This window comes from Oncorhynchus nerka, linkage group LG13 (assembly GCF_034236695.1).
Source record: "Oncorhynchus nerka isolate Pitt River linkage group LG13, Oner_Uvic_2.0, whole genome shotgun sequence".
In the NCBI taxonomy this organism is placed as follows: domain Eukaryota; kingdom Metazoa; phylum Chordata; class Actinopteri; order Salmoniformes; family Salmonidae; genus Oncorhynchus; species Oncorhynchus nerka.
The window spans coordinates 89,545,956-89,690,134 of record NC_088408.1 but is presented as its reverse complement, the minus strand read 5'-3'; the positions used below and the strand labels follow the sequence as shown (position 1 = coordinate 89,690,134).

At 42.9% G+C, this 144,179-nt stretch overlaps 1 protein-coding gene across 1 annotated transcript; it reads left to right on the top strand.

Moving 5' to 3' along the window:
• The first annotated feature begins 49,247 nt into the window (after positions 1–49,247).
• LOC115140332 (reticulon-4 receptor-like) lies at positions 49,248–131,829 on the top strand. Its single transcript, XM_029678669.2, has 2 exons — positions 49,248–49,798; positions 130,105–131,829. The coding sequence occupies exons 1-2, from the start codon at positions 49,762–49,764 to the stop codon at positions 131,517–131,519; spliced, it is 1,452 nt and encodes a 483-aa protein (XP_029534529.1). The 5' UTR covers positions 49,248–49,761; the 3' UTR covers positions 131,520–131,829.
• The last annotated feature ends 12,350 nt before the right edge of the window (positions 131,830–144,179 follow it).

Genomic DNA, 144,179 nt, shown 5'->3' with positions numbered 1-144,179 from the left:
TGTATATCTCTAATGTATATCTCTGCTGTATTTCTCTGCTGTATATCTCTGCTGTACAGTATATCTCTGCTGTATATCTCTGCTGTATATATGTGCTGTATATCTCTGCTGTATTTCTCTGCTGTATATCTCTGCTGTACAGTATATCTCTGCTGTATATCTCTGCTGTATATCTCAGCTGTACAGTATATATCTGCTGTATATCTGTGCTGTATATCTCTGCTGTATATCTCTGCTGTATATCTGTGCTGTATATCTCTGCTGTATATCCCTGCTGTATATCTCTGCTGTACAGTATATCTCTGCTGTATATCTCTGCTGTATATCTCTGCTGTATATCTCAGCTGTACAGTATATATCTGCTGTATATCTGTGCTGTATATCTCTGCTGTATATATCTGCTGTATATCTGGGCTGTATATCTCTGCTGTATATCTCTGCTGTATATCCCTGCTGTATATCTCTGCTGTACAGTATATCTCTGCTGTATATCTCTGCTGTATATCTATGCTGTACAGTATATCTCTGCTGTATATCTGTGCTGTATATCTCTGCTGTATATCTCTGCTGTACAGTATATCTCTGCTGTATGTCTCTGCTGTATCTCTCTGCTGTATATCTGTGCTGTATATCTCTGCTGTATATCCCTGCTGTATATCTCTGCTGTATATCTCTGCTGTATATCTCTGCTGTATATCTGTGCTGTATATCTCTGCTGTACAGTATATCTCTGCTGTATTTCTCTGCTGTATATCTCTGCTGTATATTTCTGCTGTATATCTGTGCTGTATATCTCTGCTGTACAGTATATCTCTGCTGTATATCTCAGCTGTACAGTATATATCTGCTGTATATCTGTGCTGTATATCTGTGCTGTATATCTCTGCTGTATATCTGTGCTGTATATCTCTGCTGTATATCCCTGCTGTATATCTCTGCTGTATATCTCTGCTGTATATCTCTGCTGTACAGTATATCTCTGCTGTATATCTCTGCTGTATATCTCAGCTGTACAGTATATATCTGCTGTATATCTGTGCTGTATATCTCTGCTGTATATCTCTGCTGTATATCTGTGCTGTATATCTCTGCTGTATATCCCTGCTGTATATCTCTGCTGTACAGTATATCTCTGCTGTATATCTCTGCTGTATATCTCTGCTGTATATCTCAGCTGTACAGTATATATCTGCTGTATATCTGTGCTGTATATCTCTGCTGTATATATCTGCTGTATATCTGTGCTGTATATCTCTGCTGTATATCTCTGCTGATATCCCTGCTGTATATCTCTTGTACAGTATATCTCTGCTGTATATCTCTGCTGTACAGTATATCTCTGCTGTATATCTCTGCTGTATATCCCTGCTGCATATCTCTGCTGTACAGTATATCTCTGCTGTATATCTCTGCTGTACAGTATATCTCTGCTGTATATCTGTGCTGTATATCTCTGCTGTATATCTCTGCTGTACAGTATATCTCTGCTGTATGTCTCTGCTGTATATCTCTGCTGTATATCTCTGTTGTCTATATCTGCTGTATATCTCTGCTGTACAGTATATCTCTGCTGTCTATCTCTGCTGTATATCTCTGCTGTACAGTATATCTCTGCTGTATGTCTCTAATGTATATCTCTAATGTATATCTCTGCTGTATATCTGTGCTGTATATCTGTGCTGTATATCTGTGCTGTATATCTCTGCTGTATTTCTCTGCTGTATATCTCTGCTGTACAGTATATCTCTGCTGTATGTCTCTAATGTATATCTCTAATGTATATCTCTGCTGTGTATCTGTGCTGTATATCTCTGCTGTATTTCTCTGCTGTATATCTGTGCTGTATATCTCTGCTGTACAGTATATCTCTGCTGTATATCTCTGCTGTATATCTCTGCTGTACAGTATTTCTCTGCTGTATATCTCTGCTGTATATCTGTGCTGTATATCTCTGCTGTATTTCTCTAATGTATATCTCTGTTGTACAGTATTTCTCTGCTGTATATCTCTGCTGTATTTCTCTAATGTATATCTCTGCTGTACAGTATTTCTCTGCTGTATATCTGTGCTGTATATCTCTGCTGTACAGTATATCTCTGCTGTATATCTGTGCTGTATATCTCTGCTGTATATCTGTGCTGTATATCTCTGCTGTATATCTCTGCTGTATTTCTCTAATGTATATCTCTGCTGTACAGTATTTCTCTGCTGTATATCTCTGCTGTATATCTGTGCTGTATATCTCTGCTGTACAGTATATCTCTGCTGTATATCTCTGCAGTACAGTATATCCCTGCTGTATATCTGTGCTGTATATCTCTGCTGTACAGTATATCTCTGCTGTATATCTCTGCTGTACAGTATATCTCTGCTGTATATCTCTGCTGTATTTCTCTGCTGTCTATCTCTGCTGTACAGTATATCTCTGCTGTATATATCTGCTGTATATCTCTGCTGTATATCTCTGCTGTATTTCTCTGCTGTCTATCTCTGCTGTACAGTATATCTCTGCTGTATATCTGTGCTGTATATCTGTGCTGTATATCTGTGCTGTAACCTGCTGTATTTCTCTAATGTATATCTCTGCTGTACAGTATATCTCTGCTGTATATCTCTGCTGTATATCTGTGCTGTATATCTCTGCTGTATTTCTCTGCTGTATATCTCTGCTGTATTTCTCTAATGTATATCTCTGCTGTATATCTCTGCTGTATTTCTCTAATGTATATCTCTGCTGTATATCTCTGCTGTATATCTCTGCTGTATATCTGTGCTGTATATCGGTGCTGTATATCTCTGCTGTACAGTATATCTCTGCTGTATATCTCTGCAGTACAGTAGATCTCTGCTGTATATCTCTGCTGTATATCTCTGCTGTATTTCTCTGCTGTCTATCTCTGCTGTACAGTATATCTCTGCTGTATATCTCTGCTGTATTTCTCTGCTGTCTATCTCTGCTGTACAGTATATCTCTGTGGTATATCTCTGCTGTATATCTCTGCTGTATATCTCTGCTGTATATCTCTGCTGTACAGTATATCTCTGCTGTATATCTCTGCTGTCTATCTCTGCTGTATATCTCTGCTGTACAGTATATCTCTGCTGTATATCTCTGCTGTCTATCTCTGCTGTATATCTCTGCTGTACAGTATATCTCTGCTGTACAGTATATCTCTGCTGTATGTCTCTAATGTATATCTCTAATGTATATCTCTGCTGTATATCTGTGCTGTATATCTCTGCTGTATTTCTGTGCTGTATATCTCTGCTGTATGTCTCTAATGTATATCTCTAATGTATATCTCTGCTGTCTAGCTCTGCTGTATATATGTGCTGTATATCTCTGCTGTATTTCTCTGCTGTATATCTCTGCTGTACAGTATATCTCTGCTGTATATCTCTGCTGTATATCTCTGCTGTACAGTATATCTCTGCTGTATATCTCTGCTGTATATCTCTGCTGTACAGTATATCTCTGCTGTATGTCTCTAATGTATATCTCTAATGTATATCTCTGCTGTATTTCTCTGCTGTATATCTCTGCTGTACAGTATATCTCTGCTGTATATCTCTGCTGTATATATGTGCTGTATATCTCTGCTGTATTTCTCTGCTGTATATCTCTGCTGTACAGTATATCTCTGCTGTATATCTCTGCTGTATATCTCAGCTGTACAGTATATATCTGCTGTATATCTGTGCTGTATATCTCTGCTGTATATCTCTGCTGTATATCTGTGCTGTATATCTCTGCTGTATATCCCTGCTGTATATCTCTGCTGTACAGTATATCTCTGCTGTATATCTCTGCTGTATATCTCTGCTGTATATCTCAGCTGTACAGTATATATCTGCTGTATATCTGTGCTGTATATCTCTGCTGTATATATCTGCTGTATATCTGTGCTGTATATCTCTGCTGTATATCTCTGCTGTATATCCCTGCTGTATATCTCTGCTGTACAGTATATCTCTGCTGTATATCTGTGCTGTATATCTCTGCTGTATATCTGTGCTGTATATCTCTGCTGTATATCCCTGCTGTATATCTCTGCTGTATATCTCTGCTGTATATCTCTGCTGTATATCTCTGCTGTACAGTATATCTCTGCTGTATATCTCTGCTGTATATCTCAGCTGTACAGTATATATCTGCTGTATATCTCTGCTGTATATCTCTGCTGTATATCTGTGCTGTATATCTCTGCTGTATATCCCTGCTGTATATCTCTGCTGTACAATATATCTCTGCTGTATATCTCTGCTGTATATCTCTGCTGTATATCTCAGCTGTACAGTATATATCTGCTGTATATCTGTGCTGTATATCTCTGCTGTATATATCTGCTGTATATCTGTGCTGTATATCTCTGCTGTATATCTCTGCTGTATATCTCTGCTGTACAGTATATCTCTGCTGTATATCTGTGCTGTATATCTGTGCTGTATGTCTCTGCTGTATATCTCTGCTGTATATCTCTGCTGTCTATCTCTGCTGTACAGTATATCTCTGCTGTATATCTCTGCTGTATATCTCTGCTGTATATCTCTGCTGTACAGTATATCTCTGCTGTATGTCTCTAATGTATATCTCTAATGTATATCTCTGCTGTATTTCTCTGCTGTATATCTCTGCTGTACAGTATATCTCTGCTGTATATCTCTGCTGTATATATGTGCTGTATATCTCTGCTGTATTTCTCTGCTGTATATCTCTGCTGTACAGTATATCTCTGCTGTATATCTCTGCTGTCTATCTCTGCTGTATATCTCTGCTGTACAGTATATCTCTGCTGTATATCTCTGCTGTCTATCTCTGCTGTATATCTCTGCTGTACAGTATATCTCTGCTGTACAGTATATCTCTGCTGTATGTCTCTAATGTATATCTCTAATGTATATCTCTGCTGTATATCTGTGCTGTATATCTCTGCTGTATTTCTGTGCTGTATATCTCTGCTGTATGTCTCTAATGTATATCTCTAATGTATATCTCTGCTGTATATCTCTGCTGTCTAGCTCTGCTGTATATATGTGCTGTATATCTCTGCTGTATTTCTCTGCTGTATATCTCTGCTGTACAGCTGTATATCTCTGCTGTATATCTCTGCTGTACAGTATATCTCTGCTGTATATCTCTGCTGTACAGTATATCTCTGCTGTATATCTCTAATGTATATCTCTAATGTATATCTCTGCTGTATTTCTCTGCTGTATATCTCTGCTGTACAGTATATCTCTGCTGTATATCTCTGCTGTATATATGTGCTGTATATCTCTGCTGTATTTCTCTGCTGTATATCTCTGCTGTACAGTATATCTCTGCTGTATATCTCTGCTGTATATCTCAGCTGTACAGTATATATCTGCTGTATATCTGTGCTGTATATCTCTGCTGTATATCTCTGCTGTACAGTATATCTCTGCTGTCTATCTCTGCTGTATATCTCTGCTGTACAGTATATCTCTGCTGTATGTCTCTAATGTATATCTCTAATGTATATCTCTGCTGTATATCTGTGCTGTATATCTGTGCTGTATATCTGTGCTGTATATCTCTGCTGTATTTCTCTGCTGTATATCTCTGCTGTACAGTATATCTCTGCTGTATGTCTCTAATGTATATCTCTAATGTATATCTCTGCTGTGTATCTGTGCTGTATATCTCTGCTGTATTTCTCTGCTGTATATCTGTGCTGTATATCTCTGCTGTACAGTATATCTCTGCTGTATATCTCTGCTGTATATCTCTGCTGTACAGTATTTCTCTGCTGTATATCTCTGCTGTATATCTGTGCTGTATATCTCTGCTGTATTTCTCTAATGTATATCTCTGTTGTACAGTATTTCTCTGCTGTATATCTCTGCTGTATTTCTCTAATGTATATCTCTGCTGTACAGTATTTCTCTGCTGTATATCTGTGCTGTATATCTCTGCTGTACAGTATATCTCTGCTGTATATCTGTGCTGTATATCTCTGCTGTATATCTGTGCTGTATATCTCTGCTGTATATCTCTGCTGTATTTCTCTAATGTATATCTCTGCTGTACAGTATTTCTCTGCTGTATATCTCTGCTGTATTTCTCTAATGTATATCTCTGCTGTATATCTCTGTTGTATATCTCTGCTGTATATCTGTGCTGTATATCTCTGCTGTATATCTCTGCTGTACAGTATATCTCTGCTGTATATCTCTGCAGTACAGTATATCCCTGCTGTATATCTGTGCTGTATATCTCTGCTGTACAGTATATCTCTGCTGTATATCTCTGCTGTACAGTATATCTCTGCTGTATATCTCTGCTGTATTTCTCTGCTGTCTATCTCTGCTGTACAGTATATCTCTGCTGTATATATCTGCTGTATATCTCTGCTGTATATCTCTGCTGTATTTCTCTGCTGTCTATCTCTGCTGTACAGTATATCTCTGCTGTATATCTGTGCTGTATATCTGTGCTGTATATCTGTGCTGTATATCTCTGCTGTATTTCTCTAATGTATATCTCTGCTGTACAGTATATCTCTGCTGTATATCTCTGCTGTATATATGTGCTGTATATCTCTGCTGTATTTCTCTAATGTATATCTCTGCTGTATTTCTCTAATGTATATCTCTGCTGTATATCTCTGCTGTATTTCTCTAATGTATATCTCTGCTGTATATCTCTGCTGTATATCTCTGCTGTATATCTCTGCTGTATATCCTGTGCTGTATATCTCTGCTGTATATCGGTGCTGTATATCTCTGCTGTACAGTATATCTCTGCTGTATATCTCTGCAGTACAGTAGATCTCTGCTGTATATCTCTGCTGTATATCTCTGCTGTATTTCTCTGCTGTCTATCTCTGCTGTACAGTATATCTCTGCTGTATATCTCTGCTGTATATCTCTGCTGTCTATCTCTGCTGTACAGTATATCTCTGTGGTATATCTCTGCTGTATATCTCTGCTGTATATCTCTGCTGTATATCTCTGCTGTACAGTATATCTCTGCTGTCTATCTCTGCTGTATATCTCTGCTGTACAGTATATCTCTGCTGTATATCTCTGCTGTCTATCTCTGCTGTATATCTCTGCTGTACAGTATATCTCTGCTGTACAGTATATCTCTGCTGTATGTCTCTAATGTATATCTCTAATGTATATCTCTGCTGTATATCTGTGCTGTATATCTCTGCTGTATTTCTGTGCTGTATATCTCTGCTGTATGTCTCTAATGTATATCTCTAATGTATATCTCTGCTGTATATCTCTGCTGTCTAGCTCTGCTGTATATATGTGCTGTATATCTCTGCTGTATTTCTCTGCTGTATATCTCTGCTGTACAGTATATCTCTGGTGTATATCTCTGCTGTATATCTCTGCTGTACAGTATATCTCTGCTGTATATCTCTGCTGTATATCTCTGCTGTACAGTATATCTCTGCTGTATGTCTCTAATGTATATCTCTAATGTATATCTCTGCTGTATTTCTCTGCTGTATATCTCTGCTGTACAGTATATCTCTGCTGTATATCTCTGCTGTATATATGTGCTGTATATCTCTGCTGTATTTCTCTGCTGTATATCTCTGCTGTACAGTATATCTCTGCTGTATATCTCTGCTGTATATCTCAGCTGTACAGTATATATCTGCTGTATATCTGTGCTGTATATCTCTGCTGTATATCTCTGCTGTATATCTGTGCTGTATATCTCTGCTGTATATCCCTGCTGTATATCTCTGCTGTACAGTATATCTCTGCTGTATATCTCTGCTGTATATCTCTGCTGTATATCTCAGCTGTACAGTATATATCTGCTGTATATCTGTGCTGTATATCTCTGCTGTATATATCTGCTGTATATCTGTGCTGTATATCTCTGCTGTATATCTCTGCTGTATATCCCTGCTGTATATCTCTGCTGTACAGTATATCTCTGCTGTATATCTGTGCTGTATATCTCTGCTGTATATCTGTGCTGTATATCTCTGCTGTATATCCCTGCTGTATATCTCTTTTGTATATCTCTGCTGTATATCTCTGCTGTATATCTCTGCTGTACAGTATATCTCTGCTGTATATCTCTGCTGTATATCTCAGCTGTACAGTATATATCTGCTGTATATCTCTGCTGTATATCTCTGCTGTATATCTGTGCTGTATATCTCTGCTGTATATCCCTGCTGTATATCTCTGCTGTACAATATATCTCTGCTGTATATCTCTGCTGTATATCTCTGCTGTATATCTCAGCTGTACAGTATATATCTGCTGTATATCTGTGCTGTATATCTCTGCTGTATATATCTGCTGTATATCTGTGCTGTATATCTCTGCTGTATATCTCTGCTGTACAGTATATCTCTGCTGTATATCTCTGCTGTATATCTCTGCTGTACAGTATATCTCTGCTGTATGTCTCTAATGTATATCTCTAATGTATATCTCTGCTGTATTTCTCTGCTGTATATGTCTGCTGTACAGTATATCTCTGCTGTATATCTCTGCTGTATATATGTGCTGTATATCTCTGCTGTATATCTCTGCTGTACAGTATATCTCTGCTGTATATCTCAGCTGTACAGTATATATCTGCTGTATATCTGTGCTGTATATCTGTGCTGTATATCTCTGCTGTATATCTGTGCTGTATATCTCTGCTGTATATCCCTGCTGTATATCTCTGCTGTATATCTCTGCTGTATATCTCTGCTGTATATCTCTGCTGTACAGTATATCTCTGCTGTATATCTCTGCTGTATATCTCAGCTGTACAGTATATATCTGCTGTATATATCTGCTGTATATCTGTGCTGTATATCTCTGCTGTATATCTCTGCTGTATATCTGTGCTGTATATCTCTGCTGTATATCCCTGCTGTATATCTCTGCTGTACAATATATCTCTGCTGTATATCTCTGCTGTATATCTCAGCTGTACAGTATATATCTGCTGTATATCTGTGCTGTATATCTCTGCTGTATATATCTGCTGTATATCTGTGCTGTATATCTCTGCTGTATATCTCTGCTGTATATCTCTGCTGTACAGTATATCTCTGCTGTATATCTGTGCTGTATATCTGTGCTGTATGTCTCTGCTGTATATCTCTGCTGTATATCTCTGCTGTCTATCTCTGCTGTACAGTATATCTCTGCTGTATATCTCTGCTGTACAGTATATCTCTGCTGTATATCTCTGCTGTATATCTCTGCTGTATATCTCTGCTGTATTTCTCTGCTGTACAGTATATCTCTGCTGTACAGTATATCTCTGCTGTATATCTCTGCTGTATATCTCTGCTGTATATCTGTGCTGTATATCTCTGCTGTATATCTCTGCTGTACAGTATATCTCTGCTGTATATCTCTGCTGTCTATCTCTGCTGTATATCTCTGCTGTACAGTATATCTCTGCTGTATATCTCTGCTGTCTATCTCTGCTGTATATCTCTGCTGTACAGTATATCTCTGCTGTACAGTATATCTCTGCTGTATGTCTCTAATGTATATCTCTAATGTATATCTCTGCTGTATATCTGTGCTGTATATCTCTGCTGTATTTCTGTGCTGTATATCTCTGCTGTATGTCTCTAATGTATATCTCTAATGTATATCTCTGCTGTATATCTCTGCTGTATATATGTGCTGTATATCTCTGCTGTATTTCTCTGCTGTATATCTCTGCTGTACAGTATATCTCTGCTGTATATCTCTGCTGTATATCTCTGCTGTACAGTATATCTCTGCTGTATATCTCTGCTGTATATCTCTGCTGTACAGTATATCTCTGCTGTATGTCTCTAATGTATATCTCTAATGTATATATCTGCTGTATTTCTCTGCTGTATATGTCTGCTGTACAGTATATCTCTGCTGTATATCTCTGCTGTATATATGTGCTGTATATCTCTGCTGTATTTCTCTGCTGTATATCTCTGCTGTACAGTATATCTCTGCTGTATATCTCTGCTGTATATCTCTGCTGTACAGTATATCTCTGCTGTATATCTCTGCTGTATATCTCTGCTGTACAGTATATCTCTGCTGTATGTCTCTAATGTATATCTCTAATGTATATCTCTGCTGTATTTCTCTGCTGTATATGTCTGCTGTACAGTATATCTCTGCTGTATATCTCTGCTGTATATATGTGCTGTATATCTCTGCTGTATTTCTCTGCTGTATATCTCTGCTGTACAGTATATCTCTGCTGTATATCTCTGCTGTACAGTATATCTCTGTTGTATATCTCTGCTGTATATCTCAGCTGTACAGTATATATCTGCTGTATATCTGTGCTGTATATCTCTGCTGTATATCTCTGCTGTATATCTCTGCTGTATATCCCTACTGTATATCTCTGATGTACAGTATATCTCTGCTGTATATCTCTGCTGTATATCTCTGCTGTATATCTCAGCTGTACAGTATATATCTGCTGTATATCTGTGCTGTATATCTCTGCTGTATATATCTGCTGTATATCTGTGCTGTATATCTCTGCTGTATATCTCTGCTGTATATCTCTGCTGTACAGTATATCTCTGCTGTATATCTGTGCTGTATATCTGTGCTGTATGTCTCTGCTGTATATCTCTGCTGTATATCTCTGCTGTCTATCTCTGCTGTACAGTATATCTCTGCTGTATATCTCTGCTGTATATCTCTGCTGTATATCTCTGCTGTACAGTATATCTCTGCTGTATGTCTCTAATGTATATCTCTAATGTATATCTCCGCTGTATTTCTCTGCTGTATATCTCTGCTGTACAGTATATCTCTGCTGTATATCTCTGCTGTATATATGTGCTGTATATCTCTGCTGTATTTCTCTGCTGTATATCTCTGCTGTACAGTATATCTCTGCTGTATATCTCTGCTGTATATCTCAGCTGTACAGTATATATCTGCTGTATATCTGTGCTGTATATCTCTGCTGTATATATCTGCTGTATATCTGTGCTGTATATCTCTGCTGTATATCTCTGCTGTATATCCCTGCTGTATATCTCTGCTGTACAGTATATCTCTGCTGTATATCTCTGCTGTACAGTATATCTCTGCTGTATATCTGTGCTGTATATCTGTGCTGTATATCTCTGCTGTATATCTCTGCTGTACAGTATATCTGTGCTGTATATCTCTGCTGTATATCTCTGCTGTATATCTGTGCTGTATATCTCTGCTGTATATCCCTGCTGTATATCTCTGCTGTATATCTCTGCTGTATATCTCTGCTGTACAGTATATCTCTGCTGTATATCTCAGCTGTACAGTATATATCTGCTGTATATCTCTGCTGTATATCTCTGCTGTATATCTCTGCTGTATATCTGTGCTGTATATCTCTGCTGTATATCCCTGCTGTATATCTCTGCTGTATATCTCTGCTGTATATCTCTGCTGTACAGTATATCTCTGCTGTATATCTCTGCTGTATATCTCAGCTGTACAGTATATATCTGCTGTATATCTGTGCTGTATATCTCTGCTGTATATCTCTGCTGTATATCTGTGCTGTATATCTCTGCTGTATATCCCTGCTGTATATCTCTGCTGTACAATATATCTCTGCTGTATATCTCTGCTGTATATCTCAGCTGTACAGTATATATCTGCTGTATATCTGTGCTGTATATCTCTGCTGTATATATCTGCTGTATATCTGTGCTGTATATCTCTGCTGTATATCTCTGCTGTATATCTCTGCTGTACAGTATATCTCTGCTGTATATCTGTGCTGTATATCTGTGCTGTATGTCTCTGCTGTATATCTCTGCTGTATATCTCTGCTGTCTATCTCTGCTGTACAGTATATCTCTGCTGTATATCTCTGTACAGTATATCTCTGCTGTATATCTCTGCTGTATATCTCTGCTGTATATCTCTGCTGTATTTCTCTGCTGTACAGTATATCTCTGCTGTACAGTATATCTCTGCTGTATATCTCTGCTGTATATCTCTGCTGTATATCTGTGCTGTATATCTCTGCTGTATATCTCTGCTGTACAGTATATCTCTGCTGTATATCTCTGCTGTCTATCTCTGCTGTATATCTCTGCTGTACAGTATATCTCTGCTGTATATCTCTGCTGTCTATCTCTGCTGTATATCTCTGCTGTACAGTATATCTCTGCTGTACAGTATATCTCTGCTGTATGTCTCTAATGTATATCTCTAATGTATATCTCTGCTGTATATCTGTGCTGTATATCTCTGCTGTATTTCTGTGCTGTATATCTCTGCTGTATGTCTCTAATGTATATCTCTAATGTATATCTCTGCTGTATATCTCTGCTGTCTATCTCTGCTGTATATGTGCTGTATATCTGCTATATCTCTGCTGTATTTCTCTGCTGTACAGTATCTCTCTGTACTGTATATCTCTGCTGTATATCTCTGCTGTATATCAGTATATCTCTGCTGTATATCTCTGCTGTATATCTCTGCTGTACAGTATATCTCTGCTGTATGTCTCTAATGTATATCTCTAATGTATATCTCTGCTGTATTTCTCTGCTGTATATGTCTGCTGTACAGTATATCTCTGCTGTATATCTCTGCTGTATATATGTGCTGTATATCTCTGCTGTATTTCTCTGCTGTATATCTCTGCTGTACAGTATATCTCTGCTGTATATCTCTGCTGTATATCTCAGCTGTACAGTATATATCTGCTGTATATCTGTGCTGTATATCTCTGCTGTATATCTCTGCTGTATATCCCTGCTGTATATCTCTGCTGTACAGTATATCTCTGCTGTATATCTCTGCTGTACAGTATATCTCTGCTGTATATCTCTGCTGTATATCTCAGCTGTACAGTATATATCTGCTGTATATCTGTGCTGTATATCTCTGCTGTATATCTGTGCTGTATATCTCTGCTGTATATCCCTGCTGTATATCTCTGCTGTACAGTATATCTCTGCTGTATATCTCTGCTGTATATCTCTGCTGTATATCTCAGCTGTACAGTATATATCTGCTGTATATCTGTGCTGTATATCTCTGCTGTATATATCTGCTGTATATCTGTGCTGTATATCTGTGCTGTATATCTCTGCTGTATATCTCTGCTGTATATCCCTGCTGTATATCTCTGCTGTACAGTATATCTCTGCTGTATATCTCTGCTGTACAGTATATCTCTGCTTTATATCTGTGCTGTATATCCCTGCTGTATATCTCTGCTGTATATCTCTGCTGTATATCTCTGCTGTATATCTCTGCTGTACAGTATATCTCTGCTGTATATCTCTGCTGTATATCTCAGCTGTACAGTATATATCTGCTGTATATCTGTGCTGTATATCTCTGCTGTATATCTCTGCTGTATATCTGTGCTGTATATCTCTGCTGTATATCCCTGCTGTATATCTCTGCTGTACAGTATATCTCTGCTGTATATCTCTGCTGTATATCTCAGCTGTACAGTATATATCTGCTGTATATCTGTGCTGTATATCTCTGCTGTATATATCTGCTGTATATCTGTGCTGTATATCTCTGCTGTATATCTCTGCTGTATATCTCTGCTGTACAGTATATCTCTGCTGTATATCTGTGCTGTATATCTGTGCTCTATGTCTCTGCTGTATATCTCTGCTGTATATCTCTGCTGTCTATCTCTGCTGTATATCTCTGCTGTACAGTATATCTCTGCTGTCTATCTCTGCTGTATATCTCTGCATTACAGTATATCTCTGCTGTATGTCTCTAATGTATATCTCTAATGTATATCTCTGCTGTATATCTGTGCTGTATATCTCTGCTGTATTTCTCTGCTGTATATCTCTGCTGTACAGTATATCTCTGCTGTAAATCTCTGCTGTATATATGCGCTGTATATCTCTGCTGTATTTCTCTGCTGTATATCTCTGCTGTACAGTATATCTCTGCTGTATATCTCTGCTGTATATCTCAGCTGTACAGTATATATCTGCTGTATATCTGTGCTGTATATCTCTGCTGTATATCTCTGCTGTATATCTGTGCTGTATATCTCTGCTGTATATCCCTGCTGTATATCTCTGCTGTACAGTATATCTCTGCTGTATATCTCTGCTGTATATCTCTGCTGTATATCTCAGCTGTACAGTATATATCTGCTGTATATCTGTGCTGTATATATCTGCTGTATATCTGTGCTGTATATCTCTGCTGTATATCTCTGCTGTATATCCCTGCTGTATATCTCTGCTGTACAGTATATCTCTGCTGTATATCTCTGCTGTACAGTATATCTGTGCTGTATATCTCTGCTGTATATCTCTGCTGTATATCTGTGCTGTATATCTCTGCTGTATATCCCTGCTGTATATCTCTGCTGTATATCTCTGCTGTATATCTCTGCTGTATATCTCTGCTGTATATCTCTGCTGTACAGTATATCTCTGCTGTATATATCTGCTGTATATCTGTGCTGTATATCTCTGCTGTATATCTCTGCTGTATATCTCTGCTGTACAGTATATCTCTGCTGTATATCTGTGCTGTATATCTGTGCTCTATGTCTCTGCTGTATATCTCTGCTGTATATCTCTGCTGTCTATCTCTGCTGTATATCTCTGCTGTACAGTATATCTCTGCTGTCTATCTCTGCTGTATATCTCTGCATTACAGTATATCTCTGCTGTATGTCTCTAATGTATATCTCTAATGTATATCTCTGCTGTATATCTGTGCTGTATATCTCTGCTGTATTTCTCTGCTGTATATCTCTGCTGTACAGTATATCTCTGCTGTATATCTCTGCTGTATATATGTGCTGTATATCTCTGCTGTATTTCTCTGCTGTATATCTCTGCTGTACAGTATATCTCTGCTGTATTTCTCTGCTGTATATCTCAGCTGTAGAGTATATATCTGCTGTATATCTGTGCTGTATATCTCTGCTGTATATCTCTGCTGTATATCTCTGCTGTACAGTATATCTCTGCTGTATATCTGTGCTGTATATCTGTGCTGTATGTCTCTGCTGTATATCTCTGCTGTATATCTCTGCTGTCTATCTCTGCTGTACAGTATATCTCTGCTGTATATCTCTGCTGTCTATCTCTGCTGTACAGTATATCTCTGCTGTATATCTCTGCTGTACAGTATATATCTGCTGTATATCTCTGCTGTATATCTCTGCTGTATATCTCTGCTGTATTTCTCTGCTGTACAGTATATCTCTGCTGTACAGTATATCTCTGCTGTATATCTCTGCTGTATATCTGTGCTGTATATCTCTGCTGTATATCTCTGCTGTACAGTATATCTCTGCTGTATATCTCTGCTGTCTATCTCTGCTGTATATCTCTGCTGTACAGTATATCTCTGCTGTATATCTCTGCTGTCTATCTCTGCTGTATATCTCTGCTGTACAGTATATCTCTGCTGTACAGTATATCTCTGCTGTATGTCTCTAATGTATATCTCTAATGTATATCTCTGCTGTATATCTGTGCTGTATATCTCTGCTGTATTTCTGTGCTGTATATCTCTGCTGTATGTCTCTAATGTATATCTCTAATGTATATCTCTGCTGTATATCTCTGCTGTCTATCTCTGCTGTATATATGTGCTGTATATCTCTGCTGTATTTCTCTGCTGTATATCTCTGCTGTACAGTATATCTCTGCTGTATATCTCTGCTGTATATCTCTGCTGTACAGTATATCTCTGCTGTATTTCTCTGCTGTATATGTCTGCTGTACAGTATATCTCTGCTGTATATCTCTGCTGTATATATGTGCTGTATATCTCTGCTGTATTTCTCTGCTGTATATCTCTGCTGTACAGTATATCTCTGCTGTATAACTCTGCTGTATATCTCAGCTGTACAGTATATATCTGCTGTATATCTGTGCTGTATATCTCTGCTGTATATCTCTGCTGTATATCCCTGCTGTATATCTCTGCTGTACAGTATATCTCTGCTGTATATCTCTGCTGTACAGTATATCTCTGCTGTATATCTCTGCTGTATATCTCAGCTGTACAGTATATATCTGCTGTATATCTGTGCTGTATATCTCTGCTGTATATCTCTGCTGTATATCTGTGCTGTATATCTCTGCTGTATATCCCTGCTGTATATCTCTGCTGTACAGTATATCTCTGCTGTATATCTCTGCTGTATATCTCTGCTGTATATCTCAGCTGTACAGTATATATCTGCTGTATATCTGTGCTGTATATCTCTGCTGTATATATCTGCTGTATATCTGTGCTGTATATCTCTGCTGTATATCTCTGCTGTATATCCCTGCTGTATATCTCTGCTGTACAGTATATCTCTGCTGTATATCTCTGCTGTACAGTATATCTCTGCTGTATATCTGTGCTGTATATCCCTGCTGTATATCTCTGCTGTATATCCCTGCTGTATATCTCTGCTGTACAGTATATCTCTGCTGTATATCTCTGCTGTACAGTATATCTCTGCTGTATATCTGTGCTGTATATCCCTGCTGTATATCTCTGCTGTATATCTCTGCTGTATATCTCTGCTGTATATCTCTGCTGTACAGTATATCTCTGCTGTATATCTCTGCTGTATATCTCAGCTGTACAGTATATATCTGCTGTATATCTGTGCTGTATATCTCTGCTGTATATCTCTGCTGTATATCTGTGCTGTATATCTCTGCTGTATATCCCTGCTGTATATCTCTGCTGTATATCTCTGCTGTATATCTCAGCTGTACAGTATATATCTGCTGTATATCTATGCTGTATATCTCTGCTGTATATATCTGCTGTATATCTGTGCTGTATATCTCTGCTGTATATCTCTGCTGTATATCTCTGCTGTACAGTATATCTCTGCTGTATATCTGTGCTGTATATCTGTGCTCTATGTCTCTGCTGTATATCTCTGCTGTATATCTCTGCTGTCTATCTCTGCTGTATATCTCTGCTGTACAGTATATCTCTGCTGTCTATCTCTGCTGTATATCTCTGCTTTACAGTATATCTCTGCTGTATGTCTCTAATGTATATCTCTAATGTATATCTCTGCTGTATATCTGTGCTGTATATCTCTGCTGTATTTCTCTGCTGTATATCTGTGCTGTATATCTCTGCTGTACAGTATATCTCTGCTGTATATCTCTGCTGTACAGTATTTCTCTGCTGTATATCTCTGCTGTACATCTGTGCTGTATATCTCTGCTGTATTTCTCTGCTGTATATCTCTGCTGTATTTCTCTAATGTCTATCTCTGCTGTATATCTCTGCTGTATTTCTCTAATGTATATCTCTGCTGTACAGTATTTCTCTGCTGTATATCTGTGCTGTATATCTCTGCTGTACAGTATATCTCTGCTGTATATCTGTGCTGTATATCTGTGCTGTATATCTGTGCTGTATATCTCTGCTGTATTTCTCTAATGTATATCTCTGCTGTACAGTATATATCTGCTGTATATCTCTGCTGTATATCTGTGCTGTATATCTCTGCTGTATTTCTCTGCTGTATATCTCTGCTGTATTTCTCTGCTGTATTTCTCTAATGTATATCTCTGCTGTACAGTATTTCTCTGCTGTATATCTCTGCTGTATATCTCTGCTGTATATCTCTGCTGTATTTCTCAGCTATATTTCTCTGCTGTCTATCTCTGCTGTACAGTATATCTCTGCTGTACATTATATCTCTGCTGTACATTATTTCTCTGCTGTCTATCTCTGCTGAACAGTATATCTCTGCTGTACAGTATATCTCTGCTGTATATCTCTAATGTATATCTGTGCTGTATTTCTCTGCTGTATATCTGTGCTGTATTTCTCTGCTGTACAGTATATCCCTGCTGTATATCTCTACTGTAGATCTCTGCTGTATATCTCTGCTGTACAGTATTTCTCTGTTGTATATCTGTGCTGTATTTCAATGCTGTAAAGTACATCTCTGCTGTACAGTATATCTCTGTTGTATATCTCTGCTGTATATCTCTGCTGTACAGTATATCTCTGCTGTATATCTCTGCTGTACAGTATATCTCTGCTGTATATCTCTGCTGTACAGTATATCTCTGCTGTATGTCTCTGCTGTACAGTATATCTCTGCTGTATATCTCTGCTGTATATCTGTGCTGTATTTCTCTGCTGTCTATCTCTGCTGTACAGTATATCTCTGCTGTACAGTATATCTCTGCTGTCTATCTCTGCTGTACAGTATATCTCTGCTGTATTTCTCTAATGTATATCTCTGCTGTATATCTCCGCTGTACAGTATATCTGTGCTGTATTTCTCTGCTGTATATCTCTGCTGTATATCTCTGCTGTATTTCTCTAATGTATATCTCTGCTGTATTTCTCTAATGTATATCTCTGCTGTATATCTCTGCTGTATATATCTGCTGTATATCTGTGCTGTATATCTCTGCTGTATATCTCTGCTGTATATCCCTGCTGTATATCTCTGCTGTACAGTATATCTCTGCTGTATATCTCTGCTGTACAGTATATCTCTGCTGTATATCTGTGCTGTATATCCCTGCTGTATATCTCTGCTGTACAGTATATCTCTGCTGTATATCTCTGCTGTCTATCTCTGCTGTATATCTCTGCTGTACAGTATATCTCTGCTGTATATCTCTGCTGTCTATCTCTGCTGTATATCTCTGCTGTACAGTATATCTCTGCTGTACAGTATATCTCTGCTGTATGTCTCTAATGTATATCTCTAATGTATATCTCTGCTGTATATCTGTGCTGTATATCTCTGCTGTATTTCTGTGCTGTATATCTCTGCTGTATGTCTCTAATGTATATCTCTAATGTATATCTCTGCTGTATATCTCTGCTGTCTATCTCTGCTGTATATATGTGCTGTATATCTCTGCTGTATTTCTCTGCTGTATATCTCTGCTGTACAGTATATCTCTGCTGTATATCTCTGCTGTATATCTCTGCTGTACAGTATATCTCTACTGTAGATCTCTGCTGTATATCTCTGCTGTACAGTATTTCTCTGTTGTATATCTGTGCTGTATTTCAATGCTGTAAAGTACATCTCTGCTGTACAGTATATCTCTGTTGTATATCTCTGCTGTATATCTCTGCTGTACAGTATATCTCTGCTGTATATCTCTGCTGTACAGTATATCTCTGCTGTACAGTATATCTCTGCTGTATGTCTCTGCTGTACAGTATATCTCTGCTGTATATCTCTGCTGTATATCTGTGCTGTATTTCTCTGCTGTCTATCTCTGCTGTACAGTATATCTCTGCTGTACAGTATATCTCTGCTGTCTATCTCTGCTGTACAGTATATCTCTGCTGTATTTCTCTAATGTATATCTCTGCTGTATATCTCCGCTGTACAGTATATCTGTGCTGTATTTCTCTGCTGTATATCTCTGCTGTATATCTCTGCTGTATTTCTCTAATGTATATCTCTGCTGTATTTCTCTAATGTATATCTCTGCTGTATATCTCTGCTGTATATATCTGCTGTATATCTGTGTTTTATATCTCTGCTGTATATCTCTGCTGTATATCCCTGCTGTATATCTCTGCTGTACAGTATATCTCTGCTGTATATCTCTGCTGTACAGTATATCTCTGCTGTATATCTGTGCTGTATATCCCTGCTGTATATCTCTGCTGTACAGTATATCTCTGCTGTATATCTCTGCTGTCTATCTCTGCTGTATATCTCTGCTGTACAGTATATCTCTGCTGTATATCTCTGCTGTCTATCTCTGCTGTATATCTCTGCTGTACAGTATATCTCTGCTGTACAGTATATCTCTGCTGTATGTCTCTAATGTATATCTCTAATGTATATCTCTGCTGTATATCTGTGCTGTTTATCTCTGCTGTATTTCTGTGCTGTATATCTCTGCTGTATGTCTCTAATGTATATCTCTAATGTATATCTCTGCTGTATATCTCTGCTGTCTATCTCTGCTGTATATATGTGCTGTATATCTCTGCTGTATTTCTCTGCTGTATATCTCTGCTGTACAGTATATCTCTGCTGTATGTCTCTAATGTATATCTCTAATGTATATCTCTGCTGTATTTCTCTGCTGTATATCTCTGCTGTACAGTATATCTCTGCTGTATATCTCTGCTGTATATATGTGCTGTATATCTCTGCTGTATTTCTCTGCTGTATATCTCTGCTGTACAGTATATCTCTGCTGTATATCTCTGCTGTATATCTCAGCTGTACAGTATATATCTGTGCTGTATATCTCTGCTGTATATCTCTGCTGTATATCTCTGCTGTATATCTGTGCTGTATATCTCTGCTGTATATCCCTGCTGTATATCTCTGCTGTACAGTATATCTCTGCTGTATATCTCTGCTGTATATCTCTGCTGTATATCTCAGCTGTACAGTATATATCTGCTGTATATCTGTGCTGTATATCTCTGCTGTATATATCTGCTGTATATCTGTGCTGTATATCTCTGCTGTATATCTCTGCTGTATATCCCTGCTGTATATCTCTGCTGTACAGTATATCTCTGCTGTATATCTCTGCTGTACAGTATATCTCTGCTGTATATCTGTGCTGTATATCCCTGCTGTATATCTCTGCTGTATATCTCTGCTGTATATCTCTGCTGTATATCTCTGCTGTACAGTATAGCTCTGCTGTATATCTCTGCTGTATATCTGTGCTGTATATCTCTGCTGTATATCTCTGCTGTATATCTCTGCTGTACTGTATATCTCTGCTGTATATCTGTGCTGTATATCTGTGCTGTATATCTCTGCTGTATATATCTGCTGTATATCTGTGCTGTATATCTGTGCTGTATATCTCTGCTGTATATCTCTGCTGTACTGTATATCTCTGCTGTATATCTGTGCTGTATATCTGTGCTCTATGTCTCTGCTGTATATCTCTGCTGTATATCTCTGCTGTCTATCTCTGCTGTATATCTCTGCTGTACAGTATATCTCTGCTGTCTATCTCTGCTGTATATCTCTGCTTTACAGTATATCTCTGCTGTATGTCTCTAATGTATATCTCTAATGTATATCTCTGCTGTATATCTGTGCTGTATATCTCTGCTGTATTTCTCTGCTGTATATCTGTGCTGTATATCTCTGCTGTACAGTATATCTCTGCTGTATATCTCTGCTGTATATCTCTGCTGTACAGTATTTCTCTGCTGTATATCTCTGCTGTATATCTCTGCTGTATTTCTCTGCTGTATATCTCTGCTGTATTTCTCTAATGTATATCTCTGCTGTATATCTCTGCTGTATTTCTCTAATGTATATCTCTGCTGTACAGTATTTCTCTGCTGTATATCTCTGCTGTATTTCTCTAATGTATATCTCTGCTGTACAGTATATCTCTGCTGTATATCTCTGCTGTATATCTGTGCTGTATATCCCTGCTGTATATCTCTGCTGTATATCTCTGCTGTATATCTCTGCTGTACAGTATATCTCTGCTGTATATCTCTGCTGTATATCTCTGCTGTACAGTATATCTCTGCTGTATATCTGTGCTGTATATCTGTGCTGTATATCTCTGCTGTATTTCTCTAATGTATATCTCTGCTGTACAGTATATCTCTGCTGTATATCTCTGCTGTATATCTGTGCTGTATATCTCTGCTGTATTTCTCTGCTGTATATCTCTGCTGTATTTCTCTAATGTATATCTCTGCTGTACAGTATTTCTCTGCTGTATATCTCTGCTGTATATCTCTGCTGTACAGTATATCTCTGCTGTATATCTGTGCTGTATATCTCTGCTGTATTTCTCAGCTATATTTCTCTGCTGTCTATCTCTGCTGTCTACGACCCACGTGGAGTTCCAGGTCTCCGGTAGCCTCTGGAACTGCCGATCTGCGGCCAGAAGGCAGAGTTCATCTCAGCCTATGCCTCCCTCCAGTCCCTCGACTTCTTGGCTCTGACGGAAACATGGATCACCACAGACAACACCGCTACTCCTACTGCTCTCTCTTCGTCCGCCCACGTGCTCTCGCACACCCCGAGAGCTTCTGGTCAGCGGGGTGGTGGCACCGGGATCCTCATCTCTCCCAAGTGGTCATTCTCTTTTCTCCTTACCCATCTGTCTATCGCCTCCTTTGAATTCCATGCTGTCACAGTTACCAGCCCTTTCAAGCTTAACATCCTTATCATTTATCGCCCTCCAGGTTCCCTCGGAGAGTTCATCAATGAGCTTGATGCCTTGATAAGCTCCTTTCCTGAGGACGGCTCACCTCTCACAGTTCTGGGCGACTTTAACCTCCCCACGTCTACCTTTGACTCATTCCTCTCTGCCTCCTTCTTTCCACTCCTCTCCTCTTTTGACCTCACCCTCTCACCTTCCCCCTACTCACAAGGCAGGCAATACGCTCGACCTCATCTTTACTAGATGCTGTTCCTCCACTAACCTCATTGCAACTCCCCTCCAAGTCTCCGACCACTACCTTGTATCCTTTTCCCTCTCGCTCTCATCCAACACTTCCCACACTGCCCCTACTCGGATGGTATCGCGCCGTCCCAACCTTCGCTCTCTCTCCCCCGCTACTCTCTCCTCTTCCATCCTATCATCTCTTCCCTCTGCTCAAAACTTCTCCAACCTATCTCCTCATTCTGCCTCCTCAACCCTCCTCTCCTCCCTTTCTGCATCCTTTGACTCTCTATGTCCCCTATCCTCCAGGCCGGCTCGGTCCTCCTCCCGCTCCGTGGCTCGACGACTCATTGCGAGCTCACAGAACAGGGCTCCGGGCAGCCGAGCGGAAATGGAGGAAAACTCCGCCTCCCTGCGGACCTGGCATCCTTTCACTCCCTCCTCTCTACATTTTCCTCCTCTGTCTCTGCTGCTAAAGCCACTTTCTACCACTCTAAATTCCAAGCATCTGCCTCTAACCCTAGGAAGCTCTTTGCCACCTTCTCCTCCCTCTTGAATCCTCCTCCCCCTCCCACCCCTCCTCCTCTCTGCAGATGACTTCGTCAACCATTTTGAAAAGAAGGTCGACGACATCCGATCCTCGTTGCTAAGTCAAACGACACCGCTGGTTCTGCTCACACTGCCCTACCCTGTGCTCTGACCTCTTTCTCCCCTCTCTCTCCAGATGACATCTCGCGTCTTGTGACGGCCGGCCGCCCAACAACCTGCCCGCTTGACCCTATCCCCTCCTCTCTTCTCCAGACCATCTCCGGTGACCTTCTCCCTTACCTCACCTCGCTCATCAACTCATCCCTGACCGCTGGCTACGTCCCTCCTGTCTTCAAGAGAGCGAGAGTTGCACCCCTTCTGAAAAAACCTACACTCGATCCCTCCGATGTCAACAACTACAGACCAGTATCCCTTCTTTCTTTTCTCTCCAAAACTCTTGAACGTGCCGTCCTTGGCCAGCTCTCCCGCTATCTCTCTCAGAATGACCTTCTTGATCCAAATCAGTCAGGTTTCAAGACTAGTCATTCAACTGAGACTGCTCTTCTCTGTATCACGGAGGCGCTCCGCACTGCTAAAGCTAACTCTCTCTCCTCTGCTCTCATCCTTCTAGACCTATCGGCTGCCTTCGATACTGTGAACCATCAGATCCTCCTCTCCACCCTCTCCGAGTTGGGCATCTCCGGCGCAGCCCACGCTTGGATTGCGTCCTACCTGACAGGTCGCTCCTACCAGGTGGCGTGGCGAGAATCCGTCTCCTCACCACGTGCTCACCACTGGTGTCCTCCAGGGCTCTGTTCTAGGCCCTCTCCTATTCTCGCTATACACCAAGTCACTTGGCTCTGTCATAACCTCACATGGTCTCTCCTATCATTGCTATGCAGACGACACACAATTAATCTTCTCCTTTCCCCCTTCTGACGACCAGGTGGCGAATCGCATCTCTGCATGTCTGGCAGACATATCAGTGTGGATGACGGATCATCACCTCAAGCTGAACCTCGGCAAGACGGAGCTGCTCTTCCTCCCGGGAAGGACTGCCCGTTCCATGATCTCGCCATCACGGTTGACAACTCCATTGTGTCCTCGTCCCAGAGCGCTAAGAACCTTGGCGTGATCCTGGACAACACCCTGTCGTTCTCAAATAACATCAAGGCGGTGGCCCGTTCCTGTAGGTTCATGCTTTACAACATCCGCAGAGTACGACCCTGCCTCACACAGGAAGCGGCGCAGGTCCTAATCCAGGCACTTGTCATCTCCCGTCTGGATTACTGCAACTCGCTGTTGGCTGGGCTCCCTGCCTGTGCCATTAAACCCCTACAACTCATCCAGAACGCCGCAGCCCGTCTGGTGTTCAACCTTCCCAAGTTCTCTCACGTCACCCCGCTCCTCCGCTCTCTCCACTGGCTTCCAGTTGAAGCTCGCATCCGCTACAAGACCATGGTGCTTGCCTGCGGAGCTGTGAGGGGAACGGCACCTCAGTACCTCCAGGCTCTGATCAGGCCCTACACCCAAACAAGGGCACTGCGTTCATCCACCTCTGGCCTGCTCGCCTCCCTAACACTGAGGAAGTACAGTTCCCGCTCAGCCCAGTCAAAACTGTTCGCTGCTCTGGCCCCCCAATGGTGGAACAAACTCCCTCACGACGCCAGGACAGCGGAGTCAATCACCACCTTCCAGAGACACCTGAAACCCCACCTCTTTAAGGAATACCTAGGATAGGATAAAGTAATCCTTCTCCCCCCCTTAAAAGACCTAGATGCACTATTGTAAAGTGGCTGTTCCACTGGATGTCATAAGGTGAAAGCACCAATTTGTAAGTCGCTCTGGATAAGAGCGTCTGCTAAATGACTCAAATGTAAATGTAAATGTAAATGCTGTACAGTATATCTCTGCTGTACATTATATCTCTGCTGTACATTATTTCTCTGCTGTCTATCTCTGCTGAACAGTATATCTCTGCTGTACAGTATATCTCTGCTGTATATCTCTAATGTATATCTGTGCTGTATTTCTCTGCTGTATATCTGTGCTGTATTTCTCTGCTGTACAGTATATCCCTGCTGTATATCTCTACTGTAGATCTCTGCTGTATATCTCTGCTGTACAGTATTTCTCTGTTGTATATCTGTGCTGTATTTCAATGCTGTAAAGTACATCTCTGCTGTACAGTATATCTCTGCTGTATATCTCTGCTGTACAGTATATCTCTGCTGTATATCTCTGCTGTACAGTATATCTCTGCTGTATGTCTCTGCTGTACAGTATATCTCTGCTGTATATCTCTGCTGTATATCTGTGCTGTATTTCTCTGCTGTCTATCTCTGCTGTACAGTATATCTCTGCTGTACAGTATATCTCTGCTGTCTATCTCTGCTGTACAGTATATCTCTGCTGTATTTCTCTAATGTATATCTCTGCTGTATATCTCCGCTGTACAGTATATCTGTGCTGTATTTCTCTGCTGTATATCTCTGCTGTATTTCTCTAATGTATATCTCTGCTGTATTTCTCTAATGTATATCTCTGCTGTATTTCTCTAATGTATATCTCTGTTGCATATGCCTGCTGTACAGTATATCTCTGCTGTATAGCTGTGTTGTATTTCTCTGCTATATTTCTCTGCTGTACAGTCAGTATATCTCTGCTGTATATCTCTAATGTATATATCTAATGTATATCTCTGCTGTATATCTCTGCTGTATATCTGTGCTGTATTTCTCTGCTGTATTTCTCTGCTGTATATCTCTGCTGTATATCTCTGCTGTATATCTGTGCTGTATATCTCTTCTGTACAGTATATCTCTGCTGTATATCTCTGCTGTACAGTATATCTCTGCTGTATATCTGTGTTGTATTTCTTTGCTGTATTTCTCTGCTGTATATCTGTGCTGTATATCTCTAATGTATATCTCTAATGTATATCTCTGCTGTACAGTATATCTCTGCTGTATATCTCTGCTGTATTTATCTGCTGTATATCTGTGCTGCATATCTCTAATGTATATCTCTAATGTATATCTCTGCTGTACAGTATATCTCTGCTGTATTTCTCTGCTGTATATCTCTGCTGTATTTCTCTGCTGTATATCTGTGCTCTATATCTCTAATGTATATCTCTGCTGTACAGTATATCTCTGCTGTATATCTCTGCTGAATTTCTCTGCTGTATATTTGTGCTGTATATCTCTAATGTATATATCTAATGTATATCCCTGCTGTACAGTATATCTCTACTGTATATCTGTGTTGTATTTCTCTGCTGTATTACTCTGCTCTATATCTCTGCTGTACATCTGTGCTGTATTTAAACAACCCAGTGTGTTGGGTTGTGACATAAACCCACCACATTCCCAAGATGGCATAGCAGTCAGACGTCCTTTGTCCTTGTCGTGTCCCGTATATATATATATATATATTTAAACCTTACTTTGCATATCTTTTATATATTTTCTTTTCCAAAAACTCAACTTCAAAACATTCTCCTGCAACCCGCCTCACCAATTTTAAAAAAAGTATTATTTACCTCAAATCTGAAATCCACAATAGAAGCTAGCCAGAAGCTAACCAGAAGCTAGTCAGAAGCTAACCAGAAGCTAGTCAGAAGCTAACCAGAAGCTAGTCAGAAGCTAGCCAGAAGCTAGCCAGAAGCTAACCAGAAGCTAGCCAGAAGCTAACCAGAAGCTAGTCAGAAGCTAACCAGAAGCTAGTCAGAAGCTAACCAGAAGCTAGTCAGAAGCTAGCCAGAAGCTAGCCAGAAGCTAACCAGAAGCTAGCCAGAAGCTAACCAGAAGCTAGTCAGAAGCTAGCCAGAAGCTAGCCAGTTTACTGGCTAATGTTAGTATTCAGCTAACCATGGTTTCTGGTCATCAGCTATCCTTTGGCTCAAAAATCTATCGCCAGTTTTGTACAACGCGTCTCAGACCAGAACATAACAGACCTATTTTTCTCTCCATATCCCCGGATTTCAATCGCAAGCTCTGGACATTTACACCTGGATCTCGCAGCTAGCTAGCTGCTATCCGTGTGACTATTGGCTTACGTTGATCCCAGAGCAAACATCAATTATTCCGGAGCTAGCCAGCTGAATAGTTCCATCAGCCACTCCTGGGCTACAATCACCTATCCGGACCCGTTTAACTGATAATGCGGAGCCCCACCGGGCCTTCACGACTGGACTACCAACGTTATCTATCCGAGGGAGTTATCCAACTGGCCCCTCCGCCGCAACGTTACCTGAACGCCCATCTGTGACACGCTAATCGTTAGCGGTCTTATCGGCTGCTATCTGAATAAGTCTATCGGACAATTTTTCTTGGGTCATTATAACTATATCTATTTTGCCAATTGCATTGATCCCCTCTACCACACGGAACCCCACTAATCTACCGACGGAAACACAAGAGGTTGCTAAGAACAGACCTCAATCCTGTGCTAGCTTGCTACCGATGGCCCGGCTAGCTGTCTGAATCGCCGTGACCAACCAACCTCACTACTCACTGGACCCTTATGATCACTCAACTAAGGATGCCTCTCCTTAATGTCAATATGCCTTGTCCATTGCCGTTCTGGTTAGTGTTAATTGGCTTATTTCACTGTAGAGCCAGATAGCCCTGCTCACTATACCTTTTCCAACCTATCAGTTCCACCACCCACACATGCGATGACATCACCTGGTTTCAATGATGTTTCTAGAGACAATATCTCTCTCATCATCACTCAATACCTAGGTTTACCTCCACTGTATTCTATCATACCTTTGTCTGTACATTATACCTTGAAGCTATTTTATCGCCCCCAGAAACCTCCTTTTACTCTCTGTTCCAGACGTTCTAGATGACCAATTCTCATAGCTTTTAGCCATACCCTTATCCTACTCCTCCTCTGTTCCTCTGGTGATGTAGAGGTGAATCCAGGCCCTGCAGTGCCTAGCTCCACTCCTATTCCTCAGGCGCTCTCTTTTAATGACTTCTGTAACCGTAATAGCCTTGGTTTCATGCATGTTAACATTAGAAGCCTCCTCCCTAAGTTTGTTCTTTTCACTGCTTTAGCACACTCTGCCAACCCGGATGTTCTAGCTGTGTCTGAATCCTGGCTTAGGAAGACCACCAAAAATTCAGAAATTTTAATTCCAAACTACAACATTTTCAGACAAGATAGAACTGCCAAAGGGGGCGGTGTTGCAATCTACTGCAGAAGGAGCCTGCAGAGTTCTGTCCTACTATCCATGTCTGTACCCAAACAATTTGAACTTCTACTTTTAAAAATCCACCTCTCTAAAAACAAGTCTCTCACCATTGCCACCTAGTATAGACCACTCTCTGCCCCCAGCTGTGCTCTGGACACCATATGTGAACTGATTGCCCCCCATCTATCTTCAGAGCTCGTGCTGCTAGGCATCCTAAACTGGATTATGCTTACCACCCCAGCCATCCTACAATCTAAGCTTGATACCCTAAATCTCACACAAATGATCAATGAACCTACCAGGTACCACCCCAAAGACGTAAACATGGGCACCCTCATAGATATCGTCCTACCATATTGCCCTCTAAATACACCTCTGTTGTTTTCAACCAAGATCTCAGCGATCACTGCCTCATTGCCTGCATCCGTAATGGGTCAGCGGTCAAATGACCTCCACTCATCGCTGTCAAACGCTCCCTGAAACACTTCAGCGAGCAGGCCTTTCTAATCGACCTGGCCGGGGTATCCTGGAAGGATATTGACCTCATCCCGTCAGTAGAGGATGCCTGGTTATTTTTTTTAAATGCCTTCCTCACCGTCTTAAATAAGCATGCCCCATTCAAGAAATTTAGAACCAGGAACAGATATAGCCCTTGGTTCTCTCCAGGCCTGACTTCCCTTAACCAAAACAAAAACATCCTATGGCGTTCTGCATTAGCATCGATCAGCCCCCGTGATATGCAACTTTTCAGGGAAGCTGGAAACCAATATACACAGGCAGTTAGAAAAGCCAAGGCTAGCTTTTTCAAGCAGAAATTTGCTTCCTGCAACACAAACTCAAAAAAGTTCTGGGACACTGTAAAGTCGATGGAGAATAAGAACACCTCCTCCCAGCTGCCCACTGCACTGAAGATAGGAAACACTGTCACCACTGATAAATCCACTATAATTGATACCATTTTTCTACGGCTGACCATGCTTTCCACCTGGCTACCCCTACCCCGGTCAACAGCATCTCCTTCTCCCAAATCCAGTCAGTTGATGTTCTGAAAGAGCTGCAAAATCTGGACCCGTACAAATCAGCCGGGCTAGAAAATCTGGACAGTTTCTTTCTAAAATGATCTGCCAGAATTGTTGCCACCCCTATTACTAGCCTGTTCACACTCTTGACCAAAACTGCTACAGACCTATATCTATCCTACCCAGCCTTTCTAAGATCTTCGAAAGCCAAGTCAACAAACAGATTACCGACCATTTCGAATCCCACCATACCTTCTCCGCTATGCAATCTGGTTTCAGAGCTGGTCATGGGTGCACCTCAGCCATGCTCAAGGTCCTAAACGATATTTTAACCGCCATCGATAAGAAACAATACTGTGCAGCCGTATTCATTGACCTGGACAAGGCTTTTGACTGTCAATCACCACATCCTCATCGGCAGACTCGACAGCCTTGGTTTCTCAAATGATTGCCTCGCATGGTTCACCAACTACTTCTCTAATAGAGTTCAGTGTGTCAAATCGGAGGGTCTGTTGTCCGGTCCTCTGGCAGTCTCTATGGGAGTGCCACAGGGTTCAATTCTTGGACCGACTCTCTTCTCTGTATACATCAATGATGTCGCTCTTGCTGCTGGTGAGTCTCTGGTCCACCTCTACGCAGACGACACCGTTCTGTATAATTCTGCCCCTTCTTTGGACACTGTATTAACAACCCTCCAGACGAGCTTCAATGCCATACAACTCTCCTTCCGTGGCCTCCAATTGCTCTTAAATACAAGTAAAACTAAATGTATGTTCTTCAACCGATCGCTGCCTGCACCTGCCCAACATCACTACTGTGGACGGCTCTGACTTAGAATATGTGGACAACTACAAATACCTAGGTGTCTGGTTAGACTGTAAACTCTCCTTCCAGACTCACATCAAACATCTCCTATCCAAAGTAAAATCTAAAATTGGCTTCTTATAACACAACAAAGCATCCTTCACTCATGCTGCCAAACATACCCTTGTAAAACTGACCATCCTACCAATCCTCGACTTCGATAATGTCATTTACAAAATATCCTCCAATACCCTACTCAATAAATTGGATGCAGTCTATCACAGTGCCATCTGTTTTGTCACCAAAGCCCCATATACTACCCACCACTGCGACCTGTACGCTCTCGTTGGCTGGCCCTCGTTTCATACTCGTCGCCAAACCCACTGGCTCCAGGTCATCTACAAGACCCTGCTAGGTAAAGTCCCCCCTTATCTCAGCTTGCTGGTCACCATAGCAGCACCCACCTGTAGCACGCGCTCCATCAGCTATATCTCTCTGGTCACCCCCAAAACCAATTCTTCCTTTGGCGGCCTCTCCTTCCAGTTCTCTGCTGCCAATGACTGGAACGAACTACAAAACATCTGAAACTGGAAACACTTATCTCCCTCACTAGCTTTAAGCACCAGCTGTCAGAGCAGCTCACAGATTACTGCACCTGTACATAGCCCATCTATAATTTAGCCCAAACAACTACCTCTTTCCTTACTGTATTTATTTATTTATTTTGCTCCTTTGCACCCCGTTATTTATATCTCTACCTTGCACATTCTTCCACTGCAAATCAACCACTCCAGTGTTTTACTTGCTATATATTATTTACTTCGCCACCATGGCCTTTTTTTGCCTTTACCTCCCTTATCTCACCTCACCTGCTCACATTGTTTATAGACTTATTTTTCTACTGTATTATTGACTGTATGTTTGTTTTACTCCATGTGTAACTCTGTGTTGTTGTATGTGTCGAACTGCTTTGCTTTATCTTGGCCAGGTTGCAATTGTAAATGAGAACTTGTTCTCAACTTGCCTACCTGGTTAAATAAAGTTTTTAATAAAAAAAATCTGCTGTATATCTCTCGTCCTCACCACAGTATACGATACACGCGTGTGTGGTACTTGTATTGATGTTGCAATACAACGAAAAAATAGATATCTCATTATGATTTTAACATGTATTGTAATCCCCTTTGTGGGATATATAGCTTGCATATTATTTTCAAGGTTTGCCTCTGAGAATTTGAAAGGATATCAATAAATAAAAGTTGTTTTGAAATCGCTGTATGGTCTACAGGGCTCAAATTACCTTTGGACAAACAGAAAAACGGTCTACTCGATGAACTAAAACCTAAGTGCTTGGGGTAGTGTGAGAAACATTGCATTAACATTAGAGCATTGTGCATTTATTCAGCATCTGTAGGGAGTCGTAATACCTGAGATCTTGTATAATTATGTCTAGAGACAGGACAATGTGACAGAAACATCCAGATAGAAAACGATAAAAAGGAATAATCTGATAATCCTACTTAAATGTAAACTATGACGAGATTAACACCGGCATACACACGTTATCTTGGATTAGTGAGCACTTGTAACGCTTGTCTTCGTCCTCCTCAGACGAGGAGTAAGAAATGTCAGACCAATGCGCAGCGTGGTAGGTGTCCATATGGTATTGAATACGAATACCGAACACTTGAACAAAAACAATAAAATTACAAAAACGAACAGTCCTGAAAGGTGAAGCAAAACACAGAACAGAAAATAATCACCCACAACTCAAAGGTGAAACCAGGCTACATAAATACGATTGATAGCTGCCTCTGATTGAGAACCATACCAGGCCATGCTCCCCGTAGGCTCCGGCAGCACCTGACTGGTGAGCGGCTCTGGCAGCTCAGGACAGACGGGAGACTCTGGCAGCTCAGGACAGACGGGATACAGCCTGGTGCGGGGGCTGCCACCGGAGGCCTGGTGTGTGGAGGAGGCACCGGATAGACCGGACCGTGGAGGCGCACGACGAGGTGGAATCGACCGCACTGGGCTGTGCTGCCGAACCGGGGGACACCATGCACAGGGCTGGTGCCGTGTACCCCAGCCTGAGGAGACGCACTGGAGACCAGATGCGCTGAGCCAGCTTAATGGCATCTGGCTCGATGCCCACTCTAGCCCGGCAGATACGAGGCGCTGCTATGTAACATACCGGGCTATGCCTACGCACCGGGGACACCGTGCGCCTCACGGCATAACACGTGCCAGCCCGGTCCACCTCTCTCCAGGTAAGCACGGGGAGTTGGCTCAGGTCTCCTACCTGACTTAGCCACACTCCCCGTGTGCCCCCTCCCAACGCTGCCGTGCTGCCTCCTCACATCCTCACATTCTCACGGCTGTACCCAGGGTCCCTTGCCAAGATCTCCTCCCAAGTCCAGGAGTCTTGATCCCGCTGTTCCTGGGTACCACGCTGCTTGGTCCGGTTGTGGTGGGTGATTCTGTAACGCTTGTCTTCGTCCTCCTCAGACGAGGAGTAAGAAATGTCAGACCAATGCGCAGCGTGGTAGGTGTCCATATTGTATTTAATACGAATACCGAACACTTGAACAAAAACAATAAAATGACAAAAACGAAAACTCAAAGGTGAAACCAGGCTACCTAAATATGATTGATAGCTGCCTCTGATTGAGAGCCATACCAGGCGAAACACAGAAATCCCAAATTATAGAAAAAAGAACATAGACCGCCCACCCCAACGCCCTGACCATACTAAAACTAAGACAAAACAAAGGAACTAAGGTCAGCACGTGACAGCACTGTGGACTTCCTGAAACCCACTCTATTTATTTTCCTTCTGTTGCCATCAATTTAGGATTTTACATGATGTATTGTTGCTTTTCACCTTTGTTTTCAATGATTATGTATGCCATTGACAATACTATTTGAATAAAGCCAGGTTACCAAACACATTACTAAAGGTTATGTTGGGTGAAACGTAAACATCTATCTGCCAATAGATGTGTGAACCCTAATTCACAGTAGTAATAGTAATAATTAACAACTCATAATAATTCCATTATTGTCTTCTGTAAGAAATACCTACATATCATAATATAATTACAATCATAACTTGTTTTAAACCATTTGTGAGAGCTAATGGTGAAGGGAAACATTACATTTGCTAGTGCCATGGAGACTGAGGGGAGGATTGAAGAGATAACAGTGAATGAAGTGAAACAAATTACCTCATTCCAATTGGAGACGACATTTAATTGTCTTTATCTACCGAGGAGGTGGTATTAGACTCCAAACAATCGAGAGAGAGAGAGAGAGAGAGAGAGAGAGAGAGAGAGAGAGAGAGAGAGAGAGAGAGAGGGGATATTGTTGTTGTAACCAACAGATGATGTAGGCAAATAACAAGATGCCATTAGGATGATAAACTGAGTTTGGGGTTGTTATTAAGGTGGTAGAATGGACTGTTCTTAATTTTGGCACATCTAACAGACCTGGTTTCAAACACTATTTGAAATAATTTAAAATATGTTATCGGTGCTTGATTGAGCTTGCCTGGCCCAACAGAAACAATAAAATTCACACAACTGCAAACCCTGCCCATCTGCCACTTCAGGTAGGCTAAATCAAAAGCCTAAAGTATTTGAAATATGTAAAATACTAATTGAACCCAGATCTGATTGTCTTTAACCAACATGATGCTAGCTAAAGTACAGTACAGTAAGTGAGAGAGAGAGTACCAGTAGAGAATTGTTTTAAGAGAAAGTACAAATTAAACTCCATATGTGAGAGAGAGAGAGAGAGAGAGAGAGAGAGAGAGAGAGAGTCACGTTTTATCAAGGTGGGTGGAATCAGGCACAGAGAGCAGGTTTCAGTGATTCGACAGTTTATTCTCCGTAGCAAGAAAAACACGTCCACCCAACACACAGGGTGAATAATCCAACACAGGATCAAAATAGACCGGAGAATAAAACACAAGAACTACACCAAATGACATGAATAATACAAAAACAATCCCGCACAAAACAAGGGCGGGACAACCTACTACATATAAGGATGTTAATTAAACTAAAATACACACAGGTGAAACTAATAAGACAAAACCAACAGACAAACGAAAAAGGGATCGGTAGTGGCTAGTAGGACGAACAGGCAGGAGAGCCAACTTCGGCGGAAGTCGTGACAGAGGGAGAGAAAAATATGTAGGACTGATTCTCTTTGTACCTTCACTTTCTCCTTGTCCTGTCCTACTTTGACCTAAAGTTACAGAAAAAGTGTTGTACTGTAGGCTTTGTTATATAAGGTTCTTATACTGTTTTGGACTGTAGTGGAGTTGATTGTTCAATGTAATCTTGTTGACTCTGGTTGTGCTCAATCTGCTACACTGACACTAAGATCAAATAGGTTTTATATTCCATATTCCATCTCACCCAGGGTCACAAATAGTCTTAATAAACAATGTATACAACCAATTCATGCTTATACCCAATAAATGCTGATTGTTTACAACTTCACACACACACACACACACACACACACACACACACACACACACACACACACACACACACACACACACACACACACAGTAGGCCTATACAGTGTTCCATAAGTCCATACACACACAGTCGGCCTATACAGTGGACCAGAAGTCCATACACAGACACACAGTAGGCCTATACAGTGGACCAGAAGTCCATACACAGACAGTAGGCCTATACAGTGTTCCATAAGTCCATACACAGACAGTAGGCCTATACAGTGGACCAGAAGTCCATACACAGACACACAGTAGGCCTATACAGTGTTCCATAAGTCCACAGACACACAGTAGGCCTATACAGTGTTCCATAAGTCCATACACACACAGTAGGCCTATACAGTGGACCATAAGTCCATACACAGACAGTAGGCCTATACAGTGTTCCATAAGTCCATACACAGACAGTAGGCCTATACAGTGGACCAGAAGTCCATACACAGACAATAGGCCTATACAGTGTTCCATAAGTCCATACACAGACAGTAGGCCTATACAGTGGACCAGAAGTCCATACACAGACAGTAGGCCTATACAGTGGACCAGAAGTCCATACACAGACAGTAGGCCTATACAGTGTTCCATAAGTCCATACACAGACAGTAGGCCTATACAGTGGACCATAAGTCCATACACAGACAGTAGGCCTATACAGTGTTCCATAAGTCCATACACAGACAGTAGGCCTATACAGTGGACCAGAAGTCCATACACAGACAGTAGGCCTATACAGTGTTCCATAAGTCCATACACAGACAGTAGGCCTATACAGTGGACCAGAAGTCCATACACAGACAGTAGGCCTATACAGTGGACCAGAAGTCCATACACAGACAGTAGGCCTATACAGTGTTCCATAAGTCCATACACAGACAGTAGGCCTATACAGTGGACCATAAGTCCATACACAGACAGTAGGCATATACAGTGGGCAAGAAGTCCATACACAGACACACAGTAGGCCTATACAGTGTTCCATAAGTTCATACACACACAGTAGGCCTATACAGTGTTCCATAAGTCCATACACAGACAGTAGGCATATACAGTGGGCAAGAAGTCCATAAGTACCAACTTATAGACAGCTGACGAAAAGTGCAACTGATTTTGCTTTTGGGAAAAATACATCCATTGATGTCTGTCATTGCATCCCGTCTTCACCCAGAAGACAGCATCAAACCATGCTGCTTACCCAATAATCCTCTACTGTCTAGGAAACCCAGGGTCAACAGATAGACAGAGCACACTAAGATGCAGAGCGAGACAAATAGAGAGTGAGAGAGAGAGAGAGAGAGAGAGAGAGAGAGAGAGAGAGAGAGAGAGAGAGAGAGAGAGATCCCAGGACAGCAACACAATTAGACCCAACCAAATCATGAGAAAAATAAAAAAGATAATTACTTGACACATTGGAAAGAATTAACAAAAAAACAGAGCAAACTAGAATGCTATTTGGCCCGAAACAGAGAGTACAATACTTGACCACTGTGACTGACCCAAACTTAAGGAAAGCTTTGACTATGTACAGACTCAGTGAGCATTGCCTTGCTATTGAGAAAGGTCGCCGTAGGCAGACATGGCTCTCAAGAGAAGACAGGCTATTGCACACTGCCCACAAAATGAGGTGGAAACTGAGATGCACTTCCCAACCTCCTGCCCAATGTATGACCATATTAGAGACACATATTTCCCTCAGATTACACAGAACCACAAAGAATTCGAAAACAAATCCAATTTCGATACATTACATTTTACATTTAAGTCATTTAGCAGACGCTCTTATCCAGAGCGACTTACAAATTGGTGCGTTCACCTTAAGACATCCAGTGGAACAGCCACTTTACAATAGTGCATCTAAATCTTTTAAGGGGGGTGAGAAGGATTACTTTATCCTATCCTAGGTATTCCTGAAAGAGGTGGGGTTTCAGGTGTCTCCCATATCTACTGGGTGAAATTCCACAGTGTGCCATCACAGCAGCAAGATTTGTGACCTGTTGCCACGAGAAAAGGGCAACCAGTGAAGAACAAACACCATTGTAAATGCAACCCATATTTATGCTTATTTATTTTCCCTTGTGTACTTTAACCATTTGTACATTGTTACAGCACTGTATATATACATAATATGTTATTTGTAATGTCTTTATTCTTTTTAAACTTCTATATGTGTAATATTTACTGTTAATTTTTATTGTTCATTTAACTTTTGTATATTATCTACCTCACTTGCATTGGCAATGTTAATACATGCTTCCCATGTCAATAAAGCCCATTGAATTGAGAGAGAGAGAGAGAGAGAGAGAGAGAGAGAGAGAGAGAGAGAAGACAGAGAGAGAGTGAGACAGAGAGAGAGTGAGACAGATAGAAGACAGAGTGAGAGAGATATAGAGAACAGAGAGAGATAGACAGATAGAGGTCAGAGAGAGAGAGAGACAGACAGATAGAGGACAGAGAGAGAGGGAGAGAGAGAGGGAGAGAGAGAGAGAGAGACAGAGAGAAAGAAGACAGGTAGAGGACAGAGAGAGAGAGACAGATAGAAGACACAGAGAGAGAGAGACTGATAGAAGACAGAGAGAAAGAGACAGACAGACAGACAGACAGACAGAGAGACAGATAGAGGACAGAGAGAGAGAGAGAGACAGACAGACAGATAGAGGACAGAGAGAGAGAGAGAGAGAGAGAGAGAGAGAGAGACAGACAGACAGACAGACAGACAGACAGACAGACAGACAGACAGAGAGAGAGAGAGAGACAGATAGAGGACAGAGAGAGAGAGACAGACAGACAGATAGAAGAGAGAGAGAGAGAGAGAGAACAGAGAGAGATAGACAGATATAGGTCAGAGAGAGAGAGAGACAGACAGACAGACAGACAGACAGACAGACAGACAGACAGAGAGAGACAGATAGAGGACAGAGAGAGAGAGACAGACAGACAGATAGAAGAGAGAGAGAGAGAGAGAGAACAGAGAGAGATAGACAGATATAGGTCAGAGAGAGAGAGAGACAGAGAGAAAGAAGACAGGTAGAGGACAGAGAGAGAGAGACTGATAGAAGACAGACAGAAAGAGACAGATAGAGGACAGAGAGAGAGAGAGACAGACAGACAGACAGACAGACAGACAGACAGACAGACAGACAGAGGACAGAGAGAGAGACAGATAGAGGACAGAGAAAGAGAGAGAGAGACAGACAGACAGATAGAAGACAGAGAGAGAGAGAGAGAGAGAGAGAGAGACAGAGAGAAAGAAGACAGGTAGAGGACAGAGAGAGAGGGACATATAGAAGACAGAGAGAGAGAGACTGATAGAAGACAGAGAGAGAGAGAGAGACAGACAGACAGACAGATAGAGGACAGAGAGAGAGAGAGACAGACAGACAGACAGACAGACAGACAGACAGACAGTGTCAGACAGACAGACAGACAGAGGACAGAGAGAGAGACAGATAGAGGACAGAGAGAGAGAGAGAGAGACAGACAGACAGACAGATAGAGGACAGAGAGAGAGAGAGACATACAGACAGACAGACAGACAGATAGAGGACAGAGAGAGAGACAGATAGAGGACATAGAGAGAGAGACAGATAGAGGACAGAGAGAGAGAAGACAGAGAGAGAGAGAGAAGACAGACAGATAGAGGACAGAGAGAGCAAGAGCGAAGACAGAGAGAGGAGAGAGAGCGAGAGCTAGAGAAAGAGAGTGTGCGAGAGAGAGAAAATAAATATTCTTGTCCTTTAAAACCAAGTGACAGTCTCAAGGAATGTAGCCTTGTGAGCCGATAACGAATGACTTCAGCACCGGTGAGGATGACATGACATGTTTGCATATCCCCTCCTTCAAAACGTTGTGGCCGTCAGGCGTCATCTAATTTCTTAGTCTACCTCCCAAATTGCACCCTATTCCCTACCTAGTGCACTACCTTTGACCAGACCGCTATGAGCCCCTGATCAAAAGTACTGTACTGCATAGGAAAAGGGTGCCATTTGGGACCCTTTTCCTGCCCGTCGTCAGCCGCACTCAAGTACATACAGCGGACAACTGCATCTTAATTTATGAGTCTTAAATGTCAATCCAATCCACACTGTCGCCATGTTTTAGAGGGGAAATCTAATTAAAACAGCAAATGGAAGGGGGTCAGTGTACGCACAGCTTAATGTGAATGAGTCCACGTTGCCTTTATTCCAATGAGTTGGAGGTTCTGGACAGAGTGCAAAAACAATTCCATCACTGCTTTTGTCTTCTACAGACCAGTGAGGGAAAATGAGCTGTCAGGAGGATCTTTAATGACAACAGGGGTTCGTCTGCTGGGGCACTGGTAATATATGACGAGCTGTGCACCCTGAATGTATGTGTAACGGCTGTTGGAAGGAGAGGACCAAGGTGCAGCGTTGTACGTGTTGGTACTTTTATTAAACACTGATTAACAAAAATAACAAAGAGAACGAACGAAACCGAAACAGTTCTGTCTGGTGCAGACACAAAACAGAAAACAACGACCCACAAACACAGGTGGGAAAAGGCCTAAGTATACCTAAGTATGGTTCTCAATCAGAGACAACGATAGACAGCTGCCTCTGATTGAGAACCACACCCGGGGGCCAAACACACAGAATTAGAAAACATAGAACACAAAACATAGAATGCCCACCCCAACTCACGCCCTGACCAAACCAAAATAGAGACATAAAAAGGATCTCTAAGGTCAGGGCATGACAGTATGTACTTTTGACCCGGGGACTGGCAAAATGTAGCGCGCTACATAGGGAATAGGGTGCCATTTGTGATGCACTCATAGTCTCATTTTAATGAAGACACAACGGTGAGTGGCCTACAAGTGTGTTTTTAAGTTGACAGAAAATATTTGATGTCTCACATTGATATTGTGATCCTAACAGCTGCTGTTGAGAGAGATTAGAAGGAGGACATCTTGATGGGTTTGCATGGCTTCAATGTAGAGTGTTTCCTTATGGAGCCTGGTATGTAATCAATTCAGGCTACCTTGTAAAAGATTGATATCAACAGAATGAACAGCCAAAATTAAAGATGATTCCAGTGATTTTGATGGAGGTGGGGAATAACACTCTCCAAATACAACTAATCTCCGCTGCATACTAGCTAGCACCACTGCACAAGACACTAATTATTACAATTTGGACAGAAATAAGGCTGGTACTGCTCATGTCATTTATTTAATGATATCCCTCCAGTGGCAATACCCTCAAACTTTCTCTCCTACCAAAGGAAGTATTTTATCTGATCCAGCTCTTATGCTTGATCCTTCTGGTTGCTGATGAGAGCATAGTATAGAACCAGAGCTATCTGCTTTGAAACTCCAACAGCTTGACTCCACTCATTCCATTACGTTCATGAATTAAATATTTTTAGATTCTGTCCCTAACGTTCATTCATATAGTGATGATGCTCACCTGCAGTAATGTACAGTCTCTTATTCTACGAAGGAGTCTATAGACTCCAACCGCTCCCACAAAATACCTGTGTCCCTCTCAGTCCTGCAGTACCATTGTTTGAGTCTCAGATGGCACACTACGGGCCCTGGTCAAAAGTAGGGAACTATATAGGAAATAGGGTGCAACTTGGAATGGATATTTATGAAAAATCCACTACAGTGGTAATGTGGGTATCTTGGAGAGTAGAGACTGTAGACAACAACTCATCCGCCCCACTGACCCTCAAAACGGGGGCCCCTCTGGGGTGTGTGCTTAGTCCCCTCCTGCACTCCCCTCCTGTTCACCCACAACTGTGTGGCCACGCACGACTCCATCACCATTATTAAGTTTGCTGACGACACTACGGTGGTAGCCTGATCACCGACGATGATGAAACAGCCTATAGTGAGGAGGTCAGAGACCTGTCAATGGGGTGCCAGGACAACAACCTCTCCCTCAACGTGATCAAGACAAAGGAGCCGAGCACATTCCCATCCACATCAATGGGGCTGTAGTGAAGTGGGTCTAGAGCTTCAGGTTCCTCTGTGTCCACATCACTGAGGATCTATCACGGTCCACACATACCAACACAGTCGTGAAGAGGGCACGACAAAGCCTCTTCCCCCTCAGGAAGCTGAACAGACTTGGCATGGGCCCTCAGATCCTCAAAAAGTTCTACAGCTGCACCATTGAGAGCATCTTACATTTACATTACATTTACATTTAAGTCATTTAGCAGACGCTCTTATCCAGAGCGACTTACAAATTGGTGCTTTCACCTTATGACATCCAGTGGAACAGCCACTTTACAATAGTGCATCTAGGTCTTTTAAGGGGGGGGGTGAGAAGGATTACTTTATCCTATCCTAGGTATTCCTTAAAGAGGTGGGGTTTCAGGTGTCTCCGGAAGGTGGTGATTGACTCCGCTGTCCTGGCGTCGTGAGGGAGTTTGTTCCACCATTGGGGGGCCAGAGCAGCGAACAGTTTTGACTGGGCTGAGCGGGAACTGTACTTCCTCAGTGGTAGGGAGGCGAGCAGGCCAGAGGTGGATGAACGCAGTGCCCTTGTTTGGGTGTAGGGCCTGATCAGAGCCTGGAGGTACTGAGGTGCCGTTCCCCTCACAGCTCCGTAGGCAAGCACCATGGTCTTGTAGCGGATGCGAGCTTCAACTGGAAGCCAGTGGAGAGAGCGGAGGAGCGGGGTGACGTGAGAGAACTTGGGAAGGTTGAACACCAGACGGGCTGCGGCGTTCTGGATGAGTTGTAGGGGTTTAATGGCACAGGCAGGGAGCCCAGCCAACAGCGAGTTGCAGTAATCCAGACGGGAGATGACAAGTGCCTGGATTAGGACCTGCGCCGCTTCCTGTGTGAGGCAGGGTCGTACTCTGCGGATGTTGTAGAGCATGAACCTACAGGAACGGGCCACCGCCTTGATGTTATTTGAGAACGACAGGGTGTTGTCCAGGATCACGCCAAGGTTCTTAGCGCTCTGGGACGAGGACACAATGGAGTTGTCAACCGTGATGGCGAGATCATGGAACGGGCAGTCCTTCCCCGGGAGGAAGAGCAGCTCCGTCTTGCCGAGGTTTAGCTTGAGGTGATGATCCGTCATCCACACTGATATGTCTGCCAGACATGCAGAGATGCGATTCGCCACCTGGTCGTCAGAAGGGGGAAAGGATAAGATTAATTGTGTGTCGTCTGCATAGCAATGATAGGAGAGACCATGTGAGGTTATGACAGAGCCAAGTGACTTGGTGTATAGCGAGAATAGGAGAGGGCCTAGAACAGAGCCCTGGGGGACACCAGTGGTGAGAGCACGTGGTGAGGAGACGGATTCTCGCCACGCCACCTGGTAGGAGCGACCTGTCAGGTAGGACGCAATCCAAGCGTGGGCCGCGCCGGAGATGCCCAACTCGGAGAGGGTGGAGAGGAGGATCTGATGGTTCACAGTATCGAAGGCAGCCGATAGGTCTAGAAGGATGAGAGCAGAGGAGAGAGAGTTAGCTTTAGCAGTGCGGAGCGCCTCCGTGATACAGAGAAGAGCAGTCTCAGTTGAATGACTAGTCTTGAAACCTGACTGATTTGGATCAAGAAGGTCATTCTGAGAGAGATAGCGGGAGAACTGGCCAAGGACGGCACGTTCAAGAGTTTTGGAGAGAAAAGAAAGAAGGGATACTGGTCTGTAGTTGTTGACATCGGAGGGATCGAGTGTAGGTTTTTTCAGAAGGGGTGCAACTCTCGCTCTCTTGAAGACGGGAGGGGCGTAGCCAGCGGTCAGGGATGAGTTGATGAGCGAGGTGAGGTAAGGGAGAAGGTCACCGGAGATGGTCTGGAGAAGAGAGGAGGGGATAGGGTCAAGCGGGCAGGTTGTTGGGCGGCCGGCCGTCACAAGACGCGAGATGTCATCTGGAGAGAGAGGGAGAAAGAGGTCAGAGCACAGGGTAGGGCAGTGTGAGCAGAACCAGCGGTGTCGTTTGACTTAGCAAACGAGGATCGGATGTCGTCGACCTTCTTTTCAAAATGGTTGACGAAGTCATCTGCAGAGAGGGAGGGGGGGGGGAGGATTCAAGAGGGAGGAGAAGGTGGCAAAGAGCTTCCTAGGGTTAGAGGCAGATGCTTGGAATTTAGAGTGGTAGAAAGTGGCTTTAGCAGCAGAGACAGAAGAGGAAAATGTAGAGAGGAGGGAGTGAAAGGATGCCAGGTCCGCAGGGAGGCGATTTTCCTCTATTTCCGCTCGGCTGCCCGGAGCCCTGTTCTGTGAGCTCGCAATGAGTCGTCGAGCCACGGAGCGGGAGCGGAGGACCGAGCCGGCCTGGAGGATAGGGGACATAGAGAGTCAAAGGATGCAGAAAGGGAGGAGAGGAGGGTTGAGGAGGCAGAATCAGGAGATAGGTTGGAGAAGGTTTGAGCAGAGGAAGAGATGATAGGATGGAAGAGGAGAGAGTAGCGGGGGAGAGAGCGAAGGTTGGGACGGCGCGATACCATCCGAGTAGGGGCAGTGTGGGAAGTGTTGGATGAGAGCGAGAGGGAAAAGGATACAAGGTAGTGGTCGGAGACTTGGAGGGGAGTTGCAATGAGGTTAGTGGAGGAACAGCATCTAGTAAAGATGAGGTTGAGCGTATTGCCTGCCTTGTGAGTAGGGGGAAGGTGAGAGGGCGAGGTCAAAAGAGGAGAGGAGTGGAAAGAAGGAGGCAGAGAGGAATGAGTCAAAGGTAGACGTGGGGAGGTTAAAGTCGCCCAGAACTGTGAGAGGTGAGCCGTCCTCAGGAAAGGAGCTTATCAAGGCATCAAGCTCATTGATGAACTCTCCGAGGAACCTGGAGGGCGATAAATGATAAGGATGTTAAGCTTGAAAGGGCTGGTAACTGTGACAGCATGGAATTCAAAGGAGGCGATAGACAGATGGGTAAGGGGAGAAAGAGAGAATGACCACTTGGGAGAGATGAGGATCCCGGTGCCACCACCCGCTGACCAGAAGCTCTCGGGGTGTGCGAGAGCACGTGGGCGGACGAAGAGAGAGCAGTAGGAGTAGCGATGTTGTCTGTGGTGATCCATGTTTCCGTCAGAGCCAAGAAGTCGAGGGACTGGAGGGAGGCATAGGCTGAGATGAACTCTGCCTTGTTGGCCGCAGATCGGCAGTTCCAGAGGCTACCGGAGACCTGGAACTCCACGTGGGTCGTGCGCGCTGGGACCACCAGATTAGGGTGGCCGCGGCCATGCGGTGTGGAGCGTTTGTATGGTCTGTGCAGAGAGAGAGAACAGGGATAGACAGACACATAGTTGACAGGCTAGAGAAGAGGCTACGCTAATGCAGAGGAGATTGGAATGACAAGTGGACTACACGTCTCGAATGTTCAGAAAGTTAAGCTTACGTAGCAAGAATCTAATTGACTAAAATGATTAAAATGATACAGTACTGCTGAGGTAGGCTAGCTGCGTTGTTGACACTACCCTAATCAAGTCGTTCCGTTGAGTGTGAAGTTTCTACAATGCTGCTTTTCGGGGCTAGCTGGCTAGCTAGCAGTGTTGGTTACGTTATGTTGCGTTAGGAGAACGACAATAGCTGGCTAGCTAACCTAGAAAATCGCTCTAGACTACACAATTATCTTTGAAACAAAGACGGCTATGTAGCTAGCTATGTAGCTAGCTACGATCAAACAAATCACACCGTTGGGACTGTAATGAAATGAAATGAAAATGTGATACTACCTGTGGAGCGAAGCGGAATGCGACCGGAATGCGAAAGTTCTATTCAGTAGACGTTGGCTGGCTATTGGCTAGCTAGGAGTGTCTCCTACGTTAAGGACGACAAAATAGCTGGCTAGCTAACCTCGGTAAATTAAGATAATCACTCTAAGACTACACACTCTAACTACACAATTATCTTGGATACGAAGACAGCAAAGACAACTATGTAGCTAGCTAATACTACACTAATCAAGTCGTTCAGTTGAGTATGATAGTTACTACAGTGCTACGGTAGTCGGTGAACGTATGCTAGCTGGCTAGCTGCTAGGCAGATAGGAGGACGACGAAATACGATAATAACGCAATTATCACTCTAAGACTCCACACTCTAAACTACACAATTATCTTGGATACGAAGACAGCAAAGACAACTATGTAGCTAGCTAACACTACACTAATCAAGTCGTTCAGTTGAGTGTGATAGTTACTACAGTGCTACGGTAGACGGTGAACGTGTTGGGCATATAGGAGACGACGAAATACGATAATTACGCAATTAGCTTTGATACAACGACGACTATGTAGCTAGCTAAGAAGAAATTGCTAAGATTAGACAAATCAGACCGTTGTACTATAATGAAATGTAATGAAATGTAATGAAAAAGTTATACAACCTGCAGACCGAAGCGCGGATGCGACCGGCTCGCTCCACCACACTCTTACCTAATGCATCACCACTTGGTTTGGCAACTGATTTGCATCTGACGTCAAGGCACTACAGAGGGTTGTGTGTACGGCCCAGTACATCACTGAGGCCGAACTACCATCCATCCAGGACCTTTATATTAGGCGGTGTCAGAGGAAAGCCCTAAAATTGTCAAAGACTCCAGCCACCCAAGTCATAGACTGTTCTCTCTGTTACTGTAAGGCAAGCGGTACCGATGCATCAAGTCTGAAACCAGCAGGACCCAGAACAGGTTCTACCCCAGAGTCATAAGACTGTTAAATAGTTAACCAAATAGCTATCCTTTTTGCACTAACTTTTTGGACTCATCACATACGCTGATGCCACTGTTTATTATCTATCCTGTTGCATAGTCACTTTAAACCAAGTTATATGTACATATCTACAGGCCTCCCAAGTGGCACAGTGATCTGCTAGCTGTGCCACTAGAGATTCTGTGTTCGAGGTCAGGCTCTGTCGCAGCCGGCCGCGACCGGGAGTCCCATGGGGAAGCGCACAATTGGCCCAGGGTCGTCTGGGTTAGGGGAGGGTATGGCCAGCAGGGGTGTCCTTGTCACATCGTGCACTAGCGACTCCTGTGGCGGGCTGGGCGCAGTGCACGCTGACACGGTCGCCAGGTGTGCGGTGTTTCCACTGACACATTAGTGCAGCTGGCTTCTGGGTTAAGTGGGCATTGTGTCAAGAAGCAGTGCAGCTTGGTTCGGTTGTGTTTCGGAGGACGCACGGCTCTCGACCTTCGCCTCTCCCTAGTCCGTACGGGAGTTGAGAATGAGACAAGACTTTAACTACGAATTGGATACCACGAAACTGGGGAGAAAAAGAGTTACAATTTTTAAAATAAATATGTACGTATCTACCTCAATTACCTTATACCCTTGCCCATCGACTCAGTTCTGATACCCCTTGTATATAGCCAAGTTATCGTTACTTGTGTATTCATTATTACCTTTATTATTACGTCTTATTTATTTTATATTATTCCTTTATTTTCTATCTCTCTGCATTGTTGGGAAGGGCCCATAAGTAAACATTTCACTGTTAGTCCACACCTGTTGTTTACCAAGCATGTGAGAAATACAATTTGATTAGATTTGATAATAAGGTGAGTGGAAGTAGTGTGATCAGTAATAGTATATCCCCACCCACACACAGACTTATTGACATAATGGGAAAGAGTAACCTAGGCAACAGGCATGTTTACGCAGTCTATTTATTTACAAACTACTGCACATATAAACACTAATTATTCAGAAAATGGAAATGATCTACATGTGAAGGGAGTCTGCCATGTAGGGTAGAAGTAGGTTTTCATAGTAGCTACCCAGAACCCGTCTGGGATTTTAATTTACGATGGGAAAAACAGCTACTGTAAAACAAACAATGCATATTTTATTGAATTGAGACACAGGTGTAAGTGGCAACAGAGGTTAAAGTCTCTCCTTGCTTTTGTACAACATATGACCTTTGACCTTCCTGGTTATGAAGGTTGTGTATGTTACAATGTCAACTGCCGACCCATCCTGCCTCTACTGTAAAGAGATTCAGGGAAGGAATGAAATGAGTGTCATTCAATAGCAAAGATGACTGTAAACAGGGGTTAAACCCAATCTACCCAATTCAATTTGATTCAACAAGCAATCCATAGTTGTATGATCTGGCTGATATAGTATTCCTGAATTTCTTCAGTTGGTTTAGTGGCTGTTGCTTAAAATACACCATGAATTGTATTGTGGATTGCTGTTTCACCTGTGAAATGTTACAGGGCTCTCTATACTTCAGAAATATGGATTAAGGTTAAGGGTGAGGATAAAATGCAGACTGTCATCTCTAATTTGAGGGTATTTTCATCTGACTACATATTTGTTGGATGCATTTGCTGTTTGTTTATGTTGTGTTTCAAATTATTTTGTGCCCAACAGAAATGAATGGTAAATCATTTATTGTGTCATTTGGATTTTATAGTAAATAAGAATAGAATATGCTTCTTAACACTTCTACATTAATTCCGATGCTACCCTGATTACAGATAATCCTGAATGAATTGTGAATAGTGATTGGTGAGAACATCACAGATGCACAAATATCAAACCCCTAAGACATGCTAACTTCTCACTATTTCAATAACAGGGGAGGTTAGCATTTTGGGGGGAGGTATGATATTTGTGCATCTAACTTTTTTCACTCATCAATATTCATGATTCCTTCAGGATTATCTGTAATCCTGGTAGTATCCCCATTCATATAGAAGTGTTTAGAAACATATTATATTCTTATATACAATAAAAGTAACTCCAAAATGATACAATATATTATTTACTATTAATTTCAATTGGTCACAAAATGATCTGAAACACAAACAAAACAAGCAACAAAACATGCTAGGACTATGTGTAGTCACAAGCTTGCTGCGGTCATAACATGCTAGGACTATGTGTAGTCACAAGCTTGCTGCGGTCATAACATGCTAGGACTATGTGTAGTCACAAGCTTGCTGCGGTCATAACATGCTAGGACTATGTGTAGTCACAAGCTTGCTGCGGTCATAACATGCTAGGACTATGTGTAGTCACAAGCTTGCTGCGGTCATAACATGCTAGGACTATGTGTAGTCACAAGCTTGCTGCGGTCATAACATGCTAGGACTATGTGTAGTCACAAGCTTGCTGCGGTCATAACCTGCTAGGACTATGTGTAGTCACAAGCTTGCTGTGGTCATAACATGCTAGGACTATGTGTAGTCACAAGCTTGCTGCGGTCATAACATGCTAGGACTATGTGTAGTCACAAGCTTGCTGCGGTCATAACATGCTAGGACTATGTGTAGTCACAAGCTTGCTGCGGTCATAACCTGCTAGGACTATGTGTAGTCACAAGCTTGCTGTGGTCATAACATGCTAGGACTATGTGTAGTCACAAGCTTGCTGCGGTCATAACATGCTAGGACTATGTGTAGTCACAAGCTTGCTGTGGTCATAACATGCTAGGACTATGTGTAGTCACAAGCTTGCTGCGGTCATAACATGCTAGGACTATGGGACCAAATTCTTAACTCTTTACTACTTTAATACACATACAGTATAAGTGAATTTGTCCCAATACTTTTGCTCCCCTAAAATAGGGGACATGTACAAAAACTGCTGTAATTTCTAAATGGTTCACCAGATATGAATGAAAACACCCTCAATTTAAAGCTGACAGTCTCAAATCCAAACTTTTCAAATCCAAACTTTTGGAGCATAGAGCCAAAATAATAAAAAATGCTTCACTGTCCCAATAATTACGGAGGGAACTGTAAGTTAATTACTATGTCAGAAGTGTAAACTAAAATCACTTTTTGCAGAGTGCTAGCCCACAGGCTTCAGGAGATGATTGCTCAATTGCATTCATATTTCATCATGTCCTTTGCATCTTCTACTGCATTTGGTTTCCATTAACAAATGGATAGCAGAAAGGGTACTAAAAAACGGCATGTAATGTTGCTATGACATCTGAAGCTTCAATTGCACTGGATCCACTTTGTTGCCCCAAGAGTAGCCTAGGCTGCTACATGGTGAGAGCATTTTCACCACTGAAGCTGCGCTGGTGCTGTGCATGGGCTGAAAGGACATCCTTACCATGTGGCAACTACACATTGACCTACCGCTAGGAGGCGCATGGTACTTAGAAATAACGGCGCGGGCGGTACTGATCTAATTCCCTTGGGTTTCAGTACATCTAGCCTGCAGAGTGCACAGCGAAGGGAATTTGTTTTCTCGGTCCAATCAGTCTCCGCAGCATGCATGCATCAATGGAGCTTAATATTCAATCACTTTTTAACTACGGTCTTTATTACATCAAATAGGTGTAATGGGCGCATCCACTCAAACGTTTCGCATGATCCCCTCAAGCTTTTTGTGCATTCCTGTGTACTCTACTACGGTTGTGTAATTGTAACCCAATGACGGTGCGCAAATTGATAAAACAATAAACTACGGTCTCCATACCTTGATGGTTAATTTGGCGAAATGCTAAACGGTGATGAAGATTTGGGAGATTTCTATCAGACTAGAATTGTGTACTACATTTTAATGTAATAACAAAAGCTTGTAATATTTAAAGGAAGGAAATTACAACCATGTTCAGGAAAATGCTGCTTCTCAAATATCCCTTTTCCGCTTATAATGCTTTTCGGTCAGAACTGCGTTGCCCCTTCCCAACCATTATGCCTTGTCCCATAAGTAGGCTAGCCGTTCACCTGCAAGGTGTATTTTCGTATGCATGTGCGTGCTTGAGCATGTTTGATCCAAAACAGATTCCCCGCACGTCAAACCACCCGTATCTTCTAAAACATTCATTAGCGCGCAGTCACTGATCCAGACCCATAAAACATTCATCTTTGAATTCCCCCCCCCCCCCCCCCCCCATCTCTCTCTCTCTCTCACTCTCACGGCACCGCCCTCTCTTTTATGCGACCCCCATGCAAACCCATGTTGTACTGCGCTGGGCAGTGCAGCCAATATTCAAACACATATAGATGTACTTCCGAATACAGTCAGTTAGAAATCAGACAGGATGTGTACGTCAGTAGCCTGTCCATGGATTCCTTTCTGATTTCTTCTGTCTCTTTTAGACTTAACCAATTTTGGAACTTAGTGCTCTTTGTGTGTTTTTTTGTTGATTGTTCGCGCGTCCTTTTGGGGTGTTGTTCTACGCTCTGCGCTCCCGTAGCCTACGTTGTGTGTTGGTTGAGTTTGGATACTATACACTTCTTGTCTCGCTCCCACTGGCCCAGATGACTGTGCGCCGTTCCAGCCGGAGACGTTGTTCTCCAGTCGGCTTCAGCAGGAAAACCTCCGGCTAAAGTTTGAATGTAACGGTGACTGGGAGGTCCGTGACAACACCGTGCCCTGGATTTGCAATTATCTATCGATTGCAACTAAAGAGCGGATATACAGTCTCCGCAAACAGGCTTCATCTGTTGGATTTATTCAACTACTGGATGTATTCAAAAATCATGAAGACCAGTCTTGTTGAGGGTAAGTACACAGGCAACATCCCATAAAGTTGATTATAGGTTGCATTGACTAGAATGATACAGGTACGTGATTGTAAATTAGGACACCAATAAAATCGAAATCGAGCACCGTCATTGCCCTCCGCATGCTACTACCTTGAGATGGTAACTTGGAGGAGAGCGCGCGGAACCCCTAGAAATCAACGGAAGGTTGTTTGGATGATTTGGACTGAGAGAAAACATTTCTCAATGGATTTCGAATTGGTGAACATAATGCAACTTGAATAAGTGCTTTGTGAAAGAAAAATATAAATATCATTATATTTGCGCTACTCTTACCTTCATAAAACAATATATTTATAAAATAGAATAATATATGTTAATCTAGCTCTGACAGTATTGGATCAATAACGTTGAATATGAACATTGAGGGGGGTAATTAGTAGGTCTATATCTCACGTTGGCTAGTCATCATTAATTGATTACCGTAAAACACATCCTCACACCATGAATGACTGATGTTATCAATAATGATTATATAGATATGACATTCTACCACTAGTCTATGGCCAAGGGACAGTTGCGTCAGTACATTTACACACAGTTTGGAATAACAACATGCCCGAGCGGATTTAGCAACCTCGCGCCTCGCCCGTATCTTCTATTTTTGCGGTTTGTGCCATGGCCATTAGGAGCTGCTCTTTGATGAAGTCTGCAGATGGTCTGCTTTAATGCTCATGCCGGTCGGATTATATCGCTCTTTTCCAACTGCTTTACCCATAATGAATGGTTTAGTGGTGGCCTGGGCTATGTCTGTAACCAGTGTGACAACAGGGGGCACTAGGGTTTAGAGGGAAGGTGATTCTTAATGAATGTGGGTCGGGAGAGATCCAGATTTGTGTTGGTGATCATGTAGCAGTAAAATGAATCATGTAATGACTGGATGGTGTGTGTGTCGAAGGAGGGGGCATATCATAACTTCACACACTCACACACACACACACACACACACACACACACACACACACACACACACACACACACACACACACACGGGCACTCACACACACACGGGCACTCACTCACACACACACACACACACACACACACACACTCACACTCACACTCACACACACGGGCACTCACACACACACACACACACACACACACACACACACACACACACACACACACACACACACAGGCACTCACACACACACACACACACACACACACACACACACACACACACACACACACACACACACACACTCACACTCACACACTCACACTCACACTCACACTCACACACACAGACATTCAAACCCACTCTGCTTACGCAATATGTCGTGTACACTCCTATGGCCTCATGTTGTTCATTACTAAAAACAGAGGATTATAGGAGGAAAGCAGCAGATTACAGTAGAGGACAACAGTGTGTTTGTATTCCACAACTACAAATCAAACAGGCATTTGTTTGTTTATTCCGTTTGATATACCCACAGCTAATGCTAATTCATTTGTATCCCATCTCATTGGCATGGAACTTGGAATGTTCCCCAGTGTTCTATGAGCTAAGGTTCATTCATCATTAACTTTCTGTTGTGATCTAGTAGTAAGTGTAAAGAAATGCCAGACAATGTCTACTGATATTTCAGTGGGATTGTGCTGTTGTAATTTGTATACCTCAAAGGCCATTAGGCCTTCTTTGAATAGATTCATTAATAAGGCTGTCATGTCGTGTGTTTATTGAACTGTCACAGCTAAAGCAGGTTTAATGTATGCAATTTCTCATTCAGACAGCATATGATCAAATATCAGCCACCTCTCCTGGAATAACACCATTATGTGTATATACAGTACGTTTCAATTCTGATCTCTGACATCGCTCTTTCTGATTTTTCTCTTAATTTTCTTAATTTGGTACTTTTTCTGGATTATCTGTGTATTTCTTTAGTCGTCCTTTCTAGGTATTATTGCAATGTTGGATATAACAACACAAGAATTTCACTGCACCTTGATAACATTTGAAAATCTGTGTACACGACTAAGAAACATTGATTTGAATTCATTTGAGCTGTTGCTCTGGGGATTCTTTCTTTAATTCCTGTCAAGAAAAGCCAATAGATGACAAACAAATGGATAAAACCATTATATGGAGCTGAATGCTTTAGTTTCATGAGCTTTGAAACCAAACAATGAGGGCTTTTTTCAATTAGTTATTTTTTTGGCAACACTGGGTTTTGGCAACACTGTGCAAGGAAAATATACATTTTGCTGACTTTTTGCACTATCTTTGTAAATAGGTTGCTTGAAGTGACCAGTTATGAGGAAGCAGGATTAATTGTTTGGAATATTAGAGCTGAAAAAAGATGGCACAGAAACATGAATAACAAAGCTTGATTAGCATATAAGGTATGATCAAACATCACATCGGTATAAATTCACAATGAGACATGGCAGCTGCTGTACTCTAAACGTGATTTTGAAATAAATGTCCGTTTGTGTTTTGTATGGCCGCATTTGAGAGAGAGAGAGAGGAGAGAGGTTACAGCGATAGAGAGGCGGAAAGAAGGAGAGACAAGGGAAGCCGTGAGAGAGGTGTGTATGAGAGGTGTGTATGAGAGGTGTGTATGAGAGGTGTGTATGAGAGGTGTATATGAGAGGTGTGTATGAGAGGTGTGTATGAGAGGTGTGTATGAGAGGTGTGTATGAGAGGTGTGTATGAGAGGTGTATATGAGAGGTGTATATGAGAGGTGTGTATGAGAGGTGTGTATGAGAGGTGGTTATGAGAGGTGTGTATGAGGGGGTGTATGAGAGGTGTGTATGAGAGGTGTGTATGAGGGGGTGTATGAGAGGTGTGTATGAGAGGTGTGTATGAGAGGTGTGTATGAGAGGTGTTTATGAGAACGTGAGAGAGGTTATTATTACCTAGCTCAAATTCTATGTGAGTGAATTCTCCTCAATGTTTTCCTATTAGAAGACAATACATTCTGCCAATGTGTTAGTCAAGCATCTTAAAGCTTTGGAGGGGGCATATTATGAACAATGTGGTTGAGAGAAAGAGAGAGACAGAGAGAGAGAGACATAGAGACAGAGAGAGAGAGAGAAAGAGAGAGAGAGAGAGACATAGAGCGAGAGAGAGAGAGACATAGAGACAGAGAGAGAGACATAGAGAGAGAGAGAGAGAGATAGACAGAGCGAGAGAGAGACATAGAGCGAGAGAGAGAGAACAAGAGGGAGAGGGAAAGAAGGAGACAGAACGAGAGAGAGAGAACAAGAGAGAGTAGAGAGAGAGTACAAGAGAGAGAGAGAGAGAGAGAGAGAGAGCACAAGATAGAGAGAGAGAGAGATAGAGAGAGAGACAGAGAGAGAGAGAGAGAGAGAGAAAGAGAACAAACAGGTTGCCTCCACCATTTCCCCACCATGCAATGCAGTCCCATGTGGATCAATATAGTGCTGAGAAAAGGTGTTGCATGCGTGTGGTCCTACCCAGGATGCTCTAATTGAGGTTCTTCAGATAAGGCAGCAAGGCTAAACTGGATTGGTCGTGACTGGCATACGGCCAATGAAACAGAGGCAGAACTCTTCCCGTGAGGTTTGAGATAAACCTCCCAGGGGTCAGTTGCAGTCAACAGGATTGTCTTCAACACAACATATGTTTTGGCATTAAGCTGATACGCAAACCGAGACCCAATTACAGTTGGAGGAAGGAAACACAACATTTTAGCCCGGAAAAGTGACTTTATGCTATATGAAAAAACCAGACTGGCTGCAGCTGGAAAAGATTGGTTGAGTTACTTCTCACGCTATTTCACCAGAGTTTGTTTTAAACGTAATCACATTCTATCACGTTGCATCAAATTACGTTTTTTAAATGTAATTTGATAGATGTTATCAATGCTCATAGCTTGTCTCAATTTAAACCAGGTTTCAAGATTTGGTTGATTTCAAATTGAATTGATGTTTGAATGAATTGAAGGTTGATCTGGTGATGTCTTTGCCCAGAGGGAAGTGAGTCTTCTTCAATAGCTATAGGAATATACAGATGTAGGATCTTAATTTGAGCCGGTTTGCTACAGCAGGAAAATAATCCTGCAGCAACGGGTAATGTGAATTGTTATGTTGATTATAATGAATGGATTTTTTTGTAGGGGTTGATGCATTTGTCATTAGGGCAAATCAAGTCTATCATTTTAAAGTGGAAATTACAAACTTTAGAAGCCTTTTTTAACCTGGTATTTTCCTCTCTTCAGCTTGCCCTTGTGTTTGTGCACCTTGGCTGTAAAGCAAGGTAACAACAAGTATTCAACTTTTATTTTTTTCAAGTACGGTATACAACAGGTTTTATAGCTCTTAAATTGATACCATCAGAGTGAATCCTTCTCCAAAGTCTCTGATGGCTATAATACAGTGGAGGTTGCTGAGGGGAGGAAGGCTCGTAATAATGTCTGTAACGGAGCCAACAGAATGGCGTCAAACACATGGAAACCATGTGTTTGATGTATTTGATAACATCCCACTGAATCTGCTCCAGCCATTACCATTAGCCCATCCTCCCCAATGCAGGTGCCACCAATCTCCTGTGCTATAAAAGACAAAAACACACAGTGACAACGAATGCTTAAAGGCAGTGGGTGGCAATTTCCCAACGATTGTACATTGATGTAGCTCGTACTTCATTGGGGTGTGTCTTAAAGTCAAGTGTCTTGAAATGTGACCTAAATCCTGGGTAACAGAATCACATTCGACACCAGAGACCTCCGTCTTCCTATGTGCCTAGATAGCCAGCAAGATGATGCCCTCCCATAGGGAATAACCCTTGGTCCTAGACGTGTGCAGGAGGTCGTAGTTAGTGCCTAGTTTTCGATTGCATTGGCAGAAAGTCTCCATAGATTGGTAATCTGAAGCATACTGGCAGCATCCCAAATGGTACTCTATTCCCTATATACTGCACTATAGGCCCCGGTCAAAAGTAGTGCACTATATAGGGAATAGGGTTCCATTTGCGACACAGTCAATGTTCAGTGAATCCTAATGAGCCCCAGTTCTTCAGGGGAACCCTTTTAATTGGCTCAGCAGGCTAGCCCTCATGAATCGCAGTGTTGTTTACACACAGAGAGAGAGAGAGAGAGCGAGAGAGAGAGAGAGGCCCCAGAACCATCCTGAAGGTTAGCCCATGTCTTCCAAACCCGTCATTACTAATCAGTAGACAGAGACTAAGAGGATAAACAAAGAAAATTATATTTGTTTATGTGGAAGAAAAACCAATGGTTGAACTGAGTAAATATAATCTGAAACTCATGCAGATTATAAGGTTCTAATCCCCTCTTTGGGTTATAGGGTTCTAAATCCCCTCTTTGGTTTATAGGGTTCTAATCCCCTCTTTGGGTTATAGGGTTCTAAATCCCCTTTTTGGGTTATAGGGTTCTAATCCCCTCTTTGGTTTATAGGGTTCTAATCCCCTCTTTGGGTTATAGGGTTCTAATCCCCTCTTTGGTTTATAGGGTTCTAATCCCCTCTTTGGGTTATAGGGTTCTAATCCCCTATTTGGGTTATAGGGTTCTAATCCCCTCTTTAGGTTATAGGGTTATAAACCCGTCTCTGGGTTATAGGGTTCTAATCCACTCTCTGGGTTATAGGGTTCTAATCCCCTCTCTGGGTTATAGGGTTCTAATCCCCTCTCTGGGTTATAGTGTTCTAATCCCCTCTCTGGGTTATAGGGTTCCAATCCCCTCTCTGGGTTATAGGGTTCTAATCCCCTCTCTGGGTTATAAAGTTCTAATCCCCTCTCTGGGTTATAAAGTTCTAATCCCCTCTCTGGGTAATAGGGTTCTAATCCCCTCTCTGGGTTATAGGCTTCTAATCCCCTCTCTGGGTTATAAAGTTCTAATCCCCTCTCTGGGTTATAAAGTTCTAATCCCCTCAATGGGTAATAGGGTTCTAATCCCCTCTCTGGGTTATAGGGTTCTAATCCCCTCTCTGGGTTATAGGGTTCCAATCCCCTCTCTGGGTTATAGGGTTCCAATCCCCTCTCTGGGTTATAGGGTTCTAATCCCCTCTCTGGGTTATAGGGTTCTAATCCCCTCTCTGGGTAATAGGGTTCTAATCCCCTCTCTGGGTTATAGGGTTCTAATCCCCTCTCTGGGTTATAGGGTTCCAATCCCCTCTCTGGGTTATAGGGTTCCAATCCCCTCTCTGAGTTATCAGGTTCTAACCCCCTCTCTGAGTTATAGGGTTCTAATCCCCTCTCTGGGTTATCAGGTTCTAATCCCCTCTCTGGGTTATAAAGTTATAATCCCCTCTCTGGGTTATAGGGTTCTAATCCCCTCTCTGGGTAATAGGGTTCTAATCCCCTCTCTGGGTTATAGGGTTCTAATCCCCTCTCTGGGTAATAGGGTTCTAATCCCCTCTCTGGGTTATAGGGTTCTAATCCCCTCTCTAGGTTACAGGGTTCTAATCCCCTTTCTGGGCTATTGCCTGACTGTTGGAATTTAGAATTTGTAAGGGATAACTAGAATTAGAATTTACAGGATGCTACAGCCTATGAGAAATAATGTGCCTCCTTCGACTGACCGACATAGGTCATACAATATGAGCCTTGGCTGTTTCTTCTGGGTAGGGCCAATATCCTTTCCAACTGAAAATTCAGTTACACAACACTGGTGGCACATTTATTAGTGTGCTTAAAAACTCCACTCTGACAGAAGCGGTATCGTAATCGTTTAAAGAAGCCTACGCGGGGCATCCAAGATCAAAACCTCACCAACAGTTACATTGTGCAATTATTTTCTTTTTTTACCTTTATTTAAACAGGCAAGTCAGTTAAGAACAAATTCTTATTTTCAATGATGGCCTTGGAACAGTGGGTTAACTGCCTGTTCAGGGGCAGTTGACAGATTTGTACCTTGTCAGGTTGGGGATTTGAACTTGCAACAGATGCTCGGTTTAGATATGATACAACCATACAGCCAACAAACAGACTAATCACACGAACACCCCTGGGGCAATCCACTATGTCACTATCTCCAGCAGGGGTGCAACTTTGGTTTTACAAGTGGGGGGGTCATCTTTTAATTTAATTTTTAATCCAGTCGGATAAACCCTCCAAACAGCCTACCCGACTGCTAGGAGCCGTCCGCATGGTCCTAAAGCACACCCGTTGCCTAATTTTGTATCACATTCCAATGATAACACTGGGGGGGGAGAAAATGCAATTTTAGAATGTGGCATGTCCCCCTGTCCCCAGTGAAAGTTGCGCCCCTGATCGGCAGTATCCATCACAACTTTTGAATCTGATGCTCCTCTCGCTGTATTGTTCTATCAGACGTAACCATTTAACTCTTTAGCATGTGTTTATACATAGGTGGATGGCTCTGTGAGCTAGCTAATTGATGGGCCTGACCATCTCGTTTTCCTCACATGCACAGCCACTCTCAGGGGCTTCAGCAGAGCACAGGCCTATCTGACATCTGACACACATAGTTAATACGATGTTATCGCTACTGGCATGAGCTAGTTACAGTGGAGTACCATGTCAACTAAATCAACGCTATCTGCCACATTGGGTTAATAGTGTGTTCTCTACTGGCATGAGGCACGCACAATGTAAAGTCAAGGAAAACCAGCCCTATCAGGACCGACCAGTGCATGTCTGTCTGACACAGAGAGGTAATGCTGAGTCATGTGTACTGGCACAAGGCACACACAGTATAGTACCATGTCAACCCTATCTGACAGGTTCCATGTCAAGTCAATTCACCCTATATATACGGTACTGTTTTACAGCTGCTGTATCCTGTGTATGTGACATATAAGTGTTGAAACTTTATACTTGAAGTCAAACAGGCCCATTTGGAATGACTGTTCCATGTCCTGGTGTATACCATGTAACTTGTGTGGTTTAATCTATCTGGGTCCAACCTAACACAGCTAGTTAATGCTATCTAGTACCATACCATGTCTATGAAGTTAACCCTATCTGACACAGCTAGTTAATGCTATCTAGTACCGTACCATGTCTATGAAGTTAACCCTATCTGACACAGCTAGTTAATGCTATCTAGTACCGTTGTTATGCAGATGAGTAAGGACCCAACAGCGATTCAACAGAAACAGAGTCTTTTAATGTCCAAACAGGGAAAACATAAATCCTCAATCTTTACAGGAGATGTCCAAACAGGGAAAACATAAATCCTCTATCTTTGCAGGAGAGTCCTCCTTCTAGTAGTAGAGGAGAATTGCAGGGCTAGCGGCAACCGACTGCAGGTCCCTCTGGGTAGGCGCGGGCCGTAGAGGACAGAGACACCTGCTCACACGCAGCATCTGAAGAAGAGGCAGATTACGACAGGACGGGACAAGGGCAAAGCAAACAAGAATCCGACAAGGACAGAAGCAGAAACAGAGAGAGAAATAGAGACTTAATCAGAGGGCAAAAGAGGGGACAGGTGTGAGAGAGTAAACGAGGTCGTTAGGAGAATGAGGAACAGCTGGGAGCAGGAACGGAACGATAGCGAGAGAGAGTAACCAATACGACCAGCAGGGGGAAACGAAGAGAAGGGAAAGCCCAGGACAAGACATAACATGACAGTACCCCCCCACTCACCGAGCGCCTCCTGGCGCACTCGAGGAGGAAACCTGGCGGCAACGGAGGAAATCACCGATCAGCGAACGGTCCAGCACGTCCCGAGATGGAACCCAACTCCTTTCCTCAGGACCGTACCGGAAAACGATGAAGAGGGAATCATTGTGCTATTATTATTTTTAAATGAGACACGGGTAGAGAACTGTAAGAGTTAGAGCTATCAGGACCAAACAGGCCAGGAGAGTGACAACTTGGGGCAGACTGAGACACAGCAAGGCTAGGAGCAGGACCAGGAGAGATGCGGTGGCTGGGGACAGACTGAGACACAGCAAGGCCAGGGGTAGGGGCAGGAGGAGAGTTACCAGACTTAGTCTGCGCGCAGTCCGAACAAGCAGCCACGAAACGACGCGTGTCACGCTCCTGAGTGGGCCACCAAAAACGCTGGCGAATAGAAGCAAGCGTACCCCGAACGCCGGGGTGGCCGGCTAACTTGGCAGAGTGAGCCCACTGAAGAACGGCCAGACGAGTAGGAACGGAACGAAAAGAAGGTTCCTAGGACAAGCGCGGAGACGGAGTGTGAGTGAGTGCTTGCTTTACCTGCCTCTCAATTCCCCAGACAGTCAACCCGACAACACGCCTCAGGGAGAATCCCCTCGGGGTCGGTGGAGGCTACTGAAGAACTGAAGAGACGGGATAAAGCATCAGGCTTGGTGTTCTTAGAGCCCGGACGATAAGAAATAACGAACTCGAAACGAGCGAAAAACAGCGCCCAACGAGCCTGACGCGCATTAAGTCGTTTGGCAGAACGGATGTACTCAAGGTTCTTATGGTCAGTCCAAACGACAAAAGGAACGGTCGCCCCCTCCAACCACTGTCGCCATTCGCCTAGGGCTAAGCGGATGGCGAGCAGTTCGCGGTTTACCACATCATAGTTACGTTCCGACGGCGACAGGCGATGAGAAAAATACGCGCAGGGTGGACCTTATCGTCAGAATGGGAGCGCTGGGACAGAATGGCTCCCACGCCCACCTCTGACGCGTCAACCTCGACAATGAACTGTCTAGAGACGTCAGGTGTAACAAGGATAGGAGCGGATGTAAAACGCTTCTTGAGGAGATCAATACTACAATCATACGACCGGTGAGGAGGAAGGGAGGTGGCCCTGGACCGACTGAAGACCGTGCGCAGATCATGATATTCCTCCGGCACCCTGTCAAATCACCAGGCTCCTCCTGAGAAGAGGGGGCAGAAGAAACAGGAGGGATAGCAGACATTAAACATTTCACATGACAAGAGACGTTCCAGGAGAGGATAGAATTACTAGACCAATTAATAGAAGGATTATGACACACTAGCCAGGGATGGCCCAAAACAACAGGCGTAAAAGGTGAACGAAAAATCAAAAAGAAATGGTTTCGCTATGATTACCAGAGACAGTGAGGGTTAAAGGTAGCGTTTCACGCTGAATCCTGGGGAGAGGACTACCATCCAAGGCGAACATGGCCGTGGGCTCCCTAACTGTCTGAGAGGAATGTCATGTTCCCGAGCCCAGGCTTCGTCCATAAAACAGCCCTCCGCCCCAGAGTCTATCAAGGCACTGCAGGAAGCTGCCGAACCGGTCCAGCGTAGATGGACCGACAAGGTAGTACAGGATCTTGAAGGAGAGACCTGAGTAGTAGCGCTCACCAGTAGCCCTCCGCTTACTGATGAGCTCTGGCCTTTACTGGACATGAAATGACAAAATGACCAGCGGAACCGCAATAGAGACAGAGGCGGTTGGTAATTCTCCGTTCCCTCTCCTTAGTCGAGATGCGAATACCCCCCAGCTGCATGGGCTCAGCACCTGAGCCAGTGGAGGAAGATGGTAGTGATGCGGAGAGGGGGAAACGGATAACGCGAGCTCTCTTCCACGAGCTCGGTGACGAAGATCTACCCGTCGTTCTATACGAATAGCGAGTTCAATCAAAGAATCCACGCTGGAAGGAACCTCCCGGGAGAGAATCTCATCCTTTACCTCCGCGTGGAGAACCTCCAGAAAACGAGCGAGCAACGCCGGCTCGTTCCAGTCACTGGAGGCAGCAAGAGTGCGAAACTCTATAGAGTAGTCCGTTATGGATCGATTCCCTTGACATAGGGAAGACAAGGCCCTGGAAGCTTCTTTCCCAAAAACTGAACGATCAAAAACCCGTATCATCTCCTCCTTAAAGTTCTGATACTGGTTAGTACACTCAGCCCTTGCCTCCCAGATTGCCGTGCCCTACTCACGAGCCCGTCCAGTAAGGAGAGATATGACGTAGGCGATACGAGCTGTACCCCTGGAGTACGTGTTGGGCTGGAGAGAGAACACAATATCACACTGGGTGAGGAACGAGCGGCATTCAGTGGGCTCCCCAGAGTAACACGGTGGGTTATTAATTCTGGGCTCCGGAGACTCGGAAGCCCTGGAAGTAGCCGTGGATCGAGGCGGAGATTGTGAATATGTTTCGAGAGGTCGGAGACTTGGGCGGCCAGGGTCTCAACGGCATGTCGAGCAGCAGACAATTCCTGCTCGTGTCTGCCTAGCATCGCTCCCTGGATCTCGACGGCTGAGTAGAGAGGATCCGAAGTCGCTGGGTCCATTCTTGGTCGGATTCTTCTGTTATGCAGATGAGTAAGGACCCAACAGCGATTCAACAGAAACAGAGTCTTTTAATGTCCAAACAGGGAAAACATAAATCCTCAATCTTTACAGGAGATGTCCAAACAGGGAAAACATAAATCCTCTATCTTTGCAGGAGAGTCCTCCTTCTAGTAGTAGAGGAGAATTGCAGGGCTAGCGGCAACCGACTGCAGGTCCCTCTGGGTAGGCGCGGGCCGTAGAGGACAGAGACACCTGCTCACACGCAGCATCTGAAGAAGAGGCAGATTACGACAGGACGGGACAAGGGCAAAGCAAACAAGAATCCGACAAGGACAGAAGCAGAAACAGAGAGAGAAATAGAGACTTAATCAGAGGGCAAAAGAGGGGACAGGTGTGAGAGAGTAAACGAGGTCGTTAGGAGAATGAGGAACAGCTGGGAGCAGGAACGGAACGATAGCGAGAGAGAGTAACCAATACGACCAGCAGGGGGAAACGAAGAGAAGGGAAAGCACAGGGACAAGACATAACATGACAACCGTACCATGTCTATGAAGTTAACCCTATCTGACACAGCTAGTTAATGCTATCTAGTACCATACCATGTCTATGAAGTTAACCCTATCTGACACAGCTAGTTAATGCTATCTAGTACCGTACCATGTCTATGAAGTTAACCCTATCTGACACTGAGGGTTAATGCTGTGTAGTACTGTACCATGTCTATGAAGTTAACCCTATCTGACACAGCTAGTTAATGCTATCTAGTACCATACCATGTCTATGAAGTTAACCCTATCTGACACAGCTAGTTAATGCTATCTAGTACCGTACCATGTCTATGAAGTTAACCCTATCTGACACTGAGGGTTAATGCTGTGTAGTACTGTACCATGTCTATGAAGTTAACCCTATCTGACACAGAGTTACTTAACCAAGCCTATTGGGACCAGTTCATTTGACACAGCGGGTTCATGTTATGGCACGAGCACATCCAACACAATGACAAGTCAACCTTATGGTGACTGAATGCTGTATGTCCTGGTGTATGTACTTCTCATGAAAGGGTGCATTTCAGAGTGCCGGTGCGATCGGTTCGGTTTGTGACGCTGATTATGCCACAATGGAGGGGCTGACTGATGGCCTAGTAAATTGTTAATTAGGCAGAGAAGAAGCAGTTCTTAAATTAGATGGTTGAACAGAGCCTTTGTCAGGCTGATAACTCAGTCAGCACGTAGCCTAGCGCCGATCCTTCTTTAGTCAGTCTGTGTATACTCTCCTGCCTTTAGTGTAGCCATACTGGCCTGGTACTTTAGATCACAATGGTGAAGGTTAAGACAGAGGTTAGGTAGAACCGATCCTAGATTATTTGTAAAGATGAGAAAGTAACTATGGTCTAATCAGAACCCACAAACTACAGCAGAGTGCTCAAATCCAGGCTGTTACACTGCTAGGTTTAATCTTTGCCAGTGGTGTACGTCCTAGTGAGTGAACTCTAGTTCAATAAATATAATTACAATCAATCAACTACCAGGGACGGAATAAAAGCAGCAGTACTGTAGACCTAAAGGCCTGGGTTTGAACACCCCTGTTCTACAGTGATGTTTGATCCAGACAGAGCCCCCAGACATAGGATATGGTGCCCTTCATATCTGATCAATCATGTTTATTGATCAGTCATAACTGAGATATGTTCCTGATACCGATGATGGTTTATATGTGTCAATCTCAGTTTGTTATGATGGAATAATATGTTAATGACTGAGTATTAGTGGTCAGCTGGAAAGAATGTCCATTTCTAATATCAGAGTTGACCTGATTCGACTGGCTTTGCAGCTCAGGCAGCTCTGAGTCTTTGGATGTTGGATGTGTTTTATTAGCTGAGATGTTTCCAGCCACAAGAAGGCTGTGAAGTGATGATTAGCCTAGATCTGATAGGGAATGGATTAAGGGAAAGAACTCAAACAGTTTTTTTCTCTCTCCAGAAAGATAGATATTCATAGATATATTTCTGGCAGTGTTCATCTCATTAGTATTGAGCGAAAACGTTGGTCTCTCTCTGAATTCCTCTGATCTACCTCCTCTATTTTGCATGAGTTGCTACTGGAAAATAAAGAGACCGATGGTGAATCTTTTCTTTTACAACCCTGTGATCTTTGTTCGAAGAACTCTGCATTTTTTTTGTGGTTCTATTCTATTCCCTCTTAGAACCTTCCTGTTCTGCGTTCTATACATCTTCATTAAACATTAAATTCAAAAGATCACTTTAAAGGGGCTTCTTGACTTGCATGTATCACTGCATATATAGTATTTTTTTTTTCTTGTGAAGAACAAATATATTTCTGTATGCTGATTTCTTCCGTCACACTTTCAAAATGGTACCTTTCAAGTCTCTAGACCTAAACTCTGACAGATGAGTGGAAAGAGAGACACAGAGGGCCACTGTAAATACATTGATAGAACAATGGATAGATGCTCAGCTTGGATGAATAGAATCCCATTGCAGTGCAGTGGAGGAGATTGGCGATGTGTTTTCTGCTCCCTGAGCGTTGTTGGTAGTGCACAGTTGAAATATGTATGGTAAGCCCTTCAAAGGAAATAGCATTTCAGGCCGTCACTCTACTGCTCTGGGGAAATGTATCTGTTGTAGGACTGAAAGCCCATTCTGCGGGAGGGAGCAACAGCAAAACATAGATGCCAGTATCTTTCAAACAAGAATTCACATTTCCACCAACTGATAAATAACTTTCTTTAGCTGGGCTGAATGTCTTCAATAAAACTCTTTCCAAGGGAATCGAGGAATAGTTTAGATGGAGAATGGTGAAGATGGAGTTTACTAAATGTACAAACTAAATGTAATGCTAGAAGTTCTGTGACACTTCTTCTCAACAATGCCAATACGGATAAAGTGGTAAATGAGATGCACCTTGTATAGTTAAAATAGCCTATATATCCAATAAGTTTCTGCAAGAGAGGAGCCTGCAAGAGAAGGAAACCTGGTGCAGTTGATAGGAACCTTTCCCTCACATTAACAAACAATATAGTTTCAATTCTACTGACCTCAGTAGGGATGACTCAATACTGATTGTGTATTGATCAAATCATAGTATTGAAGTATAATGAATGAAGTCAGATTATGTCATCAGTAATACAGTACATTCAGCCCAGTCATCACATAGGAAATCATATGTTTGTGCAATATTGATACCCATAGAATGACATATTTATAGGATCTCGGTGTTGGATATTCGAAAAATATGCACTATATAAGGAAGCAAACACCAGCCCCCCTTTAAAAGAACAATCCATAACTAGTTTTTCAGCCAAACGACAGCCCTTCCACTTGGTTTATTATAAAGCTACATGAATGAGATCAGTCCATGAGAACAACATTGTTTTAACCATTATTGTTATAAGGCAGTTGTACTAAGCTTGAGAGGCACATATTATTTTCCTCAAGAATATAATAGGTATTGTTAATCGAATTGACCATTGAAGAGGTGAACATTTTGCAGATTGCACCTTTAAATGTTTCATCAGTGTTGAGCGATGTCCAAGTGAATCAGTTTCTACTGTGCGTCTTCTGAGAAGCCTAAAGTAGGTTACTCTCATTAGAATGTAAATCTGACAAGTGCAGCCAGACTCCCTTCGCCCCTTTGGTGTGTATGCTGAATAACACTCTCTTTCTTCTCTCTCTCCCTCATGCTACCTTTCTCTCTTTCTCTCCTTCACTGTCTCTCTCACTCAACCTTTCTCTCCATCGTTCTCTGTCTCTCTGTCTCTCTACCTCTCTAGGTCTTTTGGATACACTCCCCCTCCCTCCCTCCCTCAGGTGTAAAGGCTGATTATCTAGTGTAGATATCAGGACATGCCAAATTAAATGTGACCGCAGCCACTCTGCCAGACCGTCCATTATAATGATATCAGTAATCTGGTGTGCTCAGGGGGAGGGGCGGGGACTAAGGGGGGGATCATAGAGGATTGAACATGGATCCTTTTCAGTGGGAGGCCTGCCTTGATGGCCTGGCTTGGCTGGCAGGAGAGCATGCAACCAGAGCTATGGCTTTTCCCTCATCAGATAAGATGGTGTGTGTGTGTGTGTGTGTGTGTGTGCGTGCGTGTGTGTGTGCGCTGTTTTCACATTGACCTCACCTCACCCATTGATCCCATCCATGGCTTGGACAGAGTCAGATCACATTCAACATCACTTCCAACAGGGCAGGGCAGAGCAGCTGGTTGTATTAACATCATTTCAGCTTTGCCCTCTGCATGGGAACCAATGGCCAGGACTTCCTGACCTGAAGCCTGGGTCATGATGAACCCTGGTCCAGTTCAACAGCTTTGTCGGAACACGATTATGAACATCATCTTGTGTGTCCGTTTTAAGCCATTTCCATGTGTGTGTGTCCGTGTGTACCTGCAAGTGCGTGTGCATGTGTGTGTGTGTGTGTGTGTGTGTGTGTGTGTGTGTGTGTGTGGGCTTCATGACATGCTGTGTGGGATTATTTAGTTTATTCTGATTTTGCGGTCTGTGTGTGATGGTGACGCTGGAAGAATCGATATAATGAGAGCAGAGATTCAGAGGAGATGTCTGGGTGGCTCAGTTATTCATACTGCTAATCAAAATCGGAACTTGTTTTTTCCTGTTCACTTGTCTGTTCATGTTTCGAGTTAATCCAATCATCGCAGCAATTAACTTGACTGAGAAAGACAAGCACTCCCAGTAAACAATGCTCCAAATGTCAGGAAAAAAAAAAGAAGTTGGAAATGAATTCTTATGATACATCATGCATGCTGTTGGATGGTAGGGTCCCCTAAACATTCTGGATTCCCAGAAACCAATGAAATCATTGCAGATATGACTTCAGATTTGGCTTATTCAAAGAAAATGACCAGTGCTTTAACATCTGACTACCTTTTTTCATAATTCTAGTAATCAACTTAATTCTACTATATATATAATTCACCAAGACTATTATTACGTGAGATCCGATGTTAATGCTTTTGACTTAACATGGTAATTATTCAGCTAGCCTTACACTACTGCTGATCTTTCTTCTCTGTTCTGAGAGATGCTTGGTCTTGTGGAACATTCCCAGGGAGTTCCAATGAATCTTTCAGCGGTTGTGCCGTAGATAATTGACATGTTATGTTTTCTCTCTCTCCATATTGAGTTCCGTGCCTGACTGTGAAGCGATTCCCACCATGCGGCACACCGTTCTACAACACAGAGCAATGTGAGCCAGGATAGACAGCATGCATGGACCTCCTCTTGTCCCTCCCTCTCACAGTGTTTTTCTCCCTTTGTTTACTCCCACAGGCATGCATGTATGCCTGCACACTGACTCACACATGGGTTAGGCGGTAGAGTAGAGAGAGCATATTGTCAGAAGGAGATTCACAGTACATATCCTAGGCATCATGTTGGCATCTCCCACTGCTCCTGTGTCAGGAAAAACACCACGATAGAAAGAGGTGTTTTCGTGACTCCTCAGGAGAAACACAATGAAAGCGACACCCTCCTCTGTGTGATAAAGGTGCTATGACTCACTGCTCGGTTTATTATTAGGTTTAAACTTTTAGACTTATAGTCATTTAGCAGATGGTCTAATCCAGAGTGATTTACAGGAGCAATTAGGGCTATGAGCCTTGCTCAAGGGCACATCGACAGATGTTTTGCCTAGCTTAGGGATTCGAACAGGCGGAAGCAGAGATTGAGAAGTGCTGCTTTAATTTCCCATAAGTCAACGCTTGTTGCTTTTCCCTGAAACAGTTTCAGAGGCCCAACCCAGTAATAATATCAGTGGTGCTGGCCTGTATTGAGTGGAATATCACTCTACATTAAAAACCATCAGTACCCATTAGCTCCATCATCCAGTGTGAATAGAGTTCACCACTGACTGGGCCGGCCATCATCCAGCAAATGGATAAATTATAGACTAGAAACTACATTACTTATGATGGCTAGAGCAGTGAAGGTTCTGCTATCAACACCATCATGCTCTGAAATAGTTTTTTGCTGAAGCAAGAGCCAAAAGTTCTGGGCACTTATTCACAAAGTGTCTCAGTGTAAGAGCGCTGATCTAGGATCAGGTCCCCACTGTTTTATTCATTATGATCTGAAAAGGAAAACAGATACTAGGTCAGCGTAATCATTTGATATGGCCTGTCTGAGTTGCTGCCTCGCTGCCTGTTACAGGATAGGATATTAATTTGTTAAAATTGGATAGATTCATCTGGCATATTATCACCGCCATCTCCATACAAAACACAATCCCAATGCATCTCTTTAGACAAACATTGAGGGCCATAGCTATACATATTAGAAACATGTTACCATATTGACTCATCGGTCACTTAGCGGCAAACCGTCTGCCGTTAACGGCTAATTAAAGCTATTAAAGAGAGCGTGAGCTAATGCGTTTTCTACGCTAGATCATGGAAACACAGGGTCTCCTTTTAGTCCCAGGTCAAGATGAGAGTAATTAACGGAGTATTAACGTCTCAGCGAGATGTGATGCCACGTTGGTTGGTTCAACAGCTCTCTCTCAGAGTGGAGGAGATGGATGACGGATTGGGCTTCTGAGAGCTGATAGAGAAACAGGATGCGTACCAAATGGCACCCTATTCCCTATAAAGATAGGGCTCTGGTCAAAAGTAGTACACACTGTAGGGAATAGGGTCCCATTTGGGGCAACATCGAAGAGAGGAGGAGAAAGCTTCTGGAGTGGTTCCCACACTTTAATTTTAAGCCCTACTTGAGGATTCTTGAAAAATCAGGCACGCATGTCTCTCTCTCTCCCTGTCTCTCTGTTGCCCAACTCTGTAATGACACAGTTGAGTCGTCCATAAAGCATTTAGCTAATGACTAAGAGAGAGATAGAGAGAGAGAGCTTATTCGAGGAACATGGTTCACACGAAGCAGAGATTTGGCCCTTTTCAATTTGTTCACTTTAAACTGGTAGTGGAACGTCACACCGCATGGGAAGATGTGTATTTAGAACATCTGTTGAACCATCCATGAACTCCAGATGTCTGATTGTTTTCTGAGACGTCTTATCTGGGTTTTTAGAGATTAAGACAGAAAGAACAATGAGGTGACAAGACAAAACAACATTCTGAAAAATAAATACAACATGTGGAAGAAAGAGAGCAGACATGTACATTTCCTAAAAGCAAATGTCAAATTGGCTTTTTACCAAATTACCGTACGACAGACCACGTATTCACCCTGCACACCCTCTTTGACAAACAAACAAACAAACTAAAACAAAGGCAATGTCTTCTCATGCTTTGTGGATTTCAAAAAAGCTTTTGACTCAATTTGGCATGAGGGTCTGCTATACAAATGAATGGAAGCAGTGTTAGGGGAAAAACATATGACATAATAAAATCCGTGTATACAAACAAAAAGTGTGCATTTAAAATTGGCAAAAAACACATATTTATTTAGATGGCATGGCTATCGATTAAGGCAGCCCCCTGCACCTCTTTGATTCAGAGGGGTTGGGTTAAATGTGGAAGACACATTTCAGTTGAATGCATTCAGTTGTACAACTGACTAGGTGTCCCCCTCCCCCTTTCCCCTTTCCCACAGGGCCATGAGGTGAGACAGGGATGCGACTTGAGCCCCACCCTCTTCAACATATATATCAACAAATTGGAAAGGGCACTAGAACAGTCTGCAGCATTTTGCCTCACCCTAATAGAATCTGAAGTCAAATGTCTACTGTTTGCTGATGATCTGGTGCTTCTGTCTGCAACCAAAGAGGGCCTACAGCAGCACCTAGATCTTATGCACAGATTTTTTCAGACCTGGGGCCTGACCGTAAATCTCAGTGAGACGGAAATAATGGTGATCTAAAAAGGTCCAGTTGCCAGAACCACAAATACAAATTATATCTAGATACCGTTGCCCTAGAGCACACAAAAAAACTAGTACATGCCTCGGCCTAAACATCAGCGCAACCGATAACATCAGCACCACAAAGCTCGCAAGAAGGGCCTAATATGCCATAAAAAGGAAAATAAAATATGACATCCCAATTAGGATCTGACGAAAAATACATGAATCAGTCATAGAACCCATTGCCCTTTAGGTTTGTGAGGTCTGGGGTCTGCTCACCAACCAATAATTCACAAAATGGGACAAACACCAAATTGAGACTCTGCATGCAGAATTCTGCAAAAACATCCTCTGTGTGTAATGTAAAACACCAAATAATGCATGCAGAGCAGAATTAGGCCGATACCCGCTAATTATCAAAATCCAGAAAAGAGCTGTTCAATTCTACGAATAGCTAAAAGGAAGTGAATCCAAAACCTTCCATAATTGGGGCGGCAGGGTAGCCTAGTTGTTAGAGAGTTGGACTAGAGCTGACAAGGTACAAATCTGTCGTTCTGCCCCTGAACAGGCAGTTAACCCACTGTTCCTAGGCCGTCATTGAAAATAAGAATCTGTTCTTAACTGACTTGCCTAGTTAAATAAGGATAAATCACAAAGCCATCACCTACAGAGAGATTCATTTAGAGAAGATTCCCCTAAGCAAGTTGGTCCTGGGGCTCTGTTCACAAATAGACCCCAAGGAGCCCCAGGACAGCAACACAATTAGACACAAGCAAATCAAGAGAAAAAATAATTACTTGAAACACTGAAAAGAAAACAGACAAACTGAAATGCTATTTGGCCATAAACAGAGGGTACACAGTGGCAGAATACCTGACAACTATGGCGGACCTAAAAATGAAAGGAATCTTTAAATATATACAGACTCAGTGAGCATGGCCTTGCTATTGAGAGAGGCCACCATAGGCAGACCTGACTCTCAAGAAAAAACAGGCTGTGCACACTGCCCACAAAATGAAGTGGAAACTGAGATGCACGTCCTAACCTCCTACCAAATGTATGACCATATTAGGGACAAATGTGCCCCGTAACACGGTCTCCACCGATAAATCCACGATTATCGAAAGCTTCAATAAGCACTTCTCAACGTCTGGCCATGCCTTCCGCCTGGCTACTCCAACCTCGGCCAACAGCTCCGCCCCCCCCGCAGCTCCTCGCCCAAGCCTCTCCAGGTTCTCCTTTACCCAAATCCAGATAGCAGATGTTCTGAAAGAGCTGCAAAACCTAGACCCGTACAAATCAGCTGGGCTTGACAATCTGGACCCTCTATTTCTGGAACTATCTGCCGCCATTGTCGCAACCCCTATTACCAGCCTGTTCAACCTCTCTTTCATATCGTCTGAGATCCCCAAGGATTGGAAAGCTGCCGCAGTCATCCCCCTCTTCAAAGGGGGAGACACCCTGGACCCAAACTGCTATAGACCTATATCCATCCTGCCCTGCCTATCTAAGGTCTTCGAAAGCCAAGTCAACAAACAGGTCACTGACCATCTCGAATCCCACCGTACCTTCTCCGCTGTGCAATCTGGTTTCCGAGCCGGTCACGGGTGCACCTCAGCCACGCTCAAGGTACTAAACGATATCATAACCGCCATCGATAAAAGACAGTACTATGCAGCCGTCTTCAACTAGCCTACCTGGTTAAATAAAGGTGAAATAAAAAAATAAAAATAAATTCAGGAAACAAGGCGCAAGTCGCAGGAGAGCCATTTAAATGTTGTTGTTTTTTTTGGGGCAGAAATGCCTTCTGGAACATGTGAACTTTCATGTGCCTTAATAACAATGTGTATGCCATATGTAAATATGAATACAATTGTTAAATTATGAGCCTTAAGCCACAAAAAAAGTCGGCAACCATCCCACTAGCCATGATTGGCTGAGGTAATGAATGGGCTGGACATGCCGAGAGGAGAGAGGATTGGTCTACAATATACAATTGAATTCGGAAGTTTACATACACCTTAGCAAAATATATTTAAACTCAGTTTTTCACTATTTCAGACATTTAACCCTAGCAAAATTCCCTGTCTTAGGTCAGTTAGGATCACCACTTTATTTTAAGAATGTGAAATGTCAGAAAAATTGTAGAGAGAATGATTTATTTCAGCGTTTATTTCTTTCATTACAGTCCCAGTGGGTCAGAACGTTTGGGGTAGCCTTCCACAAGCTTCCCACAATAAGTTGGGTAAATTTTGGCCCATTCCTCCTGACAGAGCTGTTGTAACTAAGTCAGGTTTGTAGGCCTTCTTGCTCACACACACAATTTCAGTTCTGCCCACAAACTTTCTATGGGATTGAGGTCAGAGCTTTGTGATGGCCACACCGATACCTTGACTTTGTTGTCCTTAAGCCATTTTGCCACAACTTTGGAAGAATGCTTGGGGTCATTGTCCATTTGGAAGACCCATTTGCGACCCAACTTCCTGACTGATGTCTTGAGATGTTGCTTCAATATATCCACATAATTTTCTTTCCTACCTCATGATGCCATTTATTTTGTGAACTGGAGCAGTCCCTCCTGCAGCAAAGCACTCCCACAACATTTTTTTCATTTTCCCCCTTCTGATGACCAGGTGGCGAATCGCATCTCTGCATGTCTGGCAGACATATCAGTGTGGATGACGGATCACCACCTCAAGCTGAACCTCGGCAAGACGGAGCTGCTCTTCCTCCCGGGGAAGGACTGCCCGTTCCATGATCTCGCCATCACGGTTGACAACTCCATTGTGTCCTCCTCCCAGAGCGCTAAGAACCTTGGCGTGATCCTGGACAACACCCTGTCGTTCTCAACTAACATCAAGGCGGTGGCCCGTTCTTGTAGGTTCATGCTCTACAACATCCGCAGAGTACGACCCTGCCTCACACAGGAAGCAGCGCAGGTCCTAATCCAGGAACTTGTCATCTCCCGTCTGGATTACTGCAACTCGCTGTTGGCTGGGCTCCCTGCCTGTGCCATTAAACCCCTACAACTCATCCAGAACGCCGCAGCCCGTCTGGTGTTCAACCTTCCCAAGTTCTCTCACGTCACCCCGCTCCTCCGCTCTCTCCACTGGCTTCCAGTTGAAGCTCGCATCCGTTACAAGACCATGGTGCTTGCCTACGGAGCTGTGAGGGGAACGGCACCTCAGTACCTCCAGGCTCTGATCAGGCCCTACACCCAAACAAGGGCACTGCGTTCATCCACCTCTGGCCTGCTCGCGTCCCTACCACTGAGGAAGTACAGTTCCCGCACAGCCCAGTCAAAACTGTTCGCTGCTCTGGCCCCCCAATGGTGGAACAAACTCCCTCACGACTCCAGGACAGCGGAGTCAATCACCACCTTCCGGAGACACCTGAAACCCCACCTCTTTCAGGAATACCTAGGATAGGATAAAGTAATCCTTCTCACCCCCCCTTAAAAGATTTAGATGCACTATTGTAAAGTGGCTGTTCCACTGGATGTCTTAAGGTGAACGCACCAATTTGTAAGTCGCTCTGGATAAGAGCGTCTGCTAAATGACTTAAATGTAAATGTAAATGTAAACATGATGCTGCCACCCCCATGCTTCGCGGTTGGGATGTTGTTCTTCGGCTTGCAAGCATCCCCCTTTTTCTTCCAAACATAAAGATGGTCCTTATGGCCAAACAGTTCTAATTTGGTTTCAAAGACCAGAGGACATTTCTCCAAAAAGTACCATCTTTGTCCCCATGTGCAGTTGCAAATGGGTCTTTTTTATGGCGGTTTTGGTGCAGTGGCTTCTTCCTTGCTGGGCGGATATTCAGGTTACGTCGATATAGGACTCGTTTTACTGTGGCTATAGATACTTTTGTAACTGTTTCCTCCAGCATCTTCACAAGGTCCTTTGTTGTCGTTCTGGAATGGATTTGCACTTCTCGCACCAAAGTACGTTCATCTCTAGGAGACAGAACGCGTCTCCTTCCTGAGCGGTATGATGGCTGCGTGGTCCCATGGTGTTTATACTTGCGTGCTATTGTTTGTACAGATGAACATGGTACCTTCAGGCATTTGGAAATTGCTCTCAAGGATAAACCAGACTTGTGGAGGTCTACAATTTGTTTCTGAGATCTTGGCTGATTTCTTTTGATTTTCCCATGATGTCATGCAAAGAGGCACTGAGTTTGAATGTAGGCCTTGAAATACATCCACAGGTACACCTCCAATTGACTTAAATTATGTTAATCAGAAGCTTCTAAAGCCATGAGATCATTTTCTGGAATTTTCCAAGCTGTTTAAATGCACAGTCAACTTAGTGTATGTACACTTCTGACTCACTGGAATTGTGATACAGTGAATTATAAGTGAAATAATCTGTCTGTAAACAATTGTTGGAAAAATGACTTGTATCCGTAATGCATGATGATGCATGATGATGTATGTGGGTTAGATACTCTAGCTAGCTACATTTTCAGACATTACATGTTTCAAATGTTGACAGAAAGTGGTTAATTTCAAGATAAAGTGTACTGTTAGCTAGCTAGCTAACGTTAGCTGGCTGGCTCCCTAGCTAATGTTATTTGTATGAAGTTTGTTACGGTTTTCTTCCATCGAAGGAGAGTCGGACCAAAATGCAGCGTGGTTAATTCGATACATCTTTAATAAACGAAAAAACACGAACAATACAAAAAACAACAAACGGAACGTGAAAACCTATACAGCCTATCTGGTGAAACCTTACACAGAGACAGGAACAATCACCCACGAAACACTCAAAGAATATGGCTGCCTAAATATGGTTCCCAATCAGAGACAACGAAAATCACCTGCCTCTGATTAAGAACCGCCTTAGGCAACCATAGACTTTCCTAGACAACCCTACTCAGCCACAATCCCAATACCTACTAAAACCCCAATACAAAAACACACCACAAAATAAACCCATGTCACACCCTGGCCTGACCAAATAAAGAAAGAAAACACAAAATACTAAGACCAAGGCGTGACAAAGTTATTATTCGTATGCCAGAACTGTTTGCTTTGCTAGTTAGAGCCTAATGTTAGTTAGCGAACATTGAACTTTCTTGGTTAGTTCCCAGCAGATTCATGCAGGGTAGTAACGACATGATTTGGCACTATGTTCATTTTGTTTACCTAGCTAACGTTAGCTTGCTGGCTCGTTAGCTAACGTTATGTGACGTGTGTGATCTTACACTGACAGTTGTTTTAACCTGACAGTTGTTGCTGCTTTGCGTGATGTATTGTTGTCTCTACCTTCTTGCCCTTTGTGCTGTTGTCTGTGCCCAACAATGTTTGTAGCTGTTTTGAGCTGCTACCATGTTGTGCTGCTGCAATGTTGTGTTGCTACCATTTTGTTGTCATGTTGTGTTTCTACCATGCTATGTTGTCTTATCCAAATTATCAAGGAACCTACCAGGTACAACCCTTAATCCATAACAATGGGTACCCTCTTAGATATCATCCTGACCAATTTGCCCTCTAAATACACCTCTGCTGTCTTCAACCAGGATCTCAGTGATCACTGCCCCATTGTCTGCGTACGTAATGGGTCCGCAGTCAAACGACCACCCCTCATAACTGTCAAATGCTCCCTAAAACACTTCAGCGAGAAGGCCTTTCTAATCGACCTGGGACAGATAACCTGGAAGGATATTGACCTCATCCCGTCAGTAGAGGATGCCAGGTTGCTCTTCAAAACTGCTTTCCTCTCCATCTTAAATAAGCATGCCCCATTCACAAAAGCTATAACTAAAAACAGATATAGCCCTTGGTTCCCCCCAGATTGACTGCCCTATACCAGCACAAAAACATCCTGTGGCGTTCTGTATTAGCATCGAATAGCCCCTGCGATATGCAACTTTTCAGTGAAGTCAGGAACCAATATACTAAGCAAAAGGCTAGCTTTTTCAAACAGAAGTTTGCTTCCTGTAGCACTAATTCCAAAATGATTTGGGACAATGTAAAGTACATGGAGAATAAGAGCACCTACTCTCAGCTGACCATTGCACTGAGGATAGGAAACACTGTCAACACCGATAAATCAATGATAATCGATAATTTCAATAAGCATTTTTCCACGGATGGCCATGCTTACCACCTGGCTACCCCTACCTCGGCCAGCATCTCAGCACCACCTGCAGAAACTTACCCAACCCATCCTGCTTCCCCTTCACCCAAATCCAAACAGCTGATGTTCTGAAAGAGCTGCAAAATCTGGATCCCTACAAATCAGCTGGGCTAGACAATCTGGAACATCTCTTTCTAAAATTATTAGCCGAAACCCCTATTACTAGCCTATTCAACCTCTCTTTCATATCGTCTGAGATCCCCAAAGATTGGAAAGCTGCTGTGGTCATCCTCCTCATCAAAGGGGGAGACACTTTAGACACAAACTGTTATAGACCTATTTCCATCCTGCCCTGCCTTTATAAAATCTTCGAAAGCGAAGTTAATAAACAGATCACCAACCATTTCAAATCCCACCGTACCTTCTCCACTATGCAATCTGGTTTCCGAGCTGGTAATGGGTGCACCTCAGCCACGCTCAAGGTCCTAAACGATATCATAACCGCCATCAAAAAAAGACAGTACTGTGCAGCCGTCTTTATCGACTTGGCCAAGACTTTTGACTCTGTCAATCACCGCATTCTAATCAGCAGACTCAATAGCCTTGGCCTCTCAAATGACTGCCTCGCCTGGTTCACCGACTACTTCTCAGATAGAGTTCAGTGGGTCAAATCGGAGGGCCTGTTGTCCGGACCTCTGGCAGTCTCTATGGGGGTACCACAGGGTTAAATTCTCAGGCCAATTATTTTCTCTGTATATATCAATGATGTCACTCTTGTTGCTAGTGATTCTCTGATCCACCTCTACACAGACGACACCATTCAGTATGCATCTGGCCCTTCTTTGGACACTGTGCTAACAAACCTCCAAATGAGTTTGAATGCCATACAACACTCCCTCCGTGGCCTCCAACTGCTTTTAAACGCTAGTAAAACTAAGTCTATGTTCTTCAACTGATTGCTGCCCGCACCCTCCCCCCCAACTGACATCACTACTCTGGACGATTCTGACCTAGAATATGTGGACTGATTAGACTGTAAACTCTCCTTCCAGACTCACATTAAGCATCTCCAATACAAAATACAATTTAGAATCGGCTTCCTATTTCGCAACAAAGCCTTCTTCACTCATGCCGCCAAACTTACTATCCTACCGATCCTTGACTTCGGTGATGTAATTTACAAAATAGCCCCCAACACTCTACTCAGCAAACTGGATGTAGTCTTTCACATTGTCATCTGTTTTATAACCAAAGCCCCACCACTGCGACCTGTAAGCTCTCGTTGGCTAGTCTACATATCCGTTGCCAACCCCACTGGTCTAGGTCATCTATAAGTCATTGCTAGGTAAAGCCCCACCTTATCTCATCTCACTGGTCACCATAGCAACACCCACCCATAGCACACGCTCCAGCAGGTATATTTCACTGGTCATCCCCAAAGCCAACACTTACTTTGGCCGCCTTTCTTTCCAGTTCTCTGCTGCCAATGACGAATGAACTGCAAAAATCTCTGAAGCTGGAGTTTTATATCTCCCTCTCTAATTTAAGCATCAGCTGTCATAGTAGCTTACCGATCACTGTACCTGTACACAGACAATCTGTAAATAGCACACCCAACTACCTCATCCCAATATTATAACTTACCGTCTTGCTCTTTTGCATCCCGGTATCTCTACTTGCACATCATCATCTGCACATCTATCACTCCAGTATTAACTTCTTGCGTCGAGCCATCCCGGATCCGGTATCGTGACTTCAGCCTCAAGCTCATTACCATAAGGCACCGTTAACTATTCATGAAAATCGCAAATGAAATGAAATTAATCTATTTGCTCTCAAGCTTAGCCTTTTGTTAACAACACTGTCATCTCAGATTTTCAAAATATGCTTTTGAACCATAGCTAAACAAGCATTTGTGTAACAGTATTAGTATTAGCCTAGCATAGGATTATGCCTCTATTTCAGCATGCAACATTTTCCACAAAAACCAGAAAAGAATTCAAATGAAATCATTTACCTTTGAAGAACTTCAGATGTTTTCAATGAGGAGACTCTGTTAGATAGCAAATGTTCTGTTTTTACAAAAAATATTATTTGTGTCGACTAATCGCTCCGTTTTGTTCATCACGTTTGGGTAAGAAAAAAAAAAAAAAAAGTCATTAAAACGCAAATTTTTCCAAATTAACTCCATAATATCGACAGAAACATGGCAAACCGATGTTTAGAATCAATCCTCAAGGTGTTTTTCACATATCTATCGACGATAAAATCCATCGTGGCAGTTTACTTTCTCTTCTGAAGAAATGGAACGCGCATGGACCTACAGATTACGCAATAATTTCGACACAGGACACCGGGCGGGACACCAGGTAAATGTAGTCTCTTATGGTCAATCTTCCAATGATATGCCTACAAACACGTCACAATGCTGCAGACAATGGGGGGACACGACAGAAAGCGCAGGCTCATTCCTGGCGCATTCACAGCCATATAAGGAGACATTGGAACACAGCGCCTTCAGAATCTGGGGCATTTCCTGTATGAAACTTCATCTTGTTTTCGCCTGTAGCATTAGTTCTGGGGCACTCACAGATAATATCTTTGCAGTTTTGGAAACGTCAGAATTTTGTCTTTCCAAGGCTGTCAATTCCATGCATAGTCGAGCATCTTTTCGTGACAAAATATCTTGTTTAAAACGGGAACGTTTTTTATCCAAAAATTAAAAGAGCGCCCCCTATCTCGAAGTGGTTAATGCTAAATTGCAATTATTTTCACCTCTATGGCCTATTTATTGCCAACCTCCCTACTCTACATTTGCACACACTGTACAGAGATTTTCTATTTTTATTTTATTTTGTGTTATTGACTGTACGTTCGTTTATGTGTAACTCTGTGTTGTTGTTTTTGTAACACTGCTTTGCTTTATCTTGGCCAGGTCGCAGTTGTAAATTAAAACTTGTTCTCCACTGGCCTACCTGGTTAAATAAAGGTGAAAAAAATACAAATAAAAGTTTTAATCCCAGCCCCCATCCCCCTAGGAGGCCTTTTGTCTTTTGCCTTTTGGTAGGCCGTCATTGTAAATAAGAATTTGATCTTAACTGACTTGCCAAGTTAAATAAAAGTTTAAAAAAATAAAATAATAATAATAACAATTGTTACCTAGCTAGCTAGCTACTTCTATTAAGCTAAAGTGTACTGTTAGCTAGCTAGCTAATGTTAGCTGGCTGGCTCCCTAGCTAACGTTACGTTTATGAGCATTATTATTCCTATCCCAGAGCTGTTTGCTTTGCTAGTTAGAGCCTCATTTAGCTAGCTAACATTAAACTTGGTTGGTAAGCTTCCAGCAGATTCATGCAGGGTAGTAATGACATGATTTGGAACTATGTTCATTGTTGTTTAAATAGCAAATGGTAGCTGGCTGGCTCGTTTGCTAACATTACGTGACGTGTGTGATCTTACACGTTGTTTACCTAGCTTGGTTCATTGTTTACCTAGCTAGCTAGCTACATGTCTTAAGCTAAAGTGTACATCACCCGCTGAATATCAGTAAACTTCAACAAAAAAGAGTAATGAAATTGTTGCCAGCATAGCTGGTTAGGCTGTTTTCATGTTATAGATAAATAAATCATCGGCCAGAGAGTCAAGTGTGCACTCTGAACGCTCTGAGAGCAAAACGAGATGGGTGGGGCTAAAGCTTAAGAGGGTGTGAACGATGCTGAATGGGTGTAGACAAAGAAGAGCTCTTCACTAGATACCAAAACAGTCAAAGGCCATTTTCTCAAAAGTGAGTTTACAAGTTTATCAACTTTCAAAGCAGAATTACTTTTCCATTGTTCCTCAAAAATACAGTGTATGATACACAAGTTTGTAGCTCTACTTTTATCCAATGTATAAAACACCACTTCAAATTTTGCTACATCAAATCCAGGTGGTGAGTCACATATTTCCCTGAGATTACACAGACCCCAAAAGAATTCCAAACAAATCAAATTTGGATTAACTCCCATATCTACTGGGTGAAATACCACAGTGTGCAATCACAGCAGCAAGATTTGTGACCTGTTGCCACGAGAAAAGGGCAACCGGTGAAAAACATACACTATTGTAAATACAACCTATTTTTATGTAAATTTATTTTCCCTTTTGTACTTTAACTATTTGCACATCATTAAAACACTGTATATATACATCATATGACGTTTCAAACGTTTTTATTCTTTTGGAAGTTTTGTAAGTGTAATGTTTACTGTACATTTTGTATTGTTAATTTCTATTTCACTTGCTTTGGCAATGTAAACATAGGTTTCCCATGCCAATATAGCCCTTAAATTGAAATGTAATTGAGAGAGAGAGAGCGAGAGAGAGACAGAGATGGAGAGAGAGAGAGCGAGAGAGAGAGGGAGAGAGAGAGTGAGAGAGAGGGAGAGAGAGAGAGCGAGAGAGCCATGGGGAGCTGTGTTGCCTCGCTGAGTCTGCAGTATCTTTCCTCCTCTCTACTCAAGGTATTGAATACAGGAGGAGAGCAAAAGGGCCAGGGATTCTACTGCCAATTTGACTGCATCTTCAAAGAGATATTAACAAAGCGCCGGATCCCTTTTATCTTCTGTTAATTTCAATAATGCCAGCCCAAATAAAAATTCTGTGAGAATAAAACGGCCAAAAAATATCAGACACATAAAGAATGAAAAAAGAGAGGGAGGGGGAAAAAAGAGAGGGAGGGGGAAAAAAGAGAGGGAGGGGGAAAAAAGTAAAAATGTAAATGAAAATGAACTGTATCCTCTATTTCAGACAGACAGAGAGAGACAGACAGACGCTCTCACAACCAACTGTCACTATGTGTCAACAGTAGCTGTGTGACTATGTTGTCATAGATGTAGCATACGGTTTGTGATACAGGTGTAAAACACAGGTGTAACTATAGGGAAAGAACATGAATATTGGCAGCATGGTTTGTGATTTGAATGTAATTCCCAGGTGGGCCTGTTAGTACGTCATTGTACCACTATCGTAATAATAACACACATATTCACTGTAAGCAGTAACAGTCAGGCTGAGAAAGGTGGCCTGTCTGTCTGCCTCAGTTCAGTTCAGTGGCTTGAGCTGACATGGGAGGGCTGTTAGGGTAGGAACTCAAAGTGGCATGAATCTAAGAGGGGAGGAGCGTGAAAAGCAAAACTCTAAATGTGTGAAAACACAAACAGCGGTACGTTGTTATCGTGCCTCCCTCCCACAGCATCAGGGAGATGGGAATATCCAACTTCCGCCCCTTACACAGCAACACATACCTCATCCTCTTCACCTAACAGACAAACGCCTCTCTCTCTCATTCCCTGCCCAGTAGCAGAACCCCATGTATATTTCATCACTGTAGCCGTTCTTTGAAAGTTTTCCAGCCAACTGTTTTTGTTTTCTTTCTTTCAATATTGAGTACATTTCAACCATGTCCCTAGCTAAAATAGGCGAGGCACAATACTCCCATATGGGACTCAGCCGAACACAGTCAGTCAGAGTAAGTTTTCCAGGTTTTCAAAGTGAACTTCAACCATTCAATCCTCCCTGCCTCCCTCTCTTTCCCACCAAACTTTTCTGTCACCTCATATTCCATGTTTAAGATGCAGCAAACAGTGAAGTCAACAACAACAAAAAATTATCCTGAAGGTGCATTATGATGTGAAGTGGTCCTATGTATTATGCGGGAGAAAATAAAGGGAAAGAGAGAGAGAGAGAGAGAGAGAGGAGGAGGTAGAGAGAGAGAGAGACTGAAGACAGAGAAGATAGATACGCTTCTGAAAAGGAATGGGGGATGAGAGAGAGAGAGAGAGAGAGATGGAGGAGTGTGTGAATACTGATACACTCCACAGCATTCTCCACCTGCTTTCATGTCTCCTCTTCAAACCCAGTCTTTACGTCTTTAACCAAAGAAGTTCTCTTTCAACAGATCTATACCTCCTACATGCCCTTTTATATACACTACACACTTCTTGGTACACTCTCTCAGTTTTTAAGAAGCCTCCCATCCAGAGCTATATATGGACAGTACATTTTTACATATATCTGTGGCTCTGCTCCAATCTGTTCTCTTCATTCATGTCATATACCTGCCCGCCATCGCCTGTCATCTTGATAGACGTTACAGCATGCCATGAGGATATTAGCCTATGATTTACTAAGGGTGATAGCCAACACAACTTATTGGCTCGGCTAATTGCCTTCGGGGTAATTAGAATGGCATGATGAATGAAAAGTTGCACTCAAATTGGCTTTCGCTACTGTGAGGTGAAATCAAAACAAAACTGATGACGCCAAGGAGCGTGTTAGTGCCCTGCTTAGTTGTTCTGCTTTAAAGTTTTGACTACGTAAAACTCAAAAAAAATGTAGATGCATTTGGGCCTCTGCTCCACTAGGAGCTAAAAGGAATGAGTCAAGTGAGTCAAACACCAATAAACATACTGAAGCTAATTCACATAAGACTTTCAGGAGCACCGCACTCTTCTGAAATAACTCTCGGACATGTTGGGTTCAACGGTTACCAAATCACAAAACACTTGCTGCCATGAATTACTACCTTTCTGATGTTGCCCGAGTCACTTCCGTTGGTTTGGATCCCTACTGCTGTACTTTGGTGCCCTCCATTTTGTAATCCCTCAAAAGTATTTTGCCATGGTAATGGCTTCTGATAATACAGAGGGTGCAGTAAAGTTAGAAGTCAGCAAAAGGAGAATTAGGTTCTCAGTGAACCTCACAACCGAAAATGATTCATTGTTTCAAAATATGTTTGGATATTGTGTCTATTGCTTGAGAAATCAATACAGCTGCAAAGGAAATGCTGAAGAATACACAAATAGATAAGTTTCACATTTTACCATAGTATTATCACTCACTATCTCTCTTCGGGCAGCTTAAGAATTGAATGGCCAAGGTGCTTGTAGTGTATATGAGGACCATTTCAACCTATCCCCAAACATGAGCGACAGCTCATTTCTCCAGTTACCTTCTTAGCTGCCTACTCAAGGGCCTGCCAGTCACCACTCCAGCGGCACGGCTCCATCCAGGTTGTTATCTGAGCTGCTGACCAGACTGACCGTTGAGGTCTGGCGGAGTGTTGTCACCTTATCTTTTCAAGCAGCTCAGATACCTTTCTTCTGAAGAGAAAAGCAGATATCTTATCTTCTCAGGTTTGGGGGTCTGGGCCTTCTACGGGACTGAACTGAAGTAGCAGGCCTGGCTGACTCCCGTTGGGAATGTGGAACTGACACAAAAATAAGCCTACGCCTTCATCTTCAAAGTGTTGATTTGTTACACCTTTAAGCATAAGTTGACTTTAAGTCCTCTGTCCTCCTGATAAGATCTGGGTCTTACAGAGAGAGGAGAGAGACTGTCTGAGATTCATCACATCATTCTGCATGGTGGTGTTCAATTCCAACTGACATTTACACAGGCTTAAATGCAAATACTCTAGTGTGAATAAGGTAATTTTGTTAAAGGTCCAATGCAGCTGTTTTGATTTCAATATCAAATCATTTATGGGTAATAATTAAGTACCTTAATCTGATTGTTTTCAATTAAAATGGTCTAATGGAAAGAAAAATAGCTTCTTAGCAAAGAGCATTTTCTCAAGCAAGAATGTAGCTACAGTAGGACTGTCTGGGAGTGGTCTGAGTGGGGAGTGAACAATTGAAAACTACTTGTTATTGGCAGAGACGTTTAGAACTCTCTTTCTTGTTGGCCTAGTAACTCATTTACTGCCTGGTGACAGGCCAAAACTCCATCCCACCAAAACAGGCTGACATTTCAGGCATCCTTTTCAAACAGCTCTTACACTAAAAGGGCATTATCATAATTTTCACAATTTCACAGTATTATTCCAACCTCATAGTGTAGAAATATATATAAAACACACGTTTTTGACTGCGGTGGGCGTTTAAGAGTACCTATTTCTATTCAGTTTCTCTCTATATTACTCTATTGCTAGTCTCCCTGTATCCCTGTGCATGCTTAATTAATACCTTGCTCTCTCCCTTCTCTCTCTATCTCTCTGTCTCACTCTCTCCCTTCTCTATCTTTCTCTCTCTCTCCCTTCTCTCTCTCTCTTTCTCTCCCTTCTCTCTCTCTCTCTCTCCCTTCTCTCTCTCTCTTTCTCTCCCTTCTCTATCTTTCTCTCTCTCTCCCTTCTCTCTCTCTCTTTCTCTCCCTTCTCTATCTTTCTCTCTCTCTCCCTTCTCTCTCTCTTTCTCTCCCTTCTCTCTCCCTTCAATCTCTCTCGCTCTACTTTTTTTTCTCTCTCTCCCTTTTCTCTCTATCTCTGTTCTCTTTCTCCTTCTCTCCCGATATGGTCCACCTGGTCATCTCATATAGGAAACAAGCCTTCAAAGGAGTAAATCCCTTGTCAGGCACACTCACATACATACACAACAGTCACCAAACAAAACAAAGAAATCTGTTTTAAACACAAGCAGACACGATGATATAAAATATTCAAAAGGGACAAGAGGATTTCATTGCTTTTGTTTATTTATCCCAGCCTGTTCCCACATTCTGATATTCAATTCAAAAAATAAAAACTTTAATCCCTAAAGTCCCTTTTTTCCTCCCAATAATGCGATAGCTAGCTTTTCTTTCCCCCCCACTAAGCCCTGTTTCCTCAATGGTAGAGCAGCATCAGCCTGCCGCATACGGTCGATAGTAACCTTGTGTAATGGGGCACTTTAACTGTAAAGGGCAGTTGCTCATCCTATTTGTTTCCATATGATTTGATCCCTGTCGGTCGGTCTGTCTGTCTGTCTGTCTGTCTGTCTGTCTGTCTGTCTGTCTGTCTGTCTGTCTGTCTGTCTGTCTGTCTGTCTGTCTGTCTGTCGTTCATTCTGTCTGTCTGCCTGGCTGTCTGTCTATCTCTATCGGGGCGGCAGGAAGTGGTTAGAGCATTGGGCCAGTAACTGAAAGGTTGCTAGTTCGAATCCCCGAACTGACAATGTAAAAATTTGTCGTTCTGCCCTTGAACAAGGCACTTAAACCATTGTTCTTAGGCCGTTATTGTAAATAATAATTTGTTATTAACTCACTTGCCTAGTTAAATAAAGATTAAATAAAAAATCTCTGTTGTTCAGTCTCTCTCTGTCGTTCTGTCTGCTTGTCTTTGTGTTACGTAGTCCCTCTGATGGATGTAGTCTAATGTTGTCTGGGGATGAAATCCATGAAAATGAATAGGTCAAATGGATTCTCTTTTCACAAATATATGTTTATCCCCTCTTTTTTATCCTGATTTATCCTACATTCTGTAGGGGTGTCGTGGTTAGGACAACCAATTTGTTACGCTATGGGAAGCAGAAATGTTAAGATAATGGGTTGGTGTATCAGGATTGTCAGTCAGAGTTGTTTACCATGTCTTATTAAATCATGATGGAGGCAAGATAGCTAGGAGAAGTCTTAAAGTTATCTAGAATAAGTCTTAAAGTTATCTAGGAGGTCTTAAAGTTAGCTAGGAGGTCTTAACGTCAGCTAGAAGAATTTTTATTTAATTTTTTAAATTTATTTTTATTTATTTCACCTTTATTTAACCAGGTAGGCTAGTTGAGAACAGGTTCTCATTTGCAACTGCGACCTGGCCAAGATAAAGCATAGCAGAGTGAACAGACAACACAGAGTTACACATGGAGTAAACAATTAACAAGTCAATAACACAGTAGAGAAAAAAAAGGGGGGGGTCTATATACAATGTGTGCAAAAGGCATGAGGAGGTAGGCAAATAATTACAATATTGCAGATTAACACTGGAGTGATAAATGATCAGATGATCATGTACAGGTAGAGATATTTGTGTGCAAAAGAGCAGAAAAGTAAATAAATAAAAACTGTGGGGATGAGGTAGGTGAAAATGGGTGGGCTATTTACCAATAGATTATGTACAGCTGCAGCGATCGGTTAGCTGCTCAGATAGCTGATGTTTGAAGTTGGTGAGGGAGATAAAAGTCTCCAACTTCAGCGATTTTTGCAATTCGTTCCAGTCACAGGCAGCAGAGTACTGGAACGAAAGGCGGCCGAATGAGGTGTTGGCTTTAGGGATGATCAATGAGATACACCTGCTGGAGCGCGTGCTACGGATGGGTGTTGCCATCGTGACCAGTGAGCTGAGATAAGGCGGAGCTTTGCCTAGCATGGCCTTGTAGATGACCTGGAGCCAGTGGGTCTGGCGACGAATATGTAGCGAGGGCCAGCCGACTAGAGCATACAAGTCGCAGTGGTGGGTAGTATAAGGTGCTTTAGTGACAAAACGGATGGCACTGTGATAAACTGCATCCAGTTTGCTGAGAAGAGTGTTGGAAGCCATTTTGTAGATGACATCGCCGAAGTCGAGGATCGGTAGGATAGTCAGTTTTACTAGGGTAAGCTTGGCAGCGTGAGTGAAGGAGGCTTTGTTGCGGAATAGAAAGCCGACTCTTGATTTGATTTTCGATTGGAGATGTTTGATATGGGTCTGGAAGGAGAGTTTGCAGTCTAGCCAGACACCTAGGTACTTATAGGTGTCCACATATTCAAGGTCGGAACCATCCAGTGTGGTGATGCTAGTCGGGCAAGCGGGTGCAGGCAGCGATCGGTTGAAAAGCATGCATTTGGTTTTACTAGCGTTTAAGAGCAGTTGGAGGCCACGGAAGGAGTGTTGTATGGCATTGAAGCTCGATTGAGGTTAGATAGCACAGTGTCCAATGACGGGCCAAAAGTGTATAGAATGGTGTCGTCTGCGTAGAGGTGGATCAGGGAATCGCCCGCAGCAAGAGCAACATCATTGATATACACAGAGAAAAGAGTCGGCCCGAGAATTGAACCCTGTGGCACCCCCATAGAGACTGCCAGAGGACCGGACAACATGCCCTCCGATTTGACACACTGAACTCTATCTGCAAAGTAATTGGTGAACCAGGCAAGGCAGTCATCCGAAAAGCCGAGGCTACTGAGTCTGCCGATAAGAATATGGTGATTGACAGAGTCGAAAGCCTTGGCAAGGTCGATGAAGACGGCTGCACAGTACTGTCTTTTATCGATGGCGGTTATGATGTCGTTTAGTACCTTGAGTGTGGCTGAGGTGCACCCGTGACCGGCTCGGAAACCAGATTGCATAGCGGAGAAGGTACGGTGGGATTCGAGATGGTCAATGACCTGTTTGTTGACTTGGCTTTCGAAGACCTTAGATAGGCAGGGCAGAATGGATATAGGTCTGTAACAGTTTGGGTCCAGGGTGTCTCCCCTTTGAAGAGGGGGATGACTGCGGCAGCTTTCAATCCTTGGGGATCTCAGACGATATGAAAGAGAGGTTGAACAGGCTGGTAATAGGGGTTGCGACAATGGCGGCGGATAGTTTCAGAAATAGAGGGTCCAGATTGTCAAGCCCAGCTGATTTATACGGGTCCAGGTTTTGCAGCTCTTTCAGAACATCTGCTATCTGGATTTGGGTAAAGGAGAACCTGGAGAGGCTTGGGCGAGGAGCTGCGGGGGGCCGGAGCTGTTGGCCGAGGTAGGAGTAGCCAGGCGGAAGGCATGGCCAGCCGTTGAGAAATGCTTGTTGAAGTTTTCGATAATCATGGATTTGTCGGTGGTGACCGTGTTCCCTAGCCTCAGTGCAGTGGGCAGCTGGGAGGAGGTGCTCTTGTTCTCCATGGACTTCACAGTGTCCCAGAACTTTTTGGAGTTGGAGCTACAGGATGCAAACTTCTGCCTGAAGAAGCTGGCCTTAGCTTTCCTGACTGACTGCGTGTATTGGTTCCTGACTTCCCTGAACAGTTGCATATCGCGGGGACTGTTCGATGCTATTGCAGTCCGCCACAGGATGTTTTTGTGCTGGTCGAGGGCAGTCAGGTCTGGAGTGAACCAAGGGCTGTATCTGTTCTTAGTTCTGCATTTTTTGAACGGAGCAGGTCAATTAGAAAGGCCTGCTCACAGAAGTGTTTTAGGGAGCGTTTGACAGTGATGAGGGGTGGTCGTTTGACTGCGGCACCGTAGCGGATACAGGCAATGAGGCAGTGGTCGCTGAGATCCTGGTTGAAGACAGCGGAGGTGTATTTGGAGGGCCAGTTGGTCAGGATGACGTCTATGAGGGTGCCCTTGCTTACAGAGTTAGGGTTGTACCTGGTGGGTTCCTTGATGATTTGTGTGAGATTGAGGGCATCTAGCTTAGATTGTAGGACTGCCGGGGTGTTAAGCATATCCCAGTTTAGGTCACCTAACAGAACAAACTCAGAAGCTAGATGGGGGGCAATCAATTTACAAATGGTGTCCAGGGCACAGCTGGGAGCTGAGGGGGGTCGGTAGCAGGCGGCAACAGTGAGAGACTTATTTCTGGAGAGAGTAATTTTCAGAATTAGTAGCTCGAACTGTTTGGGTATGGACCTGGAAAGTATGACATTACTTTGCAGGCTATCTCTGCAGTAGACTGCGACTCCTCCCCCGTTGGCAGTTCTATCTTGACGGAAGATGTTATAGTTGGGTATGGAAATCTCTGAATTTTTGGTGGCCTTCCTGAGCCAGGATTCAGACACGGCAAGGACATCAGGGTTAGCAGAGTGTGCTAAAGCAGTGAGTAAAACAAACTTAGGGAGGAGGCTTCTAATGTTGACATGCATGAAACCAAGGCTTTTTCGATCACAGAAGTCAACAAATGAGGGTGCCTGGGGACATGCAGGGCCCAGGTTTACCTCCACATCACCCGCAGAACAGAGAAGGAGTAGTATGAGGGTGCGGCTAAGGGCTATCAAAACTGGTCGCCTAGAGCGTTGGGGTCAGAGAATAAGAGGAGCAGGTTTCTGGGCATGGTAGAATATATTCAGGGCATAATGCACAGACAGGGGTATGGTGGGGGTGCGGGTACGTGGAGGTAAGCCCAGGCACTGGGTGATGATGAGAGAGGTTTTATCTCTGGACATGCTGGTTGTAATGGGTGAGGTCACCGCATATGTGGGAGGTGGGACAAAGGAGGTATCAGGGGTGTGAGGAATAGGACTAGGGGCTCCATTGTGAACTAAAACAATGATAACTAACCTGAGCAATAGTATACAAGGCATATTGACATTTGAGAGAGACATACAGCGATGCATACAGTGAACACAGGTGTTGTATTGGGAAAGCTAGCTAAAACAGTGGGTGAGACAACAGCTAATCAGCTAGCATAACAACAGCAGGTGAGATGGCATTGACTAGGCAACTCGGCCGACAGATAAAACAAACAAGCAGAATGGAGTACCGTGATAATGGACAGTCCAGCGTGCATCAGCTATGTAGCCAAGTGATCAGAGTCCAGGGGGCAGCGGTGGATGGGGCAGGGGGGCTGGGCTGACGAGTGTTATCCAGGTTAAGAAAACTAACAATGACTAAATAGCTTGTAGCTAGCTAGCTGGTTAGCTTCTGGAGGTTCTTGAGTGTGTTCTAAAAATAAAGATAATAGCGATTCCGTATCACATTGGGTGAGGCAAGTTTCCGGAAGGTATAAACAATTTTTTATTTAAATCGGGAAGAGATAGAGTACATATGGGCCACTGCGTTTTTGGGACGCGGCGGGACGGTTAGCAGGCCTGTGCTAACAAGCTAACAGATTAGCAGGCCGGGGTAAACAAGGTAGTAGTTAGCAGACCTGGGCTAAACAAGCTAGCAGTTAGCGTGCCGAACTGGCAAGCAAGGAGATAGCGAGGGCTAGAGAGTTAGCCTTTGGAGGACGTCGCGATGGGGTGAGTCTGTTTATTCCTCTTCATGCGGTGATATCGATAGACCGGTCGTAGTCAAGGTATTGTAGCCCAGGAGTATGCTAGGAGAAGTCAAAGTTAGCTATAGAAGAAGTATTATAGTTAACTAGGAGAGTCTTGAAGTTAGCTAGGAGATCTTAAAATTAGCTAGGTCAAGTCTTACTGTTAGCTAGAAGAAGTCTTAAAGTTAGTTAGGAGAAGTCTTAAAGTTTAGGTGTGGGACTCTGAGCTAGGTGCCAATCAGACCGCTGGGTTCTGATTCATATCCATTAATCACTACTCTTTCTCCACATTGTGCTGTTGGATTCCATACTACGATTTATAGATGTATAACGAATGTATATGTTGAGGTCAATGGAAGGTGGATGAGAACTAGGTGTATGGAAAGTTACTGAGTGAGAAAGGGAGTGCAGAAAGTTTACAGAACATTCTGTCAGAACATGCTATTGTTAAATCTCATGTATCCTATTGAGAGAGGCAAAGGGCAACATCTGGTTTCAGTGACTGATAAGGTAGGACTCTCTTTGTTTAGAACCTAACAGTGCTTTAGAATTAAATTATGACAATTTGTTATACCTCAAATAAGAAACTTTAAAAACCTGGAAAATTATTTAGCGCCAGCAGGTTTTCCTGACCAGAAACTCTTGTGAATAAGAGAATAATAATTCCATATACAAGAAATAAGAATCTTGCAAAGATTTAAAATTTTTCCTGATTACATGACTTGACCGGGTAAATATTCTGGGCCCTTGTTGTTTCTGATAAGAAATACCGTCTCGAAACATGTTCTACCCCATTAAACCTGCGGAAACAAGGAAAGTATTTGGCAAGGAAGGGAAGAAAGCCTCTCGTCAAACCACATAAATCCAATCAACTGAATGAAGCAACAAACAACTAAGGCTTCTGTTGCAAAAACTGTAGCTATTCTCAGCCCCTGCCAAGACTTGGCCTCTGAGAGATAAACTTTGACTTTGAGCCAAGGTCTGACAGCCAGGTCTCCAAAGTGGTGGTGATATCCTGCTATAAGGCATGTGCGCTGCACTGCTTGGGGACTGCGGTGGAACATGGCAGACTTGCACAGTAGTCCAACTTCAGGCTCAGATACCAAATATCAGACTTGTCATTCATTCACTGTCGGCTGAGTACCAACTTCAAGTCTCCAATTATGCCAAAAAGTCCCCAATTCGTCAAGTCCCCAACTCTGCTAAATATCACCATTCTAGTGAATATTTTCTATTTACCCTCTTGTATCTATGATTGTTCAGATGATTGGTCAGATGAGGTGGATGCTATGCTACAGGACTGTTTGGAAGCACAGACTGGAATATGTTCCGTGATTCATCCAATGGCACTAAGGAGTATACCACCTCAGTCACCGGCTTTATCAATAAGTGCATCGAGGACGTCGTCCCCACAGTGACTGTGTGTACATATCCTAACCAGAAGCCATGGATTACAGGCAACATCTGCATCAAGCTAAAGGCTAGAACTGCCACTTTCAAGGAGCGGGACACTAATCCGCATGGTAATAAGAAATCCTGTTGTGCCCTTAGACGAACGATCAAACATGCAAAGCGTCAATACAGGACTAAGATTGAATCCTCCACACCGGCTGTGACGCTCATCTGATGACCGTGTATTTGTATTTATTATGGATCCCCATTAGCTGCTGCCAAAGCAGGAACTACGCTTCCTGGGGTCCAGCAAAATTAAGGCAGTTTATGCAATTTTAAAAACATTACAATCCATTCAAAGATTTCACAACACACTGTGTGCCCTCAGGCCCCTATTCCACCACTACCACATATCTACAGTTCTAAATCCATGCGTATGTATAGTGTGTATGTGATCATGTGTGTGTGAGTGTGTGTGTGCCAATGTTTGTGTTGCTTCACAGTCCCCGCTGTTCCATAAGGTGTGTTTTATCTATTTTTTAAATCTAATTTTACTGCTTGTGTCAGTTACTTGATAAGGAATAGAGTTCTATGTAATCATGGCTCTATGTAGTGCCTGCTCTACTGTGTGCCTCCCATAGTCTGTTCTGGATTTGGGGACTGTGAAGATACCTCTTGTGGCATGTCTTGTGGGGTATGCATGGGTGTCCGAGATGTGTGCCAGTAGTTTAGAGAGACAGCTCGGTGCATTCAACATGTCAATACCTCTCAAAAATAAAAGTAGTGATAAAGTCAATCTCTCCTCCACTTTCCAGGAGAGATTGACATGCAAATTATTAATATTAGCTCTCTGTGTACATCCAAGGGCCAGCCGTGCTGCCCTGTTCTGAGCCAGTTGCAATTTTCCTAAGTCCTTTTTTGTGACACCTAACCACAGGACTGAACAGTAGTGAAGGTGCGACAAAACTAGGACCTGTAGGACCTGCCATGTTGATAGTGTTGTTAAGAAGTCAGAGCATCAGTTTAATATAGACAGACTACTCTCCTTCTTAGCTACTACTGCATCAAAATGTTTTGACCATGACAGTTTACAATCTAGTGTTACTCCAAGCAGTTTAGTCATCTCAACTTGCTCAATTTCCACATTATTTATTACAAGATTTAGTTGAGGTTTAGTTAGTGTTTTGTTCCAAATACAATGCTTTTAGTTTTAGAAATATTTAGGGCTAACTTATTCCTTGCCAACCACTCTGAAACTAACTGCAGCTCTTTGTTGAGTGTTGCAGTCATTTCAGTCGCTGTAGTAGCTGACGTGTATAGTGTTGAGTCATCCGCATACATAGACACTCTGGCTTTACTGAAAGTCTGTGGCATGTAGTTAGTAAAAAAATTAAAAAGAAAGGGGCCTAAACAGCTACCCTGGGGAATTCCTGATTCTAACTGGATTATATTTGAGAGGCTTCCATTACAAAACACACTCTGTGTTCTGTTAGACAAGTAACTCTTTATCCATATTATAGCAGGGGGTGTAAAGCCATAACCCATACGTTTTTCCAGCAGCAGACTATGATCGATAATGTCAAAAGCTGCACTGAAGTCTAACAAGACAGCCCCTACAATCATTGTATCCTCAATTTCTCTCAGCCAATCATCAGTCATTTGTCTGAGTGCTGTGCTTGTTGAGTGTCATTCCCTATAAGCATGCTGAAATTCTGTTGTCAATTTGTTTACTGTGAAATAGCATTGTATCTGGTCAAACACCATTTTTCCAGAAGTCTACTAAGGGTTGATAACAGGCTGATCGGTTATTTGAGCCAGTAAAGGGGGCTTTACTATTCTTGAGTAGCGGAATGACTTTAGCTTCCCTCCAGGCCTGAGGGCACACACTCGCTAGTAGGCTTAAATTGAAGATGTAGCAAATAGGAGTGGCAAGATCTTCTGCTATTATCCTCAGTAATTTTCCATCCAGATTGTCAGATCCCAGTGGCTTGTCATTGTTGTTTGACCACATTAATTTTTTCTCCTCTTCCACACAGACTTTACGGAATTCAAAAGTACAATTCTTGTCTTTCATGATTTGGTCCAATATACTTGGATGTGTAGTGTCAGCATTTGTTGCTGGCATGTCATCCCTAAGTTTTCTTATCTTGCCGATGAAAAAGTAATTAATTAATTAATGTAGTTTTGCAATATCATTGGGCTTTGTGATGAATGAGCCATCTGATTCAATGAATGAAGGATCCGAGTTGGCTTTTTTTCCCAAAATATAATTTAAGGCGCCCCAAAGCTTTTTACTATCATTCTTTATATAGTTTATCTTTGTTTCATAGTGTAGTTTATTTTGTATTTGTATTTAGTCACATGATTTCTTAATTTGCAGTACATTTGCCAATCAGTTGGGCTGCCAGACTTAACTACCTTTTGCCTCATCCCTCTCAACCACACATTTTTTCAATTCCTCATCAATCCAAGGGGATTTAACAGTTTTGTTTATAGTCATTTTCTTAACGGGTGCGTGCTTATTAGTAACTGGAGTAAGTAGTTTCATAAATGCGTCAAGTGAGGCGTCTGGTTACTCCTCATTACACACCACAGACCAGCAAATATTATTTACATCATCAACATAGGAATCACTACATGTAACAGGGCTTGCAAACTATTATGGACTAAAAACCCAGCCGCAAGCTGCCCAATGACACGAGCCTACCAGACGTGCTAAATTCCTTTTATGCAAGCTTGGTGGAAAGCAACACTGAAACATGCATGAGTGCACCAGCTGTTCCTGACGACTGTGGGATCACACTCTTTGTAGCCGATGTGAGCAAGACCTTTAAACAGGTCAACATTCATAAGGCCGCGGGGCCAGACGGATTACCAGGAGTGTACTCAGAGCATGCGCGGACCAACTGACAAGTGTCTTCACTGACATTTTCAACCACCCTCTGACCGAGTCTGTAATACCTACAGTTGAAGTCGGAAGTTTACATACACTTAGGTTGGAGTCAATAAAACTCATTTTTCAACCACGGCACAAATGTCTTGTTAACCTGTTGCTTCTACTCGGGACGCTTGCGTCCCAACTAGAGCTCTGGAAATGCAAATGCGCTACGCTAAATGCTAATAGTATTAGTTAAAACTCAAAAGTTCATTAAAATACACATGCAGGGTATCGAATTAAAGCTACACTCGTTGTGAATCCAGGCAACAAGTCAGATTTTTAAAATGCTTTTCGGCGAAAGCATGAGAAGCTATTATCTGATAGCATGCAACACCCCAAAAGACCCACAGGGGACGTAAACAAAATAATTAGCATTTCGGCGTTACACAAACTGCACAATAAAATAGAAAACATTCATTACCTTTCACCATCTTCTTTGTTGGCACTCCTAGATGTCCCATAAACACTATTTGGGTCTTTATTTCGATTAAATCGGTCCATATAAAGCCTAGATATCGTTATATGTAGACTGTGTGATAAACGAAAAAAACATTGTTTCAAAACGTAACGTCATTTTTTTAAATTCAAAAAGTCGACGATAAACTTTCACAAAACACTTCGAAATACGTTTGTAATGCAACTTTAGGTATTAGTAAACATTAATAAGCGATAAAATTCATCAGGAGGCGATGTAAAGATCATTAGCTGTCCGTAAAAAACTCGAAGGGAAATGACAAGACTCTAGACACCGTGTGGAAGCTGTAGGTACTGCAACCTCAGTCAATTAATTGTGGTTCACGTTTATCAATGGGTTCAAGTAGCGCATGGATATATTTTCCCATTTTCAGTGATCAGTTTTTCCTGTGCTTTTCGATGTAATTGCCGTTCTGGTAAAGCCACAGCAGTGATTTAACCAGTTTTTTAAACGTCTGAGTGTTTTCTATCCACACAGACTAAGCAAATGCATATACTATATTCCTGGCATGAGTAGCAGGGCGCTGAAATGTTGCGCGATTTTTAACAGAATGTTCAAAAAAGTAGAGGGTCGACTTAAGAGGTTAACAAACTATAGTTTTGGCAAGTCGGTTAGGACATGTACTTTGTGCATGACACAAGTCAAATCTCCAACAATTGTTTACAGACAGATTATTTAATTTATCACAATTCCAGTGGGTCAGAAGTTTACATACACTATGTTGACTGTGCCTCTAAACAGCTTGGAAAATTTCAGAAAATGATGTCATGGCTTTAGAAGCATCTGATAGGCTAATTGACATTATTTGAGACAATTGGAGGTGTATCTCTGGATGTATTTCAATGCCTATTTGCTTGACATCATGGGAAAATCTAAATAAATCAGCCAAGACCTCAGAAATAAAATTGTAGACCTCCACGAGTTTGGTTCATCCTTGGGAGACATTTCTAAATGCCTGAATGTACCACTTTCATCTGTACAAACAATAGTACGCAAGTATAAACACCATGGGACCATGCAGCCGTCATACTGCTCAGGAAGACGTGTTCTGTCTCCTAGAGATGAACTTACTTTGGTGCGAAAAGTGCAAATCCATCCCAGAACAACAGCAAAGGACCTTGTGAAGATGCTGGAGGAAACAGCTACAAAAGTATCTATATCCACAGTAAAACGAGTTGTATATCGACATAACCTGAATGGTCGCTCAGCAAGGAAGAATCCAAAGCTCCACAACCGCCATAAAAAAGCCAGACTACGGTTTGCAACTCCACAGAGGGACAAAGATGATAGATTTTGGAGAAATGTCCTCTGGTCTGATGAAACCAAAATAGAACTGTTTGGCCATAATGACCATCGTTATGTTAGGAGGAAAAAAGGGGATGCTTGCAAGCCGAAGAACACCATGGGGGTGCTTTGCTGCAGGAGGGGCGGATGCCACTAGGTGGCATTATGAGGTAGGAAAATTACGTGAATATATTGAAGCAACATCTAAAGACATCAGTCAGGAAGGTAAAGCTTGGTTGCAAATGGGTCTTCCAAATGGACAATGACCACAAGCATACTTCCAAAGTTGTGGCAAAATGGCTTAAGGACAACAAAGTCAAGGTATTGGAGTGGCCATAACAAAGCCCTGCCTCAATCCCATAGAAAATTTGTGGGCAGAACTGAAAAAGCGAGCAAGGAGGCCTACAAACCTTACTCAGTTACACCAGCTCTGTCAGGAGGAATGGGCCACAATTCACCCAACTTATTGTGGGAAGCTTGTGGAATGCTACCCGAAGCGTTTTCCCCAAGTTAAACAATTTAAAGGCAATGCGTATGTAAACTTCTGACCCACTGGGAATGTGATGAAAGAAATAAAAGCTGAAAATAATCATTCTCTCAACTATTATTCTGACATTTTACATTCTTAAAATAAAGTGGTGATCCTAACTGACCTAAGACAGGGAATTTGAACTCTGATTAAAAATCAGGAATTTTGAAATGTATGTAAACTTCCGACTTCAACTGTAGATTTCAGGGATTTATTATATCTAATGACACCCTCTATTGACAATCATAAACATTCATTGGCAGCATAGAAGACATTCCTTTCACATTTAACGGTCGGACGATGTGGTTCGATGCTGTTTTATATTCAGTCCATTGACTGCTGGGATTTGAGCTGTCAGCTATCTGCTAGCTTGGACCCTTAAATATAGAGACCATGGCCGTACGTACTGCTGATGTTTGAGACAAGCCGTGTTTACCTTATCCCTTTGGATTGCCGTCTAGGACATGAGGGTCAGCAAGAATTCCTTATATTTATTCCACATATGGATGGGACGTGAGGGTGAGGTGGTCATTTATATTCCACAGATGGATGAGGTGTGAGGTTGAGGTGGTCCCCTGAATTTCACAAATGGATGAGTCGTGAGGGCAAGGTGGTCCCCTATATTCCACAGATGGATGGGGCATGAGGACGAGGTGGTCCCCTATGTTCCAAAGGTGGATGGGTCGTGAGGGCAAGGTGGTCCCCTATATTCCACAGATGGATGGGGCATGAGGGCAAAATGGTCCCCTATGTTCCAAAGGTGGATGGGACGTGAGGGCGAGGTGGTCCCCTATATTTCACAGATGGATGGGGTGTGAGGGCGAGATGGTCCCCTATATTCCACAGATGGATGGGACGTGATGGCGAGATGGTCCCTTATATTCTACAGATGGATGGGACGTGATGGCGAGATGGTCCCCTATATTCCACAGATGATGGGACGTGATGGCGAGGTGGTCCCCTATATTCCACAGATGGATGGGACGTGATGGCGAGGTGGTCCCCTATATTCTACAGATGGATGGGACGTGATGGCGAGGTGGTCCCCTATATTTCACCGATGGATGGGACTTGATGGTGAGGTGGTCCCCTATATTCTACAGATGGATGGGATGTGATGGAGAGGTGGTCCCTTATATTCTACAGATGGATGGGACGTGATGGCGAGGTGGTCCCCTATATTTCACCGATGGATGGGACTTGATGGTGAGGTGGTCCCCTATATTCTACAGGTGGATGGGACGTGATGGAGAGGTGGTCCCCTATATTCTACAGATGGATGGGACGTGATGGCGAGGTGGTCCCCTATATTTCACCGATGGATGGGACTTGATGGAGAGGTGATCCCCTATATTCTACAGACGGATGGGACGTGATGGCGAGGTGATCCCCTATATTCCTGAAATGAATGGGACGTGAGGGCGAAGTGGTCCCCTATATTCCTCAAATGAATGGGACGTGAGGGCGAGGTGATCCCCTATATTCCTCAAATGAATGGGACGTGAGGGCGAGGTGATCCCCTATATTCCACAAATGAATGGGACTTGAGGGCGAGGTGTTACCCTATATTCCAAAGACGGATAGTATGTGAGGTAGAGATTCCCCATAGAGGGATGGGATGTAAGGAGGAGATTCCCTAAACTCCCACATCACATCATAATGACAGGTGATGCCAGAGCAAGGAATTGAAGGTTGCAGAAGATTTGAATGAATACCAGTGCCATCCGCCTCTTGTGTTGCTACTGTATATGTTCACAACACATAAAGCACTGTATCATGTGTGTGATGTAAAGCTCATCCTCTGGCATTGGTTTGTATTCCGGTTTCAGTTGCCTTGTGACAAAGAACCATATAGTACTATTTTAATGTGTCGTTGAACTATGGAGGATCTTTCAAAGTGTTCCTTCTTGATAGAATAGATCACTTTTTTTGGATCCTTTTAATTGTATTTGTCATAGGATTCATCTACTTCTTGACTTAATGCAAGCTGCTGGGCAATAAATTACCATACACTTTTCTAAGCAACACCTCTCTTGACAGGTTGTTGTATCATTCTACTGTTGTTAAATACTGCAGCCTAGCTCCCTCTGTCTTCCTAGCGTACCTTATGATGCCAGAACATTTGTGTTTGAGTGTGTGTGCACACATGCCTCTCTCTCTCTGTGTGTGTGTGTGTGTGCGTGTGCGTATGTGTGTTAGTGCTGTTGATTGCCCCATTTACTGCAGAAACGTATTCGTAGAGATATGTCAAGCAGAATCAAATCATGAATCAATGAATACCATTTCTAATGGATTCATCGCAGACCATATTATGAGCTTTTTGACATCTCTGCCCCTCCTCCTTTAGACACATGCACGCACACACTCCTTACTTCTGACAGAAAGGCATTTTTCAGACGAGCTACAGAGACCAAGGCACAGAGAATGTGATCACATAGTCACAGTGGCTCTCAGACATTACATTTACATTTACATTACATTTAAGTCATTTAGCAGACGCTCTTATCCAGAGCGACTTACAAATTGGTGCGTTCACCTTATGACATCTTATACTACTGCCATGGAGGACTTATTAACTATACTACAAACATGGAATGGAGTCTCATATGAAATCGTAATCAATGTTAACCTATATAGGAGTTTGGAGAGTGGGGATTTAGGTCTGTACAGGACAAAATGCTTAATAGGGCTTTTGATCAGAGATGTGTTAGGGTATTTCATTATAACGTAGTAACAGCAAGCCCACCCAATCAGAAGAAGGACATCCAAGACTCCCTGTGGAGCAGAGAACATGTTAAGAGTTGGTCCGGTGGGACTGGGATGACCACTAGGGGGCAAGCTTGAGCTTTTCTCACAACTTTACTACATGACCGTCTCATAATACTTGCCTGCTATCTATGTAGTGTGTGTCTAGGGTGGTGAGTGGGTGAGGGAGGGAGGGAGGGAGGGTGTGTGTGTGTGTTTGGGGTGGTGAGTGGGTGAGGGTGGGGGTGTGTGTGTGTGTTTGGGGTGGTGGGTGAGGGGGAGTGTGAGTATGCTTACATGCATGCATATGTGTGTGAGTCAGTTGGCCCACATTAATCTTAATCTATTAAAAATATCAGCGGGCTACTTAGTATTCTGATTGAGGTGAGTCGTGTGTGCATGATTCTGGTGTCTCTCCTCATGGCTACATTTTCTATCGAAGCTAATTCCTCTGCTCTCTCCCCCATTGCACCATGGCTCATTTTCTGTGCCTGCCGCAATATGCATCAGTCATGGGTCTACAGTGTCAGCCCAGCCCCCTGATCAAATCCTCTCACTCTGACGGCTCTTTTCATCCTGCATTTAGCTAGTTGCCTTGTACCTGTGCCACTGCCTCTGCAATCTGTTCTGGAGTGGTGCTCCCTCTCTCTGCATCTATCTGTCTTCCTCTCTCTCTCTCTGTCTAAGTCTTTGTCAGTCTCTCTCTTCTCTCTCGGTCTCTCTGTCTTTCCTTCTGTCTGTTGTTTCCACTGAGGCAGGTAGAGCAGATGGCAAGCCATGTTTTCCCATGAGGGCATGGTCCTCACTAGAGGGAACAGCACAAACTGTACTCAACTGTGCTGTATTGTTGGTGTTCTGTGATGTGATGTACTAGCTGTCCTTGTATAACTGGTGCAGACTACTGTAGCTATGGTTGTGTCCCATTTGGCACCCTATTCCCTATGGGCACTAATCAAAATGAGTGCATGATGTAGGCAAGAAGGGGCCATTTGTGACACTATCTGAAGTATATGAAATATTCAGCCTATTCAGCCTTTCCCTGTTGTGCCTCATGAGGAGAAGATACAAGTCTTCTATCACTTAAAGCAGTGCGGAAAGACCCCAGGGAGAAGGAGTGTGGATTAAGCATGGCCGATTCCTCTCAGGAGGCCAGGAAGGCCCAGCCTCCATCAAATATTAACATCATGGAGGAACTAATTTAACTTAAAATAGTTTAATTTAATTTCTCTCGGTGATTGTTGTCACAGGCGGGCAGCCACCAGGGGCAAGAGAGGAGAGCAACGGTAGATGGGGAATATGGGTAAGTCATGTCACACAGTCACCGTCACATAAATGGCAACTACAAGGATTGTGCTACGAACAGTATGTTGTTATGTTGTTGAATAGTTGTTCATAAAAGCAGTTACCAGGCTATGTATTTAACAGATGTTGGACATGTTTTCCTTCTAACCCCATGCGGTTACCAAGAGTAACAAAAGACATGGGATTAGCCTGTGGAGCTAATGACAAGCTTTTAGCCCTTCTAGCCCTGGCGGCTAATTGAGCTCTTATTCAGACCCAGAGGGTAATGCATCATTAATCATAATGTGCTTGTCAAGCTCCTTTATGTATCGAGGCTACACAGGTCCTCAAACTGATTAAAAAGTATAGGCTAAGGCATTTCTGAAGTGACAAAGCAGTAGCATATTTTTAAAGTATAGACTTTGGTATTTGTTAAGTGACAAAGACCTACTTTAGCATATTTTCATCTCTGTTGTTTTGATATATGAAGACATCAACTCCAAACATTTAGCTGGAATGAAACTGTGTTTAACAGTTGTTGGTTTCATTGGCAACTGTGAGATATTAATGCTAGCAGCAGGCTAGTAAGATAAAATAAGTTGAATGAGTAGGTATAAATGATCTAAACATTTATGTTGTTTGTAGCGCTGGCTATCTGTTTTGAAGCTATTTTGTGCCTATAAAAAATACATACTTTAAGTGTTTGTTTTTCGTTATTTGGCTGTACACTTATACACTGTAATTGATGATATTCCATCTTTGCTTCTTTGTCGTACAACAGGCAGTTTGCATTGACAAACATCCACTAAAGATAATGAATGTAGAAAGGGGATGGGAAACATTATGTTCTATTGTTAGCCAAAGATACTGTACAGAGCTCTTTTCAGTCCTAGTTGAATGGGATACTGTAGGGATGTGTATCTTATCCAGCTGAATAGCGTATATCCCCAACAACTCCCTCCATATAGCTAATGGAACTATGAAAACCAACCACGATGCTGTACTGCAAGGTCGTCTCTTTTCATACATACGTAGACGTAGAAAGGCATTGTGTTTGTTCTCTAACGCTTATCAAGTGACTGTTGTATATCGCCCTGCTATTGTCCCTGATTCTGTTAAAAAGCCATTTCCTGCAAAGAAAACTGTGCATAAATAAGAATACCCATATTGGTCATTAAGAAAGGCTTGCTAATGAGGATTTGATGAGGGGGTACACATGATCTATTTCAGCGAGTCCCAAATAATTATTGTTTGCATTAGGGAACCTGTGAAAACTCTAAAACTGGAGCAATCACATCATCGGGACAGGGGCTTGTAGCACTGGCAGTGGGCACTGGTGTCTGTGTGTATGTGTGCGTGCACGCTCATGTGTTAGTTGTCAACTCAAGTGAATTCAGCGTGAAATCAACAACAAATGTCAAATGCTTAAGATAGAGCGTCTGCTAAATGACTTAAATGTAAATGTAAATAAAAGTAGGATGAAAAAAATACTAAATGGCCTTAAATTGATTACATAATTTTCCCACGTTGATTCAAAATCATCACAATGATTTTTGGGGTTGAAATGACGGAGAACTGTTTTTGATTCAACCAGTTTTGCCCAGTGGGAACCGCTGTGTTTGAAGCTCAGCAGAATGATGGAAATCCCTGCTGTCAGGTGATGTCTGCCCAAGTGATGAGGCGGGAATGCAGACAGCCTCTGTAAGCAGAATCCTCAGCTGCAGAGCACAGCTTTTGTTTATGAGTGGAGATCAAGTGGGCTTTGTTGCTCTGTGTGTCTCTCGCATCTGCTGGCTGGCTGCTATTTCATATTTCATGCATGCGCACAGGCACACAGGTACACAGGCACACAGGTACCCAGGTACACTGGCACACAGGCACACAGGTACACAGGTACACAGGCACACAGACACACAGGTACACAGGTACACAGGCACACAGGTACACAGGCACACAGGTACACAGGTGCACAGGCGCACAGGCACACAGGTACACATGCACACAGGCGCACAGGCGCACAGGCACACAGGTACACAGGCACACAGGCACACAGGCACACAGGTACACAGGTACACAGGCACACAGGCACACAGGTACACAGGCACACAGGTACACAGGCACACAGGTACACAGGCACACAGGTACACAGGCACACAGGCACATACATGTTTACTGTACTAATATTGGAACCTCCATTATCAGCACTCTAAATTCTCTGACGTTTTGTCCTAACAACTTACAGTACAGTGCTTTCGACACGTGTCACTTCTAGAACTCATACATGCAATCTCATGCCCATTGTGATGTGTTGAGAGTTTAGTTCTCACCAACAGGTCCATTGGTTGGACCAGGAGTGGGTCCACGTATGCCCATTAGCGCCAACTGCTGAAAATTGCATTAATTTCACAGCCAACCAAGATCTATCAGGCAGGCAGCTAGGCACTGCTCCTGGGAGCAAAGAACAGCTGAAGGATGCAGTTTAAAAATACACAATTGTTTTTCTCCAGGGGTAGAGTGACTCATTACCCAGGCTCCATAGCAGCAGCAAGTGCTGTATATCATCTGGGGCGTCCTACAGTACCCTGGCACATGGTTACAGTACTGTATACTGTTTGTTTGGAACAGGGACAAACACCTGGGCCAGTATTCAGAAAGCATTTCATAGTTGGAGTTGAATAATTAATGAGATAGTATGCACAGGGGGTCCTGATCCTAGATCAGACCTGGTTGGGGCCATGGTGAAAAAAAATAAAAGCTTTGGAGAAGTTTCAGAAGGATGCCAGCTGAGTCGCTGACATGTTTATCCTTCCAGCTCATCTCGCCATGGCTTGTTCAGACTCCATTTGCGACAAGCCGAGGTGTGTCGTGTCGGATTTGGGGAGATAGCTAGCTAGAAAACGAGGTCTCATCGCTCGGATTGGAGACGCCACGGTGCGACACAGATGCTCCTTCCCTTCTCGCTGCCATTGGATCCTGCCCTTATCAGATAGCCACCCTCCTCGACAAGCTTCTCCAAACTGCCTTTCCTTTCCGCACCCCTCACTGTCCTTTCTCTCCCTCCCTCCTTCCCTCCTCTATCTCGCTGAATGCAGCCCAGGGGGCACGGGCGGATAGAGGGGGGTGATGTGGCGTCACCCTGGGTCTGGGCTCATCCTTCACACTGGCGATAAAGAGAGGTGGCGGGATGATGGCTTCCCATCGTTGACGTGCGAATGGCCAGGACTCTTTGGAATGAAATAGGTGACTGATCCATGGAGGGCTCAGATGTAAAGAACACATTTATCTGCCTTATCAGGAGACAGCAGATTAGGAGACAGAGGAGACAGCAGATCAGGAGACAGAGGACGCAGCAGATCAGGAGACAGAGGAGACATCAGATTAGGAGACAGAGGACACAGCAGATCAGGAGACAGAGGAGACAGCAGATTAGGAGACAGAGGGGACAGCAGATCAGGAGACAGAAGGGACAGAGGGGACAGCAGATTAGGAGACAGAGGAGACAGCAGATCAGGAGGCAGAGGAGACAGCAGAATAGGAGACAGAGGGGACAGCATATTAGGAGACAGAGGAGACAGCAGATCAGGAGGCAGAGGAGACAGCAGATTAGGAGGCAGAGGAGACAGCAGATCAGGAGGCGGAGGAGACAGCAGATCAGGAGGCAGAGGAGACAGCAGATCAGGAGGCGGAGGAGACAGCAGATCAGGAGGCAGAGGAGACAGCAGATTAGGAAACAGAGGGGACAGCAGATTAGGAGGCAGAGGAGACAGCAGATCAGGTCTCTTTCTCTCTCACCCTCCTTATCATTCAGTCTCCTCTGCAGAAAAATCTATTTTCCTGCAGCAGGGCTCTTTGTCTGTACGGGGCGTGGCGATACAGAGACAGCTGGTAAATAATGCACGTCTTTCTCTCTTCATCCTTCTAAAGGAGACCGACCGCTCAGCGCTGTTCGCTACAACAGAACCTCTGAAGTGGGCTCATTAAACCAGCCCAGCTCTCTCTCTCTCTCTGTGTGTTTTGGGGGAGCGTTCCCAAAAAATCCCTTGCTCAAAATTTACGCCGCATGGGGGCCAAAGGCGGTCATTATTACAGCCCTCACAAAAAATGAGAATCAGAATCTGTGGTGCGGATTGCCGCCCATTCCGTCCCCTCCCTTCCCTCCTAAGTGCCCCCCTGTGTCCCTACTGTGAAGCACCGAGGAGATGTTAGGATTGCATCATTCGCTGAAGAGTCCCCAGCACTAGTCCCGGTACAAATGGGGTCTTGTTCCCAGCACCGTTTGCCAGCTAGGCCAGCTAGGCCAACTTGATGCTATGCCAGATAGGCCAGCTTGATGCTATGCAGTGTGCCGACAGCAGCAAACATCAAAAAGAGGAGCAGATGGCGACTATGACGTACAGTACGTCCACATTAAGGCATCCTGCTCTGGAAGGAATTCAGAGCAGAACAGAGCAGGACTGATCGAATTCAAGTCTGGGACTTACAACCTCTGTCTTCCCGCCTGTCATTCTTTCATATTTCAGCAGGAAGAGGGAGATTTCTCCTCTTTTCTTCTCCTTTTCTCACTACATCCCTAGGTGGTCCCTTTCTCATCACTTCCTCAAAATAGTTTTAGCCTGGTAAAGATGAGCCCAGAATTTGAGGATAAAGAATCTCTATTTTCTTTTTGTTTTGGTTGTTTCAGATTATTTTGTGCCCAATAGAAATTAATGGTAAATAATGTATTGTGTCGTTTTGGAGTCACTTTTATTGTATATAAGAATATAATATGTTTCTAAACACTTCTACATGAATGTGGATACTACCATGATTACAGATAATCCTGAATATATACGCACGAATATCACAACTCCCCAAAAATGACAACCTCCCCTGTTATACTGTAATGGTTAGAAGTTAGCATGTCTTGGGGGTATGATATTTTTACAATTCATTCAGGATTATCCGTAATCATGGTAGCATCCACATTAATGTTGTAACGTAGACGCAGTGAGTCAGGAAGCAGGTGCGATTAGTGAGTTTAATGATAACGAACACAGATGATACAAAACAGGAGAAGCGTTGACATAGAAACACAAGCAATGCTACCAGATGATTGACAAAACAGAGTGCTAGATAAATGTGTAATGATGGTTGCCAGGTGTGCTTAATGATGGTTGCCAGGTGTGCTTAATGATGGTTGCCAGATGTGCTTAATAATGGTTGCCAGGTGTGCTTAATGATGGTTGCCAGGTGTGTGTAATGATGGTTGCCAGGTATGCGTAATGATGGTTGCCAGGTGTGCTTAATGATGGTTGCCAGGTGTGCGTAATGATGGTTGCCAGGTATGCGTAATGATGGTTGCCAGGTGTGCGTAATGATGGTTGCCAGGTGTGCTTAATGATGGTTGCCAGGTATGCGTAATGATGGTTGCCAGGTGTGCGTAATGATGGTTGCCAGGTGTGCTTAATGATGGTTGCCAGGTGTGCTTAATGATGGTTGCCAGGTGTGCTTAATGATGGTTGCCAGGTGTGCTTAATGATGGTTGCCAGATGTGCTTAATGATGGTTACCAGGTGTGCTTAATGATGGTTGCCAGGTGTGTGTAATGATGGTTGCCAGGTATGCGTAATGATGGTTGCCAGGTGTGCTTAATGATGGTTGCCAGGTGTGCGTAATAATGGTTGCCAGGTATGCGTAATGATGGTTGCCAGGTGTGCGTAATGATGGTTGCCAGGTATGCGTAAAGATGGGTTGCCAGGACCGGTAGTTAGTAGACCGGTGACGTCGAGCGCCAGAGCGGGAGAACGGAGGAGACGTAACGAATGTAGATGTCTTTAGAAACACATTTTATTCTTATTTACTATAAATGTGACTCGAAAAAGACACAATATATTATTTACCATTAATTTCTATTCCATAGTAATTAATTATTTACCTTTCATTTCCATTCTATAGTAATAATCTGAAACTCAAACAAATCATACAGCGGATGCATCCAACAAGCTTCATGCAGTCATTGTGTGCTATGAACATTGTACCAAGTACTCATATTTTTAGTACTTTAATCCAAATAATGGAATTTGTAGTACAATACTTTTGCTCCCCTGAAATGGGAGACTATGTACAAAAAAAGTGCTGTAATTTCTAAACGGTCCACCCGAAACCCTCAATTTAAAGCTGACAGTTTGCACTTTAACCTCATTGCTTGATTCCAAATACAAACTGTTGGAGTTTAGAGCCAAAGAAGAGAAAATGCTTCACTGGCCAAATGATTCCAGAGGGCACTGTAAATGGCGATACGTTGAGATATGTTGAGGCAGAAGAGTAGATATGAGAATGTGTGCCCCCGTGATGTCAGCTATCCACCCACACACACACAGTTCAGTATGGAGCAAACACAAATGGGATTTACAGGCACTAAGCAGTAAATGTTCTGTTTGACATTGCTATTTTGAGAAGAGAAACCGTTGTAAAATAGCACAGTAAACGGAGAGAAAGTTCTCTTATTACTGGGCCTACAGTATATGGCCTGACATTATGTTAGTTATTTTCACAAATCATCTTGGGTGGAAACATCTTTGAGTTTGGAAATATTTGTCAGAAAACACCACAGTACAGCAGAGAGGAGAACAGTTCTGATATTATTGGACAGAATCACAGAACAGAACTAAGGCCTACTGTATGGTTGGTCCTAATGCGTTAGCTTGCAGAGATGAAAGTAGAGAGAGGGTCTGTCTTTTCCAGGTTAACGTGCCTCAAGGGTGCTGCCTGAGGATCGGAAATAGATGGTCTTGAATAAGTAGAGATCTGTGATGGGAGCTTACTGTATCCGTTGGGGCTATGCCTTGTGGGAATCACTTCTCCTGTATTCATTTCTACTAACCTGTTATTACTTTGTCATTATGGGGTTTTGTGTGTAGATTGATGAGAAAAAAATACTAATTTGAATCCATTTTAGAATATGTAACAAAATGTTGAAAAAGGTAAAAGGTCTGAATACTTTCCCAAATGCCCTGTATATCCATACTACGATTATTAAGGGATGTTTTCTCTCCACTAATGTTGACCTCATCTCATGAAGCATTTACTGTATAGGTGTTATTCTTCGGTATATTTCAAATACCAAAAATGTATATGAAAATCACAGATTGCGCCTTTAAAGCTGCATAGTTAGCCATCCACATTGGTGATGAGACATGATGGGACTCCAGTTGTGCTGTGCAACCATATTACATATCCATTGTGTTAGGCAATGGATAGCTAAAGGATATGAATTGAGATGCCACATGAGTAAACACATTTGTTATGTTTGGGCTCCTGAATGGCGCAGCGGTCTAAGGCACTGTATCTCAGTGCTAGGGGCGTCACTACAGACCCTGGTTCAATTCCAGGCTGTATCACAACCGGCTGTGGTTGGCGGTGCACAACTGGCAGAGCGTCGTCCGGGTTAGAGTTTGTCCAAGGTAGGTCATCATTGTAAATAAGAATTTGTTCTTAAATGACTTGCCGAGTTAACTAAAAAATGTAAATACCAATGTGAGTTGAGCCTTGTTGGTTCTAATGCTGTAGAAGAGATGAGGATCTCTACTGTAGGCTGAGGTGGCTGGATAGTGACTTGTAATACCATCGCTATAGCAGTACTTGAAGTACCATAACTATTGAAGAGTCGTTATGTCAACAACATTCTCATACAAAAATATGTACACACACACACACACACACACACACACACACCTCAAGAGCTTGTAACCTTGTAAATCAATCCCTACACCTACACTATGCAATCCATCTGTCCCATTCATCCAGTTGTGTGCCTGTCCATTACACTCCTAACAAAGCAGAGTGGCACATAAAGTGTTGGATAAGAAATTGAATTGACCCATAAAATACCAGAGCACAGAGACAGGACAAAGGAATCTAAGATGTCACTTCAGTTCAGTTCCTTTTTCAAAACAAGGCAGACCATCCGTCAGCTGCATGCCATTGTGTGGTATGTAAAGCAAGCCTCTTAGCAATCGGCATGGTAGCATTGTGTTGTATTCTACTGTATGTACGATGCAAGACCAAGTGCTACTGCTACCTTGAGGGTGAAATATCACACATGTACATACCCACTCACACACACAGAGACGCACACATTTTATGTCAATCAAGCTTCAATCAGCTCCATGTAGATTGCTGGATCTAATAAAGCTAGGTTAATTTGTCTTTTTTACAGCATTGCAGGCTTTTAAGTCCAATGAATCTATCGCTGACTGGCTGGGGAATAGCAAAACTCTTTCAATTTAACAAACGTTTGTATCATTCATTCTCTGGCTTGCATGTGGAGGTTGGGATGGCAGATGCTGGTGGAAGCTGCAGATTTCTAAACCATACGGAACTCGGTGTGTGTGTTCATTTTATTTGTGCTTTCGAGTTATTCATGTGGCTTCTAAGTTGAACCCCAGTATGATACTATAGCCATCACAGAAGGATTAGCCGTTTGTTAGGCTTTGCTGACGTACTTCATCTGGGTTCATCAGTTGAATCGTACCTTTCAGCCTGTCCCAATCTGGCTAAGCCTGAGATGATTGTGGATGAGACGTTTGTCGCATCCCTGCTTAGTCAGCTAAAGTAGCGCAGCCTCCACCAAAGTGCAGAGCTGGCAGAACCAGAGCAGACAGCGAGCGGTTACATGACACATTAAATAGATAAGAGAGGCGTCGATAGTGGTGTGTCTCTCAAACCATTCACAGTTTAGATTTCAGCCTGTCACGTTGAAAACCAGGATACAGAACAGTAATTGCCTGAAACTCTTTGTGCAACTGGAACTTTTAAAATGGCTGGTACTGCACACTTTTAATGCTTCCATCCTGTAAGAGAAAATAAGGGGTTGAAAGATCACGTTGAGCTCCAGAGAAAGAGTTGAAGCAGCGTGCAACCAGGCAATTCTATCACCGTCTACCGGTCACAATGCTCTGTAAATTGAACACTTAAGAAGTGGATGAGATTTAGTGTGTAGGTCGAGAGTTAGTGCCTTGTTTGATTTATTGTCCTCCAATTTGTAACCCGACCGCAAACAGAGTTCATCTCAACTTCCCTCTCTGTTCTTGACAAGCAGACAAGAAGTGGCATTCTTAAACGACTAGGTGCCAAACGCCAAACCCTAGAATTTTGCGGTAATGATCCTATCAAAGTGTTCTGGACGAAGTCCATAATGTTAAAGGTCTGACTGTAATGCCTTTTTAAGCATGAACAACTGTTTTATTGGGCTTCTGGGGCTTAAACGGTTTCTAAATAGGCTAACTAACTGCATAACTATGCCCAAGACAATGAAGAAAATAACAAGTGCCAGTCTAAAATGGTGCCAAAGACATAATTAACCTGTCATGTTGATGTAGAGATTGCAGACAGAGTAGATAATGTGGGCTGCTGGCTTGTTTATTCTGGGCAGAAAACATTTGTTAACAGTCTCTAAATGTTAAGCAGAAAACAAATACCAGTCTGAAACAGTTTGGTGCCAAAACACTAGAATGGTACGGTAATGAAACTTTCAGACAGATGCAGAGATTGCAGTCAGAGTAGATAGTATTAGAGGTCTCAATGTGGTTCTTTTCAGTATGAAGTGGCACTTTATTGGGCCTCTTGGTTGTTTGAGTCTGGGACAGAAAGCATTTTTAAATAGTCTATGATTATTTCTCTATCTTGATGAAACACTTCACACAAGGAGGTGTAAGCATTGCTATCAGCATAACAAACAACTTGATTTGAGCTGTTGGGTTGGTTTGTTCTGGGAGAGAAAATATTATTTTCTAAATAACCTCTAACTCACTGCGTAACTGTGCCAAACACTAGAACACTAGAATTTTACCATAATGCACCCATCAGAATAGAACAGAGTAGATCATGTCAGCTTGATTAACTACTTTCATTGGGACTACTTGGTTGTCTAGTCTGGGGGCAGAACATACTTCTACATAGGATCTAGCTGGCTGCACAGCATAACTGTGACAGACAACAAAGCAGCAGCATAAACATTCCATATTCCAAGTATTTAAGTATTCTAAGTATTCTAAGTCATCCACACAAACTATGTGCACCGTATGTGACAATTGTCAGTGAATCAGTGAACCTTATCATGGCTCGCTCTCACACGAGACACTTTGAATCAAGAGGTGTTAGCATTGCTATCCTATCACAGCCCTAATTGACCACTACCGGTGGTACGGCACTCTGATAATACAGCGGTAAATCATTAGTCCACATTCTCCTTTATTTCAGGGTAATGTATTCTCTCAACCCTGCAGGTCTGGCAGCCTCACAGATTTCAAATTGAGGCTTGATTGCTAATAAAAGTCTGCAATGCGAGACAGTGATTTCATTTTTGGCTGGGGAGGAGGGGCATGTTTTTTTAAGGGTTAAGATGTGATGGCTTCATCTAAATGATGATTAACGGTGGTCCCCAGATAGAAGAGGACTAACACCTGTGCCTAGTAGCCTCTTCTGAGCTGCTGGTGACACGTTCCACATCTGGCCAGCACTCTAAATGCATTAGCTGATGTGTCATAATCGCACATGTAATTGCCAAAATAAAGGAAACACCAACCTAAAGTGTCTTAATAGGGCGTTGGGACACCACGAGCCAGAACAGCTTCAATGGACCTTGGCATAGATTCTACAAGTGTCTGGAACTATTGGAGGGATGCGACACCATTCTTCCATGAGACATTCCAGAATTTGGTGTTTTGTTGATGGTGGTGGAAAACGCTGTCTCAGATGCTGCTCCAGAATTTCCCAAAAGTGTTAAATCAGGATGAGATCGGGTCACTGAGACAGCCATGGCACATTGTCGTCCAATGGGATGTTAATTGCTTAATTAACTCAGGAACCACACCTGTGTGGAAGCACCTGCTTTCAATGTACTTTGTGATCCTTTATTTACTCAAGTGTTTCCATTATTTTGGCAGTTACCGATATGTAGCTTCGGTGCTTCTGCCTGTGTGATATAGACCAGGCAGAACAAAACTTTTACAGAGATGGACCAACACCTTTGCCCAGTATCCCCTAAAGAGTTACCTGGTGATACATTTCAAACACTTAATTAATACAGTATCTTAATTCACACTTAATACTTAATACAGTATCTTAATACAGTATCTTAATACACACTTAATACTTAATACAGTATCTTAATACAGTATCTTAATACAGTATCTTAATACACACTTAATACTTAATACAGTATCTTAATACACACGTAATACTTAATACAGTATCTTAATACACACTTAAAACTTAATACAGTATCTTCTGTACTGCTACCTGGTATATTTAAGTTGCTGTACGCTGAAGAAAATAATATTTATTATGTCAATACCAGAATTATGCTCTTACAGAGAAAGAAAGGCAATGCTTAGTATCTCCCTAAAACTCACATCTGGAAGATGGCAACTATACTAAACACAGTAGGATTTGTGCAACTTAATACTCTTGCTATATTTAGGTAATACATACATCCTTCTGCATGGCATATTACATTTACTGAAGAAATAGGTCCATGCAGAATGAGGCTTGCTGTTAAAGTAGAGAAATGTGCTAAGGGCTACAAACTCTATAGTCCAACCACATGATATAGGCCGACTCTTCTATGCTGGCTCCTTTGGGGTTTGGAGAGTGCATTGGGAAGCCCCCCACCCCACACACACACACACGCACTCGACTGAGGCCTGCATTACTTTCATCTCACATTGCTTGCCTGATACATTCTACACAATGTAATGTGCGAAGTGGCAATGCTGGTGGGATTGAGGGGGCAGAGAGAGAACTGTATGGAAGAGACTTCAAATCACATGTCAAAGTGATCATAGTTTGCAGTGAGGGTTGGTTGAATGCCAGGTCTACAAATCAAATCACATGTCAAAGTGATCATAGTTTGCAGTGAGGTTTGGTTGAATGCCAGGTCTACAAATCAAATCAAATCAAAGTTTATTTGTCACGTGCGCCGAATACAACAGGTGTAACAGTAACAGTGAAATGCTTACTTACAGGCTCTAACCAATGGTGTAAAAAAAGGTATGTGTGTGTGTGTGTGTGTGTGTGTGTGTGTCTGTAGGTAAGTAAAGAAAATAAAACAACAGTAAAAAGACATTTGAAAAAAGAGTAGCTATATACAGACACCTGTTAGTCAGGCTTAATGAGGTAGTATGTACATGTAGGTATCGTTAAAGTGACTATGCATATATGATGAACAGAGAGTAGCAGAAGCGTAAAAAGAGGGGTTGGCGGGTGGTAGGACACAATGCAGATAGCCCGGTTAGCCAATGTGAGGGAGCACTGGTTGTTTGGGCCAATTTAGGTAGTATGTACATGAATGTACAGTTAAAGTGACTATGCATATAAGATAAACAGAGAGTATCAGCAGAGAAAAATAGGGGTTGGAGGGGCACACAATGCAAATAGTCCGGGTAACCATTTGGTTACCTGTTCAGGAGTCTTATGGCTTGGGGGTAAAAACTGTTGAGAAGCCTTTTTGTCCAAGACTTGGCACTCCGGTACCGCTTGCCATGTGGTAGTAGAGAGACCAGTCTATGACTGGGGTGCCTGGGGTCTTTGACAATTTTTAGGGCCTTCCTCTGACACTGCCTGGTGTAGAGGTCCTGGATGGCAGGCAGCTTTGCCCCAGTAATGTACTGGGTCCGATGTTGCAGCTCTCGATGTTGCAGCTGTAGAACCTTTTGAGGATCTCAGGACCCATGCCAAAACCTTTTAGTTTCCTGAGGGGAAATAGGCTTTGTCGTGCCCTCTTCACGGCTGTCTTGGTGTGTTTGGACCATTCTAGTTTGTTGTTGATGTGGACACAACGGGGTGTGAAGTTTTTAGTTCTTATATGTTTTTCCAACTTCAGCCCTGACATTTTGTCCCTCGATAGTTCAATTGTGTCATGTTTCCTATTTTACGACTGACGAGCAATCCAAGTAGTTGACAATCTTGCATTTATTTCATGTTTTCTCTTCTCACCTCTCGCATATCATTTCCCTTGTTTTAACGTCCTTGTGAGGACTTCTGGTCCCGACAAGGATAGTAAAACCAAACACACACACACACACACACACACACACACACACACACACACACACACACACACACACACACAGTTGCTCCCTTCTTTCTCTCTTTTGTCTCTCTCTCCCGCCGACCTCCGGTTTCCTCAGTTATTCATGAGCCATCTGTCTGGATGAGATGAGTGTTGTGGCAGATGTGTGGCAGACAGGACCTGATCTGTCCCTCTGCCGCTCTGCTAATTGTGTCCTTGTCTGCATACTAGACCATGGGCTCTCCCAGAAACACACATGAGTGCAAACACAAACACAAACACTCACACATACTCACACTCACACATACATGCACGTACAAACACAAATGGAGGCGTGCGGGACACACACACATACACACACACACACACACACACACACACACACACACACACACACACACATACACACAAACAAACAAATACGCACAATCCAAAGCTAGTTATAAGCGATTTTACCCTGAACAGCCTGATCAGGATACACATGGCTTTATGTGCTGTTAGATGACCTGTTCTCAACCTGCATATATCCATATCAGGGAAACATTTAGGAACTGTAGTTCTCTCCCTGCGTATGTGAACGACCGGCTCGATTCGGTCTTACGTAGCAAAATGTTTAATTGTGTTTTTTATGAGATAAAATAATTGACTCTGACATGGTATATTATACACTACAGTTGAGGAACATTGGGAAAGTAATTCTGCTTTGAAAGTTGATAAACTTGTAACCCCACTTTTGAGAAAATGGCCCTTGAATTTTTTTACACCTACTGCAGAGCTCTTCTTTGTCTACATCCATTCAGCATTGTTCACATCCTCTTAAGCCTTAGTCCCACCCATCTCTTTAAGGATTCACATGTGAGGCCATTTGCTAAACAGAGTGAGTACTGTAGTGTACTATATATTTTCTAAACCAAGATTAACGGCTGGTTTATATAACGTCCATCAACATGTCTGTAGACAGTTGTCGCAGTGACATCATGAACATTCTATTGTCGTCCGACATCAAACTTGTTGTTGTCATTATGAAAAAGCATAAACACAAAAACGACAGGCTACATGACATCAGCAGCCTGTTGGTCCAAAATAGTATAACTGGTGTATTTAACACCAATCAAGCCATCCGTTCAAAAATGTATTTAGTATATGTCAATCTAGCAAACCAGGCAACTAAAAGCAATTTTCTAAACAATGTTTTGGTTCCTTTCTAGCTTGTTAGCTAGCAAGCTAACATAAAAAATTACCATATCATATAGCTGACAACGTCTTAACTTTAGCTCATTTGAATTCGTTATTATAGGAAAATAAACTCACAACAAGATCATTATTTACAAGTTAAAGGCAAGCTAATTACAGAAAATAGCTTACAGTTGTGAGTGTGATGAAATAAAAGCAGGGCATTCTACAGGAGAATTTTAGAACTTGGACACTGTCGCGTTGGCCTAGTGTTATATCCTAATTTGACTTTGGTGAAGGTCATTTGGTTCTTCACAATACCGTCTCTGATAAACACACATTATATCAAATAAAAAAGTTGATTTGTCACAGGCACAGGTTACAGAAGGTGTCAACAGTACAGTGAAATGGTTACTTGCATCGTGGAGTCTTTTAATTAGACATGTAGCTAGGTTGCTAAACAATGAACCATAATCCCAACTCTTAAGGTTAATACTTTGCATGAATCTGCTGGTAGCTAAAGCTAACAAACTAGGTTCAATGTTAGCTAGCTAGCTAACATTACGCTATAACTAGCCATGCAAATGGCTCTGAGATACGATTAATATTACTAAAACAGATCATATACTTAAAGTTAGCTAGCAAGCCAACCAACTAAAGGTAGCTAGCTAGCTAACATACTCTTTAACTTCTATTAAAAATACTTTCTGACTTAATTAGAAATGTATTATATCTGAAAATGTAGCTAGCTATACTCTTACCCGTATACATGGATGAACGCTTCTCCCTCTCTTTCATGGATGCCATGGTTGCCCTTAGTTTGAAGATATCCTCCGGACACAGGAGTTTTATACAACAGCCTTCTTCTGTGTGTTTTATTTTAGACTCCCTCCGCATTATTTGCAATCAAACACCAGAATTTCTCCATCTTCATAGCTATCATACTCTGCTTCCACCGGGCATTCCACTGATGTCAAAACGCGGCTCTTCGTGATATCTTTCAAAATAGCTGTTTTAGGAAGGACTACCTACACATACTGAGCAGACCATGTTAGGGCTGGGCGATGTGATGATATATATCGTGTGACGATAGAAAAATGTATTTTGTTTCAAATGATGCTCTTTCGTTTATTTTCGTTGTGTCACAAATCACTCATTACGGCAATATTTTGTATCAATTGGACGACGCTTTACGTTCTTCTGGAAGGAAATTTACAACACAAACAAACATGGAGGCAGGGAATCTGCCTGGCCGATTCCCCTCTTTCCACTGGGATTCTCTGCCTCTACCCTGTTACGGGGGCTGAGTCACTGGCTTACTGGGGCTCTCTCATGCCGTCCCTGGGGGGCCCAAACACCACTGCGTCACCTGGGTGGGTTGATTCACTGTTGTGGTCGGCCTGTCTGGGTTGGCGCCCCCCTTGGGTTGTGCCGTGGCGGAGATCTTTGTGGGCTATACTCGGCCTTGTCTCCAGGATGGTAAGTTGGTGGTTGAAGATATCCCTCTAGTGGTGTGGGGCTGTGCTTTGGCAAAGTGGGTGGGGTTATATCCTTCCTGTTTGGCCCTGTCCGGGGGTGTCCTCGGATGGGGCCACAGTGTCTCCTGACCCCTCCTGTCTCAGCCTCCAGTATTTATGCTGCATTAGTTTATGTGTCGGGGGGCTAGGGTCAGTTTGTTATATCTGGAGTACTTCTCCTGTCCTATTCACTAACCTCTTTTACCACCTACACTGTCCAGACAACAGGCTCAAACACCACTAACCTCTTTTACCACCTACACTGTCCAGACAACAGGCTCAAACACCACTAACCTCTTTTACCACCTACACTGTCCCGACAACAGGCTCAAACACCACTAACCTATTTTACCACCTACACTGTCCAGACAACAGGCTCAAACACCACTAACCTATTTTACCAGCTACACTGTCCTGACAACAGACTCAAACACCACTAACCTCTTTTACCACCTACACGGTCCCGACAACAGGCTCAAACACCACTAACCTCTTTTACCAGCTACACTGTCCTGACAACAGGCTCAAACACCACTAACCTCTACCACCTACACGGCCCCGACAACAGGCTCAAACACCACTAACCTCTTTTACCACCTACACTGTCCAGACAACAGGCTCAAACACCACTAACCTCTTTTACCACCTACACTGTCCCGACAACAGGCTCAAACACCACTAACCTATTTTACCACCTACACTGTCCAGACAACAGGCTCAAACACCACTAACCTATTTTACCAGCTACACTGTCCTGACAACAGACTCAAACACCACTAACCTCTTTTACCACCTACACGGTCCCGACAACAGGCTCAAACACCACTAACCTCTTTTACCAGCTACACTGTCCTGACAACAGGCTCAAACACCACTAACCTCTACCACCTACACGGCCCCGACAACAGGCTCAAACACCACTAACCTCTTTTACCACCTACACTGTCCTGACAACAGGCTCAAACACCACTAACCTCTTTTACCACCTACACGGCCCCGACAACAGGCTCAAACACCACTAACCTCTTACCACCTACACTGTCCTGACAACAGGCTCAAACACCACTAACCTCTTTTACCACCTACACGGTCCAGACAACAGGCTCAAACACCACTAACCTCTTTTACCACCTACACTGTCCCGACAACAGGCTCAACCACCACTAATCTCTTTTACCACCTACACGGTCCCGACAACAGGCTCAAACACCACTAACCTCTTTTACCACCTACACGGTCCCGACAACAGGCTCAAACACCACTAACCTCTTTTACCACCTACGCAAGAATCATGTGGAACAGTACGGAGAGAGTCTACGGGTGAGACCCAGAAAAGTACAGTCAAGTGCTCCAAACAAACCCCCGACTCAGAGGTTGCAAGAGGCTTTTGTCCGTGGCACATCATATGGCAAAGAATCATGAAGATGGAAGGAGAAAACAGCTGCCATTACAACTTACATCTGCAAAGACATGGCCCCAATTTACATGGTCGAGAAACAGGGGTTTCATGAGTTGGTGCTAATACTCGACCCAAGGTACAAAATGAAAATGGATATATTACACATATTAATGCCAAAATAACATATATATTTTATATTTTAGGCCTATATTTATTTTGTTTTCTATTTACCTTTTCAGATTTATACATCAATATTTAATATTTTGCTACATGCTTTATTGAACATTTGCGCAAAGGTTCCAAATGAAAGGTGAAATAATCAAACATGACTAAGTACCTTTTATTTGTTGACTATATTTCAAAATGTAATAAGAAATAGGCCTTTACATGTGGTAATTTTATAAAAACTATTTTTTCATTGAATTTACAGAAAATGTGCTATATCGTGATATGTATCTTCATCAGGATATGAAATGAGCTATATCGGGATATGAGATTTTGGCCATATCGCCCAGCCCTAGCTCATGTTATAGACAGATGCCTGCTGCATGGCAGACCAATCCCAGCTCATCTCTCGGCATGTCCAGCCCATCCAATATCTCAGCCAATTATGCCTAGCGGGAAGGTTCCCTACTTTTTCCGTGACTAAACCGACTTGGCTCGTAATTTAACAATTGTATTTGTATTTACAGAAGGCATACAGGTATGTTATTGATGCACGTAAAAGTTCACATGTTCCAGAATGCATTGCTGCCAGAAAATGCATTTTGATAAAACACACCTGTTAACATTCAAATGCCAATCCCGTAAAGTAGTGGCATACGCTATTTTCCTTAAATGAGTCACATATGTTCATGCCAGGGAAACATTTAGGAACTGTAGCTCTGTCTCTGTGTATGTTCATGCCAGGGAAACATTTAGGAACTGTAGCTCTGTCTCTGTGTATGTTCATGCCAGGGAAACATTTAGGAACTGTAGTTCTGTCTCTGTGTATGTTCATGCCAGGGAAACATTTAGGAACTGTAGCTCTGTCTCTGTGTATGTTCATGCCAGGGAAACATTTAGGAACTGTAGTTCTGTCTCTGTGTATGTTCATGCCAGGGAAACATTTAGGAACTGTAGTTCTGTCGCTGCATATGTTCATGTGGGAAGACATTAGGAACTGTAGTTCCATCCGTGTTAAAGGGGGAAGCATTTAGGAGCGATACCAACTCTTCAAATCCGGTTTCTCATTATGCCGTATACTGAGTGAATTCCCCTTGAAAGAATAAATGCCACCAGTCAAAGATGGTGGTCCTAGTATGACAGCCGGCAATGGTTGTAATGCACGTTATCACCATACACAATCACTTGGGTTTAGAGCCACTTTGTGACAGCGCTTTGAGAACATTGCCTTTAGCTTATTGATTTATAGATGATATTAGGCTGCATTTGTATGCATGAATGCATTTACAACAATCAAACAGCCTAAAGTACACAGATCTCGACTATATTTGGAACATGTTAAATTCCACACAGCAACAAGAATCCCTAACGCTGTGTGAGTGGAAAGAGGCCATTGCATCCCCTGAGATGAATTGTGTGATACATCTCCTAGAGAGACTTCTCTTCCCATTTCTTCTCAGCTAAGGGATAACACTGTCATGTTACCCATCTGGGCCCGATCTATTTCTCTTCAAAGTAAAGCCTGCGTGATGAATTGCAGACCCTGTGGATCCCCTGTCCCTACATGCCCTTTTGTGCTCTCAGGGCACATGGTCGGGTCGCTGGGTCAGATTGGGATGCCTCCATCATGCAGAGACAAAGCACCGGATGGGCCTGGAGTAGTGATGTAGTGAAGTGGCAAACACACACACACACACACACACACACAGCCAGGGACGTATGCAAATTATCCAGGAGGGTGTCAGGCTGGTCATGCACTGCTGCGTTAAGTAAACACCTCTCTCTGGTTGCTCCCACTTCTGTCCTCCTCGACCCTCCTCACACCTTGCCATTATCGCAAGTGTTTTCTGTTCTCCCACATTCTTCTTTTTGTTTTGGCAAATAACACAATTAGATGAGTGAGGAGCAACCTTGATGTCTGCCATTCATCACTAGGTTGTTAAAACCTGTTGGGGATACACGTTCCCATTTAGGAACCCCCCCCCACCCCCTCAGCTGGAATGTGGCGCATGGAACGCAAGAAATATTCCTAAAAATATTTAACCTCCACACATTAACAAGTAAAATAGCTCAAATGAAAGATAAACAAGTTGTTTATCTACCCAGCAAGTCAGATTTCTAAAATGTTTTATGGCGAAAACATAGCACATATTTATGTCAAACCACCACCGCAGACATAGCTCATTAGCATAGCCAAGTAGGAAAAAATATGCAATCAACAAACGCAGGATTAAAAGAAAAATCATTTCACTAACCTTTTGAAATCTTCATCAGATGACAGTAATATAACATGTTACGCAGTACATTAATTTTTTTTTCAATAATCTGCAATATATATCCATAAATCTCTGTTTACAATGACGCATCGTTCAAAAAATGCTACTAAAATGTCAGGAGAAATGAAATAGCTCCGGCAGATAACGTCAGCTAACAAGGAATACACATCATAAACTTTGACTAAATATGCATGTTTTACATATGTATAGGAAGATACACTTCTTCTAAATGCAATCGCTGTGTTACATTTATTTTTAACGTTACAGGTTGCGTTCACTAGGCTATACTAGGAGTCGGCGCTCCAAAATTAGCATTATGGCTCCTCTATCTTGGAGTCGACAGAAACCCAAATTTACCACATAAATATTCCCTTACCTTTGCTGTTCTTCCATCAGAAGACCTGGAAGGGATTATACTTACCAAAACAGCGTTTAGTTTTCAAGTCTGTGTCTTTCGGTTCTCAAAAACGACACCTTTCGGTCGAAATGTAGGCAAAATTCAAGTGGATGCGCACCAAAACGTCGAAATTACATATTATATGTCGAGTAAACTTGTCAAACTATGTTCATAATTAAGCTTTAACATGTTATAAAGGTGCACAGAAATCGTGAGGACGAACAGAAACACACACGTCGTTTAATCGATCCTGAGGAAAAGACATCACCCGAGCAGAGCGCGCATAAGCGTACCCTTTTTTTTCGCGTGACCGAGACCTTTCGGCACGCTCAAAGTCTCGTGAGCGCGCGATTCTCACAATGAGAAGCCCCATTGAAAGCAGGCTTCGCGCTGAACACGTACAGACTGTTCCCAGAGCTGTAACTGTTTGGGAAGTGCGTATACGATGACGTCAAAGTTGGGCCAACTTTTTCCATGACAAGAGAGACTTTGGGAGAATGCATGCCCTGAGACTTCTGCTTTACATAGAGACAAAATTTAAACGGTTTTAGAAGCTTTAGAGTGTTTTCTATTCGATAATATTTTTTTTTATATGCATATATTAGCAACTTTTGACAAAAATTTATCCTGTTTTATATGGGTACCCAATTCCTCCAGAAGGGGCAGTAAACAGGGCTAGCCTTAACAGGTTCTGTCTGGACATATCTCTACCTCCTTCTTCCTGTCTGCCTCTATGTTTGTCTCTCTGTGTCCGTGTCTCTTTCTTTCCCTCTGTCTGCTTCTCTATCTGCCTCCTCTCTGTCTGCCTCCCTGTCTATCTCCCTGTCTGCCTCTCTGTCTGTCTCTCTGTCTGTTTCCCTGTCTGCCACCCCGTCTGTGTCCCTTTATGTCTCTCTGTCTTCCTCTTTGTCTGTCTCTCTGTCTGTCTGTGTCTCTGTATGCCTCCCTGTCTGTCCCTCTGTCTGCCTCTCTGTCTGCCTCTTTGTCTGTCTCTCTGTCTGCCTCTCTGTCTGCCTCTCTGTCTCGATCTCTTTCGGTCTCCATGTCTGTCTCTCTCTCTGTCTCTCTGCCTGCCTCTCTGTCTGCCCCTCTGTCTGCCTCTATGTCTGCCTCCCTGTCTGTCTCTCTGTCTGCCCCTCTGTATGCCTCTCTGTCTACCTCTTTGTCTGTCTGTCTGTCTGTCTGTCTGTCTCAGTCTGTCTCTCTGTACGCCTTTGTCTGTCTCTCTGTTGGCCTATTTGTCTGTCTCTCTATCTGTCTGTGTCTCTGTCTGCCTCGTCTGACTCCCTGTATATCTGCCTCTCTGTCTGCCTCCCTGTCTGTCTCCCTGTCTGCCTCCCTGTCTCCCTCTCTTTCTGTCTCACTGTCTGACTCCCTGTCTATCTCTCTGTCTGCGTCATTGTCTGTCTCCCTGTCTGTTTGTGTGTCTGTCAGTGTCTCTGTCTGCCTCTCTGTCTGTCTCTGTCTGTCTCCTGTCTGTCTCCCTGCCTGTCAATTTCAATTCAATTCAATGACTTTATTGGCATGGGAAACATGTGTTAACATTGCCAAAGCAAGTGAGGTAGATAATATATAAAGTGAATGTATAAAGTGAAATAAACAATAAAAATTAACAGTAAACATTACACATACAGAAGTTTCAAAACAATAAAGACATTACAAATGTCATATTATATATATACAGTGTTTTAACAATGTACAAATGGTTAAAGGACACAATATAAAATAAATAAGCATAAATATGGGTTGTATTTACAATGGTGTGTGTTCTTCACTGGTTGCCCTTATCTCGTGGCAACAGGTCACAAATCTTGCTGCTGTGATGGCACACTGTGGAATTTCACCCAGTAGATATGGGAGTTTATCGAAATTGGATTTGTTTTCGAATTCTTTGTGGATCTGTGTAATCTGAGGGAAATATGTTTCTCTAATATGGTCATACATTGGGCAGGAGGTTAGGAAGTGCAGCTCAGTTTCCACCTCATTTTGTGGGCAGTGAGCACATAGCCTGTCTTCTCTTGAGAGCCATGTCTGCCTACGGCGGCCTTTCTCAATAGCAAGGCTATGCTCACTGAGTCTGTACATAGTCAAAGCTTTCCTTAATTTTGGGTCAGTCACAGTGATCAGGTATTCTGCCACTGTGTACTCTCTGTGTAGGGCCAAATAGCATTCTAGTTTGCTCTGTTTTTTTGTTAATTCTTTCCAATGTGTCAAGTAATTATCTTTTTGTTTTCTCATGATTTGGTTGGGTCTAATTGTGCTGCTGTCCTGGGGCTCTGTAGGGTGTGTTTGTGTTTGTGAACAGAGCCCCAGGACCAGCTTGCTTAGGGGACTCTTCTCCAGGTTCATCTCTCTGTAGGTGATGGCTTTGTTATGGAAGGTTTGGGAATCGCTTCCTTTTAGGTGGTTATAGAATTTAACGTCTCTTTTCTGCATTTTGATAATTAGTGGGTATCGGCCTAATTCTGCTCTGCATGCATTATTTGGTGTTCTACGTTGTACACAGAGGATATTTTTGCAGAATTCTCCGTGCAGAGTCTCAATTTGGTGTTTGTCCCATTTTGTGAAGTCTTGGTTGGTGAGCGGACCCCAGACCTCACAACCATAAAGGGCAATGGGCTCTATGATTGATTCAAGTATTTTTAGCCAAATCCTAATTGGTATGTTGAAATTTATGTTCCTTTTGATGGCATAGAATGCCCTCTCTTTCTGTCTCTCTGTCTACCTCTCTGTCTGTCTCCCTTTCTGCCTCTCTGTCTGGCTCTCTTTCTGTCTTCCTATCTGTTTCTCTGCCTGCCTCTCTGTCCTTCTCCCTGTATGTCTGCCTCTGTCTGCCTTCCTTTCTGCCTCCCTGTCTATCTTTCCGTCTGCATCTTTGTCTCTCTGTCTGTCTGTGTCTCTGTCTGTCTCTCTGCCTGCCTCTCTGTCTGTGACTCTGTCTGCCTCTCTGTCTGCCTCTCTTTCTGCCTCTCTTTCTGCCTCTCTTTCTGCCTCTCTGTCTATCTCCCTGTCTATCTCCCTGTCTGCCTCTCTGTCTATCTCCGTGTCTGTCTCCCTGTCTGTCTCTCTGTCTGTCTGCCAGTCTTTGTCTCAAATGGCACCCTGTTCTATATATAGTTCACTATTTCTCACCAGGATCCATATGGCTCTAGTCAAAAGTAATTCAGGACACAGGAAATAGGCTGCCATATAGCACTCAGCCTTTGTGAGGAAAAGTGCTTCTCAAACATGCAGGAGAGCCTGAGTCAATGTGCGTTAGTTTATAAAGAGCTTGGAAGGAAGTCTGGCCTCCGCAAGACAAAGAGGTTGTTGTCTCATCTTAGACAGAGTTAAGATTGTTGTTAGACCATAATGGACTTTTCAAGAGGGACAGGGAGGCCAGTTTACTGGAACAACAGAGATTTGGATTTGTGACTGTTGGTGTGTCAGGACTGTAATTAGACACAACAGATAGGGGAGATAACATGTTGAAACCAAAGTTGGCCAAATAAGATAAAGATACATAGCTTTTTTGTTATTTGTTAGCACCAGTACAATGTTATACAGTACCAGTCAAGCGTTTGGACACACCTACTCATTCAAGGGTTTTACTTTATTTGTACTATTTTCTACAATGACATCAAAACTATGAAGTAACACATATGGAATCAAGTAATAACCAAAAAAGTGTTCAACAAATCAGAATTTGAGATTCTTCAAAGTAGCCATCCTTTGCCTTGATGACAGCTTTGCACACTCTTGGCATTCTCTCAACCAGCTTCATGAGGAATGCTTTTCCAACAAGGAGCACTTGTTGGCTGCTTTTCCTTCACTCTGCAGTCCAACTCATCAATTGGGTCCCAAACCATTTCAATTGGGGTTGGGTGATTGTGGAGGCCAAGTCATCTGATGCAGCACCATCACTCCGCTTCTTGGTCAAGTAGCCCTTACACAGCCTGGAGGTGTGTTTTGGGTCATAGTACTGTTGAAAAACGCACCCCCACATCATCACACCACCTCCTCCATGCTTCATGCTTCCTCCATGCTTCACGGTGAATTATTCTACAGTGTAGAAAACAGTCAACATAAAGAAAAACCCTTGCATGAGCGGGTGTGTCCAAACTTTTGACTGGTACTGTATATGCATGCATTATGTCAGTTTAGCCACATAAATATTTTACATTAGTATATCAGCACTGTAAAGTTGATTGGAATTGAGCAGAAAGGTTGAAAGATTAAGTCTGATATACCCAACAGCTCAATAGCGAGGGCAAACTATTAGCAACGATGTTGTGATAAATAAGAGAAACTCCCAAAGGTAAAAGGGGAGGGAACAATCAGAGGTCGGTAGATAGGTCAGGACGTACAGTTTAGTAGACTTAGCAGGTCAACACTGCGTGGGAGTGCAAACTTTTACAGAGATTACCATGTTTGGAGACATGGTGTAATTCCCAAAAGAAGAAGGTGAGAGAACTTCTGTGAACTATCAAATCACACAGAGGTCATTCTGAAAGACCAGAGGGAAAAGTACCACTTTTATCACAGAAGAGTAAGCACATTTAAAAACACAGTCCAAGGAGGTCAACGTGATGAGTGCAAAATGGCTTAGGATTGTTCCTTTGTTTTGACAGGAACTAATGGCGTGGAAATTGATACAGTACTATATATAGAAAAATAACTGAGGACATCTGACTTGCTTAGTGTCAGAAGATGCTAATGAAGATAAAATTACGCAGGGAGCTCAGAAAAACGGATATCCGAAATAAAGCGAATTGGTGGACGTAGCCTGTTAATGAACATTAAAAAATAAGACAGTGAGTGGACATACAGTGAGGAGATACGAAGAGTGCTCTATCTGCAGCAGAATTTTTTATATATATATATATATAATATATATATAAATTGCTATTGTTAGGAAAGTAGGAGCTGTGGCTGGGAGGGAAGAGAAAAAAAGTGATGCGATGCAGAACGAAAGAGTAGTGGAAGAAAACTCTTGACAGCTTTCCGGTGGCAGAGTATATCTGACTGAAGGTTGAGCAGGGAGGTTGGAGGGAAAGTGCAACAGAGGGCTGCTGTCAGGCCACACCACAGCCTTCGTTTAACAAGGGCCAGGGATGAGCTGCTACTGCTGCATGAACAGCAGGAAGGCAGGATGGAGGGATGGGAGAGGGAGGGAGAGGGTGTGCTAGAAAAAGTGAGAGGGAGCGAGGAGTTGAAAGGGAGAGGCAGAGAGAGGGACAGGGAATGGAGGGAGGCAGGGGAGGAAGAAGAGGAGGAAAGAGATGGAGGGATGGAGAGGACGGGAGGGGTAAAGCTCATGCATTTTCCAGTACTTCACTACCTGTCACAGAGAGCCTGGGCTTCCCGTGATGGTTGTGGCAGCTGGGAATGGAAATCCTCACTTATGATAGGGGCTAGGGTCGGATTCACTGAGATTTGGGCAATATTTGGCACTGCCACCTGCCACCTGACATGGTATATTGGATTCGGACTCTCCTGCTGTCACACTTTGACACCTTGATCCGCCTTTGATGAATTAGTGAAATCTCTGTACTTGTATCTGTACTGTGTCTGCATGTTTATTTTTTTTCCACCTTTATTTAACCAGGTCGGCCAGTTGAGAACAAGTTCTCATTTACAACTGCAACCTGGCCAAGACAAAGCAAAGCAGTGCGAAACAAACAACAACATGGAGTTACACATAAACAAACGTACAGTCAATAACACAATAGAAAATAAAATATATATACAGTGTGTGCAAATGAGGTAAGATAAGGGAGGTAAGGCAATAAATAGGCCGTAGTGGTGAAGTAATTGCAATTTAGCAAATAAACACTGGAGTGATAGATGTGCAGAAGATGAATGTATGAATAATAATAAATAACAATATGGGGATGAGGTAGTTGGATGCGCTATTTACAGATGGGTTATGTACAGGTGCAGTGAGCTGCTCTGACAGCTGATGCTTAAAGTTACATTGTTAGGTTAGAGCTAGAACATTGTTCTATTGTTAGGTTAGAGCTAGAACATTGCTCTATTGTTAGGTTAGAGATAGAACATTGTTCTATTGTTAGGTTAGAGCTAGAACATTGTTCTATTGTTAGGTTAGAGCTAGAACATTGTTCCATTGTTAGGTTATATATAGAACAGTGTTCTATTGTTAGGTTGTATATAGAACAGTGTTCTATTGTTAAGTTATATATAGAACATTGTTCTATTGTTAGGTTATATATAGAACATTGTTCCATTGTTAGGTTAGAGCTAGAACATTGTTCTATTCTTAGGTTAGAGCTAGAACATTGTTCCATGTTAGGTTAGAGCTAGAACATTGTTCCATTGTTAGGTTAGAGCTAGAACATTGTTCTATTGTTAGGTTAGAGATAGAACATTGTTATATTGTTAGGTTAGAGCTAGAACATTGTTCTATTCTTAGGTTAGAGCCAAAACATTGTTCTATTGTTAGGTTAGAGCTTGTACATTGTTCCATTGTTAGGTTAGAGATAGAACATTGTTCCATGGTAGGTTAGAGCTAGAACATTGTTCTGTTGTTAGGTTAGAGCTTGACCATTGTTCCATTGTTAGGTTAGAGCTAGAACATTGTTCTGTTGTTAGGTTAGAGCTAGAACATTGTTCCATTGTACATTATATATAGAACATTGTTCTATTGTTAGGTTAGAGCTAGAACATTGTTCCCTTGTTAGGTTAGAGCTAGCACATTGTTCCATTGTTAGGTTAGAGCTAGAACATTGTTCTATTGTTAGGTTAGAGCTAGAACATTGTTCCATTGTTAGGTTAGAGCTAGAACATTGTTCCATTGTTAGGTTAGAGCTAGAACATTGTTCCATTGTAGGTTATATATAGAACATTGTTCCATTGTTAGGTTAGAGCTAGAACATTGTTCCATTGTAGGTTATATATAGCACATTGTTCTATTGTTAGGTTAGATTTAGAACATTGTTCCATTGTACATTATATATAGAACATTGTTCTATTGTTAGGTTAGAGCTAGAACATTGTTCTATTGTTAGGTTAGAGCTAGAACATTCTTCTATTGTTAGGTTAGAGCTTGAACATTGTACCATTGTTAGGTTAGAGCTGGAACACTGTTCCATTGTTAGGTTAGAGCTAGAACATTGTTCCATTGTAGGTTATATATAGAACATTGTTCTATTGTTAGGTTAGAGCTAGAACATTGTTCCATTGTTAGATTAGAGCTAGAACATTGTTCCATTGTAGGTTATATATAGAACATTGTTCTATTGTTAGGTTAGATTTAGAACATTGTTCTATTGTTAGGTTAGAGCTAGAACATTGTTCCATTGTAGGTTATATATAGAACATTGTTCTATTGTTAGGTTAGAGCTAGAACATTGTTCCATTGTGGGTTATATATAGAACAGTGTTCTATTGTTAGGTTAGAGCTTGAACATTGTTCCATTGTTAGGTTAGAGCTAGAACATTGTTCCATTTTAGGTTATATATAGAACATTGTTCTATTGACAGGTTAGATTTAGAACATTGTTCTATTGACAGGTTAGAGCTATAACATTGTTATATTGTTAGAACACTGTTCTATTGTTAGGTTAGAGATAGAACATTGGTCTATTGTTAGGTTACAGCTAGAACATTGTTCCTTTGTAGGATATATTCATATAACATTGTTCCATTGTTAGGTTAGAGCTAGAACATTGGTCTATTGTTAGGTTACAGCTAGAACATTGTTCCTTTGTAGGTTATATTCATATAACATTGTTCTATTGTTAGGTTAGAGCTAGAACATTGGTCTATTGTTAGGTTACCGCTAGAACATTGTTCCTTTGTAGGTTATATTCATATAACATTGTTATATTGTTAGGTTAGAGATAGAACATTGTTCTATTGTTAGGTTAGAGCTAGAACATTGTTCTATTGTTAGGTTAGAGCTAGAACATTGTTCCATTGTAGGTTATATTTATATAACATTGTTCCATTGTTAGGTTAGAGCTAGAACATTGGTCTATTGTTAGGTTAGAGCTAGAACATTGTTCCATTGTAGGTTATATTTATATAACATTGTTCCATTGTTAGGTTAGAGCTAGAACATTGTTCTATTGTTAGGTTAGAGCTAGAACATTGTTCCGTTGTAGGTTATATTTATATAACATTGTTCCATTGTTATGTTAGAGCTAGAACATTGTTCTATTGTTAGGTTAGAGCTAGAACATTGTTCTGTTGTTAGGTTAGAGCTAGAACATTGTTCTGTTGTTAGGTTAGAGCTAGAACATTGTTCTATTGTTAGGTTAGAGCTAGAACATTGTTCTATTGTTAGGTTAGAGCTAGAAAAAAATTATATTGTTAGGTTAGATCTAGAACATTGTTCTATTGTTAGGTTAGAGCTAGAACATTGTTCTATTGTTAGGTTAGAGCTAGAACATTGTTCTATTGTTAGGTTAGAGCTAGAACATTGTTCTATTGTTATGTTAGAGATAGAACATTGTTCTATTTTTAGGTTAGAGATAGAACAGTGCAAGGTGTTCTACATTGGACGGACAAAGAGATGCATTCAAGACCGCTTAGCGGAACACAAGTACGCCATACGGGTAGGCAATGAAGACTACCCCATGGCAAGGCACTACAAGTCCCTACACCATGGCAACCCTGCCTCCCTACAAGCTATGGGTATTGATCATATTTCGGCCTCTATTAGAAACGCGGACCGTCTTAAACAGTTAAACCAAAGGGACAATTTTGGGATTTACAAACTACAGGCCACTAAATACCCTGGTTTAAATGAAGATATGGATTTACAAACTATAGGCCACTACATACCCTGGTTTAAATAAAGATATGGATTTACAAACTATAGGCCACTACATACCCTGGTTTAAATAAAGATATGGATTTACAAACTACAGGCCACTAAATACCCTGGTTTAAATAAAGATATGGATTTACAAACTATAGGCCACTACATACCCTGGTTTAAATAAAGATATGGATTTACAAACTACAGGCCACTAAATACCCTGGTTTAAATAAAGATATGGATTTACAAACTACAGGCCACTAAATACCCTGGTTTAAATAAAGATATGGATTTACAAACTATAGGCCACTACATACCCTGGTTTAAATAAAGATATGGATTTACAAACTACAGGCCACTAAATACCCTGGTTTAAATAAAGATATGGATTTAATAACTACAGGCCACTAAATACCCTGGTTTAAATAAAGATATGGATTTCTCACCCTTCCTGTAGGGTTGTGATGGGTCCATGTGCTGTCATCTAGTGGACATTTTGCTCAATTGCCCTCAGCTATGGTTAGACTGTTGTTGTTCATGTTTTGCTGTGTTCTAGTGGACTATGGAATATATTGCTTTCTTATTCTTGACACTTCTCCCAGTCATATTTAATGTTAGAACTACCTTTCTAAGTGTTCTGATACTTCTAGCTTGGAGTTGCATTTTTATGATAACATAGCTACAGTATTTCACCTTTTAATGTGTATAGTGTCCAATCAATTGTGTAACCACTCCCTCTTCCAATTAGGGATCATTGGAAAAGCTGTTCAAAAGAGGACATTGTATTCATTTTTTTGTACTCCCTGACGAAGACCATGCAGTCGAAACGCATCGGTTAAAAAAAAAATACTTTGTTTCTATTGAACATGCCATACTAATAAAGGCATTTTAATTAATTATATGAAGAGTGCCTTGGTCCTCCTTTCTTTTTGATGACCAATTTACCCCTTTTACCAAAGAGCAGCTTCTATCTACTAAAATGTACTATTGTGTACCTCAGTAGCGCTTCCTTTCCTCCTCTTTCTACTAGAGATAGAACACTGTTCTATTGTTAGGTTAGAGACATTCTTGGGGGAGGGGGGGGGTGAATAGTAATGCAAGCTCAAATTGACCGTTTTTTTGTCTTTTTTTTGTTTGTATCACATTAAAAAATATTTTGCATCTTCAACGTGGTAGGCATGTTGTGTAAATCAAAAGATACAAACCCAGCAAAAATCTATTTTAATTCCAGGTTGTAAGGCAACAAAATAGGAAAAATGCCAAGTGGGGTGAATACTTTCACAAGCCACTGTATATTGAAACAGACAAGCACAGTAAAACACAAATAACATAATTTAAGTGATCTCCAATATTTAAACCAAGGTCAGCTCTCCACCCTGGCAACCAGCACCAAGCCCCACTACACGTATCTTTACACGACAAGATACATGTCAAAAGGTCAGAAATCTCTAGGATGCCATTAGTTACGTCCAACCTATTAGTGCTGGCTAATTCAGCATAAAATCGACCCACCCATATTTAATGAATCAGCTTCTCGGGACCCCTCTCCTCGATTGCCCGGGGCTTCATGCTTGCGTCGATAGCAGAGAGGAAATGGGTCCCCAGGGCCAAATAACCACCGACTGCTCTCTCTTTATAGACACACTGCATCACTAGTAAAAAGAGAGCTATTTCCCTGTTTATACTGGATTTGAAGGTGGATGTTGCTTAAACTGTATATATGCCATTTGTAAATGTGAAGGAAAGCACTGCATTGGTGATTTGAGGGAAGGGATATGTACTGATGTAAAAATGTGAATATCTTAGGGCAATGTCTGATTGCAGAAGATTACCATTGCTACCAGAGAGCAATATTGCTGATTTGCTTTACAGGAAATAACAATCAAAAACCAATGAAGAGAGGTGAGGCAGAGGTGTTAAAATGACAAAAATCACATTTAGAAACCTTCTAGGAGCAACGTTTACATGGAAATGAAGATGAAGATGAAGTATTTTTTACGTAGTTTCCAAAACTGACCCTCTTTCTCTCTTTCTCCCCCTCCACCTTTTTCCCCCTCTCTCTCGCTCTTTCCCTCCCTCCCTCCAGGGGGGCGACTCCTGTTCCTGGTTGTGTGGCTAAACCTGGTGTCTCGAGGAGTGGATGGCTGCCCGGCCAAATGTGTGTGTTACAGCGAACCACGGCCCACCGTGGCCTGCCAGCAGCAAGGACTGTTCTCCATCCCTACCGAGATCCCTGTGCGGAGCCAGCGTATATTTCTCCAGAGCAACAAGCTGACCGTGGTCCGCTCCACCAGCTTCAGCTCCGTGCACAACCTTACCGTCCTCTGGATGTACTCCAACAATATCAGCCACATTGAGGCCGGGGCCTTCTACGGTCTGGAGCGGCTAGAGGAGCTGGACATTGGGGACAACAGTAACCTGAGGATCATCAGCCCGACAGCCTTCAGGGGTCTGTCCAAGCTTCACACCCTCCACCTGCACAGGTGCGGCCTGTCGGAGTTACCTGTCGGAGCGTTCCAGGGACTGTTCTCCTTGCAGTACCTCTACCTGCAGGACAATAACCTGCTGGCCCTGCACAACGACACCTTCCTGGACCTGGCCAACCTCACCTATCTGTTCCTGCACAACAACAAGATCAAGACCGTATCGGACCACATGCTGCGCGGCCTCATCAACCTTGACCGCCTGCTGCTACACCAGAACCGGGTCATCTACGTCCAGCCGAGGGCATTCAGCGACCTGGGGAAGCTGACCACGCTGTTCCTGTTCTACAACAACCTTACCGTGCTGACCGGGGAGACCATGGACCCGCTGGTGTCCCTGCAATACCTGCGTCTCAATGGGAACCAGTGGGTGTGTGACTGTCGGGCCAGTACCCTATGGGACTGGTTCAAACGCTTCAAGGGCTCCAGCTCTGAGCTCGAATGTAACGTCCCCCTGGAATTGTTCGGGAAGGACCTGAAACGGCTGAAGAGTAACGACCTGGAAGGGTGTGTGGAGACACCCCAGATCCAGACCCAGCTCTTCAGCTCCAAGCCGCGTTCCGGAAAATCCCCCTCCACTGAAAATCCTCTGGGAGATGGAATTCCCAGATGTTGTCTTCCAGACAACGATAAGTCCTCTATCATCTCCGGGAAAACGATCGCTGACCCCTCATCTTACAACAGCCGTCAAATCACCAACAACCCCCTCAAGGAGAAGGAGAACATATCCAAGACCAAATTCAGAGAGCATGAGCGAACGAAAAACGAGACCATCCGGAATAAGCAGAGTCTCAACGACGGGCCTCTGGGGACCCTGTCCAACAACCTTGACCAGTCATTGGTTCAAATTGAAGACCTGGAACCCTCTACAGCCCCAACCAGGAAGAAAAAGAAGTGCACTAAAAAGCCCAAATCTGACGCCCAGTGTCTCAAAGGCCATGGATCTACAATGCAGGTGGCGCTGAGTTCTCTCTTCATGTCCATAATCTGGATCTGGTTCTCGTTGGCCATGTCTTAGGACCTTAGGGCCTGGCTGGGATTAGATCACATGCTAAATATACATTGCTGGGACTCACAGATTGTTATTAATGCTCATGACAATAATACAGAATCCTTCTGCAGTGACCTCTGACCTCCAATAATAGCCTAGAGACTGAAAACCAGGAGGTCAGGTTTGGACAGATTACCAGGGTAACAAGGACTATGTCCTTGAAGTTAAACTACAAAAGAAGTTAAAATACAATTTAACAAAATGGATGCCTTTACAGAACACATCATATCTAATGTATATAATAAATCGGTGCCCAAATTGTTTGTTCTGTATGTACTTTATTGTACCGTGTCTAAGCTGCACCACTTTGGAGACTCTCCTTATTCCTATTTCCCTCTCAAAAAGCTTTTACTGCAACAACAGTGACTGCTGAGACAGACCACTGAAAAAATAGGAAAAAACATCAATTCCGAGGGCCGGCTGAACGCACACAAAAACATTTATAAAAAAATAGATTTTCATGCCCCCCCCCCCATTATTTATAAAAAAAATAGATTTTCATGCCCTACCCCCCCATTATTTATAAAAAAAAGTGATGCATTTGTTGGGTACTGTTATGTTTTTTATGTTTATACGTATTTCAGTAAAGAGAAATGTTTATTGTTTCCCAGTTTGAGTTCTGTTTTCATCACAGTATGGATACAGGTAGCATTGGCTAATAGAAAGCTGGCTAAATGTTTTACAGAGATTGCAATGGATTCATAGATATGCATTTTATTTTACTTGTGTACAAGTATGAATATATTATGAATAAAAGGTCTCCTTTCATATAACTGGTTGGTTATTGATGTGTTCTTTTTAGGCATTAGAGGTATAGTCTTCAGTATAGCTCTTCAGTATAACCAGTAACACAATCACACAGATTCAAACAGAATCACTCATAACTGCTCAATCGTATTTTGCTTCTTCAGACTATTGTTCATGAACACGATGTAATGTAATACATGTCCAAAAGTATAGTGGGCCTTTGGCAGTGTCTGAATTTCTTTGCACATGGACATATGAAACCTTAACGCAACATTGATGATCTATAATCTAAAGGACACAAGGACATATTGCATAACATAAATAATAGCAGAGGCAGGTTTCCTCTTGCACTGCTAACACAGGGATTACATCATCAAAAATGTACAACAACATTCTGTTATGCTATTTTAATGAGGTATGTGAAAAATATATTCCCCATAATGCTATAAAAAGATCCCTCAGATGTTGTAAAAAAAAATGGCCCTGAGATCTACAGTGAACAGCAGCTAGTGTCACCTCACTCACATAACATATCACCTAAGCGTACAGTAAGTATACCCTAACTTTTTCCCAAGTTCCTTCTAAACAGATGGCAGGCCAGGCAGGGATGGACTGGGACCACAAATCGGCCCATTTCTAACATACTGGCCCATTTATTTCCTTCGAGGCCCTTTCTCCAGCTAATTTGTTTCCAGGAGGCCCCAATTATTAGCCAAATAACAACTATTCTATGCAATTTCTTCTTACAATAAACAGTATTGACAGGCCCACTGGGCTAAAGATGGACCAGCCCATCTGGCATTTGCCTGAATTGCCCTGTGGACTGTTCATATCTGGGCCTGGCCTACAGCGGCAGGGCAGGCTCATATTTTGTGGTGCTTTGTCAACCCTGGCCTGATTTCGGTATCTCAGCCCCGGTAGTACTCTGCATTTAGTTCTTTCTCCTCTCGGTCCTCCACGGGATACTGGCACCCGCTGCCTGGGTGAGTGACGCGCTTGCTCTGCTGTGTGTGTGTGTCACCAGCATGAGCTCACTTGGCGGCAGGTAGCGTAGTGGTTAGCGCGATGGGCCAGTAACCAATAGGATGTTGTGGATGCCGATCGCCATGAATGTTGATTGTGGCAGCCCCCCGCACCTCTCTAATTCAGGGTTAAATGCGGAAGACATATTTCAGTTGAATGCATTCAGTTGTACAACTGACTAGCTATCCCCATATCCCGCTCATGAAACAGATTTCATGAATCTACTAAAGCAGGACTGGACTACATCAATCTTCCTAGAGACCACATATCCTATCTGTCTTTCACTATATTTTGTCTTTTTCAGTTCTGTACTTTGTAGCGGGGTCTAAGGGCACCAGCTCTTATGCCACCAATGCTGACATGACTAAAAAGAGTACCCATACACCTTTTGTCTACAGGATTGCCCTGAATGCTTTCCATATGAACCCTAAAAAGTGTTTATATTCTCTGCTTTTTACTTTTGTGGGGGGAGTTGATCTGGTCTAATGTCACCAACGCTGATATGTCTGTCTGATATGTCTGAAAGCCTGCCCTTACACATCTTTCATCAAAGTGCTTTTGGTGTTACCTCTAAAAGTGACTTGAAATGATTCACACAGACTTATTCGTACACCTCCTGTCCAAATATTATTTTAGTATGACCTCGGAAAGCTATTTGAAAAAGATCTATACGGACCAATAGGTCCTAAAATACCATTTGGAATAGCCATACCACTGTTTCTTTGTTCATATGGTTTGCGTGCGGCAAGATCTTGCTTTATCAGTAACTTCAAACGCAGTATGACACTTGCATAAGATGCCTCAGGGCAAATGACAGGAACACAAAATAAGGTTTTTGTATATTGCGATCCATGATCTCTATATTGCTCATGATTTCACGAAAAGATTCAACACACATGACAACCTGGCTGTATATTCAAAGAAAAAATACACACGTGGCAATTGTCATTGAAGGAGAGGAGAGGAAGAAGAGAGGAGAGGAAGAGGAGAGTAGGAAGAGAGGAGAGGAAGAAGAGAGCAAGAGGAGAGGAAGAGGAGAAGAGAGGAAGAGGGGAGGAAGAGGAGAGGACCCAAGGGAGCCATGGAGATATCAATCTGGAGAGGGAATCAACAGGAGAAATAGGCATGCTCTTCTTCTACCTCCGCTCTAATAGACTAACTCTCTTTTCCACTCATTGTTAAATTAACAAACCTGTGTTAAAATAATATCTGACGTCTTTGACTGGCGCAATAGGAATAGGAATGGATTGGATAGTCATGGAAACTTAAATCCCTTCCATCTGGCAGTCCAGGCAGGCTAAATAAATGCTCACATTATTTTAAATAGTTCAAACAGTATTTGAACCCAGTTTGAGGCACTGTTGCTGGTGGAGGTGGAAAATAACTCAGGGCTAGGGAAGGTATCTGGTGTTGGAAGGAGGAAAATAGCTAAATGTAGCATTTAACTCGTTTTCAGTGCCCACCATGCAGCTGATGTGCAGCCATACTGTAATGGCTAATGGCTCTTGGTAGTTATGGTATAGCTTGGTACATTTACATTACATTTAAGTAATTTAGCAGACGCTCTTATCCAGAGCGACTTACAAATTGGTGCATTCACCTTATGACATCCAGTGGAACAGTAGTGCATCTAAATCTTTTAAGGGGGGGGGGGGGGTGAGAGGGATTACTTTATCCTATCCTAGGTATTCCTTAAAGAGGTGGGGTTTCAGGTGTCTCCGGAAGGTGGTGATTGACTCCGCTGTCCTAGTAGGTAGTCATAGTAGCTCTTTTAAGATTTGTTCAGATGACAGATGTAAACAGTTTAATTAAATTTGATGAGCAAAGGTAAAAAATATTGTTCAATGTTTATTTGTTTTTTTGTTCACTACTAACCACAAAGAAATATCTTAATTTCCACTTAAATTTGTATTCATTGTAACTTCCACTAACATACTTGAGAGGAGAGCCATCATTTTACTTTAAGTTACTTTAAAGTTTCATTTTCTGGAAGGGCAATAAACGTTCTCACGGATCATTTTCAATATTGCATTAACTGCCCAGATCAATGTCATTTGGAATTACATTTTTATTCGCATTTTTTGGGGGAGTGCTCGCAGTTATTTGTTGTTTATGTTTTCTATTTAGCTCATATTTAGCATATTTTAATTAATTTCAGCTTGCTTCAAAGACAAAGTAACAAGGACCTTTACAACAACAAACGGTTAATATCAGCAGTCCAGCAAAATTCTTCAATATTCAATAAAAGTGATCTGCCTACAATTCTCCATGCATATTCTCTTTGACTCTCCACATCTCTTTCGCAGAACCCCTTTGATCATGAGTAATAAGACATTTTTCTAAGCTCCACTGAATGTGATTGAAATATTAGAGTTCATGGCCCGGAGCGTAGGCTTATATGAGAAAGTTTATGCTGCTCACCGCTAAAGGACCTCAGACACATAAGACACACACGCACGCACACACACACACACACACACACACACACACACACACACACACACACACACAGGCCCTGATAGGTTCAGTGGTGGCATAAAGCAGTCCCAAAGAAAATGACAGCCTCCACAAAAACAAAATTGCTCACAAACTTCCTAAAATATTCTTTCAACTTTTCTTTCTGTAATCCAGAGAGATGGGGCACAGTACACGATGGCTTCACAGTTGGTACATAATTATTACACCAAAGTCGCTGAGCTGGTATTTTCCAGAGTCAGAAAGCCCAGGGCTCTGTCCATCAGCATGGCTGCCTAGGGTGATACTCGGTGAACAGATGGTTCATCAATGTCACCCTTCTCCTCTCTGATGTCCGCACGGCACAGTGGAATAGGCAGCCTCATTTAAATCATTTGTGAGCATTTGACACGTTTGTGAATATTTGCTGGGATCAGTGTGTAACTTTAACCTTCACCAGTTCTCAGACTGCTGAGAGAAAGACAGGAAGGTGATATTAAATGGCTTAAAGGGGCATGGGGTGAGGAATGGTATCATGGGGTAAATTCCTAACAGAATGTTTTAGACGTTGTGACATCAGAGACCGCTATCATCATTGTCTCCTTCACAATGTGGCTAACAGGTGAGAAGGTAACTTGGCTCAAAAACAACACCAACAATAACGGCAAACCCAACAACAACAGCACCACCACCAACAACAGCAAACCAAACAACACCAACAACAATAAAAACAGCACCACCACCAATAACAACACCAAGAACACCAACAATAGCAACACCAACAACGCCAACAACACCAGCAACAAAAACAATAACAACACCAACCATAACAGCAACACCACCATAAACGCGGCTTCTGTTGCTGTAGGATTGTCCATGAGGCATCCAGGTACAGTGGACACATTTGGTAAGTCCTTACTCTAAACCAGGGGTTTTCAAACCTTTCCTCTCGGACCCCAAGCCATTCCATGTATTTGAACTGCTCCAGAGCTAGAACAACTCATTCAACTTGTCATTTAATTATAAAGCCCATGATTTGGGGAATCAGGTCAACTAGTTCAGGGTTACAACAAAACTGTGAAACGTCGTGGGGTCTCAGAAGAGAAATTTGAAAACCACTGCTTTAATCTAACCCTACGTACAGTGCCTTCGGAAATTATTCAGATCCCTTGACTTTTTCCAAATGTTGTTACGTTACAGCCTCATTCTAAAATTGATTAAATATTTTTTGTCCCTCATCAATCTACAAACAATACCCAATAATGACAAAACAAAAAAAGGTTTTTAGAAACGTTTGCTAATTTATACAAAATTCTAAACTGAAAAATCACATTTACATAAGAATTCAGACCCTTTACGCAGTACTTTGTTGGAGTACCTTTGGCAGCGATTACATACTCAAGTCTTTTTGGGTATGACGCTACAAGCTTGGCACAACTGTATTTGGAGAGTTTCTCCCATCCTTCTTTTCAGATCCTCTCAAGCTCTGTAAGGTTGGAGGTGGAGCATCGCTGCACAGCTATTTTCAGGTCTCTCCAAAGATGTTCAATTGGGTTCAAGTCCGGGCTCTCGCTGGGCCACTCAAGGACATTCAGAGACTTGTTCCGAAGCCACTCCTGCGTTGTCTTGGCTGTGTGCTTAGGGTCGTTGTCCTGTTGGAAGTTGAACCTTCACCCCACTCTGAGGTCCTGAGCAGTCTGGAGCAAGTTTTCATCAAGGATTTCTCTGGACTTTGCTCCATTAATCTATCCCTCTATCTTTACTAGTGTCCTAGTCCCTGCCACTGAAAAACAACACCACACCATGATGCTGCCACCACCATGTTTCACCATAGGGATGGTGCCAGGTTTCCTCCATACGTGAAGCTTGGCATTCAGGCCAAAGAGTTCAAGTTGTTTTCATCAGACAGTGGAGAGAACAAGTATTTGATACACTGATGATTTTCAGGTTTTCCTACTTACAAAGCATGTAGAGGTCTGTCATTTGTATCATAGGTACACTTCAACTGTGAGAGAGGAATCTCAAACAAAAATCTAGAAAATCACATTGTATGATTTTTAAGTAATTCATTTGCATTTTATTCATGACATAAGTATTTGATACATCAAAAAACAGAACTTAATATTTGGTACAGAAACCTTTGTTTGTGTCACGCCCTGGTCTATGTATTTTGTGTTTTTCTTCATGTATTGGGTCAGGCCAGGGTGTGGCATGGAGTTTTTGTATTGTGGTGTGTTTTGTCTGGGGGTTTTGGTGTGTATGTTAGTGGGATTGTAGCTTAGTAGGGTGTTCTAGGAAAGTCTATGGCTGTCTGGAGTGGTTCTCAATCAGAGGCAGGTGGTTATCGTTGTCTCTGATTGGGAACCATATTTAGGCAGCCATATTCTTTGGTTGTATTGTGGGTGATTGTCCTTAGTGTCTTGATGTCCTTGTTCCTGTCTAGGTTAGGTTACATCAGTATAGGCTGTTTCGGTTTTCATTACGTTTATTGTTTTTGTAGTAATTGTATTTAGATTCGTGTTACGTTTGTTTATTAAAACATGGATCGTAATATACACGCTGCATTTTGGTCCGACTCTCCTTCACCATTAGAAAACCGTTACAGTTTGCAATTACAGAGATCATACGTTTCCTCCCATAAAGACCTTCTCCAGATCCTTCAGGTTTTGGGGCTGCCGCTGGGCAATACAGACTTTCAGCTCCCTCCAAAGATGTTCTATTGGGTTCAGGTCTGGAGACCGGCTAGGCCACTTCAGGACCTTGAGATGCTTCTTACGGAGCCTCTCCTTAGTTGCCCTGGCTGTGTGTTTTGGGTCGTTGTCATGCTGGAAGACCCAGCCACAACCCATCTTCAATGCTCTTACTGAGGGAAGGAGGTTGTTGGCCAAGATCTTGCGATACATGGCCCCATCCATCCTCCCCTCAATATGGTACAGTCGTCTTGTCCCCTTTGCAGAAAAGCATCCCCAAAGAATAATGTTTCCACCTCCATGCTTCACGGTTGGGATGAGGTTGTACTCATCCTTCTTCTTCCTCCAAACACGGCAAGTGGAGTTTAGACCAAAAAGCTCTATTTTTGTCTCATCAGACCACATGACCTTCTCCGATTCCTCCTCTGGATCATCCAGATGGTCATTGGCAAACTTCAGACGGGCCTGGACATGCGCTGGCTTGAGCAGGGGGACCTTGCGTGCGCTGCAGGATTTTAATCCATGACGGCGTAGTGTGTTACTAATGGTTTTCTTTGAGACTGTGGTCCCAGCTCTCTTCAGGTCATTGACCAGGTCCTGCCGTGTAGTTCTGGGCTGATCCCTCACCTTCCTCATGATCATTGATGCCCCACGAGGTGAGATCTTGCATGGAGCCCCAGACCGAGGGTGATTGACCGTCATCTTGAACTTCTTCCATTTTCTAATAATTGTGCCAACAGTTGTTGCCTTCTCACCAAGCTGCTTGCCTATTGTCCTGTAGCCCCTCCCAGCCTTGTGCAGGTCTACAATTTATCTCTGATGTCCTTACACAGCTCTCTGGTCTTGGCCATTGTGGAGAGGTTGGAGTCTGTTTGATTGAGTGTGTAGACAGGTGTCTTTTATACAGGTAACGAGTTCAAACAGGTGCAGTTAATACAGGTAATGAGTGGAGAACAGGGGGGTTCTTAAATAAAAACGAACAGGTCTGTAAGAACCGGAATTCTTACTGGTTGGTAGGTGATCAAATACTTATGTCATTCAATAAAATGCAAATTAATTACTTAAAAATCATACAATGTGATTTTCTGGATTTTTGTTTTAGATTCCATCTCTCACAGTTGAAGTGTACCTATAATAAGAATTACAGACCTCTACATGCTTTGTAAGTAGAAAAACCTGCAAAATCGGCAGTGTATCAAGTACTTGTTCTCCCCACTGTACGTAAATAAGGTATTTTTGTTTTTACATTTTTAAAGATTTGCTAGTATTTATAAAAACCTGTTTTTGCTTTGTTATTACCAGGTATTGTGTGTAGATTGATTTTAGAATAAGGCTTTAACGTAACAAAACGTGGAAAAGGTCAAGTAGTCTGAATACTTTCCAAAGGCACTGTATATTGGTGCCCTGTATGAGGAATCTTGAATGGAACTTTGAAGAGGATCAAATGTCCAACACATCTTTCAAAACAGTCTTTATGTTGCCATGTTATGACAGCCTTTACATGCGTACAATATCTATGTACAGTAAATTATGACAATTAAACATTTTTCATCTCATTGCACAGGGGAGGTGTAGTATCCAACAGGGGTAATCCCATAAACCATTTATCAAGGGCTGAGCTGATCATCTTTTCTCAATCAGTTAGGATTTTGGAATGTAGAGTGGCAATTTGTTCTCTAGCTAAATTCCCTAGATTAATAGACTATTTCAGAGCCATTCCAACTAGTCTGGGACACAGCGTACCGCTGACACGCTGTAGTACGAGGCTGAAGAGCTTTTGCAGTAGATTATGCTGATATCCAATAGGATTTGACAGTTTTCACCTCATGAAACGACCACAGTAGTACTGGTACATCTAATGATCCATCTAAGCGTTATTAAAAATAATAAATCATACACACATGCGTGTACATGGATGGACACACACACACACACACACACACACACACACACACACACACTACTCTCCCATGACTGTGTACGTGCCAGAGAGCAGAGGGATCAGTACAGCTGGGCAGCTCTCATTCTCACAGCTGTAAATCCTGACGAGGCAGGAAGCACACAGTCAGTAATAAGACAGGCAGCACATGGTCAATAATTAGGCATCACATAGTCAGTTATCAGGCAGGCAGCACACAGTCAGTAATCAGGCAGGCAGCACACAGTCAGTAATCAGGCAGGCAGCACATAGTCAGTAATCAGGCAGGCAGCACATAGCCAGTAATCAGGCAGAGAGCACACAGTCAGTAATCAGGCAGGCAGCACACAGTCATTAATCAGGCAGGCAGCACACAGTCAGTAATCAGGCTGGCAGCACATAGTCAGTAATCAGGCAGGCAGCACACAGTCATTAATCAGGCAGGCAGCACACAGTCAGTAATCAGGCAGGCAGCACACAGTCATTAATCAGGCAGGCAGCACACAGTCAGTAATCAGGCTGGCAGCACATAGTCAGTAATCAGGCAGGCAGCACACAGTCATTAATCAGGCAGGCAGCACACAGTCAGTAATCAGGCTGGCAGCACACAGTCAGTAATCAGGCAGGCAGAACACAGTCAGTAATCAGGCAGGCAGAACACAGTCAGTAATCAGGCAGGCAGAACACAGTCAGTAATCAGGCAGGCAGAACACAGTCAGTAAACAGGCTGGCAGCACACAGTCATTAATCAGCAGGCAGGCAGCACACAGTCAGTGATCTGGCAGGCAGCACACAGTCAGTGATCTGGCAGGCAGCACACAGTCAGTAATCAGTGGCAGCACAGAGTCATTAATCAGGCAGGCAGCACACAGTCGGGCAGGCAGATTTGGCACACAGTCAGGTGATTTCGGTGATTTGGCAGGCAGCACATAGTCAGTGATCTGGCAGGCAGCACACAGTCAGTGATCTGGCAGGCAGCACATACTCAGTGATCTGGCAGGCAGCACATAGTCAGTAATCAGGCAGGCAGCACACAGTCATTAATCAGGCAGGCAGCACACAGTCAGCAGCACATAGTCAGTAATCAGGCAGGCAGCACACAGTCAGTAATCAGACTGGCAGCACACAGTCAGTAATCAGGCAGGCAGCACACAGTCAGTAATCAGGCAGGCAGCACATAGTCAGTAATCAGGCAGGCAGCACATAGCCAGTAATCATGCAGGCAGCACATAGCCAGTAATCAGGCAGGCAGCACACAGTCAGTAATCATGCAGGCAGCACACAGTCATTAATCAGGCAGGCAGCACACAGTCAGTAATCAGGCTGGCAGCACACAGTCAGTAATCAGGCAGGCAGAACACAGTCAGTAATCAGGCAGGCAGCACACAATCATTAATCAGGCAGGCAGCACACAGTCAGTAATCAGGCAGGCAGCACACAGTCAGTAATCAGGAAGGCAGCACACAGTCAGTAATCAGGCTGGCAGCACATAGTCAGTAATCAGGCAGGCAGCACACAGTCATTAATCAGGCAGGCAGCACACAGTCAGTAATCAGGCTGGCAGCACACAGTCAGTAATCAGGCAGGCAGCACACAGTCAGTAATCAGGAAGGCAGCACACAGTCAGTAATCAGGTTGGCAGCACACAGTCAGTAATCAGGCAGGCATCACACAATCAGTAATCAGGCAGGCAGAACACAGTCAGTAATCAGGCAGGCAGCACACAGTCAGTAATCAGGCAGGCAGCACACAGTCATTAATCAGGCAGCCAGCACACAGTCATTAATCAGGCAGGCAGCACACAGTCAGTAATCAGGCAGGCAGCACACAGTCAGTAATCAGGGCTGGTCAGTAATCAGGCTGGCACAGTCAGTAATCAGGCAGGCAGCACACAGTCATTAATCAGGCAGGCAGCACACAGTCAGTAATCAGGCTGGCAGCACACAGTCAGTAATCAGGCAGGCAGAACACAGTCAGTAATCAGGCAGGCAGCACACAGTCATTAATCAGGCAGGCAGCACACAGTCAGTAATCAGGCAGGCAGAACACAGTCAGTAATCAGGCTGGCAGCACACAGTCATTAATCAGCAGGCAGGCAGCACACAGTCAGTGATCTGGCAGGCAGCACACAGTCAGTGATCTGGCAGGCAGCACACAGTCGGTGATTTGGCAGGCAGCACATAGTCAGTGATCTGGCAGGCAGCACACAGTCAGTGATCTGGCAGGCAGCACATACTCAGTGATCTGGCAGGCAGCACATAGTCAGTAATCAGGCAGGCAGCACACAGTCATTAATCAGGCAGGCAGCACACAGTCAGCAGCACATAGTCAGTAATCAGGCAGGCAGCACACAGTCAGTAATCAGACTGGCAGCACACTGTCAGTAATCAGGCAGGCAGCACACAGTCAGTAATCAGGCAGGCAGCACATAGTCAGTAATCAGGCAGGCAGCACATAGCCAGTAATCAGGCAGGCAGCACATAGCCAGTAATCAGGCAGGCAGCACACAGTCAGTAATCAGGCAGGCAGCACACAGTCATTAATCATGCAGGCAGCACACAGTCATTAATCAGGCAGGCAGCACACAGTCAGTAATCAGGCACGCAGAACACAGTCAGTAATCAGGCAGGCAGCACACAGTCATTAATCAGGCAGGCAGCACACAGTCAGTAATCAGGCAGGCAGAACACAGTCAGTAATCAGGCTGGCAGCACATAGTCAGTAATCAGGCAGGCAGCACACAGTCAGTAATCAGGAAGGCAGCACACAGTCAGTAATCAGGCTGGCAGCACATAGTCAGTAATCAGGCAGGCAGCACACAGTGATTAATCAGGCAGGCAGCACACAGTCAGTAATCAGGAAGGCAGCACACAGTCAGTAATCAGGCTGGCAGCACATAGTCAGTAATCATGCAGGCAGCACACAGTCAGTAATCAGGAAGGCAGCACACAGTCAGTAATCAGGCTGGCAGCACATAGTCAGTAATCAGGCAGGCATCACACAATCAGTAATCAGGCAGGCAGAACACAGTCATTAATCAGGCAGGCAGCACACAGTCAGTAATCAGGCAGGCAGCACACAGTCATTAATCAGGCAGCCAGCACACAGTCATTAATCAGGCAGGCAGCACACAGTCAGTAATCAGGCAGGCAGCACACAGTCAGTAATCAGGCTGGCAGCACACAGTCAGTAATCAGGCAGGCAGCACACAGTCATTAATCAGGCAGGCAGCACACAGTCAGTAATCAGGCTGGCAGCACACAGTCAGTAATCAGGCAGGCAGAACACAGTCAGTAATCAGGCAGGCAGCACACAGTCATTAATCAGGCAGGCAGCACACAGTCAGTAATCAGGCAGGCAGAACACAGTCAGCAATCAGGCTGGCAGCACACAGTCATTAATCAGCAGGCAGGCAGCACACAGTCAGTGATCTGGCAGGCAGCACATAGTCAGTGATCTGGCAGGCAGCACACAGTCAGTGATCTGGCAGGCAGCACATACTCAGTGATCTGGCAGGCAGCACATAGTCAGTAATCAGGCAGGCAGCACACAGTCATTAATCAGGCAGGCAGCACACAGTCAGCAGCACATATCAGGCAGTAATCAATCAGGCAGGCAGCACACAGTCAGTAATCAGACTGGCAGCACACTGTCAGTAATCAGGCAGGCAGCACACAGTCAGTAATCAGGCAGGCAGCACACAGTCAGTAATCAGGCTGGCAGCACACAGTCAGTAATCAGGCTGGCAGCACATAGTCAGTAATCATGCAGGCAGCACACAGTCAGTAATCAGGA

What these genes read in the sequence shown, in the direction of transcription:
- LOC115140332 (XM_029678669.2), top strand. Translation starts at nt 49,762, where the DNA reads ATGTATTCAAAAATCATGAAGACCAGTCTTGTTGAGG. An exon ending in GAAGACCAGTCTTGTTGAGG is followed by an intron (nt 49,799 to 130,104) that starts GTAAGTACACAG and finishes CCCTCCCTCCAG; the next exon opens with GGGGGCGACTCCTGTTCCTG.